The sequence below is a fragment of the Eublepharis macularius genome, chromosome 12, assembly GCF_028583425.1.
Source record: "Eublepharis macularius isolate TG4126 chromosome 12, MPM_Emac_v1.0, whole genome shotgun sequence".
Taxonomy (NCBI): Eukaryota; Metazoa; Chordata; class Lepidosauria; order Squamata; family Eublepharidae; genus Eublepharis; species Eublepharis macularius.
The window spans coordinates 76270667-76374304 of NC_072801.1; the positions used below are offsets into that span (position 1 = coordinate 76270667).

At 45.8% G+C, this 103638-nt stretch overlaps 3 gene segments (V, D, J or C); all 3 read left to right on the plus strand.

The window, feature by feature from the left end:
* Positions 1 to 12753: 12753 nt before the first annotated feature.
* Positions 12754 to 17911, plus strand: LOC129339987 (Ig mu chain C region-like). The segment is given in 3 exon segments: positions 12754 to 12793; positions 16197 to 16514; positions 17458 to 17911. Coding segments are annotated over 3 exon segments (654 nt in total).
* Positions 17912 to 29848: 11937 nt separating this feature from the next.
* LOC129340148 (immunoglobulin heavy constant mu-like) lies at positions 29849 to 61494 on the plus strand. The segment is given in 4 exon segments: positions 29849 to 30258; positions 56165 to 56303; positions 58121 to 58459; positions 60809 to 61494. Coding segments are annotated over 3 exon segments (819 nt in total).
* A 2746-nt stretch (positions 61495 to 64240) lies between these two features.
* On the plus strand, positions 64241 to 88334 carry LOC129340223 (Ig gamma-2C chain C region-like). The segment is given in 3 exon segments: positions 64241 to 64634; positions 85834 to 86142; positions 87189 to 88334. Coding segments are annotated over 3 exon segments (729 nt in total).
* Positions 88335 to 103638: the final 15304 nt, after the last annotated feature.

Here is a 103638-nt window from a genome sequence, read left to right on the forward strand (position 1 = left end):
TTAGTCCATTGCAGCACAAAGAAACAAAAACAGGATCCTGTGGCACCTGAAAGACTACACAGTTTCATTTATTGTACCTTAAGCTTCTATGGCCTGATGCCCCCTTTATCATATGCAGTCTTGTTCACGGAGGATGTTGAGGAGAGTGAATGAAGCCTCCAAGTTCAAGAGGAGTGTACCCCTGAATACCTGTTACTGGGGGAGACATAAGGACAGGGCTACTGCCCTGGTTCCTCTCCCTGAAGCATCTGGCTGGCCAGAATGAAACGGGATGCCGGGTGAGAGGGCCTCTTGGGGGTGGCACATCAGACCTCATGGGTGTGGGCTGGACCTGGCACACCAGCCAGCCTTGGCAGCCTCGCTCTGCATGTCCTGATCAATAGGCACACCGTGACCAGGACTTAGAAGGGGGTACACCCTGGCCTTGGGCCCTTCTCAGCATGTCTCAGCAGGTCCTCTCATCCTTCACAGAGCTGCACAATATATTCACATGATCGGCTTACAACGTGCTTCGCTGTGCTTCAAAGGCTGACCGCAAAGGCTGACCGCAGCATCTTTGCCCAGTCGTCTGTGACTGTCTCAGAATATTGTAACCTTTGCTATTGGCTTAATTGTTCTTGCTCTCTTCCGGGACTTCCAGAAAAGTTTCTCAATAAAGCACTCTCCTCCAAAAGGAGGGTCAGACTTGCATCCTGACTTCGTCTCCTGTCAGTTCATCACTACATCTGGCGCCCGAACAGGGACCCCCCCCCCCAATACTACCAGCGCCTGGAAGAGGCCCCTCGAGTGCACCCGTCTACTAAGACCCCGTCTCACTGGTAAGTATGGGTAATGGATTAACACAGCCTCAGCAGAGGCATGTGGAGGAACTGCGATTCCTGGTTCAGAAGTCTGGTGGGTCTAGTACTTCTGCGGAGATCGCAAGTCTCCTGCGCCACCTTTCCACCCATTGTCCAGGTAACCCGGAAGCTGGGCTTCGGGTTCAGCCTGGGGGAGGGTTTCTCGGGGATCGACTGCAATCAGCTCTGGCAGAAGCCTCAGAAGATCATACTGCAGAACTCACAGAAATATTGGCCATCTGTCCAGTCCACTATGCCAGTGACGTGGACGATGATGGCCGCCCCATTGTAGAGTACAGGCCAACTGAGTATAAAGTCCTTCTCCAGCTAAAAAATGCTATCCAGGATACGGGATTGACCTCCCCCTATACCACTGGGTTTTTAGAAGCCATGATCCAGAATACTAGTATGGTCCCAGAGGATTGGAAGCATCTTTTCCGGATGCTTCTGACCCCTGCACAATTTGTGGTATGGGAAAGCGAGTTCCGGCAGCAGTGTCACACCCGCGGGGCCAATTCGGGCAGGGCATACACAGCAGCCCAACTCTACGGAGCTAAAGCTTTTGCCCAACCAAAGGCCCAAATAGTCTTGCCCGCGGCGACGCTCGAGCAGTCAGCTCTGGCTGCGTATCGGGCTCTTATGCGAGTCCCATCCTCAGAGAAGCTTCAACCCTCCTTTGCCACAGTTAGACAGCGGCCAAATGAGGCTTACCCTGATTTTATCAATCGACTCCAAGAGTCAGTAAAAAGGCAAATTAATAATGAAGAAGCACAAACTAAACTCATGCATAAATTAGCCAAAGAAAATGCCCTTCCTGAGTGTCGGCGTGCAATTCAGGGCTTAGGTCACAGTCCCAGCCTGGCCGATATGATTCGAGCTTGTCAGGATGTTGGCTCTGCCTCTCACAATGCGACCTTGCTCGCAGCAGCGCTTCGCCAAGCAACTAAACCATCAGGGAAGTGCTATAATTGTGGGAAACCCGGCCATTTTCGAGCAGAGTGCAGAGCTAAAGGAGGGGGCGCGGTTCATCCACGTCCCCCTCGGGGAGTGGTTCCCGGCCTGCTCAGCGGCCAAAAACCAAATGCCCAAAATGTGGAAAAGATTTTCTCTTGGCTAGCGAGTGCCGCTCTGTCCCAGAGTCGGGAAACCCGAGAGTGGGCCAGTCTCTGGCCCCGGTTCAAACAGAGACTCCAACTTCCTACCAGACGTTGCTGGAACTAGCCCTCGACTAACTCCACCACATCTCTCTGCAACAAAATCAGCCACCCGGGGTAGTGCCGGTCTGGATCTTATTTTAGAAAGCACTTTAACCTTCAAATTTCCAGGGGAAGTGTTGGTCACTCCTTCCCAACTAAAGGGCCCTCTTCCATCGGGGACCGTGGGCCTAGTTCTCCCCAGGTCTTCTAGTTCCAAACAGTGTATTTTTGTAGTCCCCGGGGTCATTGATAGTGATTATCAAGGGGTTATTCAAATTCAACTGTGCACCAATTTGCCACAGTCCATAACAGCTGGTGACTCTGTAGCACAGCTGATCCTCCTCCCCTATTTTCTCCCAGCAGGGGGACAAGATCACAATCGTAGGGAGGGAAGCTTTGGGTCCACCGACCAAAATCAAAAAACCTTGGTGGGTCTTACCGCTCCCATTTCCAGAGCCCGTCTGCATTGTCATCTCCGTACATCAGGTTGTAGCTGAGGTGAACTGCTACCTCTTTCCAATGAGTCTCTAATAAAAGCTTTCTCACTTGCCACTTGAAAGCTGACCATATATTATGCTGGCATGCAGTCAGCCAACGCAGAGTGTATGGGTCTGGGGGATTTCCCTGTCCCACCCTCTCCCCCCCCCAGCACCACTCACCTGGCCGGCAGGGGGAAAACGTGGGGGAATAGGGGCAGTACTTTATCGTGGATGAGGGCCAGAATCTAAGGACTATGCCTGGGAAATATTAAGAGCTGGTGTGCGCCTGATAAGCCTGAGAAGGTGTGATGCCATAGGACAGCCTATCTTTTCTGACAGCTTCAGGGTGCAGGACAGAGGTCATACTCTGTCATGCTCTCCTGGTATGCAACCAGCTCTTCTTCATACGGTCCTCTGCTGCCTCCCTGTGGCCTTTTCTGGGAACTGGATCAGTCAATTGCACTTTTTGGAGGCAACAACAATCCACTGGGGAGGGTGGGGGGGGAGGAAATCCCAGGAAGAAATTACTGCAGGGAAATAGCACCTCCTCTTGTTAGGACTGAATGAACTTCATGCAGCGACAAATGGAGACCTAGAAAAGAGGCAGGTCTGCCTACAAGTTACTGATTTAGATCCCCTCGCATCATTGTCCTTGCCTCCACAGCTTATCCTCCTCACAACACCCCTGTGAGGTGGATTAGGCTGAGAAAGTTCAGCAGGGAAAGAGCATTGCCCTGCTGTTGTTGGGTTGTGGGGAACTTGTGCTATCACAGAGATCGACTGAGAGGCGGACTTTTGTAACAACAGTGAGAAACTTTTTGTGTCTAATCATGGTTGATAATCGAGCCAAGGAATAGAAAATCTTGAACAATTTCAATTTCCTCATTGTCTACTTTAAAATTGTGATTCCTCAGTAGTCATTACGTGTGTCTTCTTGATGTTCAACTGTAATCTTGCTTTGGCGCTTTCTCCTTTAACCTTCATCAATAGTTGTTTCAAGTCTTCACTATTTTCTGCTAGTAACATGGTGTCATCTGCATATCTCAAACTGTTAATGTTCCTCCCACCAATTTTCACACCACCTTTTTCTAGATCAAATCCAGTTTCCTTATGATATACTCTGCATAGAGGTTGAACAGGTAGGGAGATAATATGCATCCTTGTCTGACATCCTTGCCTATTGGAAACCATTCTGTTTCCCTATATGCTGTCCTGATAGTAGCCTCTTCTCCAGAGTACAGGTTGCATATCAAAACAATCAGATGTTGTGGCACCCCCATTTCTTTTAAGACTCTCCACAGCTTTCTTTTAAGACTCTCCACAGCGCTGCGGAGGGCAATCTAAACTCCCCTCTGTCTGGAGATCGGAGGTTGGGGCCACCAGCCATGTGACCATGTTCAAGAGGTTCCAGAACTCCGTTCCCCCACATTCCAGCTGGGAAAAAACCCTGGCTGTAATCTATAAAACACAGGCTGATTTTTTTCTGAAATTCCCTGGTATGTTCCATTAGCCATTGTAAATTTGCAATGTGATCTCTGCTGCCTCTAAGACAAAGTGGGTACTAGATCAAATCAAGCCTGAATTCTCCCTAGAAGCTAAAATCACAAGACTAAAGATATCATACTTTGATCATATCATGAGAAGACAAAATTCTCTGGAGAAGTCAACAATACTAGGAAAAGTGGAAGGCAGTAGGAAAGGAGGAAGACCTAAAATCAAGATGGCTTGACTCAATAAAAGAAGCCACGTCCTCCAGTTTGCAGAATCTGAGCAAGTGAGTTAATGATAAGATGTTTTGGAGGTCTTTCATTCATAGGGTTGCCATAGGTTGGAGGTGACTGGACGGCACATAACAAACACACACAGTTCTCTGCTGCCTCCTCGTGGCCATTTTCTAGAACAGGCTCGATTTTGAAAATGCCAGGGTTGAATTTTACTACTCGTACCCCAAAGGTATGAAGGGAGAGAAAGTGCTCCAGGTTGCCCATGGCTAACATGACTGGAACTTCTGTCACATTGTTAAAGTGAAAAGACATCACTGCCCCTTAAAATATGGCCACAGCCCTGTTACCACAGCCCTGCAAACACATGAACATGCAGTTTCGGGTTGGTATGGGGGATGAGCTTAGTTGTTTGTGCAGGGAGTGTGAACAGGGTCTTTACCTCATGAGGTGGGTGTGAGTAGCTGTGAGGAGTATGATTGATCAGGAAAAGGACAACAGAAACCCATTTTAAAGGTTTAAAAATGTGCAGTTTATTGGGGAATTGGGTACGATATTAGGAAGGCGGGAGGAAGTTATCCTACTAGCAAACATTAAAACAAAGCACACGCACATTTTCCCAACAATACCCAGAAAACATCAACCAAAACTATTCCCATTTCAATTGTAGCATAATTACCTCTAAGCTTGGCGTGAAACTGTGAGGGGAAATGGGAAACAGGACAGAAGAGAAGTGTCCAGTCACTTCTGGAGAAGCAGAATGCTAGCTTTCTTTGTGAATCAGTGTGAATTGGAAAATAAGGGGAGATAGCTTAAAGGTGGGGAGCAAAGATATACTTTTCCCAGTCTGTTTAGAAATCAGGAGGACAAGAAAGGATCCAGTGCAGTGGAAGTCTGTGGGGGAAGTCCAGAGGGACTACCAGGGTAAGCCAGCCGTGGGGCTGGAGTAGCAGGTAGGATCCAGAAACCAACTACAAAAGTTTTGTGAGCTGAGAGGTGGTTTTTATGAACCTCGAGTTCCACTGAGAGGAAGGCAGTTTCTCTGCTGCAGTGGGATGGGGTTCAGGCTAGACGCTTTGGATCTGATTGGAAGGTTCGAATTTTAGGGGCGTAGCAGGTAGAGAGAATTCCAGATAGGGGCAGGGTTAGTTTACCTGACAGGTGGCCAGCTCAAGCCTGTTGAACATAGATTTAATTGGCTTGATTGCGTGTTAATGACAGCCAGGAGATGGCTGCTGTCCTTGCCTTCCTTATGATTAATTAGCTCAGGGAACTTGTAATCTGCATTGTAAAGACGATTCCTTGACGCTCTGGAAAAATTATAGGCCAGCAAACTGATTGTTAAACATGGCATGAATTGTGATAACCCTCAGAAACCCAAAAATAGAACTAGCGTCAAGGAAGTATCCTGGGCCCCATAGCCAGAAAGGGGGCCAGCTGGAGGCTAAATGTCCATGTTTCTGCCATCTTCTCTCTCTAAGGCTTCATCACCGTAGTTGACATAATTGATTCAAAATTCCCTTCTGCACAGGCCAATTTTGCCAGTTTGGTGTAGTGGTTAAGAAAGAGCAGCAGGACAACAACAACATTTGATTTATATACTGCTGTTCCTGACAACTTAATGCCCGCTCGGAGCAGTTTACAAAGTGTGTTATTATTATCTGAGTGGGCATTAAGTTGTCAGGAACAGCAGTATATAAATCAAATGTTGTTGTTGTTGTTGTCAAAGTCTAGTAGCTTTACCCTTATGGAGATGTAACAGTTGGTGTAGATATTTTAAACTGGGGGGTTGTTTTTGTTACTTTTTCTGTGATGGGACCTAAAGGTCAGCCTCAGGTCTTGCTAGTCAACCCCCCAGAGCTGCAGTCATAGCTCATTTTCCATAATTAGCTGCTCCAGCCTAGTCTCTTTCTCCGGGTAACCAAATTGTTTCCTCAAGTGGGCATATTGAGTGCTGCCACATTTTAAGGTGCGCTCACAATAAAAAGTGCACCCAGAATGAGTACAGTGTTTAATCTCTGTACGCATCCTACATTCCTTCCAGTTCCTCCTTTCCCGCATACTGTGAGAGATTTCCTGTATGCTCTCAAACTAGCAGTCGAAACACATGAGATGAAATACCTAGGTTCAACTCGTGTTCTCTTACCTAAAGGTTTCTCGGGAACTGTAGGCGTCCTTGCAGCTTAAAGTTTAGCATTTACAGAGCAGCAGAGAGGGATGTGCGGGGGTCCTTGCAGCTTAAAGTCTCCCGGTGCAGCCAGGCATCGCTCTGCAGGGCCAGGCCGGGTGAGGGGAAGGGAAAATGCCGTGATGCACCTTGAGAGTGGGAGGAAAGGCGCCCCACTCCTGCACTTCCCTCCTCGCTGCTCTGTAAATGCTAAACTTTAAGCTGCAAGGACGCCTGCACTGTAAGTGCTAAACTTTAAGCTGCAAGGACGCCTACACTTCCCGGCAAACCTTTAGGTAAGAGAACACGAGTTGAATCTAGGTATTTTGTCTCGTGTGTTCTGACTCTAGGTCTCACCACACAGTGACACCTGCCACGTGCTGTTTTAAGTGTCAGGTTTTGCAGTTTTACCTGGGGGCTGTAGTTTAAAAGAGCTGCTGGATCACTGTGGAGAGAGAAGGATTCACGCTTTTTGTAAAACAAAGATTGGGGAGGGAGGGGTGGAGGAAAAAAGAAGCTTTTGGCTAGCTCCCTTAACTCCTTAGCTAACAGCACTTTTAAAACTATAGCTCCCAGGTAAAATTACGATTTTCACCCAGTGACGGAGTTTCTCCAGTATACGCCATTCACTTGGGCAGAATATAATCCTCTTCTGCCTTCTCTTCCTAACTAAACCAGTAGGAAGTAAACGTGGAAAACAATGTGGAACTTACACAAGTGAATTAAATTGTTGTGCAAGTTATTGCTGGAGAATGCTGTCACCCTTTGGGAGAGAAGGTGTGAACATACCAATCTGAAGGGCTGCAAACAGGTCACATTTGGGAATGACAGCAGTGGCAGTTACATTCACATCCTGCGTGTCCGGACAAAGTGAAATACATAAATGGAAGGGGAAAGTCCTAAACTGCAAATCCAAAACAGATCTTCGTTAAGGTGGGGAAACTGGCTGGCGTTCTGGGGTGCACACAAGGGCTCCCTCCTCCAGGGTTCCTGGGGACCTGCCATCCTTCCTTACAGCTGGGTGCAGGGGAAGACAGCCGACACAAGAACACGGCTGATTCCTCCACAGCTCACACAGGCCGGCTGACCCACAGGCCACGACCCTTGGGCTCTGGCGGGAAGGAAGGCGGCACCTTAGCAGCAAAACACACACATTGGTCACTCAGCAAATGCTCCTGCCTTCCTCATCACAGGGGTTACTCACTCACTCACTCCCTCCACCAGGAGCCTGCCACACTCTACAGGTCAGCGATTACAGCTCCCCTGCAGTGCTCAGGTCTGCTGTTGGGATTCTCTTTATGAATTTCATGCAAGCTCCCCATATCCACCCAGACTGAATTGGCTAGGGTCTTGCCTGGTCCTCTGCTGCCTCCTTGTGGACATATTTAGCATAGCAGCATGCAAAAGTCAGAGTAGATTTAGCTGTTCCTCCTGATATATTTGAGGAAAAACCTTCCATCCACATTAATTTTGTATTAGAAGAATAAAGTTCAGGATAAGATTGTAACTAGCAAAGGTCCCCTGTAACAAATTTAAACTATAAATTGGTCTCAACGAGTCCTTTTTAAATTCAAAGTGCAAAGCATGGAAACATTACATCCACAACAATTAATTGTAATTCATTACTAATAATACAACAACATTTCACGAGCTCACAGATGCGTGTGAAACATCAGCATCGTCTGATGTAATTTGGAGCAATAAGTACAAAGTTAATGTCCCGCTGTAAACATAAGCACTAAAGCGCAAGAGGTGCTGTGCAAATAGCAAAAAACAAAAGCCAAGACTTCTGTCCGTGCTGTCTACAAATGATGTTCCTGCCCTACGGACAATCGGCCACCTCCATTTTGCACGTGATGCTCTCACGCCGTGCTTCCTCAGGGGCAAAATCCAGTTCTAAATAAGAAAAAACAAGCATCCAAACACACAAATATCAACACCTTCCCCTCCCACCTTCCCCTCCCACACTTGGCTTATTAACAGTCACTCTTACAGGTTACAATCAATTATGCCACTGCATTTCTCCATTACATTACTCCATTTCAGCTCCAACAATTCATTAAGGTCAACGTAATCACATCTGCCAGTTCTCTGGCTTAAATCCTATTCATTTCAATTGGAATCTGTGTTCTTAAAGGGACCTATTCACAAGAAACATGGTAGGTCTCATTCATTGTTTAAGCCCGAAGGGCTCATTGCCCCCCTAGTCGAAATAAAAGGCAGACACAAAGCTTGGATATAAAATTGGGCCACTTTATTTATTTCAACGTAAACTGTGCCAAAGAAGGGCAGAGCAGGCAAATATGTCTTTGGCTCCGCCCAGCCAGCAAAGCCCTTGGATGCCTAGGAAATGCCCACTGCCTTTCCTTCTTCCAGGGCTGCAAACGCGGCCCCTGTCCAAGCTGCAGTGCTGCCGTCCAGGTGGGCCAAATTGTTTTCAGATCAAAGATCCATTTTGCCTCCCTCTGCAGCAGCATCCTTTGGGACGAATGACTCCCGTGGGTGCTCATCACAGGATTGTAACCTGTACTGTAAGTAAGAGTGAATGTTATTAAGCCAAGTGTGGGAGGGGAAGGTGTTGATATTTGTACCTTATATGAATTTGGGCAAGATATAAATTCTACAAAGAGATTCTGTAAAATAGAATTATAGGCTGCTTTGACAGTTGGTATACCATGAAAATGAAATCCGGCCCTCAAGTCAGAGTTGACTTATGGCGACCCCTGGTGGGGTTTTCAGGGTAAGAGACTAAGAAAGGTGGTTTGCCATTGCCTGCCTCTGCAACCCTGGGCTATCCAGATCAGATACCATAGTGGTTAAGCAACTGAGCTGCAATACAAACATTTCACTGGTTCAAATCTCACTACTGCCATGAGCTCAGCAGGTGAACAACAGGGATGGCTTCTCCCGTACTCGTACAAAGTCAAAAAATCAGAGAAAACCCACGGGAGAACAAAGTAAATATACAATGATTATACAATATATTTAAACTGATACTGAGTGCACATTGCTACTCTAGGAATACATAACATACCTTTTATAGCAAATAAGTCATATTCCGGATGAACAAATGTCAAAATAAAGTCCAGGAAAAAGTCCAAAGTAAATGTGTCCTGTGTCTTCTTTTAAATCTTTTCCCTCATGATGGCAGAAACAAGGAGCATAGCTATCCCGTTTCTGGGGCTGTCTGAAAAGCTCAGATTTCGTTTCTTGTCTTCTTCAGGGGCGTGGCTAGGCTTTCCGCTGCAATACAAATCCATTCATGCATAACATGTAATTCCTTCAAATTATACATACAAAAAAGCTAGCCAAAGCTAACAAGAAATTACTAACCTGTGAGGTTTATAACGCTGCCAATAACTTGCATAATCATCGGTACCCGGACAATGGCGGCTGTATCTTCTCTAGCGCGCCATGACATAATTTCCACACTCGCTTATAACAACCTCCCACTTTCACAAAAAGATATTCTTAAAGGGAACACTCACCTTATATTGCAAAAATTACAAAACCTTATTAAAAACAATACAAAGACAATTCATTATTAAGTCCAAACGGTCTCATTGTTTGTAAAGAACGTATCCAATATGCTTCCCTCTGTAATAATGCACTCAGTTTATCCCTCTGCATAACATTAAGAATAGCTACTCGGAACTCATTTTCACTGAGTATCTCTAACCTATTGATGGCTAAATGGGAGGAGCAATACATCTTACACCAGTCTAATCCTTTTAGATCATGCATTCGGCTGTACAGGAGATATATTGATGATCTCTATTTTTTGTTTGAAGGGAGTAATCAGATAGAAGCCTTTTGTGCTTGGCTCAACAGCCGAGACCTGAATGTTCAGTATGAGTGGCGTTCAGATAAAAATCAGATTACTTTCTTGGATGTCATCACTTACAGATCTGATAATAATAAGGTCAAAGTCAGGACCTACAAAAAGGAGACAGATCGGAACTCCTCCTCGGAAGCAGAATGCTAGCTTTCTTTGTGAATCAGTGTGAGTTGGAAAATAAGGGGAGATAGCTTAAAGGTGGGGAGCAAAGATATACTTTTCCCAGTCTGTTTAGAAATCAGGAGGACAAGAAAGGATCCAGTGCAGTTGAAGTCTGTGGGAAGTCCAGAGGGACTACCAGGGTAAGCCAGCCATGGGGCTGGAGTAGCAGGTAGGATCCAGAAACCAACTACAAAAGTTTTGCGAGCTGAGAGGTGGTTTTTATGAACCTCTAGTTCCACTGAGAGGAAGGCAGTTTCTCTGCTGCAGTGGGATGGGGTTCAGGCTAGACACTTTGGATCTGATTGGAAGGTTTGAATTTTAGGGGCGTAGCAGGTAGAGAGAATTCCAGATAGGGGCAGGGTTAGTTTACCTGACAGGTGGCCAGCTCAAGCCTGTTGAACAAAGATTTTATTGGCTTGATTGCGTGTTAATGACAGCCAGGAGATGGCTGCTGTCCTTGCCTTCCTTATGATTAATTAGCTCAGGGAACTTGTAATCTGCATTGTAAGGACGATTCCTTGATGCTCTGGAAAAATTATAGGCCATCAAACTGATTGTTAAACATGGCATGAATTGTGATAACCCTCAGAAACCCAAAAATAGAACTAGCGTCAAGGGAGTATCCAGGGCCCCATAGCCAGAAAGGGGGCCAGCTGGAGGCTAACTGTCCATGTTTCTGCCATCTTCTCTCTCTAAGGCTTCATCACCATAGTTGACATAATTGATTCAAAATTCCCTTCTGCACAGGCCAATTTTGCCAGTTTGGTGTAGTGGTTAAGAAAGAGCAGCAGGACAACAACAACAATTGATTTATATACTGCTGTTCCTGACAACTTAATGCACACTCAGAGCAGTTTACAAAGTGTGTTATTATTATCTGAGTGGGCATTAAGTTGTCAGGAACAGCAGTATATAAATTAAATATTGTTGTTGTTGTCAAAGTCTAGTAGCTTTACCCTTATGGAGATGTAACAGTTGGTGTAGATATTTTAAACTGGGGGGTTGTTTTTGTTACTTTTTCTGTGATGGGACCTAAAGATCAGCCTCAGGTCTTCCTAATCAACCCCCCAGAGCTGCAGTCATAGCTCATTTTCCATAATTAGCTGCTCCAGCCTAGTCTCTTCTCCGGGTAACCAAATTGTTTCCTCAAGTGGGCATATTGAGTGCTGCCACATTTTAAGGTGCACTCACAATAAAAAGTTGTGAGTGTCAGCACACAGTGACACCTGACACGTGCTGTTTTAAGTGTCAGGTTTTGCAGTTTTACCTGGGGGCTGTAGTTCGGTGGCACCGAGTATCGCTAACCTATTCATGGCTAAATGAGAGGAGCAATACATCTTACACCAGTCTATTCCTTTTAGATCACGCATTCGGCTGTACAGGAGATATATTGATGATCTCTATTTTTTGTTTGAAGGGAGTAATCAGATAGAAGCCTTTTGTGCTTGGCTCAACAGCTGAGACCTGAATGTTCAGTATGAGTGGCATTCAGATAAAAATCAGATTAATTTCTTGGATGTCATCATTTACAGATCTGATAATAATAAGGTCAAAGTCAGGACCTACAAAAAGGAGACAGATCAGAACTCCTACTTAGAGTATAGATCTTTTCATCCACGTCACCTCAAGGAAAACATACCATATGGGCAACTCTTACGCATTAAACGTAATTCCACTGCAATACAGGATTTTGAAAAAGGCAGTGCTAGTTTGTGTAAGGAATTTGCCTCTAGAAGTTACCCTCCGAGGGTTATTTCGTCTGCCCTCTCTAGAGCTAGGATTAGGAGCAGAGAATCTTTATTTTGCACAACAAGTGCACATGAGGAACAGAGAAATACATGGGCATTGGAATACTCCCCTATCAGCAATAAGATCAAAAAGATTGTAGACCATTATTGGCCACTGGTTGCCGATATTGAGGGCTGTGAAAGGCGTCCACTCTGTGGCTTTCGCAGAACTAGTAGTTTACGAGACATCCTGGTCCGTGCGAATATGCCCGCCCCCGGGACCACCAGATCCTTACCATCTGGGAATTTCAAGTGTGGCCACTGTAGTATATGTCATCTAATGTGGGAAGGCCACCAAATTCATGTAAAAAATAGACAACTGACCTTTAATCATTTTCCTACGTGCCAAACACCGGGAATTATATATTTGATCGAATGCCCTTGTAATCTCCTCTATGTGGGCTGTACACCTTGTAATCTCCTCTATGTGGGCTGTTTTGCAATATAAGGTGAGTGTTCCCTTTAAGAATATCATTTTGTGAAAGTGGGAGGTCGTTATAAGCGAGTGTGAAAATTATGTCATGGCATGCTAGAGAAGATACAGCCACCATTGTCTGGGTACCGATGATTATGCAAGTTATTGGCAGAATTATAAACCTCACAGGTTAGTAATTTCTTGTTAGCTTTGGCTAGCTTTTTTGTACGTATAATTTGAAGGAATTACATGTTATGCATGAATGGATTTGTATTGCAGCGGAAAGCCTAGCCACGCCCCTGAAGAAGACAAGGAACGAAATCTGAGCTTTTCAGCCGGCCCCAGATAGGGCGTAGCTGTGCTCCTTGCTTTTAAAAGAAGACACAGGACACATTTACTTTGGACTTTTTCCTGGACTTTATTTTAACATTTGGTCATCCGGAATATGACTTACTTGCTATAAAACGTATGTTATGTATTCCTAGAGTAGCAATGCGCACTCAGTATCAGTTTAAATATATTGTATAATCATTGTATATTTACTTTGTTCTCCTATGAGCTCTGCAGGTGGCTTTGGGAAGGCCACTCCTCTCAGCCCCAGCTCCCCAGATGGAGAGCCAGTTTGGTGTAATGGTTAAAAGCGGCAGGACTCCAATCTGGAGAACCGGTTTGATTCCCCACTCCTCCGCTTAAAGCTAGCTGGGTGACCTGGGGTCTGTCACAGCTCTTCCAGAGCTCTCTCAGCCCCACCCACCTCACAGATTGTATGTTCTTGTGGGGATAATAATAACATACTTTGTGAGCGGCTCTGAGTGGGTGTTACGTCATCCTGAAAGGTGGTATATAAATCAAATGTTGTTGTTGTTTCCAGAACTTTATAAATAAGAACCATTGTTATTATTTGTATTGTATTATTTGTACTATAATTGAGTGGATGGAATAATTGTTAGTATTGTTTCCTTTTTGTAGTCATAAATCACTAATGTAATCACTTTGGCAGGGGGAGTCAAAGTAGATTTCATTTTCTCCTAGGGACTGGAGCCCTCTATCCACTGACAGCACTGGTCCCTTCCAATTTATCCCTTCCTCAGTATCGTATTGATGTTGGTGGGTGGGAGGGGATCTCACATAACCGTGCAAAAAGAATGGACTTTCTCCAATATAATTTCAACACTAATGTGCTTCCTTTCTGGAACAGGGTTTACGTCGACAGACTGCTCTCCTGAAAAATAGGCCGAATAAAACAACCCGAGATAACTGGCTTATACACACCCAACAGCACCTCCGCTGTGTCTGTATCAACTTCCACTGCTCACTGCTTCTAAGCTCAGGTTCAGCAAATTGAGAAGAACCCCAAATTTACTTCCACTGGAAACAAAGGAGATGGGAGAGTGGAATGGATACTGGACTTACATTGTTAGGTGTAAAATTGTCCCTCATGAGTCCAGTTCAGTAAGTCAATTTACTTGCTTAGAAACTGGTGAAAACAATTATCAATAAAGGCCACCCATTCCAGGGCTTTCCCCCAATACATTTTATTTGCCACAGAAGTGATAGCCAGAGATGGTGGCATGCCTCCAGATTTTCTCTTGTTCCCAAGCAAGGATTCCTCTCTGACTGACTGTTTTCCCCTTAAGAGCCTTCAAGTGACTTGACACCTTACCAACATGGTGCGCTTGCAATGCCAAGGCGGATCTTTTGCAACTCACATCCTCTTCGATTGTCTGGCGGAGTACCAAATCTTTACCAGCAAACATCCTCCCCAACTTCCTGGGAACGATATATAAGCAAGCCTAGCCTACTACTGGACATTCACCCAGATATCACCATGAGGTCCAGCCTCTTCTGCTTTTCTGTGGGACTCCTCGTTCTCGGGGAAAACCTGCCCAGGACTTCTGGCCAGAAGGTTACAGGAAAGTATTCTGCTCTTCTCCTCACACGCTCCTGAAGGCCTCCCCTTCATCCACTTTCTTCTATGTGCCGACCTTGTTCACAAGCTCCCTTCTCAGAAGCTCTCTTCCTCCTCCTCCTCCTCCTCCCCGTCTCCTCTATGGACCAGTTCTGTGTCTTGGACCAGTTCTAGCTGATTCCTCATCAATCTCCTTCCCCCTTTTTCTTCCTATTTCCTCTGCCTTCCCTTAATTTTTAGGTGCCCAGTCAGACAACAGAATACTGAAGTGATGCAGATACTATTTCATAAATATTATTTTAAATATGCTTTTTTAAAATCATTGCAATAGCAAATTGTTTCCCCCCCCTCTTTTCTCCTAGTAATCCTTGCATGAACAGAGATATGGGGCACACAAGGGGCTTGGGGGGGGGGGAGACTAAGAAACCGGCACTGGCTGCATAAGTAGGCAGGTGAGATTAATCTTGACAGGTGAGATTGAATTCTTTCATAACTGAAAGTTCAGCTTTTGATTTTACAGGTGCGAAAGCATTTGGCACAAAACTAGAGACTCTGAAACAGAGCGAGGAAATTCCATCCGTTTGTCTCTGGTTTCATCTCTGTTTAGAGATCTGTAGCTTTGTATTTAATTATTTGATTAGACACACGAAAGATAGCAGGTAGAATTTATTATTATATACACAGTTATCATTATACAGATTATACATGCAGATGGATCCCTACCTTCACTCGGCAGATCCGGCCACACGGAGCCAGGTTATGGTTATGGCGAGGCAATAGCAAAGCTTTCCGCCCTTGAAAGAAAGTTGGAAATTCCAGTTCATAGAGCAATCCACAGCCTCGTTACACTCCAATGTCAGGTGGATTCTGCATGTCACACCTATTTTGCACGCACTCCATTAGTTACTGATCAGTTGCTGAGTTCTATTTACACTTCTGAATATCACCAACCAAGCCTTAATGGCCGTGGACCCACCCTGGCATCTTCGCTCATCTGAGCTTCGGAAAATGCCACCCTACAAATGGGTAAGATTAGCTACTGCCCACTCACATATATTCTGTATGGCAGCTCCTGCCTTATGAAACGGTCCAGCCAGAGCTCCACTTGAAGCAAAGTATGCCATGGTGAAGAAGTCCCTCACCTGTCCTAAGGCATGTGCTTCTGCCCTTCAGGGCTGCCAGCCTCCAAGTGGGGCCTGGAGATCTCCTGGAATTACATCTGATCTCCTGAGGACAGAAATAAGTTCCCCTGCAGAAAATGGCTGCATTGGAGGGTGGACTCTATAGCATTATAACTTACTGGGCTCCCTCCCATCCCCAAACCCCAAACCTTCTCAGATTCCACCCCCCGCCCCAATCTCCTGGAATTTCTTAACCCACAGTTATTATAATAACAATAACAATAATAACAACATTTGATTTATATACCACCCTTCAGGACAACTTAACACCCACTCAAGAGTGGTTAACAAAGTATGTTGTTATTATCCCCACAACAATCACCATGTGAGGTGGGTGGAGCTGAGAGAGCTCTGAGAGAGCTGTGATGGACCCAAGGTCATCCATTGGCTTCAAGCAGAGGAGTGGGGAATTGAACTCAGTTCTCCAGATTAGAGTCCTGTGCTCTTAACCACTATACCAAACTGGCTCTCGTGGCAAACCAATGCCTTTTCCCCCTTGCAGGTGATACACCCAGCACTCCAACTCTCGACAGCTTCCCTCCTCCCTCGGAAAAACTGCCTTTGCAGGAAACAGTCAGCATCACGTGCCGCATACAAGGATCCTTCCCTGGAGAGGCCAATATAAGATGGTTCCGAAATGCCAAAGCCGCAGCAACTTCAGTCAACTCCATCAGCAAACCTGAGAGACCAGAGAACTTCAGGTCTAGCCTACTGCACCTCAATATTTCAGAATGGGATGACGAAGCGACATACTTTTGTGCCATGGGAAAAGAGACCTTTCCCTCCTTGACATTGCAGCAGGTCCCAGACCAGGACCCCGGTAAGCCAACCTTTGGAAAGCTCTCCCAAGAGCCCGCCAACACTTGCCACTAACCGTCCGCTCCTTTCTGGGCCCCTCATTCCTCCATGACGCAGTGGCAATTCTCATGGCTCTTGAAATGCCTCTTTCATTGGACAAGTAGAGTTCATTGCCTCAGGCAGCGCTTTGGGGATCTCCAGGCAACGGGGATCAGTTCCCTAGGAGACAATGGCAGGTGTGGTAGGGGAGGGTAGGCTCTGCAGCATTGGACCCCACTGAAGTCCTTCCCCTCCAAAACCCCACCCTCCCCAAGCTCCACCCCCAAATCTCCAGGGATTTCCCAAACCAGGGAAGCGGGCTATTCAGGGAAAGAATAGGATTGCCCATCCCCCATGACTCCTTGACACTCTTTACTTCCATGTGGATCATTTGGATTTATTCCAAGTGAAATGTGAAAGTGAGGAGACCGCAGGATTCCATAGCACTCTTTGAAGCACCAGGATTTGACCTTTGAGATCAACAAGATTTTCAAGGCATAAGCTTCCAAGAATCAAAGCCCGTATCTGAAGAAGGGAGGGTTGAATCTTGACACCTCATACCCTGGAAATTTTGATGGGCTCTCAGGGGTCACTGTACTCAAATCCTGCTGTTCTAAAGAAGGATATCTGGCTCTAATGGAAATGGACCACAGCCTCCTTCAGCTCCTTCCCAGAATGACTTCCCAGAAAGCACCGCACAGGAGGACTCGGTAGCATCCACAAACAGGATAGGCGGGGTGGGAAATGTGGGGAAAGGGTTCCTGTGTGCTGCGTATTGACAGTCTGGAGGAAGGAACGTCCTGAAGTCTCCCCCATCGCCTTCCCTCAAAACCCCTCCCTTCCTCTGTTGATTCCACTGATGGGGCCTGAAAGCAAATAACCTTCCTCTTCTTTCCACCACGCTCTGCCTCTTGGCACTCAACCAGGCAAGCCCTCGGCCTCCAACAAGTCCCTCTTCAGGTCCCGCTTCCAGGAGGCTAAAGAAGACTCAAGTGTGATTCTCAGATGCGTAGTGGAAGGGCCCCATCCTGACAACCTCTCCATCACGTGGCACGAGAATGGCAGACCCCTGACTGGAGACAACAGCGTCATCCACACCAGCAGCGAGCCTAACGTTTTTCTCAACAGCAGCCTGAAAATCTCTGGTGATGCGTGGAATTCGGCAAAGGCTTTCTCATGCGCCATTGGTCAGCAAAATTCCCCACACCCGGAACACCCGTGAGAAATCTCCGGGTGAGGAATGAAGACCAGTCCCTGTCCCAACATCGTGGCCTTTCCCCCCAGCACAGAATTGCCTCTGCTGCAGTCAGATCAAACCCTGTTTGACCCCCCCATGCACCCCTTTGTAGTCAATAGCTGTATAAAACAGAAGCCCTATGATTCAGTCCCAGATATTCTTGCCTCTGGCTCCACTTCTTTCTGTCGTTTGTAGCTGGTGGACAGACGGTCTCTTAAATGGAGGCGAGGCATGGTTCATGTCTCAGACACAACACGGCTGCATCCTACCACCTTGGTTTCTCTTATGTGATGTATTCTCAACCTCGTCCCCCACCTTACAAATCCCATGGGTATGAAATACAAGATATTAGGAAGTCCGTCATAATGCATCTCATCACTTCTTCTTCCCTAGCCCCCCTCTGATTTGCTGTAGTTCTTCAAAGATATCTCATATTTGACTTTATAAGGAGATCAGACATGTTAATGAATATACAGTCCAGTGTAGGAAACGTGTTAGTCCATTGCAGCACAAAGAAACAAAAACAGGATCCTGCGGCACCTGAAAGACTACACAGTTTTATTTATTGTAGCTTAAGCTTCTATGGCCTGATGCCCCCTTTATCATATGCAAGTCTTGTTCACAGAGGATGTTGAGGAGAGTGAATGAAGCCTCCAAGGTCAAGAGGAGTGTACCCCTGAATACCTGTTACTGGGGGAGACATAAGGACAGGGCTACTGCCCTGGTTCCTCTCCCTGAAGCATCTGGCTGGCCAGAATGAAACAGGATGCCGGGTGAGAGAGCCTCTTGGGGGTGGCACATCAGACCTCATGGGTGTGGGCTGGACCTGGCACACCAGCCAGCCTTGGCAGCCTCGCTCTGCATGTCCTCATCAATAGGCACACCGTGACCAGGACTTAGAAGGGAGTACACCCTGGCCTTGGGCCCTTCTCAGCATGTCTCAGCATGTCCTCTCATCCTTCACAGAGCTGCACAATATAGTCCCATGATCAGCTCACAATGTGCTTCGCTGTGCTTCACAGATAAGACAAAGGCTGACCGCAGCATGTTTGCCCAGTCGTCTGTGACTGTCTCAGAATATTGTAACCTTTGCTATTGGCTTAATTGTTCTTGCTCTCTTCCGGGACTTCCGGAAAAGTTTCTCAATAAAGCACTCTCCTCCAAAAGGAGGGTCAGACTTGCATCCTGACTTCGTCTCCTGTCGGTTCATCACTACATCTGGCGCCCGAACAGGGACACACACACCCATACTACCAGCACCTGGAAGAGGCCCCTCGAGTGCACCCGTCTACTAAGACCCCATCTCACTGGTAAGTATGGGTAATGGATTAACACAGCCTCAGCAGAGGCATGTGGAGGAACTGCGATTCCTGGTTCAGAAGTCTGGTGGGTCTAGTACTTCTGTGGAGATAGCTAGTCTCCTGCGCCACCTTTCCACGCATTGTCCGGCTTACCCGGAAGCTGGGTCTTTGAAGCTCAAAGATTGGGAAAAGGTGGGCAGATTTCTACGTATAGACCCCCGGGCATCTGTTCAACTGCTGCACACTTGGCACCAATGTCGCCATGCTGTGGAGCTCTTTGGTCCGTCACCGTCAAGACCCCCTCTACCCCCTTCGGCACCTGCCCCTCTACCCCCTTCGGCACCTGCCACTGCAGTCCCCAAATCCGAAACGCCAACCAGGGAGTCCCCAGAAAAGCCGCCTCGGGTTCAGCCTGGGGGAGGGTTTCTCGGGGATCGACTGCAATCAGCTCTGGCAGAAGTCTCAGAAGAACATACTGCGGAACTCACAGAAATGTTGGCCATCTGTCCAGTCCACTATACCGGTGACGTGGACGATGATGGCCGCCCCATTGTAGAGTACAGGCCAGTTGAGTATAAAGTCCTTCTCCAGCTAAAAAATGCAATCTGGGATACGGGTTTGACCGCCCCCTATACCACTGAGTTTTTAGAAGCCATGATCCGGAATACTTGTATGGTCCCAGAGGATTGGAAGCATCTTTTCCGGATGCTTCTGACCCCTGCACAATTTGCGGTATGGGAAAGCGAGTTCCAGCAGGAGTGTCACACCCACGAGGCCAATTCGGGCGGGGCATACACAGCAGCCCAACTCTATGGAGCTAAAGCTTTTGCCCAACCAAAGGCCCAAATAGTCTTGCCCGTGGTGACGCTTGAGCAGTCAGCTCTGGCTGCGTATTGGGCTCTTACGCGAGTCCCATCCTCAGAGAAGCTTCAACCCTCCTTTGCCACAGTTAGACAGCGGCCAAATGAGGCTTACCCTGATTTTATCAATCGACTCCAAGAGTCAGTAAAAAGGCAAATTAATAATGAAGAAGCACAAACTAAACTCATGCATAAATTAGCCAAAGAAAATGCCCTTCCTGAGTGTCGGCGTGCAATTCAGGGCTTAGGTCACAGTCCCAGCCTGGCCGATATGATTCGAGCTTGTCAGGATGTTGGCTCTGCCTCTCACAATGCAACCTTGCTCGCAGCAGCGCTTTGCCAAGCAACTAAACCATCAGGGAAGTGCTATAATTGTGGGAAACCCGGCCATTTTCTAGTAGAGTGCAGAGCTAAAGGAGGGGGCGCGGTTCATCCCCGTCCCCCTCGGGGGGTGGTTCCCGGCCTGCTCAGTGGCCAAAAACCAAATGCCCAAAATGTGGAAAAGATTTTCTCTTGGCTAGCGAGTGCCGCTCTGTCCCAGAGTCGGGAAACCCGAGAGTGGGCCAGTCTCTGGCCCCGGTTCAAACAGAGACTCCAACTTCCTACCAGACGTTGCTGGAACTAGCCCTCGACTAACTCCACCCCATCTCTCTGCAACAAAATCAGCCACCCGGGATAGTGCCTGTCTGGATCTTATTTTACAAAGCACTTTAACCTTCAAATTTCCAGGGAAAGTGTTGGTCACTCCTTCCCAACTAAAGGGCCCTCTTCCATTGGGGACCATGAGCCTAGTTCTCCCCAGGTCTTCTAGTTCCAAACAGGGTATTTTTGTAGTCCCTGTGGTCATTGATAGTGATTATCAAGGGGTTATTCAAATTCAACTCTGGACCAATTTGCCACAGTCCATAGCAGCTGGTGACTCTGTAGCACAGCTGATTCTCCTCCCCTATTTTCTCCCCGCAGGGGGACAAGATCGCAATCGTAGGTAGGGAAGCTTTGGGTCCACCAACTGAAATCAAGCAACCTTGGGGGTCTTACCGCTTCCAATTCCAGAGCTCACCCGCAACAGTGTTTCCTTCTTAACGGTCACTCGTTCTCAGGTATACTTGACACCGGGGCAGATGTCATTGTAATTTGCACACAACAATGGCCCCCAGAGTAGCCTTTGGAGGACTGTCCAACCATCTGGGGGGTTGGAGGGCAGCAAAAAGCGCAGCAGAGTGTTAACTTCGTGCAGGTTTCACTGCCCGGTTCGACGCAAACAGTGCCCCTCCAGCCATTTGTGCTTCCAGTTCATGTAAATTTGTGGGGCAAGGACTTACTATCCCAACTCCAAGCTTCTCTCTCTTTTGCCGAGTAGGGCTCCATGGCCCTCCCGCTCACCTGCTTGACTAATGAACCCGTTTAGGTTGACCAATGGCCCCTTCCCCAGGATAAACTTGATGCGCTACACCATTTAGTCCAGGAGCAGCTGCAAGTCCACCATGTGGAACCCTCCACAAGCCCATGGAATACTCCTGTTTTTGTTATAAAGAAAGAGTGGCAAGTGGCGAATGCTCCATGATTTGCAGGCGGGAAACACTTGCATTCAACCCATGGGGGCCCTACAATGTGGCACCCCAAATCCAAATCTGATTCTGAGAGATTATCAACTTTTTGTGGTAGATCTAAAAGACTGCTTCTTCTCCATCCCCCTCTGTGCTAGGGACAGGCAACGGTTTGCATTCACTGTTCCTGTCTGAAACCACCAAGCGCCTCCCCAGCGATTTCAGTGGAGGGTGCTCCCACAAGGAATGCTCAATATCCCAACCTTGTGCCAGCTGTTTGTGGATAGAGCCCTTCAAGGGTTCCGCAAGCAGCATCCCAAACCCCTGGTATATCATTATATGGATGACATACTGGTTGCGGCCCCCAAAGTTCCCCCCACGTGGGTGGGGGAACTAACCCAAAGCCTAAAGTGCTCCAGACTCACTGTAGCCCTGGAGAAGGTCCAATCCCACCATCCCTATACTTACTTGGGGCATCGGATGCTGCTTACGCATGCCGCTCCCGTTGTCCCTTCTCTGCAGTTCCCACAGCCATGCACGTTAGTGGCCCTTCAGCAACTTCTGGGCACCCTTAATAGGGCTCATCCTTTTCTATCACTACCTACACATCTCTTAAGTCCTCTCTTCCAAATGCTCACTCTGAGAAAGTCCCCAGCTGTCGCGCACAGGGCTGGGCACTGCAGGCAGGAGGCTCACTGGTACTGCAGGGCTGAACACAACAGGCAGGAGGTCAGTAGTCCAGAAGGCAGCAAACCAGGGTCAAGAAGTCAGGCTAAGTGTCAGGACCAATATACCAGTCAGAGGGAGAAGCAGGCAGAAGGGTAGTCAAAAGACAGGCCGGGGTCAAAGTCCAATCAAGCAGTAGAGCAAGGCACAAGACAAGGCAAGAGTGTCCAGACGTAGGGCTCTGGTAGCAGGGAGTGGCGAGCTGAGTTGCTTCCATGCTTGGTTTCCTTGGCGTCTCCCTTTTATGCTGTCCTAATGAGGAACAGCTGTTGCCTCTCTCTCTAACAGCTCTGCTCGGTGCTGTGCCTGTAAACGGCCACTCCTTCGTCTCTCCAACAGAGCTGTCTTGTCTCTAAGTTTCCTCCTTTCAGCTGGCCCCAGGTGCTCGGGTTTCCCTTTTGCCCTGGGGGAGTCTTTGTCTCTTACAGCCTCTGTGGAGGTTTCTGGCTGTTCTTGCTGAATTCCCTCTGGGGCAGCAGCAGTGGTTTCTGATTGCTCTTCCTCTCCAATAGCTTCTGCAGGGGCTTCTGGCTCTAGAGAAGGTCCTGCTGGCCCTTCCTGCTCATCTTCTGAGGAGGACTCTGAGGTAATAGGTAAGGTGGCCAGTCGAGGCTGGGGCTGACTCATGACACCGGCTGACATTATCCACCCCTCTGCCACCGCCTGAGCTGCCCCCCAGCAGGTCAATAGCCTGCTGGCGGCACAGTGTGGACCGCCTACCTGAAGAGTTCCCTCCACTGCAACTGTTTATTACCGACACCCATGACCCCAACGAGAGTCTTGGGCATCCTGCAAGGCACCCAGTTTTACTTGTGTAAGTGGCTTTAACTTTCGCATGGTGGTCACCGAAGTATTCTCCCTTATCCCGAGGCAGTGGCCGAATTGTGCGCCATGGCCCGAAAGCGAGCATTACTAGGAGGGTCAGACTTGCATCCTGACTTCGTCTCCTGTCTGTTCATCGCTACAATGGGGGAGAAGAAGACAGACTCAATGAGGTCCTTGCCCAGAACTAACCTTGGGTTCATATATATGTGTACCTGCTGGCCGGCAGGCAGATGGTAATTTAAAAGGAGATAAAGGGAAATTTTGAGGCCACAGCAGGCAGACATCAGACCGAAGGAAGGCACGGGAACCATAAGGAAGGAAAGGAGCCAGCGGTCCCCTCTAGCTCAACACACACCAACTGAGCCCACTCCTCCCCAACATATCCAACCTCCCAGCAGAATAGACCCTTGTGTGGTTTGCATCTTGCCCATTGTCCTGCTGATGAAGGAAAGAGGGGTCCCCTTTCCTGACCCAAAAAAGGCTATGCTGGGCTTCATGAGACATGCATGGATAAAAACCACGTGGGATGGGGGCAGAAGGGAGAATGTGAGTTCCAACAGAAAAATGGCTGGGTCGAACCCATTAGATGCCTCACTGGGTAAAGAGGAGCAGTGAGGTGGCTCCAAGGCAGAGGTGCCTGCATGCAAAAGCACAGTTTAGCCCAATGGACCAAAATGGGTGAGCCAAGAATTGGTCGGGCTGGAGGGGTAGGAAATCCAGTCTCTCTGCATTGTCACCTCCATACATCAGGTTGTAGCTGAGGTGAACTGCTACCTCTTTCCAATGAGTCTCTAATAAAAGCTTTCTCACTTGCCACTTGAGAGCTGACCGTATATTACGCTGACATACAGTCAGCCAATGCAGAGTGTATGGGTCTGGGGGATTTCCCTGTCCCACCCTCTGCCCCCCCAGCACCATTCACCTGGCCGGCAGGGGGAAAACGTGGGGGAATAGGGGCAGTACTTTATCCTGGATGAGGGCCAGAATCTAAGAACTATGCCTGGGAAATATTAAGAGCTGGTGTGCGCCTGGTAAGCCTGAGAAGGTGTGATGCCATAGGACAGCCTGTCTTTTCTGACAGCTTCAGGGTGCAGGCCAGAGGTCCTGTTCTGTCATGCTCTCCTGGTATGCAACCAGCTCTTCTTCATACGGTCCTCTGCTGCCTCCCTGTGGCCTTTTCTGGGAACTGGATCAGTCAATTGCACTTTTTGGAGGCAACAACAATCCACTCGGGGGGGGGGGGAATCCCAGGAATAAATTACTGCAGGGAAATAGCACCTCCTCTTGTTAGGATTGGATTAACTTCATGCAGCGACAAATGGAGACCTAGAAAAGAGGAAGGTCTGCCTACAAGTTACTGATTTATATCCCCTCGCATCATTGTCCTTGCCTCCACAGCTTATCCTCCTCACAACACCCCTGTGAGGTGGATTAGGCTGAGAAATTACAGCAGGGAAAGAGCATTGCCCTGCTGTTGTTGGGTTGTGGGGAACTTGTGCTATCACAGAGATCGGCTGAGAGGCGGACTCTTGTAACAACAGTGAGAAACTTTTTGTGTCTAATCATGGTTGATGATTGAGCCAAGGAATAGAAAATCTTGAACAATTTCAATTTCCTCATTGTCTACTTTAAAATTGTGATTCCTCAGTAGTCATTACGTGTGTCTTCTTGATGTTCAACTGTAATCTTGCTTTGGCGCTTTCTCCTTTAATCTTCATCAATAGTTGTTTCAAGTCTTCACTATTTTCTGCTAGTAACATGGTGTCATCTGCATATCTCAAATTGTTAATGTTCCTCCCACCAATTTTCACACCACCTTTTTCTAGATCAAATCCAGTTTCCTTATGATATACTCTGCATAGAGGTTGAACAGGTAGGGAGATAATATGCATCCTTGTCTGACATCCTTGCCTATTGGAAACCATTCTGTTTCCCTATATGCTGTCCTGATAGTAGCCTCTTCTCCAGAGTACAGGTTGCATATCAAAACAATCAGATGTTGTGGCACCCCCATTTCTTTTAAGACTCTCCACAGCTTTCTTTTAAGACTCTCCACAGCGCTGCGGAGGGCAATCTAAACTCCCCTCTGTCTGGAGATCGGAGGTTGGGGCCACCAGCCATGTGACCATGTTCAAGAGGTTACAGAACTCCGTTCCCCCACATTCCAGCTGGGAAAAAACCCTGGCTGTAATCTATAAAACACAGGCTGATTTTTTTCTGAAATTCCCTGGTATGTTCCATTAGCCATTGTAAATTTGCAATGTGATCTTTTTTTTTTTTGAAAAAATTTTTTATTGGGTTAGAACATTATTTTTACATTTACATTCAATTTTCCCCAATTTTTTCATCTCTAACCCCCTCCCTTTCCCCCCCTTTTTGTTGACTTCCAACAGCTTTCCCACCCTTTGTCCCCTTTCCCTTATGATATACTCTGCATAGAGGTTGAACAGGTAGGGAGATAATATGCATCCTTGTCTACTTTAAAATTGTGATTCCTCAGTAGTCATTACGTGTGTCTTCTTGATGTTCAACTGTAATCTTGCTTTGGCGCTTTCTCCTTTAATCTTCATCAATAGTTGTTTCAAGTCTTCACTATTTTCTGCTAAAATCACAAGACTAAAGATATCGTACTTTGATCATATCATGAGAAGACAAAATTCTCTGGAGAAGTCAACAATACTAGGAAAAGAGGAAGGCAGTAGGAAAGGAGGAAGACCTAAAATCAAGATGGCTTGACTCAATAAAAGAAGCCACGTCCTCCAGTTTGCAGAATCTGAGCAAGTGAGTTAATGATAAGATGTTTTGGAGGTCTTTCATTCATAGGGTTGCCATAGGTTGGAGGTGACTTGACGGCACATAACAAACACACAGAGTTCTCTGCTGCCTCCTCGTGGCCATTTTCTAGAACAGGCTAGATTTTGAAAATGCCGGGGTTGTATTTTACTACTCGTACCCCAAAGGTATGAAGGGAGAGAAAGTGCTCCAAGTTGCCCATGGCTAACGTGACTGGAACTTCTGTCACATTTTTAAAGTGAAAAGACTTCACTGCCCCTTAAAATATGGCCACAGCCCTGTTACCACAGCCCTGCAAACACATGAACATGCAGTTTTGGGTTGGTATGGGGGATGAGCTTAGTTGTTTGTGCAGGGAGTGTGAACAGGGTCTTTACCTCATGAGGTGGGTGTGAGTAGCTGTGAGGAGTATGGCTGCTGTCCTTGCCTTCCTTATGATTAATTAGCTCAGGGAACTTGTAATCTGCATTGTAAGGACAATTCCTTGATGCTCTGGAAAAATTACAGGCCAGCAAACTGATTGTTAAACATGGCATGAATTGTGATAACCCTCAGAAACCCAAAAATAGAACTAGCGTCAATGGAGTATCCAGGGCCCCATAGCCAGAAAGGGGGCCAGCTGGAGGCTAACTGTCCATGTTCCTGCCATCTTGAAGCCTTAGGGCCAAGCTACAAGTGACGAATGACACTTGAATGGCAAGTGGATCGAATGAGGGGCAACTGAACAGGGAGAAATACACTAGCCGTTCAAGTGTCATTCGTCACTTGTAGCTTGGCCCTAAGGCTTCATCACCATAGTTGACATAATTGATTCAAAATTCCCTTCTGCACAGGCCAATTTTGCCAGTTTGGTGTAGTGGTTAAGAAACAGCAGCAGGACAACAACAACAATTGATTTATATACTGCTGTTCCTGACAACTTAATGCCCGCTCAGAGCAGTTTACAAAGTGTGTTATTATTATCTGAGTGGGCATTAAGTTGTCAGGAACAGCAGTATATAAATCAAATGTTGTTGTTGCTGTTGTCAAAGTCTAGTAGCTTTACCCTTATGGAGATGTAACAGTTGGTGTAGATATTTTAAACTGGGAGGTTGTTTTTGTTACTTTTTCTGTGATGGGACCTAAAGATCAGCCTCAGGTCTTGCTAATCAACCCCCCAGAGCTGCAGTCATAGCTCATTTTCCATAATTAGCTGCTCCAGCCTAGTCTCTTTCTCCAGGTAACCAAATTGTTTCCTCAAGTGGGCATATTGAGTGCTGCCACATTTTAAGGTGCACTTACAATAAAAAGTTGTGAGTGTCAGCACACAGTGACACCTGACACGTGCTGTTTTAAGTGTCAGGTTTTGCAGTTTTACCTGGGGGCTGTAGTTCGGCGGCACCGAGTATCGCTAACCTATTCATGGCTAAATGAGAGGAGCAATACATCTTACACCAGTCTAATCCTTTTAGATCACGCATTCGGTTGTACAGGAGATATATTGATGATCTCTATTTTTGGTTTGAAGGGAGTAATCAGATAGAAGCCTTTTGTGCTTGGCTCAACAGCCAAGACCTGAATGTTCAGTATGAGTGGCGTTCAGATAAAAATCAGATTACTTTCTTGGATGTCATCACTTACAGATCTGATAATAATAAGGTCAAAGTCAGGACCTACAAAAAGGAGACAGATTGGAACTCCTACTTAGAGTATAGATCTTTTCATCCACGTCACCTCAAGGAAAACATACCATATGAGCAACTCTTACGCATTAAACGTAATGCCACTTTGACACAGGATTTTGAAAAAGACAGTGCTAGTTTGTGTAAGGAATTTGCCTCTAGAAGTTACCCTCCGAGGGTTATTTCGTCTGCCCTCTCTAGAGGTAGGATTAGGAGCAGAGAATCTTTATTTTCCACAACAGGTGCACATGAGGAACAGAGAATTAGATGGGCATTGGAATACTCCCCTGTCAGCAATAAGATCAAAAAGATTGTAGACCATTATTGGCCACTGGTTGCCAATATTGAGGGCTGTGAAAGGCGTCCACTCTGTGGCTTTCACAGAACTAGTAGTTTACGAGACATCCTGGTCCATGTGAATATGCCCACTCCCGGGACCACCAGATCCTTACCATCCGGGAATTTCAAGTGTGGCACTGTAGAATATGTCATCTAATGTGGGAAGGCCACCAAATTCATGTAAAAAATAGACAGCTGACCTTTAAACATTTTGCTACGTGCCAAACACCGGGAATTATATTTGATCGAATGCCCTTGTAATCTCCTCTATGTGGGCTGTATGAGCAGACCGCTCAAAACTCGCATATTAGAATACATATCACACATTAAGAATAAGGTTCTAGAGGCTCCCCTCACCCAGCATTTTCTGGATAAACAGCACCATGAAAATGAGTTCCGAGTAGCTATTCTTAATGTTATGCAGAGGGATAAACTGAGCGCATTATTACAGAGGGAAGCATATTGGATACATTCTTTACAAACAATGAGACCGTTTGGACTTAATAATGAATTGTCTTTGTATTGTTTTTTATAAGGTTTTGTAATGTTTTGCAATATAAGGTGAGTGTTCCCTTTAAGAATATCATTTTGTGAAAGTGGGAGGTCGTTATAAGTGAGTGTGGAAATTATGTCATGGCGCGCTAGAGAAGATACAGCCGCCATTGTCCGGGTACCAATGATTATGCAAGTTATTGACAGCATTATAAACCTCACAGGTTAGTAATTTCTTGTTAGCTTTGGCTAGCTTTTTTGTATGTGTAATTTGAAGGAATTACATGTTATGCATGAATGGATTTGTATTGCAGCGGAAAGCCCAGCCACGACCCTGAAGAAGACAAGGAACGAAATCTGAGCTTATCAGCCGGCCCCAGATAGGGCGTAGCTGTGCTCCTTGCTTCTGCCATCGTGAGGGAAAAGATTTAAAAGAAGACACAGGACACATTTACTCTGGACTTTTTCCTGGACTTTATTTTGACATTTGGTCATCCGGAATATGACTTACTTGCTATAAAACGTATGTTATGTATTCCTAGAGTAGCAATGCGCACTCAGTATCAGTTTAAATATACTGTATAATCATTGTATATTTACTTTGTTCTCCTATGAGCTCAGCAGGTGGCTTTGCGAAGGCCACTCCTCTCAGCCCCAGCTCCCCAGATGGAGAGAAAGTTTGGTGTAGTGGTTAAAAGCGGCAGGACTCCAATCTGGAGAACCAGTTTGATTCCCCACTCCTCCGCTTAAAGCCAGCTGGGTGACCTGGGGTCTGTCACAGCTCTTCCAGAGCTTTCTCAGCCCCACCCACCTGACAGGTTCTTTGTTGTTGTGGGGATAATAATAACATACTTTGTGAGCGGCTCTGAGTGGGTGTTACGTCGAATGTTGTTGTTGTTTCCAGACCTACATGAAACAGAACAGTTGTTATTATTTGTAGTGTATTATTTGTACTATAATTGAGTGGATGGAATAATTGTCAGTATTGTTTCCTTTTTGTAGTCATAAATCACTTATGTAATCACTTTGGCAGGGGGAGTCAAAGTAGATTTCATTTTCTCCTAGGGACTGGAGGCCTCTATCCACCGACAGCACTGGTCCCTTCCAATTTATCCCATCTTCAGTATCGTATTGCTGTTGGTGGGTGGGAGGGGATCTCACATAACTGTGCAAAAAGAATGGACTTTCTCCAATATAATTTCAACACTAATGTGCTTCCTTTCTGCAACAGGGTTTACGTCGACAGCCTGCTCTCCTGAAAAATAGGCCGAATAAAACAACCCGAGACAACTGGCTTATACACACCCAACAGCACCTCCGCTGTGTCTGTATCAACTTCCACTGCTCACTGCTTCTAAGCTCAGGTTCAGCAAATTGAGAAGAACCCCAAATTTACTTCCACCGGAAACAAAGGAGATGGGAGAGTGGAATGGATACTGGACTTACATTGTTAGGTGTAAAATTGTCCCTCATGAGTCCCGTTCAGTAAGTCAATTTACTTCCTTAGAAACTGGTGGAAACAATTATCAATAAAGGCCACCCATTCCAGGGCTTTCCCCCAATACATTTTATTTGCCACAGAAGTGATAGCCAGAGATGGTGGCATGCCTCCAGATTTTCTCTTGTTCCCAAGCAAGGATTCCTCTCTGACTGAATATTTTCCCCTTGAGGGCCTTCAAGTGACTTGACACCTTACCAACATGGTGTGCTTGCAATGCCAAGGCGGATCTTTTGCAACTCACATCCTCTTCGATTGTCTGGCGGAGTGCCAAATCTTTACCAGCAAACATCCTCCCCAACTTCCTGGGAACGATATATAAGCAAGCCTAGCCTACTACTGGACATTCACCCAGATATCACCATGAGGTCCAGTCTCTTCTTCTTTTCTGTGGGACTCCTTGCTCTCGGGGGAAACCTGCCCAGGACTTCTGGCCAGAAGGTTACAGGCAAGTATTCTGCTCTTCTCCTCACGCGCTCCTGAAGGCCTCCCCTTCATCCGCTTTCTTCTATGTGCCGACCTTGTCCACAAGCTCCCTTCTCAGAAGCTCTCTTCTTCCTCCTCCTCCTCCTCCTCCCTTTCTCCTCTATGGACCAGTTCTGTGTCTTGGACCAGTTCTAGCCTGCTGGAAGAGGAAAGATTCCTCATCAATCTCCTTCCCCCTTTTTCTTCCTATTTCCTCTGCCTTCCCTTAATTTTTAGGTGCCCAGTCAGACAACAGAATACTGAAGTGATGCAGATACTATTTCATAAATATTATTTTAAATATGCTTTTTTAAAATCATTACAATAGCAAATTGTTCCCCCCCCCCTTTTCTCCTGATAATCCTTGCATGAACAGAGATATGGGGCACACGAGGGACTTGGGGGTGGGGGGGAGACTAGGAACCCAGCACTGGCTGCATAAGTAGGCAGGTGAGATTAATCTTGACAGGTGAGATTGAATTCTTTCAAAACTGATAGTTCAGCTTTTGATTTTACAGGTGGGAAAGCATTTGGCACAAAACTAGAGACTCTGAAACAGAGTGAGGAAATTCCATCCGTTTGTCTCTGGTTTCATCTCTGTTTGGAGATCTGTAGCTTTGTATTTAATTATTTGATTAGACACACAAAAGATAGCAGGTAGAATTTACTATTATATACCCAGTTATCATTATACAGATTATACATGCAGATAGATCCCTACCTTCACTCAGCAGATCCGGCCACACGGAGCCAGGTTATGGTTATGGTGAGGCAACAGCAAAGCTTTCCTCCCTTGAAAGAAAGTTGGAAATTCCAGTTCGTAGCGAAACCCACAGCCTCGTTACACTCCAATGTCAGGGGGATTCTGCATGTCACACCTATTTTGCATGCACTCCATTAGTTACTGATCTGTTACCGAGTTCTATTTACACTTCTGAATATCACCAACCGAGCCTTAATGGCCGTGGACCCACCCTGGCATCTTTGCTCATCTGAGCTCCGGAAAATGCCACACTACAAATGGGTAAGTTTAGCTACTGCCCACTCACATATATTCTGTGTGGCAGCTCCCGCCTTATGAAACGGCCCACTAGAGGGGCTCAGGGAGTCCCACACACTTCTGTCATTTCACAGAAAGTGCAGGACAAAAGTGCTCAACCGGACATTTTCATCAAGGAATTATGGCTGTTGTAGGAAGGAGCAGATCAGGAGGTTGCTTATTGCGTAGACTGCCTTGCTTTTCTTGAACTGTCTTCTACCTTTGCAAGCGGCTTCCTGCGTTCGGGTATCTCCTGTCTTAGGCACATCTTAATGCTTTAGGCAGTGCCTTGTTTTCCAGTTCTGTAATCCTGGTCTTACAATGTTGTTTACTGGAGGACTTTGCTGTTGCTTTGAGTGGATAATCTGCCTTGACTCTCAGTGAGAAACGAAGACTATATATGAAGGAGATAAAATAAATAGAAAGAATAAGTGTTGTCAGTATGCCAGACACATTCTGAGGGATGCGTTTGGGGGGGGGGAGAAACAGTCTGACTCTTGTGTTTGTGGGACTTTCACATATCTGCAGACACCTCTCAGTCACCCCTTTCATAGAGGAGGAGCTGGCAGAGCCAGACCCAGTCGGCCAGGGCAGCCAGGATGGTCCAGCCAACCACATGAAAGGCCTGAAGCTGCTGGGCTGGGCTAGCTGCTCTTCCGCCTAGCCACAGCTCCCCTTGAAGCAAAGTATGCCATGGTGAAGAAGTCCCTCACCTGTCCTAAGGCATGTGCTTCTGCCCTTCAGGGTTGCCAGCCTCCAGGTGGGGCCTGGAGATCTCCTGGAATTACATCTGATCTCCTGAGGACAGAAATCAGTTCCTCTGGAGAAAATGGCTGCACTGGAGGGTGGACTCTATGGCATTATACCTTACTGGGCTCCCTCCCATCCCCAAACCCCAAACCTTCTCAGATTCTACCCCCCCCAAACTCCTGGAATTTCTTAACCCACAGTTATTATAATAACAATAACAATAATAACAACATTTGATTTATATACCACCCTTCAGGACAACTTATCACCCATTCAAGAGTGGTTAACAAAGTATGTTGTTATTATCCCCACAACAATCACCCTGTGAGGTGGATGGAGCTGAGAGAGCTCTGAGAGAGCTGTGACGGACCCAAGGTCATCCATTGGCTTCAAGCAGAGGAGTGGGGAATCAAACTCAGTTCTCCAGATTAGAGTCCTGTGCTCTTAACCACTACACCAAACTGGCTCTCTTGGCAAACCAATGCATTTTGAGTTGGCGAACCGATGCCTTTTCCCCCTTGCAGGTGATACACCCAGGACTCCAACTCCCGACAGCTTCCCTCCTCCCTTGGAAAAACTGCCTTTGCAGGAAACAGTCAGACTCAGTTGCCACGTACAAGGATCCTTCCCCGAAGACGTCAATATAACATGGTTCCACAATGCTGTAGCCGCAGCAACTTCAGTCAACTCCATCAGCAAACCTGAGAGACTGGAGAATTTCAGTTCTAGCCTACTGCGCGTCGATGCCTCAGACTGGGATGACGAAGCGCATTACTATTGTGTCATGGGAAAAGAGACCTTTCCCTCCTTGACATTTCAGCAGGTCCCAGACCAGGACTCTGGTAAGCCAACCCTTGGAAAGCTCTCCGTACAGCCCGCCAACACTTGGCACTCCTTTCTGGGCCTCTCATTCCTCCATGACGCAGTGGCAATTCTCATGGCTCTTGAAATGCGTCTTTCATTGGACAAGCAGAGTTCTTTCCCTCAGGCAGCGCTTTGGGGATCTCCAGACGATGGGGATCAGTTCCCTAGGAGACAATGGCAGGTGTGAGGGGGGGAGGGTAGACTCTGCAGCATTAGACCCCACTGAAGTCCATCCCCTCCAAAAAACCACCCACCCCAAGCTCCACCCCCAAATCTCCAGGGATTTCCCAAACCAGACTTGGTCACCCTAAAAGGGAGGCAGAGTTGCCAGGGGCTAAAAACAGGAGCCAAGAAGGAAGAGTTGGAGCCATGGCAGGGAAGCGGGCTATTCGGGGGAAGAATAGGATTGCCCTCCCCCATGACTCCTTGACACTCTTCACTTCCATGTGGATCATTTGGATTTACTCCAAGTGAATCGAGAAAGTGAGGAGACTGCAGGATTCCATAGCATTCTTGGAAGCAGCAGGATTTGACCTTTGAGATCAACAAGATTTTCAAGGCATAAGCTTCCAAGAATCAAAGCCCGTATCTGAAGAAGGGAGGGTTGAATCTTGACACCTCATACCCTGGAAATTTTCTTGGGCTCTCAGGTGTCACTGGACTCAAATCCTGCTGTTCTAAAGAAGGTTATCTGGCTCTAATGGAAATGGACCACAGCCTGCTTCAGCCCCTTCCCAGAATGACTTCCCAGAAAGCACCACACAGGAGGACTCGGTAGCATCAGCAAACAGGATAGGCGGGGTGGGAAATGTGGGGAAAGGGTCCCTGTGTGCTGCGTATTGACAGTCTGGAGCAAGGAATGTCCTGAAGTCTCCCCCATCGCCTTCCCTCAAAACCCCTCCCTTCCTCTGTTGATTCCACTGATGGGGCCTGAAAGCAAATAACCTTCCTCTTCTTTCCACCATGCTCTGCCTCTCGGCACTCAACCAGGCAAGCCCTCGGCCTCCAACAAGTCCCTCTTCAGGTCCCGCTTCCAGAAGGCTGAAGATGACTCAGGTGTGACCTTCAGCTGCATAGTGGAAGGGCCTCATCCTGGCAGAGTCTCCATCACGTGGCACGAGAATGGCAGACCCCTGACTGGAGACAACAGCGTCATCCACACCAGCAGCGAGCCTAACGTTTTTCTCAACAGCAGCCTGGAAATCTCTGGTGATGCGTGGAATTCGGCAAAGGCTTTCTCATGCGCCATTGGTCAGCAAAATTCCCCACACCCAGAACACCAGTGAGAAATCTCCGGGTGAGGAATGAAGACCAGTCCCTGTCCCAACATCGTGGCCTTTCCCCCCAGCACAGAATTGCCTCTGCTGCAGTCAGATCAAACCCTGTTTGACCCCCCCATGCACCCCTTTGTAGTCAATAGCTGTATAAAACAGAAGCCCTATGATTCAGGGCCAAGCTACACATGACGAATGACACTTGAACGGCAAGTGGATTGAGTGGAGGGCAAGTGAACAGGGAGAAATACACTTGCTGTTCAAGTGTCATTCGTCATGTGTAGCTTGGCCCTCAGTCCCAGATATTCTTGCCTCTGGCTCCACTTCTGTCTGTCGTTTGTAGCTGGTGGGCAGACAGTCTCTTAAAGGGAGGCGAGACATGGTTCATGTCTCAGACACAACACGACTGCATCCTACCACCTTGGTTTCTCTTATGTGATGTATTCTCAACCTAGTCCCCCACCCCCAAATCCCATGGGTATGAAATACAAGATATTAGGAAGTCCGTCATAATGCATCTCATCACTTCTTCTTCCCTAGCCCCCCTCTGATTTGCTGTAGTCCTCCAAAGATATCTCATATTTGACTTTATAAGGAGATCAGACATGTTAATAGATACACAATCCAGTGGAGGAGGTGTGTTAGTCCACTGCAGCACAAAGAAACAAAAACAGGATCCTGTGGCACCTGAAAGACTACACGGTTTCATTTATTGTAGCTTAAGCTTCTGTGGCCTGATGTCCCCTTTGTCATATGCAAGTCTTGTTCACGGAGGATGTTGAGGAGAGCGAATGTCATCAGACAGTGAAGCCTCCAAGGTCAAAGGGAGTGTACCCCTGAATACCAGTTCATGGGCGGGTTGGGGACACAACAGGGCAGGGCTATTGCCTTGACATCTGTCCCAGAACCATCTGACTGGCCAGAATGAAGCACGATGTAGGGCACGAGGGACCCTTGGTGGTGATACATCAGATCTCATGGTGGGGGAGAGAAGTGTCATAGACAGACTCTATGAGATCCTTGCCTAGGAATAACCTTGGGAGGCACAGGAAAATTTAAAAAGAAATAAAGGGAAATTTGGAGGCTACAGCAGGCAGGCATCAGGTGGAAAATGAGACTGATGGAAGGCACGGGAACCATTAGGAAGGAAAGGAGCCAGCAGTCCCCTCTAGCTCAAAACACACCAACTGAGCCCACTCCTGACTGAGGCATCCAACCTCCCAGCAGACTAGAACCCTGTGGTTCGCATCCTGCCCATTTTCCTGCAGGGGAAGAAGGAAGGGGGGGTCCCCTTTCCCCACCCAAATAAAGGCTGTGCTGGGGATCTATGGGACTTGCACAGACAAAAGCCTTGTGGGACGGGGGAGTGTCATGCCTCAGGTAGGGTGAGCCCCCTTACGCTGCCACCACTCTGGGATTTAGGGTCCCTTGGGAAGGCCCAGAGTCCCCTCTCAACCCCTCTGACCTCCGTAGCTTGGCCAATAAACAGGCATGAGGACTCAGCAGAGTAACAACAAACAAAATAGTTTATTTACAAGGAGGTCAGTTCATATCAAACAAACCAACAACCAAGGTGCCTTAGCAACAATAGATGGGTGAAAGCTAAATAAACCAGAGGCCCTAGCGTGCCTGAACTTCCTGTCCTTCTGTCTGCCAGGCCTGTCTCCTCACCCTACCTGGATGAGGGCCTCTCCCCCTAGCAGAAACCACCTCTGGATTGCCGTTCCCTGGGAGAAAGAATGCAGGCTTTTTTACTCTCAGGCTTATGCCTTCCTGGCGCAGCCAGATCATGACAGGGATGAAGGAAGAAGGGTGAGTGCCAACGAAAACATGCCTGGGTCCAACCCTTCAGATATCTCACTGAGGGAGGAGGAGCCATGAGGCAGCTCCAAGGCAAAGGGCTTGCTTACAAAAACATGGTTTAGCCCAGTGGATGAAATGGGTGAGCCAGGAATCAGTGGGCCTGGAGGGGTAAGGAATCCAGTCACACTGCATTGCTGGCTCCATGTGTCAGCTTGTAGCTCAGGTGAACTGATAGCTACTGCCAACAAGTCTCAAATAAAAGCTTTGCCAGTTGTCACTTAACAACTATTCACATATTATGCTGGCATGCAGTGAGCCAACGCAATGGATAGGGCTGCCAGGTCCCCCAGTGGGGGCAGGGGATTCCCCGCTCCTACTATCTGCCCCCCCTCCCCCTCACTTCCTGCAAGTGATGTCATCACACCTCTTAAAGTGCATGCGCACATCTCGGCTCCCCCCTCCCACTGGGCGCCTGGGAACCCTACTTATCCACCCACCAAAATTGATTCTTTCCTAATCTTCTGCCGCCCTCACGTGGACATAAAGAGTACTGCAGCATTTTACCATCATATCCTATTAAGCTGCATCCCATTCAATTGGAGTCTTTGACCCAACTGGACACACTTGTTATTGTGATCTCCACATGCTGGGTGGGAGTTGAAATTGGCAGGATGATGCTCTCCAACTATGCCCTAACCAAAGATTCAGGAGCCATTGCTTGCTTGCTTGTTCTCTATAGGTGAGCTATGAGGCTGCCGGTTGACTGTCTCCCATGTCAATCAGCACAGAACATTGCATTCAGGAAGCTGAAATGTGGCACAGAATCTGTGCTCATTGGGCAGCAGCGTCTGCCTGTCTGACCCTGAAATCATTGCACCACTGAACTGAAGACACGCTTGGTAGAATAAGAGTTCTCCTATCCTGCTGCAGGAAACTTAGACGTAGTCAAATTGTCACATCCCTCTTCCCCTAAGAACTGCCCCACCCTCCACACTCGGAGCTAGGCTGAAGGTCGATGCTCCTTGGTAACATTCCATGCAGCTTTCCTAAAAAAATAAAAAAAAATCTAAAAAAAAAATTATTTTTAAGTCTAGAATCATTTCCCTTACAGAGATGTAAAGGGGTGGTGCAGACCGTTTTGGTTTGGGGATTGGTCTTGTTAATATGGCTGTGATGGGATCTAAAGGGTCAGCTTCGTCTTGCTATTCAACTCCCCAGAGCTGCAGTTACAACGCGTTTTCCACGATTAGCAACATTCAGGCCCCCTAACACCTTAAAGACCAAGTAGATTTCCCTTATGAGCTCCGTGATGTGATGCTCTAGTCTAGTCTCTTTCCCCAAGGAATCCCAACTCATGTTGTTTCCTAGTATTCTGCTGCCCTCAAGTGGACATGTTGAATACTGCCATATTTTAAGATCAGCGCACACTAAAGTGCACCAAGAATGAGTACAGATTTTATTCCCTGTAGGCATCATTCATTACTTGCAGTTCCTCCTTTCCTGCATGCTGTGGGGAGATTTCCCGCACTGGAGTGCCCTTCTCCAGTATATGCCATTCACGTGGGCAGAATATAATCCACTTCTTTCTTCTCTCCCCACCTAATTAAGTAGGAAGCAAATGCCGGAAACAATGTGGACGTTACACAGGTGAAGTACATTGTTACCAAAGTCATTGCTGGACAACGCGGTCGCTCTTTGGGAGAGAAAGTGAGAATGTACCAATTTGAAGGGCTGCAAACTGGCTAGATTTGGATATGACAACTGTGGCAGTTACGTTCGCATCCTGCGTGCCCAGAAAAAGTGAAATATATATAAATGGAAGGGGAAAAGTCCTAAACTGCAATTCCAAAACAGATTTTTGTTCAGATGGGGAAACAGGCTGGTGGTCTGGGTGCAGCCGAGGGCTCCCTCCTCCAGGGTTTCTGAGGACCTGCCATCCTTCCTTGCAGCTGGGTGCAGGGGAAAGACAGGCCACACAAGAATGCGGCTGATTCCTCCACAGCTCACACAGGCCGGCTGATCCTCAGGCCACGGCCGTTGGGCTCTGGCGGGAAGGAAGGCGGCACCTTAGCAGCAAAACACACACATTGGTCACTCAGCAGACGCTCCTGCCTTCTTGGTCACAGGAGTTACTCACTCACTCCAGCTTGGGCCTGCTGCAGCCTTCAGGCCAGCAATTACAGAGCCCCTGCAGAGCTCTCAAGCCTGCCGCTGGGCTTCTCTTTATGAATTTCATGCAAGCTCCCCACATCCACCCAGACTGAATTTGCTCACTTCTTTCCCAGTCCTCTGCTGCCTCCTCGTGGACATATTGGGCATAACAGCAAGTAAAAGTCCAAGCAGATACAGGTATTCCTGCTAAAGGGCCAAGCTACAAGTGACGAATGACACTTGCTTGACAAGTGAACAGACTCACGTGTATTCCTCCCTGTTCACTTGCCATTCACTTGCTCTCCACTTGATCAAGTGAGTCCGTTCACTTGCCAGGCAAGTGTCATTCATCACTTGTAGCTTGGCCCATAATTGAGAAGTTCATCCATCCATGTTCATTTTGTATTAGAAAGTTAAAATTCAGGATAACATTGTACCTTATGTAAATTCTGACAAGATATAAATTCTGGGAAGAGTTTCTGTAAAACAGAATTATAGACTGTTTTGACAGTTGGTATATCTTAGTGGTTAAGTAATTCAGCTGCAATGCATCATTTCACTGGTTCAAATCTCACTACTGCCCTGAGCTCAGCAGGTGGCCTTGGGGAAGCCACTCTTCTCAGCCCCAGCTCGCCAGCTGGATGGTGGGAATAATGATACTGAATTTGTCCCCTGCTCTGCATCGTCACTATGTCCAGAACAAGATGAAAAATGAACTATTATTATTTGTATTGTATTATTGGTATTATATTTGAGTGGATGGAATAATTGTCAGTACTGTGTTCTACTTTTGTAGTCATGGATCACTTACAGAATCACTTCTGAGGGCAGCCAAAGTAGATTCCATTTTCCCCTGGGGACTGGAGGCCTCTACTGGTTCGTTCCCATTTTTCCCTTCCCGAGCGTTGTACCGATGCTGGCGGGTGGGAGGTCTCAGCCTTGCAAACGGGATGGTCTTTCTCCAATATAATTTCAACACTAAGGCCCTTTCGGTAACAGAGTTTATACTGACAGACTGCTCCCCTGCAAATAGATAGAATACCACAATTCGAGACATACACAACCAACCAACACAACCAACAGCATCTTCGTTGTGTCTGAATCAACTTTCTCCAGCCCTCACCGCTTCTAGGCTCAGGTTCAGTAAACTGAGAACAACCCACAACTCATTTTCAGTGGTTACACAGGAAATAGTGAGGGCAGGGCCGGCGCACCCATTGAGGCAGGTTCAGCCCCCACCTCGAGCACTGAGGCACCAAAGGGGGCGCTGGAGGGGGTGCCAGGGGTGGGGGCGCATGCCGCGGAGCTGGCAGTGTCAGCGCTGGTGGCTGAGCGGGAGCGATGGGACACCGCTCGCGTGCCAGCCCAGCCACCTGCCGTGCCTGGTCCGCAGCTGCTGCAGCCTGCCAGCCCTCCCGCTCCACCCCACTGCTGTTGCCAACAAACACCCCTGGCTGGGTGCAGCAGCCTCAGGCCAGGCATGGCAGGCATCCAGTGCGGCATGCAAAACAGCAGAGCGGGAGGGCTGGGAGGATGCACATGCACTTCCCTAGCCACCCGCTGTGCCCGACTGGGAGCGCGGGCAGCCTCTGCATGCTGTCCCAGCCACCCGCCACACCAATGGGGCCAGCTTGCTGCGTGATGACATCACATGCAGTGATGTCATCGTGCAGTCTTGGGCACATGCATGCACACACAACAGACCTGGCACTGCCCCCAGCCTCGGGCGCCAGAAACCCTGGTACCGCCCCTGAGTGAGGAAAGGGATGGACCCACTTTATTAGGTGTGAATTGTCCCTCCTGAGCTCATGAGCTGAAAGAAAATGAAGACATAGCCGATTAAGAGCCTGCCAACAAAGCACAGCAAATATCAGCATGTTTAATTGGTGTCTTCCCAAACATCACACCTAAACAGGTTGCTGTGTTCCCTGGCATTGAACGTTCTGTATTTCAAATACTCGTTACTCTAAATAAGATGCATAATTGCCGTTTCTTGCCCTGGAGGACCTGGGGGGGAAATCTGACAGCAACAGAGGCCCGAACTCATCAGGATGTGCTGGGCCCACCACCCATGACGCATGCACAAAGCTACCATTGGAATTCCCAGGCCACTGTGGCATCTTTTTTTGGAGGGTTTCTTCTTTCTCCCACTGCCTTTAAACACTGCTGAAGATGGATTAGGAAAACACTTTGTACATTATTACATTATAAATTAAACATGATACGTTATACAATATAGATTATGCAATATACATTGCATATATACAGTGTTACTTTAAATATGCTTTTTTAATCATTACAAGATGAAATTATTTTTTCTCTGTTCATATGGTAATCTTTGCATAAGCAGAGTTCTGCGGTGCATAGCAGGGCAGGTGGGGGGCAGGAATTCTGCTCTCACGACGCTTACTCAGGGCCAAGCTACACATGACGAATGACACTTGAACAGCAAGTGTATTTCTCCCTGTTCACTTGCCCTCCACTCAATCCACTTGCCGTTCAAGTGTCATTCGTCATGTGTAGCTTGGCCCTTAGAAAGCAGGAAGTAGGCAGGTCAGATTAATTTTGATAGGTGAGATTGAATTCTTTCCAAATAGATAGTTCAGCTTTTAATTTTACAGGTTGTAATGCATTTGTTACAAGAACTGGAGACTCTGAAACCAATGTGAGGAAATCACATACATTTTTCTCCGATTTCTTCTTTTTTGGAGAGCTACCTTTGAGACAGCTTTACATCTAATTATATTATTAGATCACCACGTATTTCAGTAGCCTTTTCACACCTTCCCCAATGTGTGGGAGCAATTATTCAGAAGTCTTCAAAAAGTGCAACTTTCACATCCTCAAATATAGTCCTACCATGACGAACTTCACTACCTTTAGCCTGCTGAATACGGTTCTCTGGTGCCCTCCTGTGGCCATTTTCTAGAATAGACCTAGGGATCTGTGTTGTGTTTTGATGGAGAGTGCCCTCAGGTCATAGGTGAGTTATGGCGACCCGTGTTGGGGTTTTCATAGCAAGAAACTAACAGAGGTGGTTTGCCATTGCCTGCCTCTGTAGGTCTCCCATCTAATTACTAACCAAGGCCGACCCTGCTTAGCTTCTGAGATCTGATAAGATCAGGCTCACCCGGGCTATCTTTTTTTAGATACAACAGTGAAATAGCATTTTCAGGTCTGGGGACGCTTTACATAGAGGCAAGTGTAGGCACAAGGTACAGTCTGGTGAGAATGAATGGCATGGAGGAGAGCCCAATTGTGACTGCTGGACCTATCCCTCTCCCTGTGTATGTTTGCTGTAATTTATAAACACGAGTGTACATGTGCAAACAGACGACTTTGTTCATCCAGTCATATCTAGACGAATGCTTTGAACAAGGGTGCGAATCTTTTGGGGTCCAAACATAATTCTCTGCTGCCCCCCTGTGGCCATTTCCTGGAATGACCTAGACTTTGCAAATGCTACGGTTGTATTATGTTATGTGGCACCGAAGTAGGTAGGAAGAGAGAAAAGGAGTTTCAGGTTGTCCACAGATGAGACGACCGAACCTTGGAAAGTAAAAAGACAGCATCGCTCTTTTCAAATATGGCCGCAGCCCCACACGTCCTATCTTCACCCTTTAGTAAGAGGGCATTAGAGCCAGAAGACATGCCCTTTGCAAGCTCGTGTATCTCTTAGCTTATAAGGCTTCATCGTCGCCAATGATACACACACAAACTTTGTGGCACTATACACTACAGAGCTGCCCTTCCTTAGATGGTAATACATAGAATTTTAAAAGTCCTGCTCTGACCAGCTCAGTCTACAAATGTGACACCATCGTTTTGCTCATTGGTGGGGTCTGTGAAACGGCTCATAGAAGAAAGCGGAGAAAGCCAGGATTTTATCATGTCTACCATTCAATGGCAGTGTGTTTTCCCCATGCCCTCCCCACACACAGACACCAAAAAAAAGGTGAACGCAAAAGGCGTATTTATTTAGCAGTGAATGTAGTAGTTTCAAATGTTTGCAGGTTGGAATGGAAACGGGAACCAATACAGTTTTTTTCACAAATTTCACTACAATTTCTCTCTAATCCAAGCACCACATATAATTCTTTCCTAATCCTCTGATGCCCTCATGTGGAAATATTGAGTACTGCAGAATTTTGCTATCGATGCATATTAAGCCGCATCCTCTTGGACTGGATTCTTTTATTTTATTTATTTATTTATGTCTCACTGAGACTCAAGGCGGATTACACAGTGTGAGATTAGTACAGTCAGTTTCAAGGACATTTCCATAAACCCAGAGGAGTTAGCCGTGTTAGTCTGTAGTAGCAAAATCAAAAAGAGTCCAGTAGCACCTTTAAGACTAACCAATTTTATTTTATTGTAGCATAAGCTTTCGAGAATCAAGTTCTCTTCATCAGATGCCTGATCCGAACTGGTCAAATACAGAAGAGGAGGGGAGGGGAAAGAACAGGACATATATCACAAGAAGACAGGATGCAATTAGTGTGAAGGCAATCAAAACATTCCTTTGCTTGTAAATGTAAACATCTCCTTTTGGTGTGGAGTCAGTTTGCCGCAGTGAAGGTATACAATTCCTATGTAGTATAAGCCCTCGATAACCACAGCTCTCCCTGCCAGCTGCATCTGACAAAGAGAACTGTGGTCCCCGAAAGCCCACACGCACTCAGGCTGAGATAATTGACAAACAAAGCCCACACCAGGCGTCTCTGGGCTCCCCCAGACCACGCCTCTGTAAAGGAAATCTGTTACCTGTGATAATGTGATAACCATTCATAGTCTCTATTCAGTCCCAGCTTGACTGAGGCTGCTGTGATGGTGTCTGTTCAGTGCTTTGTTCATCGTTTTGTTCAGCAGAGTAGTTGAAGAATTCTTTCAGTCTTAGGCGTCTAAAATAGGCCTCCAGGTCTCCACAAAGTTGTATGGTTTGACTGGAACCACTACTATACTTAAGATTCCTGGATGACATCTTCATCATTTGGACCCATGGGAAGGAAGCCCTTGAGAGATTTCATCAGGACTTCAATAACTTTCACCCTACTATCAACCTAAGCCTGGACCACTCTACACAACAGGTACACTTCCTGGACACCACTGTACAACTACATAATGGACGAATAAATACCACCTTATACCGGAAACCAACAGACCGATACTCATATCTACATGCCTCCAGCTTCCACCCTAAACATACCACTCGGTCTATTGTCTACAGCCAAGCCTTACGTTACAACCGTATCTGCTCCGATGCTCTCGACCGAGACTCACACTTAAGAGATTTACAACAAGCATTTTTGAGACTACAGTACCCACCAAATGAAGTGAAGAAACAAATCAACAGGGCCAGACTAGTACCCAGAAACAGTCTGCTCCAGGACATACCTAAAGGAACTAACAACAGAACACCACTGGTTGTCACCTATAGCTCCCAGCTCAAACCCATCCAACGTATCATCAGGGAGCTACAACCCATCCTGGAAAATGATACCTCTCTCTCAGAAGTCCTGGGTGGAAGACCTTTCCTTGCCTACAGACAGCCCCCCAATCTTAAACGACTTCTCACTTACAATCATGAATCGGCCAGCAGGGCCACCAGCACAGGTACCAGGCCCTGCAACAGACCCAGATGCCAGCTCTGCCCCTATATCTACCCAGGGAATACAATTACAGGACCCAATGGCATCAACTGCACTGTCTCTGGCTCTTACAGCTGCTCATCCTCCAATCTGATATATGCCCTCATGTGCCAACAATGTCCTTCTGCTCTGTACATTGGACAAACCAGCCAACCTCTACGCAAAAGAATAAATGGACACAAATCTGACATTAGAAATGGAAACGTCCAAAAACCAGTGGGAGAACACTTCAATCTACCAGGACATTCCACCAAAGACTTAAAAGTCGCTGTGGTTCAACAGAAACCCTTCAAAAACAAAATCCAACGGGAGGCTGCTGAATTGGAATTCATATGCAAATTTGACTCTGTCAAGCTGGGACTGAATAGAGACTATGAATGGTTATCACATTATCACAGGTAACAGATTTCCTTTACAGAGGCGTGGTCTGGGGGAGCCCAGAGACGCCTGGTGTGGGCTTTGTTTGTCAATTATCTCAGCCTGAGTGCGTGTGGGCTTTCGGGGACCACAGTTCTCTTTGTCAGATGCAGCTGGCAGGGAGAGCTGTGGTTATCGAGGGCTTATACTACATAGGAATTGTATACCTTCACTGCAGCAAACTGACTCCACACCAAAAGGAGATGTTTACATTTACAAGCAAAGGAATGTTTTGATTGCCTTCACACTAATTGCATCCTGTCTTCTTGTGATATATGTCCTGTTCTTTCCCCTCCCCTCCTCTTCTGTATTAGACCAGTTCGGATCAGGCATCTGATGAAGAGAACTTGATTCTCGAAAGCTTATGCTACAATAAAATAAAATTGGTTAGTCTTAAAGGTGCTACTGGACTCTTTTTGATTTCCATAAACAATGCCATAGGGAAAATACACACAATTTTACAAAGACTTAGCATTAGTAAGAATCCATATGAAGCACAAGTAGTTCATAGGAGCACATATTTAAGACAACAGCAGATCCTTTGTCCTATTGTGATCTCCACATACTGAATGGGAACCTGATTCGCAAGACACCTCCTTCCAACAACCCCCAAACAAAATATTTTAAAAAATATTTTTTTTAAAGTTTATCATCATTTCTCTTAGGAAGATGTAATGGGTAGTGCAGGCGTTTTAGGTCTGGAGTTTGGTTTTGTTAATATTTCTGTGATGGGACCTAAAGGTCAGCCTCATCTTCCTAGTCATCCCCCCAGTAATAGCTGCAGTCATAGCTCACTTTCCCTGATTAGATGTTCTACCCTCGTCTCTTTCTCTAAGTAACCACATTGTTTCCTAATCCTGTGCTGCCCTCAAGTGGGGATATTGAGTACTGCCACATTTTATGGTCACTCACTACACACTAAAGTGCGCCCAGAATGAACACAGGTTTTAATCACTGTATGCGTTATTCATTCATTCCAGTTCCTCCTTTCCTGTATGCTGTGGGGAGATTTCCTGTAGGCTCACAAACAGTGAGTAACGTTTTCCAATGTACACCATTTACATGGGCAGAACATAATCCACTTCTTTCTTCTCTTCCCAATGAAACCAGTAGGAACTAAACGCAGAAAACAATGAGGATGTTACACAGGTGAAGTACATTGTTGCTGAAGTCTTTGCTGGTGAATGCTGTCACCCTTTGGGAGAGAAGGTGCAAATGCACCAATCTGAAGGGCTGCAAACAGGCCACATTTGGATATGACAGCAGTGGCGGTTACCTTCACATCCTGCGTATCCGGAAAAAGTGACATACATAAATAAAAGGGAAAAAGACCTGCAGTGCAATTCCGAACCAGACTTTGATTTTGTTGGGGGAAATTGGCTGGCGTTCTGGGGTGCACACACCGGCTCCCTCCTCCAGCGTTTCTGGGGACCTGCCATCCTTCCTTGCAGCTGGGTGCAGGGGAAAGACAGGTCACCCAAGAATGCGGCTGATTCCTCCACAGCTCACTCAGGCCAGCTGACCCTCAGGCTACATCCCTCGGGCTCTGGTGGGAAGGAAGGCGGCACCTTAGCAGCAAAACACAGAGGTTGATCTTTCAGCAAATGCTCAAGGCTTCTTTGTCACAGGTATTACTCAGTCACTCACCCCAGCGGGGGCCTGCCACAGCCTACAGGTCATAAACACACAATAACACCATGTACAAAAATAATGCTAAAGTATGAAATGTGTTTGAATGAATTCTGTATGCAATAAAAGATGAATACTATTGTTCAAGGGAAAATGCAGATATGAAGAAATACAATATCTAATCATTGTCATAAACTTCCATCATGCAGAGCAATATGTTCCAATCACATACTCAAGATCATCAATCAAACAGAGCAATTACAATATGTACAAAAGTAATATAAACTTACAAAAAAACACAATGGTCCAATTCAAGTATAAGCAGTGATTGATTCTGCCAGCACATTAGGCGACGCCAACTGTCACTTAAGCAGTGCAACTAATCACTATAAATAAATAAAGACGACCCATCCAGTTTAAATTGCTGTCAATGAATGACTTAACATTGTCAGACTGTGGCTTACCAAAAGTTGCAACCTAGCCAACCTCTTGCAAAAAGACAAAAGTCCATTGATTTCAAAAGGCTTTACTGAAGATTGTCAACAAATGGAGTACATTCCAAGATACATTGATCTTAGCTGATCTGTAGAATTGTTACGAATGCCAAGCAAAGGAATAGGTACAGAGTATGCATTTCCCCTCAGGCCCCAACCTCCCCCTTAGTTCTCAAAACAAACGGCCAGAGGGTGAGAAAAGTTTCTCAAGGGCAGCAGGAAGATGAAGGCACGCAGACAATAACAGTCTCTCTCCCTCCTCTAGGCTCCCAGCAGCAGTCTCTACACCTGCAAGAAGTACACTTAAAATACTGACAAAGTTAAAATGGAGTCTCTTTGGCTTAAACACAATCAGAACCTGACAAACATTCCAGTAAAACCTGTTTTCAGAAGTCATCCAAAAGGAACATTCACAGGCCAATCATATTACTCAGCCATTCGTTTTTTGCTAATCTATTACTATTACTGTTTTGTACATATTTATTCCATCTATTTTTATGTAGTGATTGGAACACATTGTCTCTGTTTGGTTGATGAACCCTAGTATGTGATTGGGACATATTGCTCTGTATCATGTATTTCTTTATATCTGCATTTTTCCTTGAACAAAAGTATTCATCTTTTATTGCATATAGAATTTATTCAAATACATTTCATACTTTAGCATTATTTTTGTGCACACGACAATTTTCTGTGTTTAACTTATGTACTCCGTGGGCCCTGAGGTGGGGAGGGTTCACAGCCTATAAGTCAGCAATTACAGAGCCCCAGCAGTGCTCAAGTCTGCTATTGGGGTTCTCTTTATGAATTTCATGCAAGCTCCCCACATCCACCCAGACTGAATTGGCTAGGGTCTTTCCTAGTCCTCTGCTGCCTCCTTGTGGACATATTGGGCATAACAGCATTTAAAAGTCGAAGCAGATTTAGCTATTCCTGATCAAAAAGAGTCCAGTAGCACCTTTAAGACTAACCAATTTTATTATAGCATAAGCTTTCGAGAATCAAGTTCTCTTCATCAGATGAGTTTTGATCAGGCATCTGATGAAGAGAACTTGATTCTCGAAAGCTTATGCAATAATAAAATTGGTTAGTCTTAAAGGTGCTACTGGACTCTTTTTGATTTTGCTACTACAGACTAACACGGCTAACTCCTCTGGAGCTATTCCTGATATATTTGTGGAGAAGTCATCCATCATGTCCGTTTTGTATGAGAACGATAAGGTTCAGGATAAGATTGTTCCTTATGTGAATCTGGGCAAGAAATACATTCTAGGAGGAGTTTCTGTAAAACACATTCATAGGCTGTTTTGGGAGTTGGTATAGCACAGTTGTCAAGTGGCTGGGTTGCGAATCAGCACTCTGCTGGTTCGACTCCCGCTCCTGCCATCTCAGAAGGTGGCCTTGGGTAAGCCACGCCTCTCAGCCCCAGCTCCCAAGCTGGATTGTGGGAATGATGACATTGACTTTGTTCACTGCTCTCGGAGGTCACTAATCTGTCCAGAACAATATACAAATAAACTGTTGTTTTGGTTGTTGTTGTTGTTGTAACTGTTATTATTGTTGTTGTTATTTCTATTGTATTATTGGCATTATGTTCGAGTGGATGGAATTATTGCCAGTTTTTAAAGGTAGCATTGTCTTGGTACTTTTTTGTAGTCATGAATCGCTTACATAATCACTTTGGCAGGGGGAGTCAAAGTAGATTTCATTTTCTCCTAGGGACTGGAGGCCTCTATCCACTGACAGCACTGGTCCCTTCCAATTTATCCCTTCCTCAGTATCGTATTGATGTTGTCGGATGGGAGGGGATCCCACATAACCGTGCAAAAAGAATGGACTTTCTGGAATATAATTTCAACACTAATGTGCTTCCTTTCTGGAACAGGGTTTACGTCGACAGACTGCTCTCCTGAAAAATAGGCCGAATAAAACAACCCGAGACAACTGGCCCATACACACCCAACAGCACCTCCACTGTGTCTGTATCAACTTCCACTGCTCACTGCTTCTAAGCTCAGGTTCAGCAAATGGAGAAGAACCCCAAATTTACTTCCACTGGAAACAAAGGAGATGGGAGAGTGGAATGGATACTGGACTTACATTGTTAGGTGTAAATTGTCCCTCATGAGTCCAGTTCAATAAGTCAATTTACTTTTTAGAAACTGGTAAAAATGATCAATAAAAGCCACACATTCCTGGGCTTCCCGCAATACATTTTATTTGCCGCAGAAGTGATAGCCAGAGATGGCGGCATGCCTCCAGATTTTCTGTCGTTCCCAAGCAAGGATTCCTCTCTGACTGACTGTTTTCCCCTTGAGGGCCTTCATATGACTTGACACCTTACCAACACGGCAAGTCAATTTACTTCCTTAGAAACAGATGAAAACAATGATCAATAAAACCTTGCAATGCCAAGGCGGATCTTTCACAACTCACATCCTCTTGGATTGTCTGGTGGAGTGCCAAATCTTTACTAGCGAACATCCTCCCTGAACTCCCCGGGAACGATATATAAGCAAGCCTAGGTTGCTACTGGGCATTCACGCAGATATCACCCAGATATCACCATGAGGTCCAGCCTCTTCTTCTTTTCTGTGGGACTCCTCGCTCTTGGGGGAAACTTGTCCAGGACTTCTGGCCAGAAGGTTACAGGCGAGTATTCTGCTCTTCTCCTCATGCGCTCCTGAAGGCCTCCCGTTCATCCGCTTTCTTCTATGTGCCGACCTTGTTCACAAGCCCCCTTCTCAGAAGCTCTCTTTTAATCACTGTATGTGTTATTCATTCATTCCAGTTCCTCCTTTCCTGTATGCTGTGGGGAGATTTCCTGTATGCTCACAAACAGTGAGTAACGTTTTCCAATGTACACCATTTACATGGGCAGAACATAATCCACTTCTTTCTTCTCTTCCCAATGAAACCAGTAGGAACTAAACGCAGAAAACAATGTGGATGTTACACAGGTGAAGTACATTGTTGCTGAAGTCTTTGATGGTGAATGCTGTCACCCTTTGGGAGAGAAGGTGCGAATGCACCAATCTGAAGAGCTGCAAACTGGCCACATTTGGATATGACAGCAGTGGCGGTTACCTTCACATCCTGCGTATCCGGAAAAAGTGAAATACATAAATGGAAGGGGGAAAGACCTACAGTGCAATTCCAAAACAGACTTTGATTCTGTTGGGGGAAACTGACTGGTGGTCTGGGGTGCACAAGACGGCTCCGTCCTCCAGGGTTTCTGGGGACCTGCCATCCTTCCTTGTACTGGGCAGGGTTCCCGTGAATGTGAGCTCCTCCGCTACAGCGCAGGAATTGTAACAACTCAGCACAGAGCTGAGAAGCCTCAGCGCACGGAAGGCGCTGAGCGCTGGAGGAGGAGCCACAGCAGGCGCCTGTGCAGCCTTTCCAAAGCCCCTTGCTGGGCTCTGGAGGAGGCACTGCAGCAGGCACCCACGCATCCTTTCCCCAGCCCCCCACCAGGCTTGGGGGAGCCGCGGAAGGCACCCACACATCCTTTCCCCAGCCCCTCACAAGGCTTGGGGGGGGAAGCCATGGCAGGCACCCAGGCAGCCTCTCCCCAGCCCGTCACCAGGGTCTGGAGGAGGCACCGCAGCAGGCGCCTGCAGCCTTTCCCAGGCCCCTTGCCGGGCTCTAGGGGAAGAGCCAAGGCAGGCGCCTGCGCAGCCTTTCCCAGGCCCTTTGCCGGGCTCTGGAAGAAGAGCCATGCTGGGCACCCGCACGGCCTTTCCCCAGCCCCTCGCCAGGCTCTGGGGGAAGAGCTGTGGCAGGCGCCCGCACAGCCTTTCCCAGGCCCCTCAGAGGAAAGAGCTGCAGCAGGCATCCACACGGGCTTACCCAGCCCCGTTGCTGGGTATGGAAGAGGAGCCACGGTGGGCATCCCCAAGGCCTTTCACCAGCCCGCCAAGCATCCTCTCTGGCCCAGTGCTGGAGGAAAAGGTGGCAGCGGCAGGCACCCATGCTATTTCTCACCCGCCCACCGAGCAGCCTCTCTCGCCCAACGTGGGTGCTGGAGGAGGAGGAGGAGGAGGAGATGGCGGTGGTGTTTCACACTCCTAGGGTTGCCAGCTCCAGGCAGGGAAATACTCTTTTTGTGTGTGTGTAAATTCATGACTAAGGTAATCTATTTTACATGCCACCAAAAAATTGACTTCCCAGTCACAAAGACTTGCATGGAAAGGAAAATTCATGACAGAGCTAGGGTCTGAATCTGGAAATTTTACCCGGACTGGTAAGACAGGCTGTCCACTGGTTAAATTGCTCCATGGGGAATGGGGAGCTGCGGCCTCAGTTTTACCAGTATTTTTGTACATCAATGGCATTCTGCTTATATCTTCAGGGGAGAATAGATCATTGCAATATAGTGTAATAAAACAGAATGGCAAGCAAGGAGAAGGCAGGACTTCAGTGCTGACTTCACGCTTTACGACTTGATTTCATTTCAAAGATTCCATGACCAGAACTCACAAAGAGAAAAGGAAAGAGTTTTAAAGCCATGAAGCCTCTAGGGTGACTAAAGGCCAGTTCTAGGCTGTTCCAATGAGCAGCTCTCAGCTGGAAGCTAAATAGGTGCTCCCTCTGCAACTTCAGTCAGCTTTCTTCTTCTTTCTGCAGACCTGGCCACAGAAGAAACAGGAAATGCCAATAGACAGAGCAGAGGTAGAGGGAGGGATGACTTCTTCTCCGTAGATCCAGAGGAGTTAGCCGTGTTAGTCTGTAGTTGCAAAATAGTAAAGAGTCCAGTAGCATCTTTAAGACTAACCAACTTTATTGAGGCATAAGCTTTTGAGAACCACATGCCTAAGTGGGTGTCATCAACATATTGATGGCACCCAATACCAATGCCTCAGACAACCTAAATCAAAAGTCTTCTAATCAAATGGATTCCGGTTTTCAAAAAGGCGCGCTCACAACTTGCAAGTTGCTGCTCACAAATTGGATTTCTGGCTCACAACACTGCACCGCTTAGAGGGAACATTGGCCGAGTGCAGGGGGAAGATGTTGCCAGGGCCCCCTCCTCCTGCTATGAGGCCTGCCATGGACTGTGTCAGTTTCCTGCGTTGCTGGCAAAGATACACCAAAGACTCTGTTTAAGGGCAGCATTGCCCATGCCTGTTTCCTGTTGCTGCAACGGACTATGCCATCCACGTCTGTTTCCTGCCTCCCTGGGCATCTATCTCGCCTGGGCCCAGAGCCCTGCTGTCAGCAGCACAGTGCCAGCCGGAGGGAGTCTCCGTGAGCCTGGCCAGGCACCCCCTGGTCAGTTCCCATGGAGAGGCCCTTGCAGGATGGTCACTGAGTCTGCCCTCACCACTGGGCAGCCTGCTAGCAAAGCCCAAGCCATGCCAGGGAAGAAGCCATGTTCCCAAGCAGTAAAGAGCCAGCCTGGACAGTTTACTTCAAGGCTGCCATTTCGTGAAAGTGAGCCGGTCATGTCTGCAGCGGCCAACCTCGCCCTGCTATGCCTATCTTGGAAGCCAACCCGGAATGGAAGCTAAGTGCCAACTGTCCAGAACATCTAATGGACGCATCTCAATGCAACCCCCGCATTCCAGAGCTGAGGCCATCAAGACAACGCCAGCTTCCTGGCAGATCCAATCAACCTGCCCAGCAGTCCCCTCCTCTCCTTTGTCCCTGTTCCCGAGGCGTCACAATCATACAATTAGATACTAAAGTGGCCCATCAAGGATAGTTGTAGAGCCATTAAGCTTTTGTTCCCCTTTTGAGAACCACAGGGAAAGGCACCAGCCCCAGGGTACGTTTTGGGGTATTTAAGCCGGCTTCCCCAGCCATGAGGTGCGCGTGCCATTCCTAGCCTGAACCTCCGCTGCCTCTCTCTACGGGTCTAGTGCAGGCATTAGATACCACCATGCTTCACTGATACGTCTTTCTTCCACGCAGTGACCAGGTTACAGGCATACGCAACACTATTAGTAAAACACGTTTTATCTTTATTAGTCTCGCTGCTTTATTGCACGAGTGATCTGGAAGAGGGACTCTGGTATAGCTGGTTAAGATCCGCAATAATTAAAACCCAGACTGCAAGCTAATTCCCCCATAAAATAGCAGTTCTGGTAACAAAGACAGGCCACCCAAGAATGCGGATGATTCCTCCACAGCTCACACAGGCCGGCTGACCCTCAGGCCACGGTCCTTGGGCTCTGGTGGGAAGGAAGGCAGCACCTTAGCAGCAAAACACACATGTTGATCTCTCAGCAAGTGCTCCTGCCTTCTTGGTCACTGGTATGACTCAGTCACTCACCCCAGCGGGAACCTGCCACAGCCTGAAGGTTGTAAACACAGAAAAACACCATGTACACAAAAATAATGCTGAACTATGAAATGTGTTTGAATGAATTCTGTATGCAATAAAAGATGAATACTATTGTTCAAGGAAAAATGCAGACATGAAGAAATACAGTGTCTAATAATTGTCATAAACTTCCATCATGCAGAGCAATATGTTCCAATCACATACTCAAGATCATCAATCATACAGAGCAATTACAATGTGTTCCAATCACTGCATAAAAATAGAATATGTACAAAAGTAATATAAACATACAAAAAAACACAACGGTCCAATTCAAGTATAAACAGTGAATGATTCTGCCAGCACATTGGGCGACGCCAACTATCACTTAGGCAGGGCAACTAATCACTATAAATAAAGACGACCCATCCAGTTTAAATTGCTGTCAATGAATGACTTAACATTCCAGTAAAACCTGTTTTCAGAAGTCCTAAGCTTCAATATTCAGCAAAGTCATCCAAAAGGAACGTTCACAGGACAATCATATTACTCGGTCATTCGTTTTTTGCTAATCTATTACTATTACTGTTTCGTGCATATTTATTTACACAAAGGGTGATAAACACATGGAATTCGTTGCCACAGGAGGTGGTGGCAGCTACAAGCATTGCCAGCTTCAAGAGGGGACTGGACAAATATATGGAGCAGAGGTCCATCAGTGGCTATTAGCCACAAGAGATAGATGGTATTCTCCTTGTGGGGAGGTGGTGCTCTGTTGTCTTGATGCTGGAAGGAAGGCAGTGGGAGGGCTTCTGGTGTCCTGGCCTCACTGACAGTCCTTTAGATGGCACTGGATTTCTAGCCACTGTGTGTGACAGAATGTTGGACTGGATGGGCCACTGGCCTGATCCAACATGGCTTTGCTTATGTTCTTATTCCATCTATTTTTATGTAGTGATTGGAACACATTGTCTCTGTTTGGTTGATGAACCCTAGTAAGTGATTGGGACATATCGCTCTGTATCATGTATTTCTTTATATCTGCATTTTTCCTTGAACAAAAGTATTCATCTTTTATTGCATATAGAATTTATTCAAATACATTTCATACTTTAGCATTATTTTTGTGCACACGACAATTTTCTGTGTTTAACTTATGTACTCCGTGGGCTCTGGGGTGGGGAGGGTTCACAGCCTATAAGTCAGCAATTACAGAGCCCCAGCAGTGCTCAACTCTGCTGCTGGGATTCTCTTTATGAATTTCATGCAAACTTCCCACATCCACCTTTATTGAATGTGCTAGATTCTTTCCTAGTCCTCTGCTGCCTCCTCATGGACATATTGGGCATAACAGCATGTAAAAGTCGAAGCAGATTTAGCTGTTCCTGATACATTTGTGGAGAAGTCATCCATCATGTCCGTTTTGTATTAGAACGATAAGGTTCAGGATAAGATTGTTCCTTATGTGAATCTGGGCAAGAAATACATTCTAGGAGGAGTTTCTGTAAAACAGACTCATGGGCTGTTTTGGGGAGTTGGTATAGCACAGTCGTCAAGTGGCTGGGTTGAGAATCAGCACTCTGCTGGTTCGACTCCCGCTCCTGCCATCTCAGAAGGTGGCCTTGGGTAAGCCACACCTCTCAACCCCAGCTCCCAAGCTGGATTGTGGGAATGATGACATTGACTTTGTTCACTGCTCTGGGAGGTCACTAATCTGTCCAGAACAATATACAAATAAACTGTTGTTTTTATTGTTGTTGTTGTTGTAACTGTTATGGAAAGTTTTAAATGTTCTTAATGCTGTTATCTGCCCTGAGCCAGCTTGCAGGGAGGGCAGAATACAAATACGATAAAATAAATAAAAATAAATAAAATAAAAATTATTATTGTTGTTGTTATTTCTATTGTATTATTGGCATTATGTTGGAGTGGATGGAATTATTGCCAGTTTTTAAAGGTAGCATTGTCTTGGTACTTTTTTGTAGTCATGAATTGCTTACGTAATCACTTTGGCAGGGGGAGTCAAAGTAGATTTCATTTCCCCTGGGGACTGGAGGCCTCTATCCACCGACAGCACCGGTTCGTTCCCATTTTTCCCTTCCTATCGTATTGATGTTGGTGGGTGGGAGGGGATCCCACATAACCGTGCAAAAAGAATGGACTTTCTCCAATATAATTTCAACACTAAGGTGCTTCCTTCTTGTAACAGGGTTTACGTCCACAGACTGCTCTCCTGAAAAATAGGCAGAATAAAGCCACCCGAGACAGCTGGCCCATACACACCCAACAGCACCTCCGCTGTGTCTGAATCCACTTTCTCCAGCCCTTCACTGCTTCTAAGCTCAGGTTCATTAGACTGAGAAGAGCCCAGAATTCACTTCCACCGGAAACAGAGGAGATGGGAGAGTGTAATGGACCCTGGACTGACTTTGTTAGGTGTAAATTGTCCCTCATGAGTCCCGTTCAGTAAGTCAATTTACTTCCTTAGAAACTGGTGAAAACAATTATCAATAAAGGCCACCCATTCCAGGGCTTTCCTCCAATACATTTTATTTGCCACAGAAGCGATAGCCAGAGACGGTGGCATGCCTCGAGATTTTCTGTCATTCCCAAGCAAGGATTCCTCTCTGACTGAATGTTTTCCTCTTGAGGGCCTTGGTGTGACTTGACACCTTACCAGCATGGTGTTCTTTCAATGATAAGGCAGGTCTTTGGCACCTCCTTAATACTGTTAAGGAAATACTGTTTTAATACTGAAAGAAAATGCAGACATAGCTGAGTAAAAGCCTGCCAGCAAAGCACAGCAGGTTTCTGTTTATTCTATTTGCATCTCTCCAAACATCTCACCTGAACAGGACGCTGTGTTCCTTGGCATTGAACGTTCTGTATTTCAAACACTCATTACTGTAAATAAGACGCATAATTGTTGTTTTGAGCTCTGAAGGACCGCGTTGGGGGGGGGGGGCGTGTCTGAGAGCAACAGAGGCCAGAACCCACTGGGATTTGCAGGGCCCACCACCACCCATGGCACATGCACAAAACTGCCATTAGAAGTCCCAGGCCACTGTGGCAGCTCGTCTTGGAGGGTTTCTTTTTTCTCCCACTTCCTTTTCAAAACTTGTGAGGATGGATTAGGAAAACATATTGTACATTATTACATTATTCATTAGATGTTATACGTTAGATATTATACATTATTTTTGTCCTGAGTTTCTCCACAGCATGATTCTTAGTTGATGCCTAATTCTGATGACACCCAAGTTTCCCGAAGGCCAGCCTCCTCTTTTTTGGATTGTCTGGTGAAACTTCAGATCTTTTCCAGCAAATATCCCGTATACATCGCTGTGTGTATACACTAAACTTTTGCTATGTGCTGCTTTAAAAAAATTTTTTTTAATTATTTATATGTAATAGATGTAGATGAGATGATTGTGTTTTTAAGGTGTTTTTAATGATGTGTATATATGTAATCTCTTATCCGCCCTGAGCCTGCGAAAGCAGGGAGGGCGGAATATAATAAATTAAATTAAATATCCTCCCCATACTCCCCAGGAATGATATATAAGCAAGCCTAGCCTGCTACTGGGCATTCACCCACATATCACCATGGCTTCCACCCTCTTCTTCTTTTCTGTGGGACTCCTCGCTCTCGGGGGAAACCTGCCCAGGACTTCTGGCCAGAAGGTTACAGGCGAGTATTCTGCTCTTCTCCTCGTGTGCTCCTGAAGGCCTCCCCTTCAGCTCCTTTCTTCTATGTGCCGACCTTGTTCACAAGCCCACTTCTCAGGAGCTCTCTTCCTCCTCCTCCTCCTCCTCCCCGTCTCCTCTATGGGCCTGTTCTGTGTCTCGGATCTGGCATGCAGGGAGAAGATTCCTTTTCATTCTTCCCCCTCTCCCTTTCAATTTCCTCTGCCCTCCCTTAATTTTAAGGTGCCCAGCCATGCAAGAGAATACTGAAGCGATCCAGGCATTATATCATAAATATTATTTTAAATACGCTTTTTTAAAACATTGCAATAACAAATTGTTTTTTCTCTTTTCTCCTTGCATGAGCAGAGATCTGGGGCACACAGCGGGGCAGAGGGGGAGTTAAGAGTCCAGCACTGGCTGCAGAAATTCAGGAAGGGGGAAGTAGGCAGGTGGGATTGACCTTGACAGGTGAGATTGAATTCTTTCAAAACAGAAAGTTCAGCTTTTGATTTTACAGGTAGGAAAGCATTTGTTACAAAACTATATAACTGGAGACTCTGAAACAATATGAGGAAACTCCATCCATTTATCTCTGGTTTCATCTCTGTTTGGAGATCTGTAGCTTTGTATCTAATTATATGATTAGACCGTCAAAAGAGAGCAGATGGATACCCAGTTATCGTTATACAGATTATACATACAGATGGCCCCTTACTTTCACTCAGCTGATCTGGCCACATAGAGCCGTGCTATGCTTGAGGCCAGGCAACAGTAGAGCTTTCTGCCCTTGAAAAAAAGTTGGAAATTCCTGTTCAAAGAGAACCTCACAACCTCATTACACTCCAGTGTTAGGTGGATTCTGCATGTCATGCCTATTTTGCAGTCCCTGCATTAGTTACTGATCAGTTGCCAGGTTCTAGTTACAGTTCTGGTCATCACTAGACATGGGCTCGAACCACATTACAAACGAAAAAACCCATGAACCACCTGATCATCTGATTGTGATCTGGCGGTTCGTGAGGGTCCATGGCCAATGAACCAGCATTCGCTGGAAGCTCGGTTCGTTGTGTTTGCCCACGGTTCGTGAAGCCAGACAGTCAGGCACCATCAATCAATTCCCTTGGAAACGGAGCCGGAAGAATGCCTGAACTCTGTCTGCACTCCTTCTGTCGCCCTGGAAACCCAAATCGAAGCCCAGCTTACCTTGATCGGCAGGTCTTCCTTCCAACCATGGAGCTGCAAATTGGTTACAATTGGTTACATGCGAGAAGACACCTGGGGGGAGGGAGGGGGGAGGGGGTGTTCTGTAGCCATGGACACTCCAATTTCATCCCTGCAAACCCTGATAGGCAGTTCTGACGGCCAATCACAGCCCTTCTGTGTTGCTCTATGGGACCTTTGCTTATAAAAAGCACAGGGCTCCCAGGCTGGCTTTCACTTTCAGCAAGCAGTGGAGTATGACAGAGCTGTTGCTTGCTACTTGCTAGCCTTTGGGGAGGGAGAGAGTATAATTGAGCTGGGATTTTTGGGATAGGGATCTATCTCCTCTGGTTCCAGGGTTACTGTCTGGCTCTGGGGCCAAGCTCAGTGGGCACCTCAGCTGAGGGCTCACACATTATTGCCTGATCTAGTCAGGTTTGTGGGAGTGGTGGGCTAGGGCTCTAGTCCCTCCCCCCCTCTGGTTCCAGGACTGCTGCCAGGCCCTGGGGCCAAGCTCAGTGGGCACCTCAGCTGAGGGCTCACACAGTATTATTAGTCCCTGATCAGGTCTGGTCTGTGGGAGTGGGCTAGGGCTCTTCCCTCTTTGTTATTTCTCAGGTCCTTGTTCCGATGCACAAGTCCATGTGGAGACCATCCCGCCATCTTTTACTGATATTTACCTAACCAAGTTGGCCAAGCTGACCTGCAGGATCTCCAACATTCCCTATGATCAGGATCTCGAAGTCCTGGATGTCATCTGGACAAGAAAATCTGACAACAAAGAGCTGAAGACAACCAAGGGAGAGAAACAAGAGCAAGAAAACAATGAGCTGGTATTTGTAGACGCAACAGCATCTGTGGGCATAGAAGAATGGAACAGTGGAGAGACCTTTGAGTGCAAAGTTACTCTTCCCCTTCTTCCCGCAGCTGAGAAAAAAACCCTGCAAAAGCCTAAGGGTAGGTACTTGTTTTACATCATTTTTTAAAAAGATGATGCAACCCACAATGTATATTGGCTTCATTAGGTCTCTTGCCTAGCACAATCTGGAGTGAGAAGAATTGTTCCAAAATACCCACCCAATCACAATTTATTTTTTCTTTTAAGACTTTTCTACCCTCAAAAGCCTTTGAGGCAGCTCAAAATAACCTCAGAGAGTGAGAACTGAAATAATGCATGGATACAACATCATACAAAATAAAAGAAAAATCAAAACAACTAAACACCAATAAGTAGCAGTAGAACAAACTATTCATCAAATGCTTGTAAGAAAGAAATATATCTTAACTAGGCACCTAAAAAAAACTTGGTGCCCCGTGAGCTTCACTGAGGAGAAAATTCCACATATTGGATGTTGCCCCCCAAATCTTGTTAGAATTAGTCACTGGCAGCCTAAATTCAGAAGGCAGAGGTACTCCAGAGCTGACATCAGAGACAGGCAGGGTCATATATCAGTTGGCAGTCATTCAGGCATCCCAGTCACAAGCTACTTCAGCCTTTATCAGATAAGCCCACACAATGCATGAATCGCCAAACTAAAGGCAGCCCATCAGCCATGAACGGTGTGGTCTTCAAGATTACTGGCAGTCCCGAACAGGCGGCAAAGTAATGAGCCCCCATTCATATTCTCTCTCTCATTCACAGCCAGTTTGGTGTAGTGGTTAAGAGCGCAGGACTCTAATCTGGAGAGCCGGGTTTGATTCCCCACTCCTTCACTTGAAGCCAGCTGGGTGACCTTGGGCTAGTCACAGCTCTCTGGAGCTCTCTCAGCCCCACCCACCTCACAGGGTGTTTTATTGTGGGGATAAAAATGGCATACTTTGTAAACTGCTCTGAGTGGGCATTAACTTGACCTGAAGGGCGGAATATAAATTGAATGTTGTTGTTGTTGTTGTTGTTACTACAACAAACACCAATGAGAAGATCAGCAGCTGCACTTCGGGGAGAAAGCAGCTGCATTTGGGCCTGCCTACTCTCAGCTTTGGTCTTACCTGACCACCTTAGACCCTTTAAATTACTTGTCTAGATACTGAACAATATTACCACCAGTGACAGTAATCTTCCAAATTGACTGACTCAGTGATAGGTGCCTTAGGGAGAGTGAAATCATCAAGACATTCAGTAAAAACCAGGTCCTACTTTTCTGGATAGTTATATGTCAAAACTATGATTTTGTCAGACTATGGATGTCAGGTTATGGCAGATAGATCCCTGGATCACTTCAGTATGACACATGTCCTTTGCTAAATGATCTTTATTCAGGAATTCAATCTTGTACATATACACAGGTCCATAGGAGTACATGAAGTAGAAGGCAGATGAGCCTAGTAACTTCTCATTGAAAGAAATAAAGTTTCAGGCTACTACAGGACAATATAATCACCCAGCCACCTCCCCCACCTAGATCACAAGTACAGAATCAGTATGGGAAACATTTCTGAAGTTAAATCAAAAAGAGTCCAGTAGCACCTTTGAGACTAACCAATTTTATTGTAGCATAAGCTTTCAAGAATCAAGTTCTCTTCGTCAGATGCATGGTACATTATGCTGCTGGCTATTCTGGGAGACTGAGGAAATGAAAGTGGTTTGCAAGTTAAGGAAGGTACTTATCAGGTACGACATAAGACCAGGTACGACATAAGACCAAGGCAGCTCTGGCCATACAATTAATACTGGCATGGACGAATGGGCACATTCAAACATGACAGATTTGGTTCATTTGCTAATCTGTAACTTGATATGAAATTCACTAACCAGAAGGGCTTCACTGTGTGGCTTTAAGTCCTACAACATTCTCAAAACATGCTAGTGGTCAGAGCTTTTCTGTAGTCTAGCTGTGGGTAAGAATTTGGTGAAAGATCAAGGAATATAAATTTGCTACTCTTCCTCTTTTCCCCCCAACCCATACTTATTGTTTCTTTCTACCATCCAGATGGTATTCCTGGCACACCTTCTGTCTATCTCATCATCTGGGCCGTTTCCGCATGGCTTACCTCAACCCAGAATGCTGCGCAACGTGATGGAAAAAACGCGGAAGATCGCGGTTTTTTGCACAAGTTTTGTTCGATGTTGTGCAACATCGCACAAAACTCACGAGAGAAAATGTGATCTTCCACGGGTTTTTTTGGCACGTTGCGCAGCGTTCCGGGTTGAGGTAAGCCGTGCAGAAACGGCCCTGGTTCGGTGGCTGTTTTGGCCTGGCACTTTCCAGAACAGCCACAAAATGCCCATTGAATCTTCTTTTTCTCCTTTAAAGATCTAATTTAGTCCAGTTTGCAGATGAATTCTTGCTTCTTTTCACCATCCAGGTGGCACTCCCAGAGCTCCCGAGGTCTACGTCCTCCCCCCTCCCTCAGAACAACTGAAATTGCAGGAAACAGCCACCCTCACTTGCCTGCTGAAAGGTTTCTACCCCAGTGACTTCTTCGTGACATGGCTCCGGAATGATGAGCCCGTGGGAGCTTCAGAGTACATCACCAGCCATCCTGTACAGGAATCCAAGACCCCCGAGCGGTACTTCACCTACAGCACATTGAATGTCAAGGAGCAGGACTGGAGTCATGGGGCCACTTACACTTGCATGGTGGGACACGAAGCACTTCCCCTTCAGACAATTCAGAAGACCATATACCAGAACATGCGTCGTCCAACGTTCAAGATCTTTACTAAAATCTTGGCCCAACTTGGGTGCCGGCTGGAGTAGAGCCTGCTAAACACTCCCTGGGAATATGGGCTCTCTAAGTCCAACGGGGGCCGTTCTGACGCCCATGAACCACAAACCTTGAACCGGTACGTCAGCAGGAAATGTTCATTTCAGTTCGTTAGTTCGTATTCATCAGTGCCACCGAACCACAAACCGTTGGTTCATTAAATTTTTTTGGTTTGTGCCCATGTCTAGTCGGGATAAGGGAGTGTTAATGAAAGCACTCTAATAAAAAAGATTTTCCAGCATAAGTGTAATCAAAAGATTACACCAAAATAAAATTTTCTTTGGTCCCCATGAAGTTACTGCAGGCCATTTATTGAAATGTTCAAGTTATTTTCTTTCAATGCACATCATTCTTCATTTCCCATTTTATCCAACAACCCTGTTAGGTCGATTAGATTGAGGCAGAATGCCCGTTTCAGAGTCCTCCAGCAATTTGAACCCAGGGTTCTCAACCCCTATTCTACCACACTAGCTACAACACAGCACTGGTTCTCAGTCTCTACTTTATACAGGCAGAATTCTGCCCAAATGCTCCATAAGGCACATAAACCTGCTCCCAGCATCCTGTCCACAGGCTGACGTATACAAAAACATTGAGATGACTGACAATTTGGCCCTTGGGAAAGCAAACATTTTAAACTGCAATTTTATCTTATTAAAATTGCTTTATTCTTTCAACAACTTCGAATGTATTACACTAAAAGCGTTTAAGCTGGCAGCTGGGCTCTAGGGTGAAAGTTGTGCAGGGCCAGGAATATCTTGGCTGCTTGGCACTCTAGGGAAGGGATTGCAATAAAGAATCACCACCCAAATCCCAAACCCTTAATCGGGGAAAGGCGTCCATCTGCTTGCCCTGCTGGGTCCCAAAAGGTCAGCTCCCTTTAGCGCCACCTGCAGGTCAACATTTATCTAGCAGCTGCAAAGGTTCCCTTCATGAATTTTTATTCCGCCCCCCCCCCATTTTTATTAACTTGGAATTTACAATGTATCAACAAGGTTAAGGCAAAGAAAATGTTTACATTACTTTAAACAAGATTTAAATCTATCCATTTGGGGAAACTAAATTCTTTCAAGTCCTTCAACATTTCTATATTTTTGTAATGAGGTTAATTTTGTCATCAAAAATAGATCTTTAAATTTTCTCCACCCATAACTGTAAACCTAGATATACTTCCTGTTTCCAAAATCTGGCAAAGACCAGACGTGCCAGAGTGATTAAATTTAAAAGAATCATCCAAAGACCTTTTGAAACATCCGGAAGATAACTTAATAATAAGGTTTCTGGTTTAAAGGATAGATCTCAATTTTATATTTGCAATACGTTTCCAATCCTTCATTGCTTGTGGACTTTTCCACCACACATGAATATAATTTGTATTAGGACTCTTGTGAAAGCAACACTGACAAGAACCCAATTTATAGACTACTAGAAACAGAGCCCTTTGTGCAAATAAATACAACGGGCTCTAGAAAGCTGGGGCTGGAGAGGGCTGGTGGGAGGGTGTGGTTAGAAAGGGCTGGCAGGTGGGGGGGGGTTAATGGGGGTCTGGGGAGAGGTGAAAAGCAGGAGGGGTCTGGGGAGGGATGGTAGGTAGGGAGGCAATGAAAGTTTGGGGAAGGCCTTTCCCCTCCACACCCCACCTGTCTCTCAGCCCTCCCCCAAACCCCTTTGCCTCCCTATCTGTCTTTCTCCTCCACACCCCACCTGCCTCTGACCCCTCCCCAAAACCCCATTGCCTCCCTCCCTGCCATTCCCCTCCAGGGGAGGGCTGAGAGACAGGTGGGGTGCGGAGGGGAAAGTCAAGGAGGGAGGAAATGGGGTTTTGGAGAGGGCGGAGAGATTGGTGGGGTGCAGAAGGGAAAGGCAATGAGGAAGGAAATGGAGTTTTGGAGAGGGCCGAGAGACAAGTGGGGTGCGGAGGGGGAAGGCAAGGAGGGAGGAAATGGGGTTTTGGAGAGGGCGGAGAGACTGGTGGGGTGCAGAAGGGAAAGGCAAGGAGGGAGGAAATGGAGTTTTGGAGAGGGCTGAGAGACAAGTGGGGTGCAGAGGGGGAAAGCAAGGAGGGAGGAAATGGGGTTTTGGAGAGGGCGGAGAGAGAAGTGGGGTGCGGAGGGGGAAGGCAAGGAGGGAGGAAATGGGGTTTTGGAGGGGGCTGAGAGACTGGAGGGGTGCAGAGGGGAAAGGCAAGGAGGGAGGAAATGGGGTTTTGGAGGGGGCTGAGAGACTGGAGGGGTGCAGAGGGGAAAGGCAAGGAGGGAGGAAATGGAGTTTTGGAGAGGGCGGAGAGACTGGTGGGGTGCAGAAGGGAAAGGCAAGGTGGGAGGAAATGGGGTTTTGGAGAGGGCTGAGAGAGAAGTGGGGTGCGGAGGGGGAAGGCAAGGAGGGAGGAAATGGGGTTTTGGAGGGGGCTGAGAGACTGGAGGGGTGCAGAGGGGAAAGGCAAGGAGGGAGGAAATGGGGTTTTGGAGAGGGCTGAGAGACTGGAAGGGTGCAGAGGGGAAAGGCAAGGAGGGAGGAAATGGAGTTTTGGAGAGGGCTGAGAGACAAGTGGGGTGCAGAAGGAAAAGGCAAGGAGGGAGGAAATGGAGTTTTGGAGAGGGCGGAGAGACTGGTGGGGTGCAGAAGGGAAAGGCAAGGTGGGAGGAAATGGGGTTTTGGAGGGGGCTGAGAGACTGGAGGGGTGCAGAGGGGAAAGGCAAGGAGGGAGGAAATGGGGTTTTGGAGGGGGCTGAGAGACTGGAGGGGTGCAGAGGGGAAAGGCAAGGAGGGAGGAAATGGGGTTTTGGAGAGGGCTGAGAGACTGGAGGGGTGCAGAGGGGAAAGGCAAGGAGGGAGGAAATGGAGTTTTGGAGAGGGCGGAGAGACTGGTGGGGTGCAGAGGGAAAAGGCATGGTGGGAGGAAATGGGGTTTGGGGAAGGGGTTAGAGACAGGTGGGGTGCGGAGGGGAAAGGCAGGGAGGGAAGAAAAGGGGGTTTAAATCGGAATGCGGCGTCGCGGCTCCAGGGGACATGGAGGGCGGCGGCGCTCCGCCCGCGCCGCTTTTCCCCGGGCCCGAGGCCAGTTTAGCACGGCTGCCCTGCGCTCCGCTCTCCTCGGACTCGGGACGAGACGCTGCGAGGGAGCAGCGCCGCCGCCGTGCAAAGCCCCGGGTCTTTGCAGAGCGGCGCGCCCGGCTGCGGCGGGGCTGACGCGGCAGCGTGCGCTTCGCCCTCGCCCCGTCGCTGCCGAAAGCGGCGCGGCGGGCTTCTTTCCCGCCGCGGCTTCCCCGGGGCTTGCCGGCGCCGCGCGCGCCGCCCTTCCTCCGCCAGCGCCTCCGCCCTCCAACCGGGATGCGAAGCCCGCGACATCAAGCAACGCCTCCGAAAGAAGCCTCCTCGGCGCGCTTTTATGCTGGTATGCCCGGACATCGGTGCCAGCATCCATGTGAGTCGTCGGGTAAGACGTTAAGAGAATTATATAGTAGGATTGTTCTCTTCATTGGAATTAAATGCACTTCATGAATTTCACTGCAACTTCCCCACAGCCACCCTACAGCATTCATTTTGCTACAGTATTCATTTTTTTAACTCTCTACTACCTCTTTGTGGGCATGTCTGGTACTGCAGTATTTTAAAATCAAACTTGCTGTCGCTGTAGCTGAAGCCCTTTATCGAGGGCTTATTCACAGTGGATTTTTGGTCCCCTTTGGCTTCTTAACTGCATTGGTTTTCCTCTTCCCTTAGACACAAAGCATTGTTTGCCGGGGCGTTTCTCCCCGTTTTTCTTTGGTTCCCCAGCCCCGTGCTTTGGCAGTGGTCTGTAGGGTTGCCAGCTCGAGGTTAGGAAATACCTGGAGATTTTAGGAGTGGAGCCCAGACAGGGCAGGGTTTGGGAAAGGGCTGGAGCTCAGCAGGTTATAATGCCATAGAGTCAATCCTCCAAAGCAGCCGTTTTCTATAGGGAAACGGATATCTGTCAACTGGAGATCACTTGTAATTCTGAGAGATCTCCAGCTACCACCTGGACGTTGGCAACTCTAGATCTGAAAAACATGGGTGGGATTTAAAATGGGAGAGCAACGATGGTAAACAATACTGTACGTAAGGGAGGGGGAACCTCCCTTACACACTTTGTTGTGCAGTTAAGAAGATCTGCTGCAGAAGAGCCCCCCCCCCCTCCGTGCAATCTTTACAGCATTGGATCCTTACAGTTTCTCTCCCTCCTGTATAGAATGTATGAGACAGAGAATATTCGCACCCTGGTCCAGTTAGACTCTTTGCACAATTCTTCCCTCTAGTTTTTTCCCTCTTGCATACTGGGAAGAAGAAGTCACACTTGTATTTGAAAACAGTGGTTCTTTTCCACCTATGGTTTCGGAAGTAACGTATTTCAGTAGCCTTTTCACACCTTATCCAACGTGTGGGAGCAATTATTCAGAAGTAGGGGTGTGCAAGCCAAAAATTTTCGGCTATAGCCGAAAGTAGAAAGCCGAAAGAAGATTCTCTATCGTTAAAGCCGAAAGCCGAAACAAGAATCTCTTTCGGCTTTCGGCTTTCGGGATTCTTTCGGCATTATTTCGGCATTCTTTCGGCTTTTTTCTATGGGAAAATGCCTCCGTCTTCCAGGACGCCTGGAGGAGGCATTTTCCCACTGAATAAGCCCAAAATTGGTGGGGACCTTCCTCTAACCCTTCTCTAACAACCACCCAAGTTTCAGACAGATTGAACTTTGGGGGGCCACGTTATGGCCCCCCAAAGCAGGTCCCCCCATCCTCCCATAAGAAAGCGAAGGAGCAGCATATTGTTAGCATGCTGCTGCTCATCTTTCTTCATTATTTCCTATGGGGAAAAAATGAAGAGGCAGGCTTCCTTTGCCAGGGGTGGCATTTTGCATGCAAAATGCCCCCTTACCCTCAGGGGCCCTTCTCCCACCCCTCCTCCCACCCCCCACCAAGGCTCAGCCTGCTCCCACTTGGGGGGGGGCATTTCATGGCCTCCCCAAGTAGGTGCTCTAATCTCTACCACTGACAGCTGGGGGAGGCTTGTGTTGCCAGGGGTGGCATTTTGCATGCAAAATGCCCCCCAACCCTCTGGGGCCCTTCTCCCACCCCTCCTCCCACCCCCCACCAAGGCTCAGCCTGCTCCCACTTGGGGGGGCCATTTCATGGCCTCCCCAAGTAGGTGCTCTGCTCTCATCTCTACCACTGACAGCTGGGGGAGGCTTGTCTTGCCAGGGGTGGCATTTTGCATGCAAAATGCCCCCCAGCCCTCTGGGGCCCTTCTCCCACCCTTCCTCCCACCCCCCACCAAGGCTCAGACTGCTCCCACTTGGGGGGGCCATTTCATGGCCTCCCCAAGTAGGTCCTCTCAGCCCCTAAAGTCCACCCCTTACAGCCCCACACAAACCCAATTCCCCCCCAGCTGCCACACACAGACCCAAATCCCCACATTAGCCCCTCACAGACCCAAATCCACCCCCACCTGCCCCACACCCATAACCCCAGGAACAGGCTGGCAAAGGCCAGCCCTCTCCCTTTGTTCCCTATGCTGGGAACTTCTAAACTCTCTTTCCCTGGGCAATTCTGCACAGCCCAGGGGTTCCACAATGGTGGGCACACTTCTGAGTGCCAGCCGGTCCCTGTGAAAGAGCACCTGAACCACAGACACCCTCCCTCAAATTCCCCCACCACCTACAGAGATGGCTGGCCAGCCAGCCCCATTGTTCCCTATGATGGGAACCAACTGCACAACAAAGAATAAAACAAGAACAACACAAAATAAAGTTTTAAAAAAATTATTTTCTCCCTTCCAAAGTACAAGTAGGCAAAGCATTATGACACATTACACCAGCAGTCCCCCACACAGAAAAATTAAAACAAAACTCACTTAACATCAGAGAATCACAAAACACGATTCCTGTCAAAAACACTTTATTTCTTGAACAGCTTTAGGTTACACAGCAGGGGGGAACACCAAAGGGCATGGCAGCACTATCTTACACAAAAATAACACAACTCACTTAACATCAGAGAATCACAAAAGCACAATTCCTGTCAAAAACACTTTATTTCTTGAACAGCTTTAGGCTACACAGCGGGGGGGGGGGGACACCAAAGGGCATGGAAGCAGTAGAACTTACGTCTGGTGGTATTGTAAGCATATTGAACACTGTTAAGGCACTGGGAAAAATGGTTGTATGCTGTATAGCTGATTATAATCATAATCATGTTTTGTACAGAAAAAAAAGCTCAATCTGAGGCCGGCTGCTCGCAGCCGGCCTCAGACTGAGCGTTGTTTGGGAGCACGATTTTCCTCGTTGCTCCAGGGGAGCGTGGGACCCCGCCAGTGTTTCCCTCGTGATTACCATACCTCCACCGGATTGGAAAGGAACTAAATTAAGAAAGCAACGGCCCCATATGTGGGGCTACTGTTATTTTCCCGGAACTGATGTATAGACTGCAGAGTTGGGAATGATACCGTATTTAACTGTAATTGTGTACCAGTAGTTTCTTGTGTGAAACTGTCATGTAGAAAATTTGTATAAGATACCTTTTGTATGAATTGTTATAAGCACATTGCACTTTGGAACTAATTGATTGAAGTATCTTACAAATACACATGAATTGATTTTTTGCATCCTGTGGGTGTTTACCTTCGCTTTTCAGATTGCAGTCTACAAATGTAGCTTCCTCGTAACGTGACACCATCGTTTTTCTCATTGGTGGGGACATAGAAGAAAACGGAGAAAGCCAGGATTTATTGATGGTTGTTGTGGATTTTCCAAGCTGTATTGACGTGGTCTTGGCATTGTAGTTCCTGACGTTTGGCCAGCAGCTGTGACTGGCATCTGACAATATACCAGGATTTATTGTCTACCATTCCATGGCAGTTTTTTCCCCATTCCCTCCCCATACACACAGACAACAAAGAAAAGGTGAAAGCAAAAAAGCATAGTTATTTAGCAGTGAAAGTAGTAGTTTCAAACGTTTGCAGGTTGGAATGGAAACCAGTACTGTTTTTTTCACAAGTTTCACTACAATTTCTCTCTAATTCACCCACAAACTGAATTCTTTCCTAATCATCTGCTTCCCTCATGTGGACATATTGAGTACTGCAGAATTTTGCTATGGATGCACATTAAGCAGCATCTCCTTGGACTGGATTCTTTTATTTATTTATTTATTTATTTATTTATTTTTTTATTTATTTATTTATTTATTTATTTATTTATTTATGGCATTTATTGTCCGCCTTTCTCACTGCGACTCAAGGTGGATTACACAGTGTGAGATTAGTACAGTCAGTTTCAAGGACATTTCCATAAATAATGCCATAGGGGAAATAAACACAATTTTGCAAAGACTTACCATTAGTAAGAATCCATATGAAGCACAAGTAGCTCATAGGAGCACCTATTTAAGACAACAGCAGATTCTTTGTGCTATTGTGATCTCCACATACTGAATGGGAACCAAATTTGCAAGACAGCTCCTTCATTATCATTTCTCTTAGGAAGATGTAATGGGTATTGCAGGCGTTTTAGGTCTGGAGTTTGGTTTTGTTAATATTTCTGTGATGGGACCTAAAGGTCAGCCTCATCTTCCTAGTCAATCCCCCAGTAATAGCTGCAGTCATAGCTCACTTACCCTGATTAGATGCTCTACCCTCCTCTCTTTCTCTAGGTAACCACATTGTTTCCTAATCCTGTGCTGCCCTCAAGTGGGGATATTCAGTACTGCCACATTTTATGGTCACTCACTACACACTAAAGTGCGCCCAGAACGACTACAGGTTTTAATCACTGTATGCATTATTCATTCATTCCAGTTCTTCCTTTCCCACATGCTGTGGGGAGATTTCCTGTATGCTTACAAACAGTGAGTAACATTTTCCAATATACACCATTTACATCGGCAGGCCATAATCCACTTCTTTCTTCTCTTCCCAATGAAACGTAGGAACTAAACGCAGAAAACAATGAGGATGTTACACAGGTGAAGTACATTGTTGCTGAAGACTTTGCTGGTGAATGCTGTCACCCTTTGGGAGAGAAGGTGTGAATGCACCAATCTGAAGAGCTGCAAACTGTCCACATTTGGATATGACAGCAGTGGCGGTTACCTTCACATCCTGCGTGCCCAGAAAAAGTGAAATACATAAATAAAAGGGGAAAAGACCTACAGTGCAATTCCAAAACAGACTTGGATTCTGTTGGGGGAAACTGACTAGCGGTCTGGGGTACACACACAGGCTCCGTCCTCCAGGGTTTCTGGGGACCTGCCATCCTTCCTTGCAGCTGGGTGCAGGGGAACGACAGGCCACACAAGAATGCGAATGGTTCCTACACAACTCACACAGGCTGGCTGACCCTCAGGCCACTGCCTTAGCAGCAAAACACAGAGGTTGATCTTTCAGCAAATGCTCCTGCCTTCTTGGTCACTGGTATGACTCAGTCACTCACCCCAGCGGGAACCTGCCACAGCCTGAAGGTCGTAAACACCATGTACAAAAATAATGCTAAACTATGAAATGTGTTTGAATGAATTCTGTATGCAATAAAATATGGATACTATTGTCAAGGGAAAATGCAGATATGAAGAAAGACAATGTCTAATAATTGTCATAAACTTCCACCATGCAGAGCAATATGTTCCAATCACATACTCAAGATCATCAATCAAACAGAGCAATTACAATGTGTTCCAATCACTGCATAAAAATAGAATAAATATGTACAAAAGTAATATAGACTTACAAAAAAACACAATGGTCCAATTCAAGTATAAACAGTGATTGATTCTGCCAGCACATTAGGCGACGCCAACTGTCACGTAGGCAGTGCAACTAATCACTATAAATAAAGACGACCCATCGAGTTTAAATTGCTGTCAATGAATGACTTAACATTCCAGTAAAACCTGTTTTCAGAAGTCCTAAGCTTCAATATTCAGCAAAGTCATCCAAAAGAAACATTCATAGGACAATCATATTACTCGGTCATTCATTTTTTGCTAATCTATTACTATTACTGATTCGTGCATATTTATTCCATCTATTTTTATGTAGTGATTGGAACACATTGTCTCTGTTTGGTTGATGAACCCTAGTATGTGATTGGGACATATTGCTCTGTATCATGTATTTCTTTATATCTGCATTTTTCCTTGAACAATAGTATTCATCTTTTATTGTATATAGAATTTATTCAAATACATTTCATACTTTTAGCATTATTTTTGTGCACATGACAATTTCTGTGTTTAACTTATGTACTCCGTGGGCCCTTGGGTGGGGAGGGTTCACAGCCTTTAAGCCAGCAATTACAGAGCCCCAGCAGTGCTCAAGTCTGCTGCTGGGATTCTCTTTATGAATTTCATGCAAGCTCCCCACATCCACCCAGACTGAATTGGCTAGGGTCTTTCCTCTGCTGCCTCCTTGTGGACATATTGGGCATAGCAGCATGTAAAAGTCGAGCCACAACCAGAGAAACTATTTATTGTAATCTATTCACTGAATTACAGAACAAGAAGGAGAAGAAATTCTCTAAACTCCTGCCTGCAACAGAGAGCAAGAACACTTGGGATCCAAGCAACATCATCAATCTTTCCAGTTACAAGCTGAGCCCAGCAGAGGAATCAGTCCTCTCACGTGGACTATCCTTTTGCCCAGCCAGACCCACACAAACCATACAACTTTGTGGAGACCTGGAGGCCTATTTTAGACGCCTAAGACTGAAAGAATTCTTCAACTACTCTGCTGGACAAAACGACGAACAAAGCACTGAACAGACACCATCACAGCAGCAGCCCCCACCCCCCCAACCCAGCATCCCCCACCCCCCCAACCCAGCAATACACAACCATCCAGGAAAAAGAATTCCACATGGACACCCCCTGAGGGCCGTAACTCCTCATTGGACTTTTACATTGAATGCTTCCGTAGACGTGCTCAGGCTGAGATAATTGACAAACAACAACACCTAAAGCAGAACCTCAGCCGTGGAGAAAGAGAGGCCATAAACAGCCTCCAAAATAATTCTGGCATCGTAATCAAGGAAGCTGACAAAGGCGGAGCAGTTGTCATCATGGATAAACAAAATTATATACGAGAAGCAGAAAGACAACTCTCCAACACAACATTCTATAAAATACTAACTTCTGACCCCACTGATCAATACAAAAGGGAACTCAATAAAATATTAAAAACACTCCCCATGGACATACAAGAATGCATCCATACGGACACACCCCAGGAACCACGACCAGGAAGATTCTACCTACTACCCAAAATCCACAAAGCGGGTAACCCAGGACGCCCAATTGTTGCAGGAAAATGCACCATCACAGTAGGAGTCTCGGGATACATGCAAAATCAAAAAGAGTCCAGTAGCACCTTTAAGACTAACCAATTTTATTTTATTGTAGCATAAGCTTTCGAGAATCAAGTTCTCTTCATCAGATGCCTGATCAGGCATCTGATGAAGAGAACTTGATTCTCGAAAGCTTATGCTACAATAAAATAAAATTGGTTAGTCTTAAAGGTGCTACTGGACTCTTTTTGATTTTGCTACTACAGACTAACACGGCTAACTCCTCTGGATCGGGATACATGGACTCTATCCTCAGGCCCTATGCCACCAGCACACCCAGCTATTTACGGGACACCACTGACTTCCTCAGGAAAATACAGTCCATTGACAACCTACCAGATGACACCATCCTAGCAACCGTGGATGTGGAGACCTTGTACACCAATATCCCACATGCAGATGGATTGCAAGCCATACGGAATATTATCCCGGACAAAACCACAGCAAACCTCGCCACTGAACTTTGTCACTTCGTACTCACAATTACTTCGAATTTGATGACAACTTATATCTACAGGTTAATGGCACAGCCATGGGCACACGCATGGCACCACAATATGCTAACATATTCATGGCGGACTTAGAGCAACGCTTCCTCAGCTCCCATCCACTGGAACCACTACTATACTTAAGATTCCTGGATGACATCTTCATCATTTGGACCCATGGGAAGGAAGCCCTTGAGAGATTTCATCAGGACTTCAATAACTTTCACCCTACTATCAACCTAAGCCTGGACCACTCTACACAACAGGTACACTTCCTGGACACCACTGTACAACTACATAATGGACGAATAAATACCACCTTATACCGGAAACCAACAGACCGATACTCATATCTACATGCCTCCAGCTTCCACCCTAAACATACCACTCGGTCTATTGTCTACAGCCAAGCCTTACGTTACAACCGTATCTGCTCCAATGCTCTCGACCGAGACTCACACTTAAGAGATTTACAACAAGCATTTTTGGGACTACAGTACCCACCAAATGAAGTGAAGAAACAAATCAACAGAGCCAGACTAGTACCCAGAAACAGTCTGCTCCAGGACAAACCTAAAGGAACTAACAACAGAACACCACTGGTTGTCACCTATAGCTCCCAGCTCAAACCCATCCAACGTATCATCAGTGAGCTACAACCCATCCTGGAAAATGATACCTCTCTCTCAGAAACCCTGGGTGGAAGACCTTTCCTTGCCTACAGACAGCCCCCCAACCTTAAACGACTTCTCACTTATAATCATGAATCGGCCAGCAGAGTCACCAGCACAGGTACCAGGCCCTGCAACAGACCCAGATGCCAGCTCTGCCCCTATATCCACCCAGGGAATACAATTACAGGACCCAATGGCATCAACTACACTGTCTCTGGCTCTTACAGCTGCTCATCCTCCAATCTGATATATGCCCTCATGTGCCAACAATGTCCTTCTGCTCTGTACACTGGACAAACCAGCCAACCTCTACGCAAAAGAATAAATGGACACAAATCTGACATTAGAAATGCCAACTTCCAAAAACCAGTGGGAGAATACTTCAATCTACCAGGACATTCCACCAAAGACTTAAAGGTCGCTGTGGTTCAACAGAAACCTTTCAAAAACAAAATCCAACGGGAGGCTGCTGAATTGGAATTCATATGCAAATTTGACTCTGTCAAGCTGGGACTGAATAGAGACTATGAATGGTTATCACATTACCACAGGTAACAGATTCTCTTTACAGAGGCGTGATCTGGGGGAGCCCAGTGACGCCTGGTGTGAGCTTTCGGGGACCACAGTTCTCTTTATCAGATGCAACTGGCAGGGAGAGCTGTGGTTACCGAAGGCTTATACTACATAGGAATTGGATACCTTCACTGCTACAAACTGACTGCACACCAAAAGGAGATGTTTACATTTCCAAGCAAAGGAATGTTTTGATTGCCTCTATGCTAATTGCATTCTGTCTTCATGTAATTTATGCCCCCTCCCTTTTCTCTCTCTTTCCCCCTCCTCTTCTGTATCTGCCCAGTTTTGATCAGGCATCTGATGAAGAGAACTTGATTCTCCAAAGATTATGCTATAATAAAATTGGTTAGTCTTAAAGGTGCTACTGGACTCTTTTTGATTTAGCTATTTCTGATATATTTGTGGAGAAGTCATCCATCATGTCCGTTTTGTATTAGAACGATAAGGTTCAGAATAAGATTGTACCTTATGTGAATCTGGGCAAGAAATACATTTTAGGAGGAGTTTCTGTAAAACTGATTCATGGGCTGTTTTGGGAGTTGGTATAGCAAAGTGGTCAAGTGGCTGGGTTGAGAATCAGCACTCTGCTGGTTGGACTCCCACTCCTGCCATGAGCTCAGAAGGTGGCCTTGGGTAAGCCACGCCTCTCAGCCCCAGCTCCCCAGCTGGATTGTGGGAATGATGACATTGACTTTGTTCACTGCTCTGGGAGGTCACTAATCTGTCCAGAACAATATACAAATAAACTGTTGTTTTGATTGTTGTTGTTCTATTATTGTTGTTGTTATTTCTATTGTATTATTGGCATTATGTTCGAGTGGATGGAATTATTGCCAGTTTTTAAAGGTAGCATTGTCTTGGTACTTTTTTGTAGTCATGAATCGCTTACTTAATCACTTTGGCAGGGGGAGTCAAAGTAGATTTCATTTCCCCTGGGGACTGGAGGCCTCTATCCACCGACAGCACTGGTTCGTTCTAATTTTTCCCTTCCTCAGTATTGTATTGATGTTGGCGGGTGGGAGGGGATCTCACATAACCGTGCAAAAAGAATGGACTTTCTCCAATATAATTTCAACACTAATATGCTTCCTTTCTGGAACAGGGTTTACGTCCACAGACTGCTCTCCTGAAAAATGGGCAGAATAAAACCACCTGAGACAGCTGGCCCATAAACACCCAACAGCACCTCCGCTGTGTCTGAATCCACTTTCTCCAACCCCTCACTGCTTCTAGGCTCAGGTTCATTAGACTGAGAAGAGCCCAGAATTCACTTCCACCGGAAACAGAGGAGATGGGAGAGTGGAATGGACCCTGGACTGATTTTGTTAGGTGTAAATTGTCCCTCATGAGTCCCGTTCAGTAAGTCAACTTACTTCCTTAGAAACTGGTGAATATGATCATCAATAAAGGCCACCCAATCCTCGGCTTTCCCCCAATACATTTTATTTGCCACAGAAGCGATAGCCAGAGACGGTGGCATGCCTCGAGATTTTCTGTCATTCCCAAGCAAGGATTCCTCTCTGACTGACTGTTTTCCCCTTGAGGGCCTTGGTGTGACTTGACACCTTACCAGCATGGTGTTCTTTCAATGATAAGGCAGGTCTTTGGCACCTCCTTAATACTGTTAAGGAAATACTGTTTTAATACTGAAAGAAAATGCAGACATAGCTGAGTAAAAGCCTGCCAGCAAAGCACAGCAGGTTTCTGTTTATTCTATTTGCATCTCTCCAAACATCTCACCTGAACAGGACGCTGTGTTCCTTGGCATTGAACGTTCTGTATTTCAAACACTCATTACTGTAAATAAGACGCATAATTGTTGTTTTGAGCTTTGAAGGACTGCTGGGGCGGGGGGACATCTGAGAGCAACAGAGGCCAGAACCCACTGGGATTTGCAGGGCCCACCACCACCCATGGCACATGCACAAAACTGCCATTAGAAGTCCCAGGCCACTGTGGCAGCTCGTCTTGGAGGGTTTCTTTTTTCTCCCACTTCCTTTTCAAAACTTGTGAGGATGGATTAGGAAAACATATTGTACATTATTCATTAGATGTTATACGTTATACATTATACATTATACATTATACATTATACATTATACATTATACATTATACATTATACATTATACATTATACATTATACATTATACATTATACATTATTTTTGTCCTGAGTTTCTCCATTCTTAGTTTATGCCTAATTTTGATGACACCCAAGTTTCCCGAAGGCTAGCCTCCTCTTTCTTGACGTGCCTGGTGGAGCTCAAAATCTTTACCAGCAAACATCCTCCCCAAACACCCCAGGAACAATATATAAGCAAGCCTAGCTTGCTACTTGGCATTCACCCAGATATCACCATGAGGTCTAGCCTCTTGTTCCTTTCTGTGGGACTCCTCGCTCTCGGGGGAAACCTGCCCAGGACTTCTGGCCAGAAGGTTACAGGCGAGTATTCTGCTCTTCTCCTCGTGTGCTCCTGAAGGCCTCCCCTTCAGCTCCTTTCTTCTATGTGCCGACCTTGTTCACAAGCCCACTTCTCAGGAGCTCTCTTCCTCCTCCTCCTCCTCCTCCCCGTCTCCTCTATGGGCCTGTTCTGTGTCTTGGATCTGGCATGCAGGGAGAAGATTCCTTTTCATTCTTCCCCCTCTCCCTTTCAATTTCCTCTGCCCTCCCTTAATTTTAAGGTGCCCAGCCAAGCAACAGAATACTGAAATGATCCAGGCATTATATCATAAATATTATTTTAAATATGTTTTTTTAATCATTGCAATAGCAAATTGTGTTTTTTTCTCTTTTCTCCTGGTAATCCTTGCATGAGCAGAGATCTGGGGCACACAAAGGGCCTGGGGGGTGGGGGAGTAAGAGTCCAGCACTAGCTGCATAAATTCAGGAAGGGGGAAGTAGGCAGGTGAGATTAATCTTGACAGGTGAGATTTAATTCTTTCAAAACAGTTCCGCTTTTGATTTTACAGGTGGGAAAGCGTTTGTTACAAAACTACATAACTGGAGACTCTGAAACAGTGTGAGGAAATTCCGTCCATTTGTCTCTGGTTTCATCTCTGTATGGAGATCTATAGCTTTGTATCTAATTTGGAGAGCCAGTTTGGTGTAGTGATTAAGAGCGCAGGACTTTAATCTGGAGAACCAGGTTTGATTCCCCACTCCTCCACTTGAAGCCAACTGGGTGACCTTGGGTCAGTCACAGCTCTCTGGAGCTCTCTCAGCCCCACCCACCTCACAGGGTGTTTTGTTGTGGGGATAATAATGGCATAGTTTGTAAACCACTCTGAGTGGGTGTTAAGCCATCCTGAAGGGCAGTATATAAATCGAATGTTGTTATTATTAATAATAATTATATGATTACACAGTCAAAAGAGAGCAGATGAAATTTATTATTATATACCCAGTTATCATTATACAGATTATTCATACAGATAGCCCCCTACCTTCACTCAGTGGATCTGGCCACATAGAGCCAGGTTATGGTTATGGTTAGACAATAGCAAAGCTTTCTGCTCTTGAAAGAAAGTTGGAAATTCCAGTTCATAGCGCAACCCACAGCCTCATTACACTCCAATGTCAGGTGGATTCTGCATGTCACACCTATTTTGCACGCACTCCTTTAGTTACTGATCAGTTGCCAGGTTCTATTTACACTTCTGGTCATCTCCTGCCAAGCCTTAATAGCTTTGGACCCACAAACCGTCAGGGCAACCCTTCCTGCCATGTCCCACCATGACAGCTTTGCTCATCTGAGTTAAGACTTTGGAAAATGCCACCCTACAAATGGGTAAGATTAGCTACTGCCCGCTCACATGTATTCTGTGTGGCAGCTCCCATCTTGTGGAACGGCCCACTAGAGGGGCTCAGGGAATCCCACACACTTCTGTTGTTTCACAGAGAGTGCAGGACAGAAGTGCTCAACCAGACATTTTTATCAATGGATTACGACTGTTTTACAATGGAATAGATAAGGAGGTTGTTTTTATACGGGAATAGGATCATAGTCTATTGAAAGGTTTATTTTGTGCATCACCTTGCTTTTCTTGTGTTGTCTTCTACTTTTCTAACCTACTTCCTGCATTCTGGTGTGTCGTGTCTTAGCCAGATTTCATTGCTTTAGGCAGTGCCTTGATTGCAGTGTTTCCCAGTTCTGTAATCCTTGTCTTAAAATGTTGTTGATTGGAAGTCTTTGCTGTTGGGTTGAGCTGATTTTTAAGATTTGTAATCTGCCTTGAGTCTCAGTGAGAAACGGAGACTATAAATGAGGTGGTGGAGAGTGCCCTCAAGTCAGAGTTGACTTATAGAGACCCCTGGTGGGGTTTTCATGGCAAGAGACTATCAGAGGTGGTTTGCCATTGCCTGCCTCTGCAATCCTGGTCTTCCTTGGAGGTCTCCCATCCAATTACTAACCAAGGCTGACCCTGCTTAGCTTCTGAGATCTGACAAGATCAGGCTCACCTGGACTATCCAGGTCAGGGCATAAATGAAGTAGATAAAATAAATAAAAATAAAAGAACAAGTGTCATCAGCATGTCAAACATATTCTGAAGGTTGTTTTATTTTTTAAACCATCAGTCTGGCTCTTGTGTTTGTGGGACTTGCACATGTCGGCAGACACCGCTTGGTCACCCCTTTCATAAAAGGGCAGCTTGCAGAGCCAGACCCGGTGGGCCAGGGCAGCCTGACCTGCTCAGCCCACTACTTGAAAGGCCTGAAGCTGATTGCTTCCATGGAAACTGGAAATGGCGCAGCATGGCAAGGTCTGGTGAGCGAGAGCTCAAGACCTTGATCCTCTAATCTTCCATGGGTTTTGGGGCTCTGAGACTCTAAGCCCACCCTGGAGAGGGGGGTGAACACTGGAGCACGGCAGGGGCCACGGACAGAGCAGTGGCTCAGTTTGATGACCCTCTGCTAGCTCATTTGGCAGGAAGACGAAGAGGGAGCCTTAATGGCTAATTAGCTGGGAACCCTGGGGAGGGGGAGACACTGGGTTGGGGGGTGGGGTGGGGGCTGCTGTGATGGTGTCTGTTCAGTTCTTTGTTCATCGTTTTGTTCAGCAGAGTAGTTGAAGAATTCTTTCAGTCTTAGGTGTCTAAAATAGGCCTCCAGGTCTCCACAAAGTTGTATGGTTTGTGTGGGTCTTGACCGAGACTCACACTTAAGAGATTTACAACAAGCATTTTTGAGACTACAGTACCCACCAAATGAAGTGAAGAAACAAATCAACAGGGCCAGACTAGTAACCAGAAACAGTCTGCTCCAGGACAAACCTAAAGGAACTAACAACAGAACACCACTGGTTGTCACCTATAGCTCCCAGCTCAAACCCATCCAACGTATCATCAGGGAGCTACAACCCATCCTGGAAAATGATACCTCTCTCTCAGAAACCCTGGGTGGAAGACCTTTCCTTGCCTACAGACAGCCCCCCAACCTTAAACGACTTCTCACTTACAATCATGAATCGGCCAGCAGAGTCACCAGCACAGGTACCAGGCCCTGCAACAGACCCAGATGCCAGCTCTGCCCCTATATCCACCCAGGGAATACAATTACAGGACCCAATGGCATCAACTACACTGTCTCTGGCTCTTACAGCTGCTCATCCTCCAATCTGATATATGCCCTCATGTGCCAACAATGTCCTTCTGCTCTGTACACTGGACAAACCAGCCAACCTCTACGCAAAAGAATAAATGGACACAAATCTGACATTAGAAATGCCAACTTCCAAAAACCAGTGGGAGAACACTTCAATCTACCAGGACATTCCATCAAAGACTTAAAGGTCGCTGTAGTTCAACAGAAACCTTTCAAAAACAAAATCCAACAGGAGGCTGCTGAATTGGAATTCATATGCAAATTTGACTCTGTCAAGCTGGGACTGAATAGAGACTATGAATGGTTATCACATTATCACAGGTAACAGGTTTCCTTTGCAGCGGCGTGGTCTGGGGGAGCCCAGTGACGCCTGGTATGGGCTTTTGGGGACCACAGTTCTCTTTGTCAGATGCATCTGGCAGGGAGAGCTGTGGTTATGGAAGGCTTATACTACATAAGAATTGGATGCTTATACTGCTACAAACTAACACGGCAAACTGACTCCACACCAAAAGGAGATGTTTACATTTACTATCAAAGGAAAGTTTTGGTTGCCTCCCCGCTAATTGCATCTTGTCCCCTTCTGATATATGTCCTCTTCTCTCCCCTCTCCCTCCTCCTCTTCTGTATTTTCCCAGTTTGTATCATGCATCTGACGAAGAGAACTTGATTCTCGAAAGCTTATGCTACAATAAAATTGGTTAGTCTTAAAGGTGCTACTGGACTCTTTTTGATTTTGCTACTACAGACTAACACGGCTAACTCCTCTGGATATTGGATTTTTAGTTGGCATTTATCCATATTAACACACGGTCCTATTTTTATGGCTTTGGAAAGGTCATTGGATTTCTAGGAAAAGAGAAAGATTCCTGGTCTATTGGATTACTGGAATTGATCAAGAATCTTTGGATATATATGTGTTTTTTTTCTTTTTTCCTACTGTAGTTTTTTTCTTTTATGTGCATGTATTTTTTTTCTCTCTCTTTCTTTTCCAATTTTTAACTATTGCTGGTAATTACATTGTTAATATCTGACTGGATTATAAAGCTGAGAAAATTTGGGACAGGATTAAATTCTTCAATGGATTATAAAGTGATTGCCGCTTTTTTTCTTCTTCTTCTCTTTCTCTTTTTTCCCTTTTTGGCTGGTGTGGGTGTTTTGGGCTTTCAAAATGGAATGCAGCCTGATTTAAACTGCATAGTGACTTCCTTGTTGGCTACAGCTTCAAAGGAGGGAAGACCTTTATGGTAACAACTTCCAGGACATAATTGGGTGGATGAGACTATGTTGGTTGTCTCTTTTAGAATGATATCTAAACACTGGCTGGATGTTTTGATTTGATATGAATATTTGGGAACATTGTGGTCAGTGAAATAATAACATTTTCTTTGCTCTTTAAGCTAGTAGAAACAGAGGGGTGGAATAAGTTGGGCTTGATCACTTCTGCTACTGAGTTGAGGGAAGATAGTAAAATAAAAAAGGGGATCATCTAATTAAAGATGATGCCAGCTAAGGAAAAGGGCCCAAAACCATCTCCTGGGAGCTCTAGATCAGTGACACATGCCATGGCGCAGGCCCCTGCATCCTCACAAGCATCAGTTCAGACAATTGAAGTATGTCTGGCCCAAATATTGGACCAAATAAAGACCATGAATGAGAAATTTGAGGGGTTCCAGACTGAGATGAGAGAAGCTAAAAAAGAGGCAGCTGAACTAACTAGTAAAGTTCAAAAAATAGAAGAGAAGAATCAACTAACAGAAGATAAGGTAGAGGTAATAACAAAAAGTCAAATGATGATGGAAGCTAAATTGATAACTCTTCAGATGGAGAAGTCAGCAACATTGTTGCGATTGCAGAAGGTTAAGGAAAAAGAAGGAGAAAATACTTTAGAGTTGGCAGCAGGAATATTGGCAGTGGCACTAAATACCCAGTCAGAAGATACCCAGCCTACAGAGTAAACTCATCCTTTGCAAAGAAGAACAAAAAGCCAAGGGAAATTCACGTAAGATTTGTTAGGTGCAGAATTAGAGATTAAATCCTTAGAGCAACATGAGAAACTCCACTGAAGTACCAAGATGAAGAGATAACAGTTCTAAGAGATATCCCATGGGAGGTACGGATGAAGAGATGGAAATATGGATTTTTGCCAGACCTATTACGCACAAATGGCATACAATACCGAAGAGACTACTTTTCAACTGTAAAGGTCAAAGATTCAATATTAACGTGATACACAAAGCTCAAGCATTCATCCAAAAGAACTTGTTGCAGGACCAGACATTGGAGGAGAATAAAGGAGAAGAAGAAGATGCAAGCTCATCGTCAGAATCAGGGGGGAAAGATGAAGCAAGGGATGGTGTGAAGACTAGAAAGCAAAGCAAGGAGGAAAACAAACAAGGTAGTAAGAGAGACAAGAAATAATGGCCAAAAACTCTCTAGAAATATTTTCAATGAATGTTAATGGATTGAACTCCCCTCAAAATAGAAGAACATTTGCATATCTGAAAAAAAATTAAGGCAGAGATAATATGTCTTCAAGAAACACATATTAAGGATAAAGAAAGAAGGTTGCTGAACTGTAAGAATTTGGGATCCCCATTTATCACGACAGATCAAGTGAAGAAAAGAGGATTAGTAACATATATACAGGAAAGATTGAATCCAAAACTAATTTATGCTTGTGACCAAGGAAGAATCTTAATGACTGAATTCCAGAAAGGCCAAAGAAAAACTTTAGTTGTGAACATCTATGTCCCAAATGAACAACAAGAAAAATTCTACCAAAAACTCTCAGAGCATATATCCCACTTGAATTACAATGACATATATATAGTTGGAGACTTTAATGCAATGGTAGACAAAAGTTTGGATAGGAAACAGGCGAAGAATGGGAAAAAAGCGGGGGAAACCCTCCCCAAGAATTTTTTTGAATTTGCAGAGGAAATGGCCCTTGTGGATTTATGGAGAATACGAAACCTGAATTCAACCGATTATACTTTCTATTCTGATAGACACAAATTTTGGTCATGAATAGATATGTGCTGGGCCTCCACATCGGCAGTGGCGGACATGGAAGAAATAGATATTTTACCGCAAGTGATTGGAGATCACAACCCTCTAATAATAAGGATAAAAGAAGAAAGAAGACAATTTAAGCGGAGACTGAATATAGGCCTATTAAAAAACAAAAAAAATTAAAGAAATGGTTTCCAAAGAAATGGAATGTTTTTTTAAACAAAATCTAAACAATGAAACAACTGTGGATACAGTGTGGGATGCAAGTAAGGCCTTTTTTAGAGGACTGGCAATCAGATACACAGCACAGAAAAAGAGAGAAATAAAGACTACCAGAAATTGGAAAGGAATTTAAAAGAAGAGGAAGATAACCTAAAAGACACCCCGGGAAAAGATACAGTAAAACTGAAGATAAAGATACTGCAACATAAACTTAACTTGATATTGACAGAAGAGATGGAGAAAAAAATTAAATTTGCAAAATTAGATTACTTTGAAAATGCAAATAAACCCGCAAGGTGGCTAGCTTACAAATTAAGAAAAGAAAATTGTAAAAGACAAATAATATTGTTGAGGGATGAAAAAGGAGAAGAGAAAATACTCCAGGAGGAAATAAAGAAGGTGGTAGAACTCTTTTATAAGAAGCTTTACGGGAAAATGACTGTCCATCCAGAGCAACAAGAAGCCTATTTAAAGAACATGGGACTGAAGAAATTTAAGGAAGAACAGAGAAAAATTTTAAATGATCCAGTTGCTATGAACGAAATGGCACAGGCAATTAATTAAAAGACAAAATAACGGAAAATCTCCAGGACCAGATGGCATTCCAGCTGAATTCTACCAATGTTTTGAAGAGACCTTAATAGCCCCATTCAAGTGCTTGATGGAAAAAATATGGGATACAAAATCCTTACCAGAGACTTGGAATGAAATCACGATTTCTCTAATACCAAAGGAAGGAACGGATTTGAAAGAAATTAAAAACTACAGACCAATCTCACTGTTAAATGTAGACTATAAAATCTTTGCAACTATACTCTCATGGAGAATGAAGAAAATATTGAACCAGATGATCCACTGAGACCAAGTGGGCTTTCTAACAGGAAGGCAGACTAGCCACAACATAAGAAAAATATTAAATATCTTGGAATATTATGAGGCCCACCCAGAAAAACAGCTAGCTCTAATGTTTCTTGATGCGGAGAAAGCCTTTGACAATCTTAACTGGCAATTTATGTTTATACAATTAGAAGAGATGCAATGTGGAGAAAGTTTTCTTAGAATAATCCAAAAAATCTATGATAAACAAAAAACCAGAATCTTAGTTAATGGCCAACTAACAGAACCAATAAAAATCGAAAAAGGAACGAGACAAGGCTGTCCACTATCACCTCTTCTGTTCATAATAACATTGGAAACACTTATGGATAAGATTCGAAAATCAGATGAAATTAGAGGAGTTAGAATTAAGAAGCAAGAATATAAGGTACAAGCGTTTGCAGATGATCTAGTTTTCATTTTAGAAGAACCTTTAACATCAATCCAGGAGCTCCTGCAAGAAATTAAAGAATATGGTGCCTTGGCAGGCCTAAAAATAAACACTCAAAAGGCAAAGTCCATTACAAAAAACATGCAGAAACAGCAGGTGGAAGAACTAACCCAAAAATCACAGCTTGTAATTGAAAAGAGGATAAAATACCTAAGAATCTGGATGACTAATAGATGTAGTTCTCTGTATGACGATAATTATATGACATTAATAAAAGCAATTTAAAAAGTTCTGGAAAGGTGGAAGGACCTGCAGATATCATTGCTGGGAAGAACTGCGGTGATAAAAATGAATGTTCTACCAAGAGTTCTATTCTTGTTCCAGTAGGGGTACCCCAAGCTTTTTCCAAGGAACTTAACCAGACTGTACAGTCTTTTATTTGGCAGAATAAAAGACCACGAATTAAACTAAAAGCGTTACAAGACACAAAGGAAAAAGCAGGTTTTGCTCTACCGGATTGGGGGTTATACTATAAGGCCTGTGCGTTGACTTGGTTGAGAGAATGGATTACCCTGGAAAACAAAAGACTTTTAAATCTGGAAGGACATGACTTATTGATGGGCTGGCATGCATTTCTCTGGTATAAAAAATGGGAATACCATAAATACTTCAAAAATCATTGGATAAGGAAGGCATTAGTGATGGTTGGGGAAAGAATAAGACTTGTCTTTTATGAGAAAATCCCTTTGTGGGTCTCCCCAATTGAAGCATTTACACAACCTAACTTGAAAAAAGAGGGGAAAGCCCCTACCTACAAGGTATTGTTGAAACCAGGTGGTCTATTAAAATACCCAAAAGAAATGACAGATTTAGACATTGAGTTGGGATGGTGGGGCCAGGCACAATTGGAATCTAGATATAAAAAAGACAAGTTAATGAGATTCTATGAAAAGGATGAGAATATCGACATGATAATGTGTGGTGCCAATGTTAAAACAATAAAGAAATTATATAGTATGCTTTTAAATGCAAAATTACAGGGGGAGGAAGTTAAAGATACCATGATAAAATGGGCAGAGAACGTGGGACACACAATGGACTTAGAGCAATGGTCACAAATGTGGAAGGGCAATTTAAGGATGACAAAAGCAGCCTCTTTGAAAGAAAATATTTACAAAATGTTTTATAGATGGCATCTAACTCCTATTAGGATAGCCAAAATGTCTTTAAATATGTCAAATAAATGTTGGAAATGTGAGAGTAACCCGGGTTCATATTATCGTATGTGGTGGACATGTAAAAAAGCAGCAGAGTTCTGGAAGATGGTCCACAAAATAACTCAACAGATACTTAAGATTTCGTTGCCTTTGAAACCAGAACTCTTTTTATTAAACCACATGTTGGTTCCAGTTAATAAAAACCAAAAACATTTGATTTTGAATACAATTACAACAGCCAGGATACTATATGCGAAACTTTGGAAAACGACAGCCATCCCAACACAAGAAAATCTGATTGAAAGGATTCTTGAGACAGCTGAAACGGATAAATTGTCGCGTGTATTGAAAGAGATGGACAATACAATATATAATGACATTTGGGATTCGTTTTATAGCTGGATACAGAGGAAATCTGAAGAAACCTAGCTCTTAGTTAGAATGAAGACTTTTATGGACATTATTTAAAATGAATGGAAAAAATTGCAAATAAGTGGCTGATCTGCAGAACAGATGTTTTTGACAAGAAATAGATTGATCAGTGCAATGTATTAGAGTGATATAACATGAACTTCTTTTCCCCATCCCTTTTTATTCTGTATTCCCCTTTTCTTAGTTAAAAAAAAAACTATTATAAAAAGAAGAAAAGAAAGAAAGGCCCAATGCTGCTGGGTTGGCCCGGCTGCTCTTCCGCTGAACCAGTGCTTCCCTTGAGGTCTCATGAAGCAAAGAGCGCCAAGGTGAAGAAGTCCCTCACCTGTCATCAGGAATGTGCCTCTAAGTGGGGCCTGGCAATCCCATCCCTTTTTATTCTGTATTCCCCTTTTCTTAGTTAAAAAAAACTATTATAAAAAGAAGAAAAGAAAGAAAGGCCCAATGCTGCTGGGTTGGCCCGGCTGCTCTTCCGCTGAACCAGTGCTTCCCTTGAGGTCTCATGAAGCAAAGAGCGCCAAGGTGAAGAAGTCCCTCACCTGTCATCAGGAATGTGCCTCTAAGTGGGGCCTGGCAATCTCCTGGTATTACGTCTGATCTCCAGATGGCAGAGACCAGTTCTCCTAGAGAAAATGGCTGCTTTGGAAGATGAACGCTATGGCTTTATACCCGGCTGAGCTCCCTCCCCTCCCCATACCCTGCCCTTCTCCGATTTCACCCCCCAAATCTTCAGCGATTCCCTAACTCAGAGTGAGCTAATCTATTCCTTTTCCTACTTGCAGGTGGTGCTTCCCGCACTCCAACTGTCAACAGCTTCCCTCCTCCCTCGGAAAAACTGGCATTGCAAGAAAGAACCACCATTGTGTGCCTGATAGAAGGATTCTTCGCTGAGGGCATCCGTGCCACATGGCTCCGCAATAACGAAACCATGGCAACATCAGAAAACTCCATCAGACCAGAGGGGTTCTTCTTATATAGCAAACTGCTCTTCAGTTCTCAAAACTTCATGGGGAGAGATACTTTAACTTGTAAGGTGGAGAAAAATATGCTTCCTTCCTTGACGTCATGGAAGGCCACGGACAAGGACACTGGTAAGCCCACCCTTGGAAAGTTCTCCCTAGAGCTCACCAACACTTGACACTAACCATCGGCTCCTCTCCTCCAGAGCAGCTTTTGGCTGCTCCCTCATTTCTCCACAATGCAGGGGCAATTGTCATGGCGCTTGACACACCTCTTCCACTAGGCAAGCAGCGGTTATTATCTCAGGCAGCATTCTGGGCATCTCCAGACTACAGAGATCAGATCCCTTGGATATAATGGCAGCTTTTGGGGGTGTACTCTGTGGTATGATACCCCACTGAGGTCCACCCCCTCCAAAACTCTGCCCTCCCCAGGCTCCATCCCCAAATCACCAGGAATTTCCCAACCCAAATTCAGCAACCCTAAGCAAAAGCGGGAGCAGATTTGGTGCCAGGGGGTGAAAAGCAGGAGCTAGTTGGAGCCAGGGCTGAAAAGGAGAGAATGCTATTTCCCTCCCCCATAAATCCTTGACAGTCTTCACTTCCATGTTGATAACTGGGAGGTACACCAAGTGAGACATGAAAGTGAGGGGGCTGCAGGATTCCACAGCTCTCTTAAAAGCAGCAGGATTTGAGCCCAGTGGTGCCTGAGAGACCAACAAGATTTTCAAGGCATAAGATTTCAAGAGTCAAAGCCCGTATCTGAAGAAGGGAGGCATGAATCTTGACAGCTGCAAATCTTGTGGGGCTCTCAGGTGCCGCTGAACTCAAATCCTGCTGTTCTACTGCAGACCAACACAGGTTCCTCTTTTAAAAAGGCTCTCTATTCCAATGGACTACAGTCTCCTTCAGCCCCTTCTCAGACTGCTTTTCCAGAAAGCACCACACAGGAGGACTCGGTAGCATCAGCAAACAGGATAGGCGGGGTGGGAAATATGGGGAAAGGGTCCCTGTGTGCTGTGTATTGTTGACAGTCTGGAGGAAGGAACGTCCTGAAGTCTCCCCCATCACCTTCCCTCAAAACCCCTCCCTTCCTCTGTTGATTCCACTGATGGGGCCTGAAAGCAAATAACCTTCCTCTTCTTTCCACCACGCTCTGCTTCTCGGCACTCAACCAGGCAAGCCCTCAGCCTCCAACAAGTCCCTCTTCAGGTCCCGTTTCCAGGAGGCTGAAGAAGACTCAAGTGTGATTCTTGGCTGCATAGTGGAAGGGCCCTATCCTGACAGCCTCTCCATCACGTGGCACGAGAATGGCAGACCCCTGACTGGAGACAACAGTGACATTCACAACAGCGACGAGCCGGACGTTTTTCTCAACAGCAGCCTGGAAATCGATTTTGATGAGTGGAATTCAGCAAAGGATTTTACATGCACCATCAGTCAGCAGGAGCTCGAAATTCTGCACACCCGGAAGAGCAGTGAGAAAACTCATGGTGAAGAATGAAGACCAGTCCCTATCCCAACATCATGGCCTTTTCCCCCGGCACAGAATTGTCCCTGCAGCAGTCGGATCAAGGCCTCTGGACGCCTTGTCTGTACACCTCATTCTGGTTAAATAAAAGACCTATGCTTCACTCCCTGATATTCTTGGCTCTGGCCCCAATTCTGTCTGTCATTTGTGGCTGGTGGGCAGACAGTCTCTTAAATGGAGGCAAGAGACAGTTCATGTATCAGACACAAGAGGGCTGGATGCTACCACCTTGGTTTCTCTTATGTGATATATTCTCAACCTCTTCCCCATCCCCCAAACATTCCTATGGTATAAAATACAAGATATTAGGAGGTCTGTCATAATGCATCGCATCACTTCTTCCCTAGCCCCCCTCTGATTTGCTGTAGTTCTGCAAAGATATCTCATATTTGACTTTATAAGGAGATCAGACATGTTAATGGATACACAATCCAGTGGGGTGTCAGAGTGTCAGTATTCTTGTCAGAGCTCTAGCCAGAGTCACGCCATTTTAACATGTTATAATCTGTAGTTGTTTAGCTTTCCTCCCTCCAGGCCCAGGTGGTGTCCAGGTCGCATATATCCATGGGAGAGAAGAATCCTTATCAGCCCGTTCCGGCCAACGACCTTGACGTCCTCGTCTTCCCATGCCTTCGCAGACAGGACTACGGGGGAGGCTGGGAATGGGTGTTTGACGTGTTGTTACTTTCACTTTATGAGTCATTCTCAACAAAGCTTCTGTTCAGCCAAGAGCCTCTTGCCCTTGGATTGTGGACACCTGTATCCTGAGCATACTCTTCCAATAAACCTTTGAAACCAAGAAACCTTGTGCTTCTTGCAGAGGGGGGAGACGAACTCTAGATAACTGGGATTCCATAGTCTGATATGGGGGAGGTGTGTTAGTCCATGGCAGCACAAAGAAACAAAAACAGGATCCTGTGGCACATGAAAGACTACACAGTTTAATTTATTGCAGCTTAAGCTTCTATGGCCTGACACCCCCTTTGTCATATGCAATCACGTTCATGGAGGATCTTGAGGAGACTGAATGTCACAAGTCAGTGAAGCCTCCAAGTTCAAAGGGAGCGTACCTGTGAATACCAGTTGCTGGGAGGAGACAACAGGGCAGGGCTATTGCCTTGGTGTCTGTCCCAGAAGCATCTGGCTGGCCAGAATGAAACAGGATGCAGGGCAAGAATACCCCTTAGTGGTGATATATCAGATCTTCTGGGGTGGAGGGAGACAAGTTTCATAGACAGACTCAATTAGATCCTTGCCTAGGACTAACCTTGGGAATATATATGTGTGTACCTGCTGGTCGGCAAGCACAGGGTAATTTAAAAGGAGATAAAGGGAAATTTGGATTTCAGTTTCGTTTTCCCGGCCATGTCGGACGCTCCTCTCCGCAGGTCCGGGAGGAAGCGGCCGAGCAGCCTGACCGGGTGGTTGACCTGAGAGGGTCAACCCCCAGGACTCCCAGGTAGGGGGTCAGGGTCCGGAGCGCTGTGGGAAGAGCCCCTTGAAGTCGATCCAGGGGGTAAATAGCCTGTCTGCTCCTATGGAGGCTAGCAGACTTGCGCAGCACATCGCGTGCTGCCGGGCCATGGAGAACGGCAACAAGCAGATTTAAGGTGAAAACCTGTAAGTAAGCGGATCCCTTCTGTTACTCTAAGCGTATGTGAAGGATTGGTGGGAGTTGAAGCTTAAGAAGGGCCGGATATCTTCCCCTTCATTGAGCTTTGGAACTTAGTTGGCGGACTCCCCCCGCCCCCCTAAGATGGCAACGAGAAAGCAGAGCCCTGCTGTGGGCAAATCAGTTTCGGCTGTGTTGCAGGGGAAGGGAGAGACTCCTGAAGAGGTGGTTAAACGGTCGGTCGTTGAAGCTATGAAGCCCTTTGTTGATAAGCTAAATGAAATCGGACAAAGGGTTGGCTCAGTTGAAAATGAAGTGAAAACCATTAAAGATGTAGCGCTCGAGGCAGAGGAATCTGCTCGTGAAAATGCAACACTCATGAGAGCTACAAACAAAGAAGTAAAGCTTTTGGAGAATCAATTGATAGGACTACAAGTGGATCGTGCTCAGACAGTATTGCGTTTACAGAATGTGAAGGAGGAGGAAAGTGAAAATTTAAAAGATTTGGTGTCGGAACTTTTGGCGTCATTCGCAAAGGCAACTAAAGAAGAGTTAAAAAGCGATATTCTGGAAGTCCGTCGAACATCTTCAAAATATGCAATGAAGCGTCAGCTGCCTCGCGAGATTTTTATTGACTTTTCATCTAAGAAGACTCGGGACACCATTTTATACAATTCGACCAATGTGGACTTGGACTTTCTTGGCAACAAGGTTAAGATATTGAAGGATGTTCCATTTTTAGCTCGGAAAAGAAGATTCAAATACAAAAGGTTTGCAGCTCTTCTGAGAAAGCATGATATAAAATACAAATGGTTATTTCCGGAAGGCATCTGGTTTAGATATAAAGACCAAGCCTACAAGATAATATCGGAAGTACAGCTGAGGGATTTTGTGCTTAATCATCAAGAGTTGGAGCAAGAAGAAGATCCAGAATCTGAAGGGGGGAGTGGGGAGGAGGGAGTGAGCGCAGCTATTGTAGCTGTTCAAAGAGAACTGAGACCGAGACGCAGGGCGGGGAAGAAGACCTGATCCTGACTGTAGTTCGTATTTTATAAGATCTACCAATCTAATAGCATATTAGAAAGTTTAACTTTAAATAATTGTATTATGAAGTGAATTCAATACTTGTAGTTGTAGTTTGTGTTCTTATGTTGTTTTTTCCCTCTCCCCTTGTTTCCTTTTTCCTTTTTCTGTTTGTAGTTTTGATGTTAGTAATTAGAAAATAATTTTTTAAAAAAAAAGGAGATAAAGGGAAATTTGGAGGCTACAGCAGGCAGGCATAAGATGGAAAATGATACTGATGGAAGGCACGGGAAACATTAGGAAGGAAAGGAGCCAGCAGTCCCCTCTAGCTCAAAACACACCAACTGAGCCCACTCCTGACTGAGGCATCCAACCTCCCAGAAGACTAGACCCACTGTGGTTCACATCCTGCCCATTTTCCTGCAGGGGAAGAAGGAAGGAGGAGGCCCCTTTCCCCACCCAGATAAAGGCTATGCTGGGGATCTATAGGATTTGCACAGACAAAAGCCTTGTGGGACGGGGCCTGAAGGAAGAAGGGCGAGTTCCAATGAAAACATGCCGTGATCCACCACATTAGATGTCTCACTAAGTGAGGAGGTGCCGTAGGGCAGCGCCAATGCAGAGGCGCTTTCATGCAAAAGCACAGTTTAGGCCAACGGACTGAAATGGGCGAGCCAGGAATCAGTGGGCCTGGGGATTGTAGAGTACGGTTGCCAGCTCCAAGTTGGGAAATTCCTGGAGATCTGGGGGGGGTGAAACCTGGAGAAACCTGGAGAAAGTGGGGTTTGGGGAGGGAAAGGACCTTGGCATGGCATAATTCCATAGAGTCCACCCCCAAAAGTAGCCATTTTCTCCAGGTGAACTGATCTCTGTGACCTGGAGACCAGTTGTAATTCTGGGAGATCTCCAGCCACTACCTGGAGGCTGGCAACCCTATTGTAGAGTCCTGTCACCCTACGTTGCCATCTCCACGTGTCAGGCTGTAGCTGAAGTGAACTGGTAGCTGCTTCCAAGGAGTCTTGAATAAAGGCTTTGTCAGGTGTCACTTAAGAACTCTCCACATATTATGCTGGCATGCAGTCAGCCAACGAAATGGATAGGGCTGCCAGGCCCCCCAGTGGGGGTGGGGGATCCCCTCACTCTTTCCCTCCACCCCCCACTCCCCTCAATTCCAGGAAGTGATGTCATCATACCTCTCCAAGTGCATGTGCATATCCTGGCTCCATCCCTCCAACCGGAAGGGTGTAGGGTCCTGGGAACCCTACTAAATCCGCCCACCAAACTTGTCAAACAGAGAATTAGGCCGTCCCTGTAATAAACTATGATGCAAAAAGGAGGGAGGTGAATCCCACAGGGAACAAAAGAATCAATTTCATACCATTTATAATACAATGAGTCAATTTATAAGTGCAATTGAAAGTGCAAAGTGCTGACAATTCATAAATATTACCACAGTATAACAAATTCATAAGTATCCATTCACAAATGTCCATACAAGTCCATGCAAGGCAACATTTCATATATGAGCATTCTCCAAATAGTCCATAGCTTCCGGGTAAGCTAAGTTACCCGGAAGCTATGGACTATTTGGAGAATGCTCATATATGAAATGTTGCCTTGCATGGACTTCTATGGACATTTGTGAATGGATATTTATGAATTTGTTATACTGTGGTAATATTTATGAATTGTCAGCACTTTGCACTTTCAATTGCACTTATAAATTGACTCATTGTATTATAAATGGTATGAAATTGATTCTTTTGTTCCCTGTGGGATTCACCTCCCTCCTTTTTGCATCACACCAAACTTGTCAGGCTGTGGGTGACAGGATGTGGCAGACAGATCTCTGAACTGTTGCAACAAGACGTGCAAGCTCCTGGTTAAATGATTTTATTCAGAAATCCAATCTTTTCCATATATATGTCTATAGAATTACTCAGAAGCAAAAAAGCATCTAAGCAGGAATAGAAACTTGAAGAAAGTACATCCCTAAATACTTAATCATTTCCCCCCTCCCATAGGTTCGCACGGGAAATGGTCTGGAAATTTCTTCCAGGGTTTATACATCAGCCTAGACAGAACAAAAGGCATAAGATTAAACTGTAACATTTCAGACAGTGCAAGATCGCTTCTGAGACCTTCAAAGGAAGGAAATAAGACAGCTGTGTTCTCAGGATGCTTGTGAAACAAAAGGTTAGCGCATTTACAACATGACGTTAAGATACAGCATTAGCAATAGTTCACCATATAGAACAATGGCACGAATGTAGGGGTACAGGCATGACAAAACGAATTCTTTCCTAATCTTCTGCTGCCCTCACGTGGACATAATGAGTACTGCAGCATTTTGCCATCAACCTTTATTAAGCTGCATCCCGTTGGATGGAGTCTTTGACCCAACTGGACTCTTTCTCTTATTGTGATCTCCACATGCTGGGTGGGAGTTGAAATTGGCAGGGCGTACAGATTTTATTCCCAGTAGGCATCATTCATTACTTCCAGTTCCTCTTTTCCTGCATGTTGTGGGGAAATTTCCCGTATGCTCACAAACACTGAGTGACCTTCTCCAGTATATGCCATTCACGTGGGCAGAATATAATTCGTTGCTTTCGTCTCTCCCCAACTAAACAAGTAGGAAGTAAATGCCGAAACAATGTGGACGTTACACAGGTGAAGTACATTGTTACCAAAGTCATTGCTGGAGAATGCAGTCGCTCTTTGGGAGAGAAAGTGAGAATGCACCAATCTGAAGGGCTGCAAACTGGCTAGATTTGGATATGACAACTGTGGCAGTTACGTTCACATCCTGCGTGTCCAGAAAAAGTGAAATACATAAATGGAAGGGGGAAAGTCCTAAACTGCAATTCCAAAACAGATTTTTGTTCAGATGGGGAAACAGGCTGGTGGTCTGGGTGCACCCAAGGGCTCCCTCCTCCAGGGTTTCTGGAAACCTGCCATTCTTCCTTGCAGCTGGGTGCAGGGGAAAGACAGGCCACACAAGAATGCGGCTGATTCCTCCACAACTCACAGGCCGGCTGATCCTCAAGCCACGGCCGTTGGGCTCTGGCGGGAAGGAAGGTGGCACCTTAGCAGCAAAACACACACATTGGTCACTCAGCAGACGCTCCTGCCTTCTTTGTCACAGGAGTTACTCACTCCAGCTTGGACCTGCTGCAGCCTTCAGGCCAGCAATTACAGAGCCCCTGCAGAGCTCTCAAGCCTGCCGCTGGGCTTCTCTTTATGAATTTCATGCAAGCTCCCCACATCCACCCAGACTGAATTTGCTCACTTCATTCCCAGTCCTCTGCTGCCTCCTCGTGGACATATTGGGCATAACAGCAAGTAAAAGTCCAAGCAGATACAGGTATTCCTGCTATAGGGCCAAGCTACAAGTGACGAATGACACTTGCCTGACAAGTGAACAGACCCACGTGTATTCCTCCGTGTTCACTTGCCATTCACTTGCTCTCCACTTGATCAAGTGAGTCTGTTCACTTGCCAGGCAAGTGTCATTCGTCACTTGTAGCTTGGCCCATAGTTGAGAAGTTCATCCATCCATATTTGTTTTCTAGTAGAATGATAAAGTTCAGGATAACATTGTACCTTATGTGAATTTCGACAAGATATACATTCTGGGAAGAGTTTCTGTCAAATAGAATTATAAACTATTTTGACAGTTGGTATATCTTAGGGCCAAGCTACAAGCGACGAATGACACTTGAACAGCAAGTGTATTTCTCCCTGTTCACTTGCCCTCCACTCAATCCACTTGCTGTTCAAGTGTCATTTGTCACTTGTAGCTTGGCTCTTAGTGGTTAAGTAATTGAGCTGCAATGCACCATTTCATTGGTTCAAATCTCACTACTGCCCTGAGCTCAGCAGGTGGCCTTGGGGAAGCCACTCTTCTCAGCCCCTCAGCTGGATGGTGGGAATAATGATACTGAATTTGTCCCCTGCTCTGCATTGTCACTATGTCCAGAACAAGATGAAAAATGAACTATTATTATTTGTATTGTATTATTGGTATTATATTTGAGTGGATGGAATAATTGTCAGTACTGTGTTCTACTTTTTGTAGTCATGGATCACTTTTGAGGGCAGCCAAAGTAGATTCCATTTTCCCCTGGGGACTGGAGGCCTCTATCCCCTGACAGCACTGGTTCGTTCCGATTTTTCCCTTCCCGAGGGTTGTACCGATGCTGGTGGGTAGGAGGTCTCAACCTTGCAAAACGAATAGTCTTTCTCCAATATAATAAAACACTAAGGCACTTCCTTTCTGTAACAGGGTTTATACTGACAGACTGCTCCCCTGTAAAATAGATAGAATACCACAACTCGAGACAGCTGGCCCATACACAACCAACCAACACAACCAACAACACCATTGTGTCTGAATCAACTTTCTCCAGCCCTCACCGCTTCTAGGCTCAGGTTCAGTAAATTGAGAACAACCCACAACTCACTTTCAGTGGTTACACAGGATATAGTGAGGGCAGGGCCGGCGCACCCATTGAAGCAGGTTCAGCCCCCGCCTCGAGCGCTGAGGCACCAAAGGGGGCGCCGGAAGGGGCACTGGGGGTGGGGGCGAATGCCACAGAGCTGGCGGTGTCAGCGCTGGTGGCTGAGCGGGAGGGATGGGACGCCACTCGTGTGCCACCCCAGCCACCTGCCATGCCTGGTCCGCAGCTGCTGCAGCCTGCCAGCACTCCCGGCCCACCCCGCTGCTCTCGCCAACACACACCCCCAGCTGGGCTCAGCAGCCACAGACCAGGCACAACAGGCATCCAGTGCAGTATGCAGAACAGCGGAGCGGGAGGGCTGGGAGGACGCACGTGCACTTCCCTAGCCACCCGACTGGGAGCGCGGGCAGCCTCTGCTTGCTGTCCCAGCCACCCACCACACCAATGGGGCCAGCTTGCTGCATGATGATGTCACATGCAGTGATGTCATCGTGCACTCTGGGGCACACGCGTGTGCACACAACAGACCTGGCGCTGCCCCCAGCCTCAGGTGCCAGAAACCCTAGTACCACCCCTGAGTGAGGATGGGGATGGACCTACTTTATTAGGTGTGAATTGTCCCTCCTGAGCTCATGAGCTGAAAGAAAATGCAGACATAGCCAATTAAGAGGCTGCCAACAAAGCACAGCAAATATCAGCATGTTTAACTGGTGTCTTCCCAAACATCACACCTAAACAGGTTGCTGTGTTCCCTGGCATTGAACGTTCTGTATTTCAAACACTCGTTACTCTAAATAAGATGCATAATTGCCGTTTCTTGCCCTGGAGGACCTGGGGGGAAATCTGACAGCAACAGAGGCCCGAACTCATCGGGATGTGCTGGGCCCACCACCCATGACGCATGCACAAAGCTACCATTGGAAGTCCCAGGCCACTGTGGCATCTCTTCTTTGAGGGTTTCTTCTTTCTCCCACTGCCTTTAAACACTGGTGAAGATGGATTAGGAAAACACTTTGTACATTATTACATTATAAATTAAACATGATATGTTATACAATATAGATTATGCAATATACATTATTATTGTTCTGAGTTTCTTCACAGCGTGATTCTTAGTTTATATCTAATTCTGATGACACCCAAGTTTCCCGAAGGCCTACCTTCTCTTTTTTGGATTGTCTGGTGGAGCTCCAAATCTTTACCAGCAAATATCCTCACTGAACTCCCCAGGAACATATATAAGCAAGCCTAGCCTGCTACTGGGCATTCACCCAGATACCACCCAGATATCTTCTTCCTTTCTGTGGGACTCCTCGCTCTCGGGGAAAACCTGCCCAGGACTTCTGGCCAGAAGGTTACAGGTGAATAGTCTGCTCTTCTCCTCAAGTGCTCCTGAAGGCATCCCCTTCTGCTTTCTTCTATGTGCCGACCTTGTTCACAAGCTCCCTTCTCAGAAGTTCTCTTCCTCCTCCTTCTCCCCATTCTATGGACCAGTTCTCCGTCCTTGACCCATTTCTGGCCTGCCAGGAGAGGAAAGATTCCTTGTCAAGTTCCTTCCCCCTGTCTCTTCCGATTTCCTCCGCCTTCCCTTAATTTTAAGCAGCCCAGCCAAGCAGCAAAATACTCAAGTGATCCAGGTATTGTTTTGTAAGTGTTAAATATGCTTTTTTAATCATTACAAGATTAAATTATTTTTTTCTCTTTTCATATGGTAATCTTTGCATAAGCAGAGTTCTGCGGTGCATAGCAGGGCAAGTGGGGGGTAGGAATTCTGCTCTCACGACACTTACTCAGAAAGGGGGAAGTAGGCAGGTCAGATTAATTTTGACAGGTGAGATTGAATTCTTTCCAAATAGATAGTTCAGCTTTTAATTTTACAGGTTGTAATGCATTTGTTACAAGAACTGGAGACTCTGAAACCCATGTGAGGAAATCACATTCATTTTTCTCTGATTTCTTCTTTTTTGGAGAGCTACCTTTGAGACAGCTTTACATCTAATTATATTATTAGATCACCAAAAGACAGCAGATGGAATTTATTATTATAAGGTGGAATTCATCATTCTACAGAAAAATGATAGTTATGCAGGTTATGCATACAGATGGTCCCCTATCTTCATTCAGCTTAAAAATAGGTGGAATAACACAACCCGAGACAGCTGGCCCATACACACGCAACAGCACCTCCGCTGTGTCTGCATCAACTTTTTCCAGCCCCTTCCTGCTTCTAGGCTCAGGTTTAGTAAATTGAGAATAACCCACAACTCACTTGCGATGCTTGCAAAGGAGATAGTGGAGGGGGACAGATCTTGGACTTACTTTGTTAGATATAACGAAGTCCACTTCAGTATGTTGATTTCCCTCATTAGAAACTGGTGAAAACAGCCATCAATAAAAGCCAGCCATCTTTGTGCTTCGCCCAATACCCGTTTATTTGCCACAGAAGTGACTACCAGAGATGGTGGCGTGCCCAAGCAAGGATACTTCTTTCTGACTGGATATTTTCCCCTCCAGGGCCTTCATGTGACTTGACACCTTACCAACATGGTGTGCTTGCAATGCAAGGCAGATCTTTGGCAACTCACATCCTCCATTTTAATACTGAAAGAAAATGCAGACATGGCTGAATAAGAGCCTCCCAGCAAAACACAGCAGGCTTCTTTGTATTCTCTTGGTGCCTTCCTAAACATCTCTCACCTGAACAGATCGCTGTGTACCTCAGCATTGAGCGTTCTGTATTTCAAACACTCATGACTCTAAATAAGACACAATTTCTGTTTCGAGCTCTGGAAGACTGGCCGGGGGGGCGGGGGAGGTCTGAGAGCAACAGAGGCCAGAACCCACTGGAATTTGCAGTGCCCACCACCCAAGGCACATGCACAGAACTGCCATTGGAAGTCCCAGGCCACTGTGGCAGCTCTTCTTGGAGGGTTTCGTTTTTCTCTCACTTCCTTTTCAACACTTGTGAGGATGGATTAGGAAAACACGTTATTACATTATAAATTATATGTGATGTGTTATACATTACATGTTCTACGTTATACATTATGCAATATACATTATTATTGATGTATTGTCGAAGGCTTTCACGGCTGGAGAACGATGGTTGTTGTGGGTTTTCCGGGCTATAGTTCCTGACATTTCGCCAGCAGCTGTGGCTGGCATCTTCAGAGGTGTAGCAACAAAAGAAAGAGATCTCTCAGTGTCACAGTGTGGAAAAGATGTTGGCAGGTCATTTATATCTACTCAGGAGGGGTGGGGTTGAGCTGAGTCATCCTGTGAGAGTTTCCCAGGGTGTGGAATGCTAATGGCGGGAGGCTTCACTGTATCTTGAGGAGGTTAAAGCTTTCTATCCTTGAAAAAAAGTTGGAAATTCCTGTTCAAAGAGAACCCTACAGCCCCATTACACTCCAGCGTTAGGTGGATTCTGCATGTCTCGCCTGTTATGCAGTCCCTCCATTAGTTACTGATCAGTTGCCAGGTTCTATTCACCCTTCTGGTCATCACCTGCCGAGCCTTAGTGGCTTTGGACCCACAAACCCTCAGGGCCTGCCATGCCCCACCACGGCAGCTTCACTCATCTGAGTTAAGCCTTCGGAAGGGATCACTCTACAAATGGGTAGGATCGACTGCTCTCTCACGTGCATCCTCTCTGGTGGCTCCCACCTTGTGGAACAGCCTGCTTGAGAGAATCCCCCACACTCCTGTCATTTCACAGAAGGTGCAGGACAGAAGTGCTCAACAGGATGTTTTTATCAATGGATTACGAGTGCTCTAGACTGGAATAGACCAGGAGGTTGTTTCTATATGGGAATAGGATCTTAGTATATTGCAATGTTAATTGTGTGCTTCACTTTGCGTTTCTTGCCTTGTCTTCTACCTTTCTAACTTCCAGCACTTCCTGCATTCTGGTCTCGTGTGTCTTGAGCAGATTTCATTGCTTTAGGTCGTGCCCTCTTTGTAGTGTTTTCCAGTTCTATAATCCTTGTCCCACGATGTTGATTGGAGGGTTTTGCTCTTGGTTAGAGCTGATTTTTATAATTTGTAATCTGCCTTGAGACTCAGTGAGAAACAGGAACTATAAATGAAGTAGATAAAATAAATAAAAATAAAAGAATTAAGTGTCATCAGCATGCCAGAAACATTCTGAAGTGTGTTTTGCTTTTTAAACCATCAGCCTGGCTCTTGTGTTTGTGGGACTTGCAGCTGCCTACAGACGCCGCTCGGTCACCCCTTTCATAGAGGAGGAGCAGACAAAGCCAGACCCAGTGGGTCCAGCCAACCACTTGAAACACCTGAAGCTGCTGGGTTGGCCTGGCTGCCCCTCCGCCTAGTCAGGGCATACCTCGCAGTCTCGTGAAGCAAAGGATGCCATATTGTGTCATATGATCGCTACCAATGTTTTAAATTGTTTTAAGTGTTTTAAGAGCCCTGTGGCACTGAGTGGTAAGCAGCAGTATTGCAACCCAAGCTCTGCTCACACCTTGAATTCGATCCTGGCCGAAGCTGGGTTCAGGTAGCCCTCCCCCTGTTTTTCTTTGGGTCCCCCCACCACCACCACCACCATGCTTTGGCAGTGGTCTGTAGGGTTGCCAGCTCAAGGTTAGGGAATACCTGGAGATTTTAGGAGTGGAGCCTGGAGACAGCAGGGTTTGGGGAAGGGCTGGGGCTCAGCAGGTTATAATGCCATAGAGTCAATCCTCCAAAGCAGCCGTTTTCTATAGGGAAACAGATATCTGTCAACTGGAGGTCACTTGTAATTCTGAGAGATCTCCAGCTACCACCTGGATGTTGGCAACTCTAGACCTGAAAAAACATGGGTGGGATTTAAAATGGGAGAGCAACGATCGTAAACAATACTGTACATAAGGGAGGGGGAACCTCCCTTACACACTTTGTTGTGCAGTTAAGAAGCAGATCTACTGCAGAAGAGCCCCCCTTCCATGCAATCTTTACAGCACTGGATCCTTACAGTTTCCACCTATGGTTTCAGAAGTAACGTACTTCAATAGCCTTTTCACACCTTACCCAATGTGTGGGAGCAATTATTCAGAAGTCTTCAAAAAGTGCAACTTTCACATCCTCAAATATAGCCCTACCATGACGAACTTCGCTAGGTTTAGCCTGCTCAATACGGTCCTCTGCTGCCCTCCTGTGGCCATTTTCTAGGTATCTGTGTCGTGCTTTGTTCTTTTTTAGATGAAGGTGGAGAGTGCCCTCGGGTCATAGGTGACTTATGGGGTTTTCATAGCGAGAGACTAACAGAGGTGGTTTGCCATTGCCTGCCTCTGCAGGACTCCCATCTAATTACTAACCAAGGCTGACCCTGCTTAGCTTCTCTCACCCTGGCTATCTTTTTTTAGATACAACAGTGAAATAGCATATTTAGGTCTGGAGAAACTTTACACAGAGGCAACTGTAAGCACAAATTACAGTCTGGTGAGAATGAATGCCATGGAGGAGAGCACAGTTGTGACTGCTGGACCTATCCCTCTCCCTGTGTATGTTTGCTGTAATTTATAAACACGCGTGTACATGTGCAAACAGATGGTTTTGTTCATCCAGTCATATCTAGACGAATGCTTTGAACAAGGGTGCGAATCTTTTGGGGTCCAAACATAATTCTCTGCTGCCCCCCTTTAGCCATTTCCTAGAATGGGCTAGTCTTTGCAAATGCCATGGTTGTATATTATGCGGCATGGACATAGGTAGAAAGAGAGAAAAGGAGTTTCAGGTTGTCCACAGCTGAGATGACTGGACCTTGGAAAGTAAAAAGACAGCATCGCTCCTTTCAAATATGGCTGCAGCCCCACACGTCCTGTCTTCACCCTTTAGTAAGAGGGGATTAGAGCCAGAAGACATGCCCTTTGCAAGCTCGTGTATCTCTTATCTTATAAGGCTTCATCGTCGCCATTGATACATGCACAAACTTTGTGGCACTATACACTACAGAGCTGCCCTTCCTTAGACGGTAATACATAGAATTTTAAAAGTCCTGCTCTGATCATCTCAGTCTACAAATGAGACACCATCGTTTTTCTCATTGGTGGGGTCCGTGAAACGGCTCATAGAAGAAAGCGGAGAAAGCCAGGATTTTATCATGTCTACCATTCAATGGCAGTGTGTTTTCCCCATGCCCTCCCCACACACAGACACCAAAGAAAAGGTGAAAGCAAAAGGCGTATTGATTTAGCAGTGAATGTAGTAGTTTCAAATGTTTGCAGGTTGGAACGGAAACCAATATTGGTTTCCCCCCACAAATTTCACTACAATTTCTAATCCAAGCACCAAATTTAATTCTTTCCTAATCTTCTGCTGCCCTCATGTGGACATGTTGAGTACTGCAGGACTTTGCTGTCGACGCATATTAAGCCGCATCCCCTTGGACTGGATTCTTTTATTTTCTTTATTTATGTCTCACTGAGACTCAAGGCGGATTACACAGTGTGAGATTAGTAATTCACTTTCAAGGACTTTTCCATAAACAATGCCATAGGGAAAATAAACACAATTTTACAAAGACTTAGCATTAGTAAGAATCCATATGAAGAACAAGTAGCTCATAGGAGCACATATTTAAAACAAAAGCGGATTCTTTGTGCTATTGTGATCTCCACATACTGAATGGTAACCGGATTTGCAAGACAGCTCCTTCCAACAACCCCAAACAAAATATTTTTTAAAATATTTTTTAAAACGTTGATTATCATTTCTCTTAGGAAGATGTAATGGGTAGTGCAGGTGTTTTAGGTCTGGAGTTTGGTTTTGTTAATATTTTTGTGATGGGACCTAAAGGTCAGCCTCGTCTTCCTAGCTGACCCCCCCCCCACCCCCAGGTTTTAATCACTGTATGCGTTATTCATTCATTCCAGTTCCTCCTTTCCCGCATGCTGTGGGGAGATTTCCTGTATGCTCACAAACAGTGAGTAACGTTTTCCGATGTGCACCATTTACATCGGCAGACCATAATCCACTTCTTTCTTCTCTTCCCAATGAAACCAGTAGGAACTAAACGCAGAAAACAATGAGGACGTTACACAGGCGAAGTACATTGTTGCTGAAGTCTTTGCTGGTGAATGCTGTCACCCTTTGGGAGAGAAGGTGCAAATGCACCGATCTGAAGGGCTGCAAACAGGCCACATTTGGATATGACAGCAGATGCGGTTACCTTCACATCCTGCGTATCCAGAAAAAGTGACATACATAAATGGAAGGGGGAAAGACCTACAGTGCAATTCCAAACCAGACTTTGATTCTGTTGGGGGAAACTGACTGGCGGTCTGGGGTGCACACGAGGGCTCCGTCCTCCAGGGTTTCTGGGGACCTGCCATCCTTCCTTGTAGCTGGGTGCAGGGGAAAGACAGGCCACAAAAGAATGCGGCTGATTTCTCTACAGTTCACTCAGGCCAGCTGACCCTCCGGCTATGTCCCTCAGGCTCTGGTGGGAAGGAAGGCAGCACCTTAGCAGCAAAACACACAGGTTGATCTTTCAGCAAATGCTCAAGGCTTCTTTGTCACAGGTATGACTCAATGTGCAAAACAACAAAGGGAACCCCCTGGGTACACGGACAACTCGAAAACACAACAACAAGGGTCACGAAAAATCAAGCAATCACTGATAATATAAATTATTATATTATATCAAAAGTGCAGAAGAAGTGCAGAAGTGCAGAAGTGCAGAAACTGAATTGGGATTTATAAACATGCACTTCTGAGAATTCACTGCCGCCAGTTCCAAGGTCTCAGAAGTGCATGTTTATAAATTGAAGAAGCAGCTAACATATGTTGCAGAGTCCATAGAATCTAGCCCAGGATGAAGAAAAACCGAAACGGGAATTGGGAATAGCAAGCTGAAGCCCGTCAGCTAGGCGTCTTTGGACACGTCCTACTTCCATCTTTGGACATATGAACAGTTTCCACGCATAGGTGGAACGTTTCCATCCGTTTGCACTCTCCCACCACCAGAAAAATTTATCATATATAGGAATATATTTACTGTTTATCCGATAACCTTCTTCCTGTATATATATGCACTTTAAATTGTGTTGGATATGTATTTGCACTTCTGCACTTTTGATATAATATAATAATTTATATTATCAGTGATTGCTTGATTTTTCGTGACCCTGGTTGTTGTGTTTTCGAGTTCACAGGTATGATTCAGTCACTCACCCCAGCGCCTGCCACAGCCTACAGGTCATAAACACACAAAAATACCATGTACAAAAATAATGCTCATCTATGAAATGTGTTTGAATGCATTCTGTATGCAATAAAAGATGAATACTATTGTCAAGGGGAAATGCAGATATGAAGAAATACAATGTCTAATAATTGTCATAAACTTCCATCACGCAGAGCAATATGTTCCAATCACATACTCAAGATCATCAATCAAACAGAGCAATTACAATGTGTTCCAATCACTGCATAAAAATAGAATAAATATATCCAAAAGTAATATAAACATACAAAAAAACACAACGGTCCAATTCAAGTATAAACAGTGAATGATTCTGCCAGCACATTAGGCTACACCAACAATCACTTAGGCAGTGCAACTAATCACTATAAATAAAGACAACCCATCCAGTTTAAATTGCTGTCAATGAATGGCTTAACATTCCAGTAAAACCTGTTTTCAGAAGTCATCCAAACGGAACATTCACAGGCTAATCATATTACTCGGTCATTCGTTTTTTGCTAATCTGTTACTATTACTGTTTCGTGCATATTTATTCCATCTATTTTTATGTAGTGATTGGAACACATTGTCTCTTTTTGGTTGATGAACCCTAGTATGTGATTGGGACATATTGCTCTGTATCATGTATTTATATTTGCATTTTTCCTTGAACAAAAGTATTCATCTTTTATTGCATATAGAATTTATTCAAATACATTTCATACTTTAGCATTATTTTTGTGCACACAACAATTTTCTGTGTTTAACTTATGTACTCCGTGGGCCCTGAGGTGGGGAGGGTTCACAGCCTATA